Source organism: Rhyacophila brunnea, unplaced genomic scaffold (assembly GCF_057557595.1).
Source record: "Rhyacophila brunnea isolate RB1 unplaced genomic scaffold, BYU_Rbru_1.0 scaffold_3, whole genome shotgun sequence".
Taxonomy (NCBI): domain Eukaryota; kingdom Metazoa; phylum Arthropoda; class Insecta; order Trichoptera; family Rhyacophilidae; genus Rhyacophila; species Rhyacophila brunnea.
In genome coordinates, this window is record NW_028232965.1 from 40,213,486 (window position 1) to 40,335,381 (window position 121,896).

General features: G+C 32.2%; 3 protein-coding genes across 5 annotated transcripts; 2 read left to right on the plus strand and 1 right to left on the minus strand.

Annotated features, from left to right (window-relative positions):
* The first annotated feature begins 15,746 nt into the window (after positions 1–15,746).
* Positions 15,747–77,637, plus strand: LOC147068359 (uncharacterized). The gene is made up of 7 exons (XM_085952974.1): positions 15,747–15,917; positions 32,744–32,926; positions 36,939–37,134; positions 42,019–42,189; positions 69,358–69,983; positions 76,184–76,383; positions 77,295–77,637. Exons 1-7 carry the CDS (start codon positions 15,747–15,749, stop codon positions 77,635–77,637), a joined length of 1,890 nt encoding a protein of 629 aa, XP_085809100.1.
* Positions 77,638–85,507: 7,870 nt separating this feature from the next.
* Positions 85,508–101,468, plus strand: LOC147068360 (aladin-like). 2 transcript variants are annotated; one of them, XM_085951949.1, is made up of 6 exons: positions 85,508–85,601; positions 90,944–91,533; positions 92,624–92,836; positions 96,183–96,343; positions 96,608–96,809; positions 99,436–101,468. In XM_085951949.1, the coding sequence occupies exons 1-6, from the start codon at positions 85,581–85,583 to the stop codon at positions 99,578–99,580; spliced, it is 1,332 nt and encodes a 443-aa protein (XP_085808075.1). In that variant the 5' UTR covers positions 85,508–85,580; the 3' UTR covers positions 99,581–101,468. The 2 variants fall into 2 exon arrangements, with proteins under 2 accessions (XP_085808075.1, XP_085808074.1); XM_085951948.1 differs by lacking the exon at positions 85,508–85,601 and adding an exon at positions 90,663–90,853.
* On the minus strand, positions 101,442–116,357 carry AQP (aquaporin). 2 transcript variants are annotated; one of them, XM_085951950.1, is made up of 8 exons: positions 116,096–116,357; positions 115,764–115,963; positions 111,914–112,097; positions 108,338–108,460; positions 105,924–106,075; positions 104,101–104,239; positions 103,047–103,148; positions 101,833–102,200 (listed from the first exon to the last, which is right to left on the minus strand). In XM_085951950.1, exons 2-8 carry the CDS (start codon positions 115,812–115,814, stop codon positions 101,971–101,973), a joined length of 981 nt encoding a protein of 326 aa, XP_085808076.1. In that variant the 5' UTR covers positions 115,815–115,963; positions 116,096–116,357; the 3' UTR covers positions 101,833–101,970. The 2 variants fall into 2 exon arrangements, with proteins under 2 accessions (XP_085808077.1, XP_085808076.1); XM_085951951.1 differs by lacking the exon at positions 103,047–103,148 and having other exon boundaries at positions 101,442–102,200.
* Positions 116,358–121,896: the final 5,539 nt, after the last annotated feature.

Sequence of the window (121,896 nt, forward strand, 5' to 3'; positions counted from 1 at the left end):
GTATGTGCGACCGCAGTAATGATTGTATATGTCAAAATGTGCATGGATAAGATGCTGCAACAATACGTCTATCCGACGACATGACATTTTGAGAACCGCAAAAAGTGATATTGTTATAAATACAAAAATTATATCGAATGAAGTAAAAAACATGGCAAGGAACGAATAGCAATTCATATAATATTCCATTTATTAATACTACGTTTGTATCTACCGGTAGGTATTTAAAAATTGGTAATTTTTACTGTATATTATTAAAATTAGTGTCTCACATTTCATTCTTATAGGCGTGATAAAATGTATCAAATTCTTAATCCGTTGATTCATTATGTTGATCAATAAAATATTAATTCAATAAAATAATGATAACAATTCCGTTAGATTCATAGAACTGGAGCAATGGAATTCCTATGTGCCATACAATATGTCCAGATTCAGACCACCAGTTGTGATACTTGTATTCAATCAAACTAATAATGATTAGACATTTATGTTTGCAATAATATGAGTTTAATCTAATAATACGACTTTTACATTATAATAAACCTACATAACTTGTGTGATCTAAATACTATTGTATACAATATTTTCCTCTACCACTTGTCAAGTTTTCGCTACTATTTGTATGTACGAATGCTAAAGCTCTACGTACGAGAAGATACTTTCAGAACTGTGCTGAAAACGTCCCAGAAATTACTTACCAATATTTAGGGATTGCAATACCGGTATTCAATTATTAATCGATACCGAAATACCGGTATTTTCGGTATTAAAAAAGCATACACGTTAATGTTTTCGAAAATGAATTTAATGTTATTATTTCATTATTTGCCACTATATTGTATATTAAATAATACAGTGTATAAGTTTTATGCTGCCAAAACGCAAATATATTGACTGAAACCAACAAAAGTTACAGATTATTAAAACAAAATCCCTCAAATAATACTTGTAGAATTTTCTTCTTAAAATTAACAACGCTAAACCAAGAGATGTCACGGAAAACTTGAAGCTTTCGAGATGTGGCTGTATAGACGCATTCTCAAAATTTATTGGACTGACCGGGTGACAAATGTTGAAGTTCTCAATCGAATGAGGAAGGACTGAGAAGTTCTACGTAGTATCAAAACCAGGAAACTACAGTACCTCGGCCACATTATGAGAGGACAAAAATACAGCATTCCCCAACTTGTCATTCAAGAAAAGATCAATGGGAATCGTAGCAGAGGACGGCGCCGCATTTCGTGGCTTAAGAACCTCCGTGTTTGGTACGAGTGCAGCTCCACTGAACTGTTCCGGGTAGCAGACGATAAAGATAAGATCGCCTTTATGGTGGCCGACCTCCGCTAGGGGATGGCACAGTAAGAAGAAAAGAAAGAAAACATTCGTAGAAAATATCTCCAATTATTCTATAAGTATTGATCCAACGTTGATAGTACATCCAACAAACTTTGGATTTGAGAGAGATTTTCCTGTACTCGGACTAGTATTTGTATAAATTAGTAGTTCTAAAATATTATGATCAATACATATTTATAAAGGTCAACATAATAATTGTAGGTAGATTGCAAAAAATAGTGTTTTAAATAGATTTTAATAGTTATATTATTTATTGATAGGTACTTTTTATCTCTCATAAGTTTTGACGAATACCGGTATTCAATAAGAAATACTGAAATACCGGTATTGATATATTCATTCGGTATTGCAATCCCTACCAATATTGACTGTAAAATTGTTTGCTATCGTTAGTATACAGAATTTATAGTTTGACTTATATTATTTTTACTTTGGACGAACCTAGATATTCTGAGATATTTTGTATCATAGCGTGATACTTCTACCGCAAGTTAGCATTCATTTTATTTTGTATAAACCCATTAGTCAATCGTTGCACCTGAATGCTGGACAGACTTAGGTATATCTGTCTTTTCAACCGACATCATATAGGTACACTCTCAGAGGATGTGATTATCGTATCCTGCGATTAGCTGCATCGCTACATAGTTTTCTGTTTGTAAAATCTGACAGGGCTTGATTTAAAATACATTTTAAATCGACTTTAGCCACCTGTCCATGTGCAATTATTCATATAGTGTTAACATTATAATAACATTATTAAATGATACGTATTGATTGCCGCCCACCGTAGCGTAGAAATTAACGCAATCGATTGGCGAGTGCGTACTCGTATCCCGCCGGCTGTGGCTGATAGAAAATCATACTATCCTTTTTCAAACAATTCACTGCCTCTAATTTTTCAATATTTTGTTCCTTGTATTACCCACCTTAAATCGATGTTAAGAGTTCGTTAAACTATCTCTTACATTTTCGGAGCTTATTAATGTTCTAAATATGATTTAAATATGGACATATATTTAACAATTATTGTTAGCAGCGTTTCAACATTATTATTTATTAGGATTTTTTTTTAAATCGGTGACCGGGCACAATTTTATTTACCATTAGACCACTGGTACTGATAAAATTAAAGCTAAGAAAATTAAATTTAAGAAAATAAATACCATTCTTATCATTTTTGTTACATTTACGTACGGTTGACGCTTAGCCAATAAATAAAAATACTTTTGAAACAAACGTATTTTATCTACGTTATAATATTTGTATTATGATAATATTATGTACATTTTTTCATGTTATTTTGAGAACCATATGCATGAAAACATTGAGAAATTATTTTGTAAAATAATATAAAATAATTATGATTTTTCTAGATGAAATATACATATTATTTTTTTACATCTTTTTTATGCTGCGGCCCAATATATTCATGGATCATCAATCATGTTGCATTACAAGAAAATAACAGTAATATGAATAAGAAGCTAAAAGGTAATTTTCCGATCAAAAACGGCGGCAAACTCTGGCAAACAGATGGTGCAATGCAAATAATTTGCATCTTACAAATTAAATTTTCACGCATAGTTTTGAAATTCGAATAAAATGTATACTTTCTAATTACACAAAATGAATAAAGTATTCTTTTTTTTTTGGTTTACTTAAATTAGCAGAGCGAGTATTTTTTCATAATGTTACATTTTAATTTGATTAAATAAAATGCGATTATATGCTTGAAAATGATATGTGAACGAGTGATTTGTATGGTGATTTTATGATATGAAAAGTATTTTCATGTTGGTTTATTAAGTGTGATAATCAGATATTTCAAGTTCGACGTTCTAATGTTCTACAGAAGCTGCTAAGCGCCAATCCTGAATCCAAATTTATATATTTAAAATTTGTCTCATGTTGTTGTAGCATTACAAATAATAATATTAGTATTCATATTATACATGTCACCTATGGTTTCTTAAAGTCATATTTAAGTATTTAGTCGTAAGTATTTTGATATATTATTATGAGGTAGAAATTTTGATAGATTGTAATATGAACTATACCAGTCCCAAGTTATTAACAGATAATTTATTAAGCATGTATATTTTATTCCAATTTTTAAAGTATAATAATATTTGATTGGTTAATTTCATGATTTGGAGCTGTGTCATGATGATGTACATACTCGTGTTGTATCATTATTAGAAACATATTTAGAATCTCTGTACTGATGAATTTAACAACGCATCTTTAATGTGAACATCAAACATACATACAATATAATGTTATGTGGGTATGTTATTGTCCAAACGTGTAAGTTCATAAAATATAATACCGGGGCGGGCAGTTAATGACAAGTGTGCGTTTCAAGTTTTCACCACACACTCGTACATGACATTGTGGTAGCCTTAGAGAAAATAAGAAAATGAAGGTAGAGGACTATAATAAACTGGTTTTCATATTTTCTATTCTTAACACCTCGATTTGCAAACCCGTAGATTTACACAATTTTCATTGGATTGATGTGTTTTTTTATGATTTTCTTTGCCTACTAAAACAGTGTTAAAAATATCAAAACATTTACCAAAATCAGTTTAAAATGGTATGTTTACTGTTGAAAAAATCCTATTTACTCATTTACTTCTTCTTCTTCTTCTTCGACCATGTCCGATCCTAATAGGATCATATGGGCCTCCACAGAGTAGAGGTTTGTATTAACAGATTTTTGTTTTTTACGAGAAATGGATGTCAGCCATTTGCTCAACCGATTAGGTCCATACCCTGACTCACACACAAATTGAAAAACAATATGTGTACTTGCCAGACCCAGGATTCGAACCTGAGACCCACAGCGTGATAGTCCAACGCTTAAGCCGCGCGGCCACCGCGCATTTACTGTGCACGTATATTACAATACATAATATATTAATTCTATGTGCGAAAGGAAGAAGGCGCTACTTTTCAGCACAGACAAAAGAAGATTAAGTGTTAGACCATTTTGTATGGGAACTTTAATGTTTCTGTATATAATTTAGTAAATCAGAGGTGCTGATCTTTTTTCTTATTTTTGCATAATATATTGTGTATTTTGTTCAATTTGCTATCTTTAACTCATTTTTTGATTTTTAAGACTTATCGCCCTCTTAGGCCCCTATAAGTCAAAATGCTCAGAATTATCTACGTACTTACAAAATACATTACACTTTAGCGTATATTTGGTGTGTGTATTCATGATTATTTTATAAAAATTGTAGTTTTACCAGCTGTCTGTATCTTACAGAATTAAACATTTTTTTCTCAATCCTGATTAACTTTGATAATAATTGCGTCATATAAAGCTTTGCTGAGTTAACCATTCTTTGTGAAAATGAGTTAACGAAATGATTAAAAAAAATACATCGATTCCACACATTTATATAGTAAAGACAAAACATATGCAGGAAGTAATATATTTACATAATATTAATTCGCGTTTTCAAAATATACATTATATAATATTTTTTTTTTGTGATTTTACTGCGGCTTTGACTGCGACTCGCTGTCATATCGCCTCTTCTCTTCTAGAAGGAGATCCGTCGATCAGATCCTCACTCCTATTCTGTTAAATATATGTAATATTACAACGTCAATTTTGTTCGATATATTAAAAGAATTGACAATAAACTATTTATACAATGTGAGATAATAATTCAGGAAAGCTTACATAGAATATTATTATAAAATTAATTCAAACGTACAATTTCGGCAGGTATTTATATATTCCTGATAAATTTAAATATATAACAAAACTTGTGACCTAATAAATGCGTTGAGTACTAAAAGAATAGATACTGTATTAAAAAAAGTAAAATTTCTTTTATTCTGTTATTTGTATGGGGTTTCTTTTATTTATGTTAATTGAATAAGTTGGTCTGTTAATACGTAAAGTAAACACATATTACTTTTTCAATACGTATATTAAGGTGCTTGTATCGATTTGTTGTTCATGATATTAATGTAATCTTAATATTTTCGGCTATTAAAGCGTTGATTTTTTTTATATTTGTAGAATAAATTAAATAAATCTATGAACTAAATTTCACATAATTCCAGATATAATTAGTGAAAATAACTTTTTAAAAGTTTTTTTTTAATACCAATTTCGGCGAAAAACTCTTTTTCCTATGAATTGGCCAGTATTTTAAATGAAATCCAAAATATTGTGTATCGTACAAATCAATTTTAATTGGTTTAATATGGAAAAATTGATAATTTCATGATTATCAAAGCAGCGTCGTGTCGCAATGGTGCGTGACATCTTTTTTAGTTGTGATATTATTTCTCGCATGTAAAGAAAGTTCAATGCCCCATTTGTGAGACAACAATAATTTATTGTACATCTCTCAGCTTTAACATCGTGTCATAAATATAGACAATCCCACTTAATAATTTCACTGATTATAGCTTCCTCTACATATTTAATTTGTAATAATTCCAATAAATTTTCATAATCGAATTATGATTTGCAATGGCTTAGTTCCATTAGCATAATAGATGTAGTTCACTTTTGAATAAAACCAAAACCTTAAGTTTATTTTACGAAAAATAAAATTACAGAATCCACGTCGTGATTAATAATCAAAGGACTAGATTAATAATAGTATGTCTATTCAAAGTATCGGTACTGATTACAAATATCGTAGTTTAATTTTAATATCCAATATTGACGAAACATAAAAATAGCAGATTTGGCATTTGTTATGATAACCAATATAATATGATACTTTAATTTATATTAAAGGCTATAGCTCTGGTTTATTAAAATAAAATAAAATATAGAATAGAATAGTTGTTACTCCATAGAGAAAAAAAATGACTGAATTTAAAATATTTCAGTTGGTGTGGTTATAAGGATTATTCACAAGAAAGACACTTGGGTCGGTAGCTTTATAGTTCATAATAATTATGTAAGAGCACTCATACAAAAGTACAAATGTGTGTTCGAATCCTATACGATCAAAAAAAAATAAAGCTCTTGTATTAACATTCATAATTTGAAAACACCTAACACCTACTAGAGAAAATCTTTGAAAAAATATGACGACGGGCTGGACTGAACCTCTTATCTATTGGGTTCACGCTAATGTGTTTAACCAATTGAGAACAAAATCACATTGGTGCGAACGCAATGGATGCGAGTTTGAATCCCTCTACGTCGTATTTCTTTTCAAAGATATTTTCTATTAATAAGTATATATATTCAGAGGTGTTTTCAATTTATGTATGTTTAATAAAGAATGTTGCATTTTCAAACCTTGTGAATTATTCAGTGAATAAAAAAATAGTTTAGTTTTATAATAAGTATGCGTATTTATTATTCTTTTTAAAATACCGTATTTACTATGTGTTTACTTTTATTTCAATAACATAAGTGCCCAATAAACACTATTAAAGTAATTTACTCATTTTTGGAATAATGTCAATGTTTTTTTCCGTTTGTCTAAATAATGGTTTGTTGCGTATAATAATTTGCAGTAAGAAAAAACTAATAATAATTTATTGGTCAGGAAGCTATGCATAAGCTTAAATAATGTTTAGAAATCAATATTAAGAGTTTCATCAATTACACTATGTAATTAAAGTCTCGTTAATTAAAAATCATGTATCTCATATATCCTTCCGAATAACATAAATATAAGAAAGACCCATTTATAATGTTTAATTGGACATCTAGTTGTCATATGGAACTGGATTAAAGTCTCGATATAAGGTGGACAAGACTCACTTTTCAACAAATTATAGATTTCTACTGTTCCCCGCAAATTAATCGATACAATTCTTGTTTAATGCAACCAGTAACAGCTTTCGATCGCGACTTAGTCGAGCAAGATTCTCTTTCTTCGGTTCGATTAGACTTTAGACTCAGTTTAGAGCCAGAGTCTGTTTCTAGAGTATCGAGTATCGATTCGCTGCGTGGAGACGTGCATCCGAAATGACATTAAGCCGTCTCGGTCTGTGAACTAATAATCCGAGTTTGTTTTTTTTTTGACAGTTCGCTTTCGGTTTTGCCATCAATCAATATTTTAACACTCCTCTCCTTTGCCGCTGTTTTGTCATCGAAAAAAGGGAAAGTTGTCATTGTCAATACAGTGTGTGAATGTGCCCAATGCATTGGAAAATCTTGTCAATTGATTGTTTTCAGTGACTGCCCTTTTAAAACCTATTATACAGTACCGTGCGTGATAATATTTTTTTCAAATAATTTATTCAAATGATAAAAACTCTACGTTTGATGATATTATGAACGATTTTTATGGAACTTTAAATAGTGGCCTAACTTAAGTTGAAAATATGCTAAAATCGGAAACACAACACAAGTCGCTCATTTAATATTGAAAAAGGCTAAAAATAAGTAACTGATACCATTTTTATTATCGCTTTATATAGACTTAATTGCCAACCCATTAAAACATTTTTGCATAGCATAATAATTATGGCATATTTTTTGGTGTTTTACGTAATAATTTATAATAAACTATGACAATCTTTTTCTCTACAAGCCTTTAGGCTTTCGCAGTTCAGTGAATCCGATATACTAAGGGTTTCACCGTGAATCTGTTACTGTTGCTGAACCGAATATTGCAGAATTCATTATACTTTTGAGATGAAATCTTTTATATCTTTATAGCCAGTATTCACGTATCTGCTTATGACACGGTATCATCGAATTCCTATTTTTTATCTTTTATCTATTATTAGCGGAATAATAACAAAAATTTGCTTGGATTATACAATATAATATATAGATACGTTTCAATTTTAGAAGTAGTTATCCGATCAATAAAATCAACATTGTTTTATTCCGTACGTAATATTACTATATGTATATCGTCATACTAGAATTATAATATGGTAACATTTCCGCCAAATCCAGTTCATATATATTATGTATTGAAGACGTTTAAAAAAAGAGGTTTTCGGAATAGGCAAGATTTTTTTGTCGTTACATTTTAAAATATAGTTTATTTCTAACATTCTGCTGTATATAAATATATATTTTGTAATATTACTTCTGTAACGATGAGATACTACATTTAGAAACAGTCATCTGATATATATGGTGCAAATAATTATATTCATAAGTGTCACGGTTCACCATGCGACTGATTTTCTGTCTGAGACGGTTAAATAATTGATTTTTTTTAATTGAGTATTTGAGTGAAATTGAATGATGTAGTATTTTTTTATAAAATATTGTTTTTTCATACCTAATCTGAAATATCGATAATTCAAGACAATTTAAAATATTCAGCATTTTTTTCAGTTGACATGCTAACGTAATAATTTTATGTGAATAGCCCATGATTTTTATGATACGGATTAGCTGAATACTGATCAACATGAAGTTAACGAAAGAAATGGAAACGTAAGTATAATACAATTTGACATAATATATATTACTCCTCTTTATTGATAATATTATGGCAGACGAGCCTGCTGGTACAATATTTTTTTAATATTATCACGGAAATAAACAGTGGTAGTTCGAAAATTGTATTCTTTTAAAATATTATTAATCTATGGAATCTTATTAAAATGACCACAAATTAAAAGAAAAAAATATTCCGAAGGCGTTGCATAAAATTATAATAAATTACTTCCGTAGTTTGAACTTAGTTTCGATCTGTTTTAATGGCATCACGTAATTTATTGTCAGCTGGTGAGAAATGATGATAAATATTGAAGTATACAATGCGAAACTGATACGAAAAATTGAATATTAATCATGAGAAGTTTTTGAAACTGTAGAAAAAATTAATATTAAAAACAATTATTGTCATTTAAACTATAAGAAGAATAACTGAATTTCACGTATATCTTTTTTTACATACTACGTATTTACACTGTTGAGTGGGGCATATGTTCAATAAAGTGGCAGTTTTTTAATAAAACAAGGAATGACTGTTTGCCAAATAATGACTAACCCATTTTCCTTAGATACCTCTATAGATCTTTTTTTCTTTCTTTCGACCATGTCCGATCCTAATAGGATCATATGGGCCTCCACAGGGTGGAGGTTTGTATTAACAGATTTTTTTTACGAGAAATGGATGTCAGCCTCTTGCTCAACCTATCAGGTCCATACTCTGACTCATACAAAAATTGAAAAACAATATGTGTACTTGCCAGACCCAGGATTCGAACCTGGGACTCACGACGCTATAGGCCGACACTTAAGCCACGCGGCCATTGATACGTCGCATTTACTACAAAGGTTTCTTTAATACACTGAAGACAAATTCAAAATGATAAAAAAATGGGTCAATACTCAACAGTCAGATATATTATTTTAGTAAATTTTACAAAAGTTTATAAAACTGGTACAATTTTTTAATTGTAATATGTTTAATTCTTTTTTAAATGTTGTTATTAAAATATTTCAAATAATAATGGTTTTTCAAGATATCTGGGCATTTTTCTTGATTTGGACAAAAATATCCAAAAATTTAAAAAAAAAAAAAAAGACGCCGATTATCTCCAATAGATAGATATATAGAAGGAAGATATACAATAGATAGATAGAAGGACTTCGGCAAGCATGTTACAAAATGTGCCAGCTGAGAAAATTGTTTAATGGATACCCACATCGAGTATTGCTGACTTGAATTCGGCCAGGGCCTACAAGATCGCCTTGCAAAAATCCTGGAAGATGCTTTGTACTCGTTCACTTATGAAACGGCGACATTTAGCTGGTGGTTCTTCCTCATCTAAAATGTTTCTGTTTTTTTAATGATTGTGTATGTTGCCTAAGATTACAGCATCCTATCTCTATTATAATTTTCCTTAATTCTCTTGGATAACATTAATTTATCGGTGCTCTAATCACTCGATATGCTAATACGCATCTATTAAACTATTATGGAAGTATCATTTGTTTTCATACACGACACGATTAAAATAAACGATGTTTCAAATTTAGAGTTTGTGTTTATACGTCTTCTCCCTATCTCGCTATCTCTTACATATTTTCACTAATGCGTTACAGATAATCCAATAGATAATAATAAATTAATTATTATCTGTCATTAAAATAGATGGCTCTAGAATATATTATGGAACATCTGATTAGGCAATAGTACATATTTAAAAACATTGTGACGGAAGCGTTTCTATTTGGATAAAAACAAATATAATCACATTGTGCAGTCGTTGAAATTGTTACAATTTTGAATATTGTGATTATGTAGCTGGTCAAAAAAACTACGAAAAACCTTGCATCATATACGTTATACCTACGGCACATTATCCGAATCAAGTTAATAGATAGTAGTCCATTATTTCGGATTCGATGGGCTTTTTTCTCGCAGACGCACGAGTGCACGCGTGGCTGGGCATAGCGGAGCTAATGGCGAATGCTTCCGCGCTTACTCCAAGAGTTCCAAAAACTTATAATCTCAAAGAGAATTTATTTGCGGAAAGCGTAACGGTGATCGACAGATAATGTCTAAATTTAATTTCGTAGTAACATAGCTGTAGTTAATACTTATTAAAGGTTACATGTCTATCTAATGGCAATAAAATTGGTACTGTATTCTACTGCCGAATCAAAATTTCCCTAACACAAGAAAAACCTTCACAAACAATTTACACACATTTTTTGATAGTTCTAAAAGCATTCGGAATCAATCATTGATCAGCGTATTGGTATTAAATGATATGCAGCCAATGAGGTATTCTTCTTTCACCCTGTCACGTCCCAACATTGGGGCATAGGGCAAGCACAAGTGGGCGCCACTTCCCTCGGTCCATCGCCAACTCCTGCGCCTCCCGCCATGTCAGACCTGCAGCACGTAGGTCGCTTTTGTAGCATCGCTGTAGGGTGAGGGAGGGCCGGCCACGGCGACGGAACCCTTGAAGCTGTGCCACAAGGGTACGAAGTGCCGCACTCTTTGGCGGCATCCGGAATACATGTCCCAGCCACGTAAATCGTCTCTTTGTGATAACTTCAATCACCGAAGGCTGTTGTGTCTGCTCACGAACTCGGGTGTTTGTAATGCGGTCGTACCAATGTACCCCTAAGATTCGGCGGAGACATCGATTCTCAAAGCTCAAAAGCCGAGACTCTTGAAGCTTAGTAAGATGCCATGTCTCACAGCTATACAGGAGCACAGGTAGCACGCGCGCGTTAAACAAACGACATTTGGTCCTCACAGAATACAGCCTTGACCTCCATGCGACCCCAAGTTGGTTGAACGCAGAGCCCGCCACATCTATGCGGATTCCAAGCTCACTAGAAATACCACCATCATCGGCAACCGTGGCACCCAAGTATTTGAATCTGGACACCAGCTCGACGGGCAGACCAGAAACCCGAAGAAGAGTTTCAGCGTCGATGCATGCAGCACTGCACATGGATTTGGTCTTAGCGGCATTCAGATGAAGACCCACACGCATCGAGTTCGCGGCTAGCCTGTTCACGGTTACCTCCAACCGTCAAGTAAAACACGCCTGCGTCGTCTGAATACTCCAATTTGCACAGTCTTTCTTCGCATAGATCGGTTGTGTCATCATGATGTAGGCGTATCCCACTGTCGGGGCAAACCGTCTTACGCATTATGAAATCCATCATGATGATAAAAAGAAAGGGCGCAAGTACACATCCTTGCTTGACTCCTGACGTGATTTCAAAGAGGTCAGAGGATGTTCCGGCTGCTCTCACGCGACACTCTGTATTGGTGTAGAGAGCACTTATCACGGCGACCAGTTTCCGTGGGACACCATAGCCTAGCAGAATTTGCCACAGAGATTCACGATGAGGACTGTCAAATGCCTTTTCATAGTCCACGAAGCAGCAGGCGACAGGTATATTCATCTCTTGGTACTGTTGCAGGAGGCATCGAGAGTTGAAATATGCTCTGAGCAGGACTTACCCGGGACAAATCCACTCTGCTGCGCACGCAAAACGTCCAGCATGGGACTCCTAATCCTGAACAGGAGAATCTGCGCCAACACCTTCCCGGGAACGCTGAGGAGAGTGATTCCTCTGTAATTATTACAGTCTTGTGGGTTACCCTTTTTGTGCAGAGTAACAACGGTACCATCCCTCCAGGCTTTGGGGCACTGCTCCTTTTCCCACACCTCGTGCAGAAAATCACACAAGGACGGCAATACAGCACTCAGGCCGCAGAGCAGAAATTCTGCATGGATGCCATCATCTCCGGGAGCTTTCCTGCGCTTCAGTCTTTTGACAGCCTTTTTAACTTCAGCAGTTGTCAGATGATCTTCGCAGAATCCCGATGCAGTAGTGATTCCGAGGGCGGTGATCTCCGACGAAATATCGAAGGGATGCAATGGAGGTGTCGACTGATTATTATGGTGTGGTTTTCAGTCCATCAGGTTTACCTAAAGTGATGATGGACAATATACGATTAACTTTTATAAGAACGTCTCCATTAGCGCACCGAAAAAACGAAACCTCATTTTATAATACCCTTTAGCCGGTCTATTTTAGCTGGGCGTTCGGGCCAATTTTGTCGATGTTGAATCGTCTGTAGGTATGTTGGGTAACATAATCTTGTAAGGTGATGTTAGATGGCTGCGCCATCCAACTGTCAAAGGGGTTTAAATCTCAGTGTAAGTAGGTGCGTACAAATAGATATTAAGTAATTTTGACGCTTTTTCTTTCTATTGCCTATTACACAGCCATTTCTTTTAATTTTCTATGCACTATTAGCTAACGCAGCTAATAACACGGTCCCAATCCTTTAGTTTCTCCATAAAATAAGAGGCATGAGCAAATGTATTATGATTGGGATGTCTAAATACTATACTCAATTTTGTCAAGCTATCCATAAATCGAAATATATTATTTGTTGGGGCAACCAAATTGGACCGTTTGTATGGTCTTTTAGGCAAATTGGTGAAGAATAAATGATTCTTTGAAACCCTAGTTAAAAAAAAATATTGTATTATTTGAGGTATTCGTTGATTTACATTTTCGACGAAAGTTTATTATCTATTAGTTAGTTATCACTTACCCACGGTGGCAGCGCGGCTTAAGCGTTGAACTATCACACCGTGGGTCTCAGGTTCGAATCCTGGGTCTGGCAAGTACACATATTGTTTTTCAATTTGTGTGTGAGTCAGAGTATGGACCTAATAGGTTGAGCAAGTGGCTGACATCCATTTCTCGTAAAAAACAAAAATTTGTTAATACAAACCTCTACCCTGTCGAGGCCCATGTGATCCTATTAAGATCGGACATGGTCGAAAAAAAAAGTTATTTATCTATTATTTTTGATAATGTTTCCACAGACCCAAAGTTAATAATAAATAGTTTTGAAATTATGGGAGATCGGTTCATATTAAAGGCTTGAACTGGTCCTTGGTGATCTGTAATCGTGCCAAACAGTAGTGAACTAATCATGATAATATAACCGATAACTAGTCTTATGATTAAAAAGCAATATTTACTTTCTTCACTATTTTTTTTGTTGGAAACACTAATCATATAATATAAAAAGTTACTGATAGTCATGGCCTTACCTATCACCAAGGATAAATGCTGTGTGACGCTCTATAGTAGCGTTTTCCAAATGGTGTAGGTATGCGGTAAAATTAATGTGTATATTTAGTGTTTTTTTTTTTTTGTATATTTTAATACATCCATTTGAAATATGAAGTTGTCGAGTATTGATAGATAATTAGAAATTGTATCGTACAACCACACAATTTAAAATAATAATATAACTAGTGAAGCAAATGTGTGATGTTATATATGTATGTTTATCTCACTCATCTGGTCAACTCGCCTCGCCGGGCCCCCACGCTAGGGGCCTATTAGCCCCCCCACCCCCTTGTGAGGGCCATGCTGATAGTGCAACCCTTAATATATTGTATTGGATTTGTGCATGCGCACCAACATATCTTAAATAAATGTATGGTTTTAAGCAGAAATAAACTTATTGTTTCCAATGTGTTGTATTTGCGATAAAACGATTTCATCATTAATGTGCCTTCACATGAACGGTTAAAATTTTCGCGTGGGTAAGAATGGCTAATAGATAGATACTGCTATAATCTGTAGTAAATAAACATATACCATTATGATACCATGTTTTTTCTCATCCTATTAATTAACATTGAATGACCACATATTTTATATTAACATCATCAAAAAATATTACTGTATACATGGTGTTCGTAGTTATAGTATTTTTTCATATTATTATTATCTCAACTTTTTTTCATGTTCGACCCTAATAATATCATATGTGCTTCCATGAAGTGGAGGTTTGTATTAACAGATTTTTGTTTTTACGAGAAATGGATGTTGAGCAGATGCAACCTATTAGGTCCACACTCTGACTCCAAACACAAATTGAAAAATAATATGTATATTTGCCAGACCCAGGGTTGGAACCTGAGTCCCATTATATCATATACCACCGCGCAAGCCGCTCGGCCATCGTGGGCGTTTTATGTCAACACGTGCATTATATCTTCAATTTTCATCTAATTTAACATTCCTACGATTAAATTTTAATATGATTTAACATAATGCGTATTCAAGATGAAAAAAGACATGGTACTCGTATTATAATGACGAATACTTATTTACTAAAAAGTCTTCAGATTATCTAAGCTAAGCTCGCAAAGGTACCCCAAATTCTTTATTTTTGACCTTCGGCCCTTAATACTACTTACAATTTGTATTTCAGTCTGTTATTGTATACATACATTATTTTATTAAAAATCGTACGATGTATAATTTGGATTAGCTAGTAGCTAAATAATATAGAAAAATGTTCTAACAAAAATTAATATATACTGACAACTTGGTATATGATAAAATTTTAGGACTACGACAAAAATTTTATTTTTGGTTTATTTGCACCATGCATTAAGACTTTTTTGTATGTTGATAGATGTCATTGGTTGATAGCCACATAATCAGATCTCTAAATATGGGGTAACAATAGTTTTGTCAATATTGTATTATAAGTATTTTAAATAGTTATAGGGTCACATCTGCTTTATATATGATAGTTGCGGTTGAACCAAACGGGGTGTGGTCGTCATCATAAAATAATATTAAATTTAAAGAAATAGCCATTGATAAACATTTTTAAGATATATAAATATATTTTTCAAAACTATTTTTTTTTCATTCATAATCTTACTTCAAATGGCTAATGATAAATTATTGATAATGTACGAAATCTCACTTTTAGCCACATACCACGAATTAATGAAAATAATACTTATATTAATGTATGTCTACAATTTATTACTAGAACAAAGACAGCAATTAAGGTATCTATGGCACCATTAACTCGTACAAAATATAAAGACCTATCTCAATAATATGTAAGTAATTATTATTTTATATCTACAGCGCGGATACTCAAATGGATAACGACGTGACGCCGGTGTACTTGGCAGCGCAGGAAGGTCATCTGCAGGTTCTGAGGTTCCTGGTGGAAGAAGCAGGAGGATCTCTTGTAGCAAGGGCAAGAGATGGTATGACACCATTGCATGCTGCTAGTCAAATGGGGTGCCTGGACTGCTTGCAGTGGATGGTGAGTAAATTATTTTTATTTTCTAACCCATTTATATCATCAGATCAGATAGATGACTGCGATTGGTCATGACATAACTAAGAAACATCAAAATTATTTTACGAGCTACCACTACTACATTCTTAATTTTAATGATGCTGTATTGTTATACACAGTCAAAATACATTAGTCCCCATTTATCTCCCCCTCTGCTATCGAGTAACTTCTTGGGTTATATGTATTTTTTATTAACACACATACATATTATATATTATGTAGCATTACATAAAAGTAGGCAGTGAAATGATCAAGAAAGAATCAGATAATATTTCTCTATTTTTTACATAGTCATTAATTAACATAAAATGCGATATATCTTCAAAATTTTTAATTCCTCTTTGATCATCATGAAAATCATTAGCACCATAAAAATACATATAAAAGCTAAAATTAATCAAATTAGATAGTATTATTATAGAGAGACACTATCGTTATATTTGATGGGCTTCCAATTTCAAAATGTCAATTATTCTTTATGGTAGTGATAATTGATAATTATGGAAAATTGAATTTCTCTCCGCCATCATGGAATTTTAAGACACCTGGGTAAAATTATTAAAGATGTGCCCTAGGATAATATGAATAGTCATCATGCCAATGTGTATGATTTTGTACAATTAGATGGATTTTTCGAGCTATGTCGCCGGATTACATAATATCAATAGTCACTCACGTAGTGATAATAATTTGCAAAAAATTAACAGAAATGTTGGTGGTACCACTGTGGTGTGTTCGATGTGTGGGTTATGGTGTTGAGGATGATGATGATGATGAAGAAGTCGAAGATGTATGCAGGAGCGAGTTTTATTTGCAGCGTAACAATCGGTACAATGGTATAAATACAATGACAGTACATATTATTATCTACTGAGATAGTTACGAGCCAGGTACTTAGATTCGAGTGACATTTTGATAAATCATTATTCGTTATTTATACAGTCAAAAGTAATACATAAACATTATATTCCTGTATATAATTATATTGAACGAGTCAGCGGTTTAAATACGAGTAGCTTGTGAATTTTATTTATTATTACAGTCATAATATAATATGATACTATAGAAAAGGATTATTCCACTAATTTCCATTGCGATACCGTATTTCATATCGCCAATCAATCTGCTGATCCAGCTAAACAGTAAACTTGTTTACCGTTATATGAGTCGCTGAGAAATTATTATTGCGGTCGAATAATTTGATACATTAAAAAATAGATATTTGATCACTAATATACTGACAGCTACAGAAATCTAAAGCAAATAAATAATATGATTATAAAAATGCACATGCCGCATTTTTGACTTCCAAAATTTATCTAGTCAATAATTCTGGATAATTGTGTGGTAATGATATCAGTAAGAAAATAACACTCAGACATACATGTATTGGCAAAAATTTATTTAACATTTTCACTTTAACCTAATATGCTATGGAAGAGGAAGAAATAGTCATATTATCAACCACACCACGTACCACATTTACATACAGCTCTGAAGAACCCTTTTAGTAAGATTAGTATCACCTTTTACAACAATGTATGTAGTTCCTCACTTATCTTTAATATAATTACGCAGACAGTATACTATCAAATAAGCTCATTAAAGCTGTATAGATATTTTTTTTCTTTGAACTGCTCCTAAAATTTCACATAAAAAGAAAATATGTCACTGATGTTGGATGAGAAAATTAGGATGGGTTAGCATGGAGTAGGGAGGAATTTTTAAAATATTAAGGGGTTCTCCATACGCACGCCAACATTAAACCCTTTCCTACTCTTAATATTGTTTTTACTATCACACAATTTTATTCTCGGAAGTTATTTCAGGACTCACGTGTTAATAATATGGCTAACTTACAAAGTGGACATGGTAAAAGCAAGTATAATAATATGCTGGAATTAGAGCACAGCGTTTATAATCAATCAAATGTTAATTTCAAAGAGCACCCAGAGAAACATTTATCTGTCAACCCAGTTTGTATAGTAACTTTTAATTTAATTCTTTAGAAATGCATTGTTTTTATAATCTATGAGTTACCACGCACTGATTCCTCTATCATTGTCAACAATTAAATCTCGACGTTTTGTTACGCGTGTCTATGTTTTTAATGCACGAGTTTCATGGTGAAATAATAATTATTACAAGTTAATGAAATAATTTCTATCAGCTACATCTGCTAAATTAATATAATGGATTATTGTCAGAAAGTTTTTCAAAAAATATGCAGTATTTTCTTCAATACAATCATGTATTTTTTACTTTTACTCGTTTATTATTGAAAAATAAACGCATGTTAAAACAGAAAAAAATTAAATCGTTGTAAACAATGAAATTTCCACACACATAGGAAGTACAATTATATAATATGGCCTAATTTTATAATAAAAGTACGCATATGAAAAAAATAATTACATAAAATATACAGAAATCTGTAAATGAAAAATATGTTGACAGATACGATAATACCTACATATTACATACGTTATTGTAAATACATCATTGTTAATTTATATAAAATCGAAAGTGTAAAGAACACTGGTAGATAATGTAAAAATCTGAAAGTTTTCATTAAAAATGATAATTATTTATGTTATAAAATAATTTCACTATGGATATATATTCAATAAATTATGATTGAAAACTATTAAAAAATTTATTAAAAAATCGGGTATATGAAATATTGGAATATTTATGACAAAACAATCGAATTTAGATTATAACCAATCAATTTTAATATTGTCAATTATTTTCACGGTTAGTGTCATGTAAAAACAAAATTTTATTGTAGAAAACTTTACTAGATATAAGTTTTTTATTCTACAATAAACAATTAAAAACACAAAATTGATTTTGTCAAAACAAGCATTCTCAATTGAGATTTTTTTTCAATTTTTAAACACTTTTTTATTGAAACTGTCTTTACCGACACTTACGCCTCCCTTTTACTCAGCCCGTTAATTAATCATCACTACAGCCAGATTCGATCCACTACCGGATGAAGACCCCCCTTAATTCATTCCACTCTTCTCGATTCCTAATACTTCGCTGCCACGTACAACCACCGAACCGGCGGGTTTTAGGGCATCCCTCTTAGGGATTACAATACTCGTATTTCATAACCGGTATTCCACGATGGCCGCGCGGCTTAACCGTTGGACTATAATGTCGTGGGTCCCAGGTTCGAATCCTGGGTCTGGCAAGTACACATGTTGTTTTAAATTCGTGTGTGAGTCAGGGTATGGACCTAATAGGTTGAGCAAGTGGCTGACATCCATTTCTCGTAAAAAACAAAATCTGTTAATACAAACCTATACTCTGTGGAGGCCCATATGATCTTATTAGGATCGGACATGGTCGAAAAAAACTTCCACTATTTTACGATACCGATATACCGGTTTTAAAAATCTGATATATTCGGTATTAAAAGTGGAAACAAAATGTATTAATAAACGTAAAAGGTTTAACATGACTATATTTTTTGTCGGGTTACGCGATGCCTAATTTACTTTCGTTGCCTTTCAACGCCTTTGGAGACTAGTAATGGCACATGCTATAGAATAGTAATATTTTAAAGGGATTTATATAAAATATTTATATTTATTGATAGATACTTCTGTTTTTTCCATATATTTCACGAATACCAGTATTGAATAGGAAATACCGGTGTTAGTATTCGGTATTGCAATCCCTAGTCCCTGTGCTTGTTTAATGTCCTTGGGTACCAAGTAATGATTGCATTAACTGCCCACTCACTGTATCCAGCCTATTACTATTCTATGTGATTTGATTTTTTTATATTTAATAATATAAATCTTAGCAATATGTATATTTTATTTGGTATTAAGTGAAATATTTTCGGAATAAAAATATTATTATGAAGTAGATAGTAATATTTTTTTTTAATTGACGATAGAAAGTTTGAGTCATTTTATAAATACCTACTCAAACTTTATGACAATTTTCTAATAAATTTACTGGTTGTTGCGTAAAACGTTTTAACGGATGTTTTCGCTAATCTACAGTTATTGCGTTTTCACCTATTTAAAAACGTAAAATAATATTACGTGGACTTTGGCGTTGACAACATACGTATAAAGTCAATGACTTAATAATTTTAGATAATATGCAATTATCTAGGAAATTATGGCTATTATATCAATGGTCAATACTCTTCGTGAAAGTGTTGTTTTCGCTTCGGTAATGTCGAAATACAACAGTCTCTTTTTTTGGTTTATTTGTCAAATTGTCGTAATGGCGCAGGAAGTTCTTACGTTGGTCATTATAACTATCTGACACGACATTATTATACTCCATTACACGTTTCTTTCATTTATTCACCTTGCCATTGAACTTTGCCTTCTTACAGAGAGAATCGTTTGAGGTTATATTATAATTGTGTGACAAAATTGCGTACCGAGTCAAAAAAAAAACAGATTTCACTTGTATGTGAATTGAAAACGCGAAACATTTAAATTTACTGTCAAGTTTACGCATATTTCAGTTATAGTAAGCATTTAAAAAATTATTACTTGATTTATTGTATACATATTGGTATCACAAAATAATCGGTTCCTTTTTATTATCATCGAAAACGTTGATTGGTCAGATAGCGATTAATTAACAAATTAATTTTAAAAACTTACTTTTAGTTTTATTGGTTTGATTTTTTAATTAAGAGCGGATTTGTCACGGCTAGAAATGAATACTTAAAGAAGTGCATTCATTATTCATTAAAACTGCACATCATTAAAATAAACAGAAAAATTTAATTTCTTTAAAGAGAAAGATAATTTTTATGCTGAACAGTTTGCTAATTTTATCTAAGCCTTTAGAAAATGTATGACTCAGGTATTTGACAAATAATAGTAATGTTGTTGGATTAAAGAGCCAAAATCAATTAATTGAACAATAAATATACTTGAAGATAGAGAGTATTTAATAAAGCATGATAGGTATTACGTATATTTTCCGAATCAAGTACTAATATTTTGTAATAAGATAATCTTGGTATCGTAAATTAGGTACACAGGCAATTATATCGCTTTTTATCAACTCTGTATTTCAAGTGTTTTTAAAGAATTTACAAACATATTCATATATTATTTTTTATAACATATTGTGGATTGTATATTTGGCAGTTACTAGGTCAATGTATAAGTTATAGTGAAACATTTGTTTACAACAATATTAATTCTAAAAATACATAAAGCAATAAATTTTTATTGTAATACTATGTCTTTTAATTAGTGTGTGTTACTTTTATCATAATATTGTAATCATAATTAACAAAAAATACTCTCTTTCTATTGGGGTTACTTTTAATTGTATGGTTTTTAATAAATACCAACTCGTATATACTTAAATGGGTTACGATTTAATTTTTTATGTATTAAAATTTAATCATTTCATCTTTGTAATAATTATACTTAGAAAAAAAAATACTTTGTAAGTATACAAAAATATTAAAATCAATGCTGTTATTTTATAATTTCTTCTTCTGCGAATGCCACTTATTTAAATATCGGTGACCATCTTAATAATACTCTCTCTAAAAGCTCCTCTTAGAAATAGGAAACCAATATAATATATTGATTTTCAATTTATCCAGGCTTTTGAGATGTTTAAAGCGTGATTTTCTTCTTCATCCATACCTACGCTTACCTATTAATTGTTTTGACAATAAATTAAAACATAATTATGGTTCCAGTTCTAATTTAATATGGCACAAACATGCAAACAACATTTTAAACATACAATTAATTTTAAATTTAGGTCACTGTATCACTATCGTCCAGGAACAATACATTGCCGAGTAAAAGTTTCTCCAAGCTGATCTCATTTATCTCGCGTGCATTACATTGCTCCGTATTTCTGTAGAACTTAACCATATCTTCAAACAACTGGTATTTTACATTTCATATATTTTCTACCTTTTGGGTACCACTGAATGAATAGATTTATCGAACGATTGTCTTATAATCAACCTATATGACCTAACCATTTCGTTTACGAAATTCTATTACATCGCGTACCTACCCTTGTTTATTCCCTTATCCAAATATTAAGTGCGTATGCCATTTATTTGTGAAATTAAAGACAGCAGTATTATATTACATTTATAATTAACGATTTCTTTTATTCAACGAATAATTCACAAGATTTAGAAATATACGAGGGTGGGTCAATAAGCCCTTAGAAAAGCCGACAGGTGGCGCGACTAGTACTGTAAGCGGTTTGTTTTCATGCAGCGGCACTACCGATTCAGTATGCTGCGAAGTTTCAATCAGATTGGTCGGGTTGTTGTGTGTTTCTCGTACATTTAAAAAAAAAATTTGCTTGTGGAAAATGGAAAAATGGAAAATGGAGAAAATTGAGTTTAGAGCTGTTATTAAACATTTTAATATAAAAGGGTTAATAGCAAAGGAAATAAAAAAATGAGTTGGATTTAGTTCACGGCATATCTGCTCCTTCACTTGCAACTATTTATAACTGGTTAAATGAATTTAAACGTGGTCGTACATCAACAAAGGATGAACCACGCTCAGGACGTCCTGTAGAGGTGACTACACCAGAAATGATCAATAAAATCCACGATATGGTGTTAAATGACCGAAGATTAAAGTTGAGTGAGATAATTGAGGTTACAGGGATCTCAAAAGGTAGCGTCATTTCTATTTTACATGACAAATTGGGCATGAAAAATATTTCTGCAAGATGGGTGCCGCGTTTGCTCACAGTCGACAATAAACGCAGTAGGGTGGTGGCCTCTAAAGCCCTGTTGTCGCTCATGCAACGCAATCCGGATGAATTTTTTCGTCGCTTTGTGACTGTAGATGAAACATGGATACACCACTATACTCCCGAGACGAAAGAACAGTCAAAGCAGTGGATTGCGAAGGCAAACCATGTCCAAAGAAGGCGAAAACCGTAAAATCAGCTGGTAAGGTTATGGCTACTGTATTTTGGGATGCACGTGAAATTATTTTCGTTGACTATTTGGAAAAAGGAAAAACAATAACAGGGAATTATTATGCATCTTTATTGGACCAGCTAAAAAACAAAATTGAAGAAAAACGGCCTCATTTAAACAGGAAAAAAATCCTCTTTCATCAGGACAATGCCCGTGTTCACACATGTTTACGATCAATGGCTAAAATTGAAGAATTGAAGTTCGAATTGGTCGACCACCCACCGTATTCGCCAGATTTAGCCCCCAGTGACTTTTTCCTTTTCCCAAACTTAAAAAAATGGCTAAGTGGACAACGTTTTTTTTCAAATGAAGAAGTCATCGATCGGACAAATGCTTATTTTGAGGACCTTCCGAAAACTTATTTTTCTGACGGTTTAAAAAAAATTGAGAAACGTCTAACCAAGTGTATTGAGCTCCAAGGAAATTATGTTGAGAAATAAAAAAAAATACAAAAAAAAAACCTGTTTTAATGCTTTTTTCTAAGGAATTATTGACCCACCCTCGTATCATTTTGATTATTGAACATATATAATTTTGAAAAACACTTTCTGAGAGAGTATATTATAACCAATAGAAAAAATCTTTTTTGAAAAAAGGAAGCCACCCCGGCCGGGAATTGAACCCTGCATCTCCCGGGTTTACGCCCCATCCGTCGCATTTAACCAATATGCTACGGCGTGACATACTAATTGTGACAAATCAATTTGGAAGAACGCTGATGAGTAGGTATTAAAATTTACCAATAGTTAAAATTTGTCGCAATTAGTATGTCACGCCGTAGCATATTGGTTAAATGCGACGGATGGGGCGTAAACCCGGGAGATGCAGGGTTCGATTCCCGGCCGGGGTGGCTTACTTTTTTCAAAAAAGATTTTTTTCTATTGGTTATAATATACTCTCTCAGAAAGTGTTTTTCAAAATTATATATGTTATATTACATTTGTTATTGCCAAATCTCCAATATCTTCCGTGGATAGATAATATTATATTATTTAAAAATTTACCTGTATAAGTGCATTGTCTTGAAAAATTAAAAATCATCTTGGAGATAATTACTCTAGAAGTTGCTGCCTGAAACGTAACCCTAGATTTTTTTTATTGGATCTACTCTTGAATTCATGTTCACTTCTTTATAATTTTTCATTAGCTTTGATAATAAATATTGAGATTTAATGAAAATAGTATATAGTTGTCGTTATTTTACTGAAGTAGTTAAGTAACCATAAAATTTAATGTTTTACAATATTTTTTTATTCAATTTTGATCATTAAATAATTTCAATTTACCTATTAAAATTTTATTATTGGATACATACACCTACTCGTATAATTTTTCTTCATTGAAATCTCACTTGCTGTTCCCTGTGTTTTTTGTTTAAAGATCTGCGATAATTCTTTTTGATAATAAAAGTGAAATGATAAACTGTCTTCGTGGAAATGTCTAAAGTACAATGTACCATGTATTAAAGTGGTGAATCCGGACAGAGTTTATTAAATTTATTGGATTACTTTGTTGATCGTTGATAACAAAATTATAGCCAACAATAAAACAGAAAGGTAAAAGTAGGACATGGAGAGAGAAGAGACCAGACGTATTGCCATCTTGCTCCAGCTTCAAGTAGAAAAATTAGAAAACGAGAGCGACAACGAGAAATCTTGCGGCAATTATTATTGGAATAATTTTTCAAGTAGCTCAATGCCTCGTCCGATGATGCCCAAACTGGAGAAATTTTATGTAACATCTGCCATTGACAGGCATCATCATGCAACTAGTGTATTAATGTAAATCTAATTCAACGGTTTTAATAATATATTGTTTGAATGTTCGTTTCCAATTTAAAGTAGGTTTAGGTGTTAATGATTTTTATTAATTATGAAATGAAATATCTGGAATATAAATATCACTGATTCTTGAAGGTGTGTAATAAAGTATTATAATTACATTGCTAACGAGATTGGTAGTGATGAAAAGCATTTTATAGTATGTAGTTACATTTAGGCAGCACATAAATTATTAAAGAACAAATAGATTTTTTTTTAAATATAAGTATTATAATATTTTAAATAAATTGCTGTTGAATTCGAATGTTCATTGTTAAATTTAATAATGAATGGCATTTAAATAATATTCAAGGCTTCAGTAGTAGGTTCCGTGATTGGTGTTAGTACAGCTCCACCAAACTGTTCCAGGTAGCAAAATGTTAGGAGATTACACGATAGAATGAAGTGTTTTAATCGCACCTATTTTGTACTATAGCTAATCCAGTATATTTCGTTACCTACATAAAGTTAATTATTTTCTATAAAAAATTTGAACCATTTTTCAAGTCAAGTCCCACTCGATTAAAAAACTATGATTTTTCTGATATGCATGTTTCTAAAGTTTGATAAAATTATGATTTTTCTATAATTAATAAAGAATCTGACATTCTTTAAAAGTTTTAGCAACGCATGCAAGATAGTCAATAAAACGTCAGTGGAGTCTAGTCGAAGCTCAACCAGTTTTTTTATAAACATTTCTCTTTGATGTCAATATGCTCTTGATTCTTCCATGCCTATATAACGCATTATTACTAGTGTTTTTTTTTATAATTTCTCATTTAATTTTATAATAAATTAACACCATTAGTGATTATAAATATACATTTTGTAGAATTCATGGCTTTAATCACTATTAGAAAAGTATATCATTAAAAACGTTTAAACTAGAATACTATAATGTATCGAACTTTCTTCGCCCAATACATCATCACAATAATGCATACGCTAATGAAGTGTCAATCAAGGTAAATGTAACAATCTCATATGTTGGTATATTTGAATATCGTTTGAAGCTTTTTTTTTTAACTTACACATTATTGTATATATTTTTTTCTTTATTGTATCCTAATCACACTATTACACTGCAGACCAGAAGTTTTCAAGTATCTTTGAGTGGGTACACGTTTATAAATTAAAAGGAGAGTGACGGACACATTCTTATGCGATAATAGTTTTAGAGATTTAAATATTATTTATTTAAAGTCAAAGAAAAAATTACAAATAAAAAAGTCATAAAATGTGAATTCGTTAAAGGATCCCATCTTAGTATTACATATTATTATGTGTTGATGTTTATTATTAAAATCTAGTATATCGTGGGTTTCCGCCAAAAGTTTGTAAGCCTCGAAATCATATTATGAACTACTTGCAATTTGAAGTTTAATATGGCCTTTACAATCAAGCATAATGCTAACTTCTTTGTGCTTTATGTGCATGTTATATAATATATCGGATGACCTTAAGCATACATATTCATATAATATAGACACATAATCCGTTGTCAACTCTAAATACGTAAATTGTCAATGTACTTACCAACTTTTGGCAGCACCCATGATATTTCTTTTATTTTGTTAACTGTCAATTCATGGTGGAACTGCATTGTATTGTTGTTTTTATTTAATAAAACGCAATTATTTTATTGGACTTATTCCACTTTTAAAAGTGGAATAAGTACTATAAAAAAATTGCGTTTTATTAAATAAAAACAACAAAACCCATGATATTATTATGTTTTACAGTGTACATAAAACATTTAAGTATGATAAATTTGTAGTTTTAAGATTTATAAATTATTTTAAAAAATGTCGATTTTTGATTAAAAAATGTACTCAAGTATATTTAATTGTAAGGGTTTTTTAAAAATATTTTTAGATACTTACGGATTTATTAATGAAAGAACTAAAAATTTTATTTTCAAAAAAAATTCAAAATGCAAGTTCCCTATTTTTCCCCTAGGTGCTAAATGAGATGAAAGAAAAATTGTTCCGCAGACTATTTTTTTATTACTTACATGAAACAAATCAGTGTAATAAAAACATTTTTTTCAAATTTTACGAGATTTGGGAGAATAATAGTATAATAGTCTAGGGAGGTTCATTTTTCTCATAATATGGCTATTTAAGGATGTAATTTTGTTTATTCCAATTTTGCACCTAAATTTGGATACGTACCCAGATGCAGATGACAAAACTTATTTAGGTAGGTACCTACCTACCTTATAATGTATTACTAAATGTTAATATACATAATATAAACTTTTAATATGTTACTGGATTCGTTGAATATTTATTACGAAATTAACTTTTTTAAATACTAATAAAAATATACGTTAATCAACATTGTATTGCGGGCGTACTTCAATATGTTTAGGGCGAATCTGCACACACATTGTCAACTATATATACTCCAGGGCATCACTATGTAGATTTCTTCAATAGTCGCCTCCTGAAGGCCGTCTTTGCTGGATTTGATACCAATACTGCCCTTTTAAAAAAAATATCTAGCGTTAACTCAGTTTTTAAATAAAATGGAGGTAAAACCGGTACCCACAGATCATTAGTAAAGTATATGAATTGGTGACTAATATATAATATTATTAATGATATGTTTCTCTTAAATAATAAACAAATATATTATTTATTAATCAGTATTTGCAAAAATATGATCAATTTTATTTTAAAACTTAAAAAAAATAATCTTAAAGAATTGGAATATATTGGAATTGGCTGCAATGCACTTCACGTGGAATGGCTCACATTTGTAAATTCGTCTTTCATCTTTGGGGGCCAATTTTAACCTTACCAGTATCATTCATACAATCCTGAGCGTCATCTTCTACCCTCGTATGTAACTCTATTCATGTGGTGAGTCTAGTTTTGTTGAAAAAGCTCTTTCTGGAGTTCCGCTTTATGGCAAAGGAGTGAATATTTTTGTTTTCATTCCGGTGCTAATAGGCTTAGCGAACGGCTTGTATCCATTATTTCTAGGGGTAAATAATATGTTAGTACTTTTTCAATCTTTGTAAATCTTATTGAATGAATTATATTTTTTTTAAAGTACAGAGTAATAAATGAATATGAAATGTTTATTCGAAGTTTTTTTATATTTTCCTATTATTATTCATTAGATTAATTCATTTATTTAGTAATAGGTACGTTAGAACTTTTCTTATTGTTTCATAAACAGGAGAAATCCTAAAATATTTAGAGTTATCTGTTATTTGAAAACCCTGAAACTATATAAAAAAAAAAACTCAAACTATAGAGCAGAGATTTACAAAGTGTGCGTCTCGGTGTCCTAGGAAGTCGCACAATCTTAGAAAAAAACTTGTAGTAATTTCATGAAATCTTAATTTAAGATACCTACCTCGTATATAGTATTATGCATGGTCAAAATAAAATCATGTGCTTTAGTGACCGTTTTCTTCAGGCGACAATACAATTTTAACGGAGAATATGTACCGCTTTTCCTTCCTGACTTCACTTTCCTCTCTTTGTATGTCAAACGGTCCATCATTGATTATTTTTTGAAAAACATCTATTTTCTAACTCCGGGCTTGTGGCAGTAGCTGCAATGAAAACCAAACATTGCTCAAAACTCAACGTAGAACAGGAAATGAGGATAGATAGCTGTGTGATTTTATAATATTTAAGTTTTCTTGGTATTTTTTTTATCAAACTGTAGGCTTATCTATCCCATTAATTGGTATTGATTTAGGACGCCGTGTAATAAAAAAGTTTCAAAACGTTCGCTAAAGAGAGTCGTGTTTCTTTAAATTTACCACGGATTCATTATTTCAACAAACCGTGTCATAATAATTACTGGTTTTCGTAATGGTTTTCAATATTTTTTGAGCCAGAACTAATATGTCTATAGCTATTTAGTTAATTTAAGATTTTAGAATAATGGTAATTCACGGTTCTAATAAAATTACCATTGTGGTACTGTTCATGATATTTAATTATTTATACTTAATCAAAACTGGCGGTCAAGTTCAATAAGGTTCAGTTAAATTAAGGTGAGAATGTCTATTTAGTAACGTTGAGCTATGATTAGTCAATAAGTAAGAAAACAGTATTTTTTTTTATTTTAAAATAATATAAAAAATAGTAATACTTTAAACTGTTTAAAGCTTTATTACAAAACTATGAATGATATTGTACATATTATATGAAAAATATGGCATAACATTTAAATGGCTTAGGTTTGTTTTGTAGTATTTTGATATTTCTGACTTCCTCCACCAATTACTTCATGGTATTAGTACAATGACTCTACTCAAAAGCTCTATTCGTCATATGTCATCAGAAATTTCTGAATTCTACAAGTCCATATGGCTGAAGATGTGAAAATACCATCAACTTAAGAACCTCTTTCTTTCACATCAATAATTAAATTTTCCACTTATAATGGACTTCTCTAAAAGTGAAGACTTTACCTACCAGATCCACCTAGCGGAAAAATACGAAGCTTGCAATTTGTGACATTGTTTTGATAATTTACAATTTCAACTGTATTAATTAATAAATATGTATCTGAAATCATCATTTATGATAGCCAAACTTTATTTGTGACGACACATACGGGAAAAAAATATATATACGCACAGAAAAACTGTGAATCATCCTATTCATATAGGTAGCTTAATATTAAACCAGACTGACAACTTTTAAACAAAGCTGTTTTTCAGTAGCGCCTATAAGTTGTATTGTATAACCTTTTTTTAACAATATTTTAAACTGTTATAATAATTTTATATGATAGACCATCAATAATAAAATAATTACAAGATAAAAAGAACTTTTTATATACAACGTTTTTAAATTTTCTGTTGAATCATATAAACTTGACTTGAATAGCTTCAACGATCAAAAAAAAATGTAGGTACTTGATAGAAATAATACTAAAATATCATTTTGACATTTCATATTGATTTCCAAAGTAACGTACGTATAATATATTAATAATTTAGTTGCTAGGACCGCAGATAGCAACCAATAATAGTGGATTGGATTACGGATTTCTTCCGAAATAACTTTTCATACAAAACAGAAGTAACTGAAAATGAATTCAATTCTACTTAAAGATGGCTAAAAGTATTAAAATAATACATTGGCATCGTGTTCTGATAAATTCTAAGAGTTTCAAATGTTTAGCTAGTCGGGAAGTTGGTTAAAAATCGATTGCAAGATTTGTACTGGATAAACAACCACCGGACAAAACAATACGACCTAATAAAAACGTTGTAAAATACTAAGTAAGTACCTACTTAATTATTCTACATTATTTTATAAATATCAGAACATTTTTTTGCCAATTTGTAAGATATACTCGAGGGATGATGATTTTATTTTAATTATTATAATGCCCTTCAACAAAGAATTCATGGTAAGTTCAAAATAAAGTTTGTGAGGTGTTTTTTTAAATCTATGCAGAAATAGCTCCGCTTTTCAGAAACCAACCATTACACTTGCACTCTCTCTTCTTATACCTAAGGTCATAGAGATCTCTTAACAACAATCTCTCCGAGCGTGACTATAATTTTTGAATTATAAGGTCAATGGCAACCATCATGATAAATCGTATTCGCAGGTGCTATTTTATTTGCTAAATTTATTGCTGCCAAAAGAAAGTACCTACCTACTGGCTTTTATTCTGATTTAAATAATATGTTATTTCCTTCCTCTGGCTTTATAATATTACGTTTATGTATACAACAAATTATCTATATGATAAAAAAAGCAATTTTCCTACTTTTATATTTACATAGTCATCACTATTTTCGATCCTTGTAAGGGTGGAGAGTGTAGTGAGAGTTAAGAAATGTTTGTTTTCCCGCGAATTACTTAAGATGATACATCAGTGAAACGGCAAATAATTTTCAACTATGGGCGCGACGAAATTTTGGACTTGCTGGCATTCGGAGAGAGAACGTTGAGCTGGGAACACGTCAATTTGTTTCGTGATGGCGACGGGGGTATTAATTCTTAAATCGTGTAAAGATGACTAAAAACATTACCAATTTACTTTAAAAAGAAAACATGTCAATGAATATATTATTATTGTTACTAATAGAAAAATAAACAGAACATTAAATGGACGAATGTTGGACTTATATGACAAATTATAATTCGGTCGGCATGCGTCATTTGCACCCGCGACCCGCAATCCGCGCATCGCCTAGCCACGATCTTTTTAGACCATGTCTCAACTGAAGTATAGCCTTAACATATTATTACGTTCATAATCTTAATTCAACACAAATTGAAATACAACATCTGAATTTTTCAGACCCAGTATACGAACCTGGGACCATCCTGGGACTGACGACAACGTTTATAAATAGTATAATTTGTATTTCACATATTGGTTTTTAGTCTGTTATCATACATACTAGTATGGAAAAATGGTCAATAAAGAAAGGAAAAATGTTGTCTACCAAATAAAAGGTGGCATTACTTGTTATTCCATCTTTTACAATATGTGTTCAGGTAAGTCAGTCGCATCTTTATTTATACGTACGAGATACAATCGAACCTTGTTCCTAATTTTATGAATTTGTCGACACCAGCCAGGCTACTGCCTGATAAAATCAGTTATTTTAATATAATAATTATTAATACTTGACTTTTATTATAGAGGTCATAAAAATATCTATACAAAATTAACTATTTTTTTTTTAATTTATTTACCTATGTCCCACATTATAGGCACTTTAATAGTTATAATACACACTGTTCAGTTATAATTAGTCATTTGTAGACCATTATGAAGATATGTTTAAAGCTCAAAAATGTGTCAACATAAATAACTGAAATATCGTATAAATAACAAAAAAAGTGTTTTGAAATTATAATAGAGGTTTACCACGTAAACGCCAGTACAATTGATACTAACATAAACCTTCGATGTGATTTTTTTTAATTTGATTACCTACCATCAGTTCTTCATATCACTTCATATCAATGTAGTAGACTATTAATTACTACGCACGTTTGCGATGGGCGCCTGGCAAAATACACCGTTTCGATAATGTCATTGGTTTCGATAGCTGATCACGGATTCGAATATCGCATCTGGTACAATTTCATGTTGTTTTAAATGTGCTTAATAGGTTTCACACCCACGGCTTAAGCGTTGGACTATAACGCCGTGGGTCCCAGATTCGAATCCTGGGTCTGGCAAGTACACATATTGTTTTTCAATTTGTGTGTGAGTCAGGGTATGAACCTAATAGGTTGAGCAAGTGGCTGACATCCATTCCTCGTAAAAACAAAATCTGTTAATACAAACCTCTACTCTGTGGAGGCCCATATGATCATATTAGGATCGGACATGGTCGGAATAAAAATGAAAATAATAGGTTTAGCAAATGACTAGACAAACTATTTGTGTTTAATAAAAACTGTTAAACTATCCATTTGTGAAGCACCCAATACGATACAGGATTATAGAGCCAATGACAATTTGTTAGATAGGAAAAGAAATTTGTGTAGTGCGGAAGGCGCTGGCGTTTCATCCGGGTGCTCCGAGATTATTCTCGGCCAGGTTACATTATATCTGTGTAATTTTCTCAAAGCCAAAGTGTTTGTGATTGTTTCACTTACATTACTAAATGCTACACTACACTACTGTCATCGGGCATATTGGCCTGTTGTAGTGTTATAAAGAATATAATATTTTAATAAATATATAAATATATATTTTTTTAAATTAGCCAAAAGAAACCACCGCAATATTAATATAATAAATATTATGTGAATGACAGAAACACTATTTGCATTTATTTTGTTTAACTGCTATCAACTACAATCTTTTTAAAATTGAAACTTCGCAAAACAACCGTGCGAATTTTACGCTTATTTTTTTAGAAAATGTAAAATTCTATAAGTATAAGGTTTTATCAAAACAATACAAAGCATAGTCAAGTGCAATGTTTACTAACATTATTATTATATGAACATTGCTAAATTATTTTCTATTTTCGTTTTCAGATTTTAGAGCGCGGCGTAGACCCTAACCTACGAGACGGGGATGGAGCGACGCCTCTTCACTTTGCAGCGTCGCGGGGACACCTGCCGACCGTCAGATGGTTGCTGGCAAGCGGTGCTGTTATCACACAAGACAGATTTGGAAAATCACCAATCAACGATGCGGCTGAAAATCATCAAGTCGAGGTGAACAAAAGCACGATCTCGTTACATAATATATTTTATGAACCTATTTGGAAGACATGCCATGTCAACGCTTACAGATTTTTCTTACGTCACACGCCTTAAAAGAGTCAAAGATCGCTATAGTTGGATTGGATAGATTTTTAAATTATCCGAGTGTTATTTTAGGGATCATCAAATATACGTATCATACGGATTTTATCAGTCATAGACGTTTAAAAAAAATTCTGGTGTTCTTCGAGGCTTAAACTTGCTGTTCAAAATTGTTATAAATGATATAGCATTGGTTATTAACAATGCTATATTTGAGACCTTGAATGATTGTCATCAGCTGTGTTAAACACAATCACTGCTGAATTTTTAATTACCTTTTAATTACCACATTTAAATAACACGTTAATTATATCTAATGGCCAAGTACTCCAAACGCGCCAGTCGCGGTGTTAGCACTAAATGAGTATAGATAATATATTTGATACGTAACAAACTAGAGTTGAATTTCAATAAATTTAATCTCCAGTCCATGAGGTGACGGTGGGTGATCAAAATAATTACTATTGAGTATTTAAAATTCCGTGTAGTATGTGAAAGCTCCAACACGGGTAGCATGTATATGAATGATGTTAAAAATGAATGCATCAAAATTGGCGTAATTGGATGGGTTTATATATTCCTTTCACGTAAATTATATGAACGTATAGTAAACCACATAATAAATTTATGCTTGATTGTAAAGTATATTAATTATATTAAGCTTTCCCAAAAATATTTATATATGTGGTTATACTGTTTAAATAACTAATAAAGTAATTATGTTTCACTAATGAATAATGAATAATTTATATTCAAAAAATTATTTCAACTAAAAAAAATAATCGAATTCATTTGTTGTCCATTAACATTGTCTGTAATGGTAATAAAATAAGTATCTAAGGTTAAAACAATATTAAATGCGATTCATAAAAAACAATGGGCAAGATAATAAATAATTAATACTAATGATGTATACATAACATAATAGCACGCGATCATCATACTAGACTATCATTAAATATACATTATATCTGAATATGAAGGTAGCGTTCGATAATAGTTTGCTTATAAAAATAAAGAAAGTTAAAATATTCACTAGTTACCTGTATTATTCAATGATATTTTGAATACCTCGCTCGCAAAATTAAGCTCGCCAACAGTGCAATATTGGTCTCGCAAGGTCCCCTTAAAGTTAACCAACACAACTCTGCTATGTCTAGTATTAATATAGCATAGATCATAATAATGGGAGAGGCATGAGAAAAAAGATAATATAATAAATATTTTAACAGTTGATTAGAGTTGTTAAAAAAAATCCCATTCGAAGAATCAAGCATCACGTGACATATAAAAATGCGTTAACTGCACTGAATTAGTCACGTACCTACATATAGTTCTGAACCAGCTACCAGCAAAGCGGGTTATATAATTATGTATCATCTGAGGGTGAACAAAGATTTGCAAGGCCGAGTATGAGATGAGTGGACGTTGCAACCGCAGATTTGAAGATATTCGGCCAAATGATTTGAAAAACGATTGTATTGGCTCATCCAGAGGGATTTTTTTACGGATGGTTGATGGAACCCATCAAAGGTTGCAGAGTCATCAATTAATATGACCAGATGTCAGTATATTCGTATTTAGATACTAATATATTACCATAAATATAAGATGATTTAAATTAGTGTCATTAAATTCTTTATTGAAATGTTTTTGTTGATCGTCAAAGTGCATATTTTTTTTTTGTTAAAAACGCATAGAAAATGTAAAACTGCGTTACATTATCATTCGAACCGGCTATAATGAAAAGTAAAAATTCACTTTTCATTTCGAGCCGTTTTGTGAGATATCTTGTTTTAGAAAGCATGGGAAACTCTTAAATTCGCGCCACTTTATATCAGCGACGACAAACAAACGAATAGCCAGAAGCTTAAAAAATATATTTTGATTATGTGTCAGAATTGTATATGAAAAAAAAACACATAAAATATTATTGGAATTATAATAGGCGTATAGGATTTATCTGAAAAGAAAGTCTCGCGAAATAGTGTATTGTATAAATTTGTTATAGTTAAATTCATATAATTGGTATATCAATCTGGGAAGCCATTAATAACAATTATTATTATTAACAACTCGTAGATACCTCCCAAATTATTACATTCGCCACCGGCAAAAGTTAATTTTAAATTATTCGTTCAATTTATTGAATCACTCATGTGATAATTTTATTTAAATTATAATTGTATCGCCTTTAATGTATGGGTACTTCATTTCGTTGTGGTAAGCTAACGGCAAAAATACATACCTAATCATAGTTTGTGGTAGGCATAATTTTATTATAAAATTGTTTTCAGTAATTGATGATTTCAAAGCATATTTTTGCATACCTATTACTATTGATTTAAATAGTGCTTATTACTTACAAACTTCACTGTTTTAATATTTACTGATCAATTTTTAACCTAAATAATCATGAATGCATAATAATTATAATCCAGTATATTTACTATATTAAAATGAGTCTGAAATTATTACATACTTTTCATCCACCATCAACCATATTATATTCTCCGTTATGTAAGCATAATATATTGTGACGTAATGTTAGGCAACCTTTATCATAAGTATTAAAGAAATAAACTAATCTATCTTGGTTGTATTGGCATACATAAACTTTAAATATATGTATTAACTATACTTTAATATATTAGTTTAATATCGATATAATGCTTTGCGACCTGTAGTATACATTCCTATATACGTTTGAAGTGCATACAATTCAATAAAAAAAATACCAAACGATGATATATTTCTATTTAAATGGCGTATTATTGTGAAAACATTTATTTTGAAAAGTCAAATGGAAAATATACATTTAATTAACCCCGTGTAATATTGTAATGTAAATTAATTTTTCAGTGCCTGAACGCGCTGGTGCAGCACGGGGCAGCTATGGAGGGTCGTGATGGAAGAGACATCAGGGATGGAAGGGATAGTCGAGAAATCACGACACACAAGTCACTAGGCGGATATAAAGGCGTTCATTCGTGTACTTGCAGAGAAGGAGATAATATGGTTAGTACCTAACACGTATCAGTCAATTGAGATTTATGAGAAATCGTAATCAATAGTTTTTCAGCGTTGAAATATAAAAAGACACACATAAAAAGGTTTTGCTACATTTTACTCAAGTATCCAAAATAAAAATAATCTAGCAATATGAATGCTAGATAATTTTTTTAAAAAATCATCTCCACATGTTAAAATTACAATAATTATTATCTTAAGAAAAACCGGTTAAGTTATTTTTTGAAATATTCAAATTAATTTATAAAATAAATCAACATGTGTAAATTTCCATATTATATTATATCGTTAGATCTGTTTCGTCTTTCCGTATATTTGAACATAAAGCAATTTTTATCAAGCAATATCTTACGATAGTACTACGTGAACAACATTTTTCAGACAGCTTATTTGTTATACCCTGAAGGTTTCTTATAGTATTTTTTTTCATTTTTCCTAATTGATGGAAAGACATTATATTAGAAATATCAAATTACCTACTTTATTTTGGTAACTATGTATATTTTTATTTTGTACTTTTGTCCACAATTATATTTTAAACATGACCGGATTTAGGATATAGGTACCTAACTGTGGATATTCTAATAACGAAACCCCTCATATCATAATTAGTATAATAATAATTAATTGTAGAGATAAGTACTTACACAAAATAAAATAAATAACTTACATATTTAAGTAATCTTTTAATTTGTATGTAATTATTTTCTAATAAATCATTCGTTTATTTTGTTTCTCAGGTTTCTTCAGTTGTTATTTCTATTTAATCTGATTCAGTGATCCTTAAATTGATTTTTATTCGCATCGATGCGTAATGCAATTGAGATTTTTTTTTAAATTGTACGGTATATTTTTTTTAAATTTGTCATTGTTTTATTTGCAGTGTTCACAGGCAGAGTGTATCAATTCGAATCGTAGGCGATCACAATCGGTGTCGAGAGCCAGCGAACCTTTCTACCTGCACCCACCAGTCGGCTCTGCGGGAGGTCATGCGACTGGACCAGCGCATGCGCCATCTGATGGCCTCTACGTTAACCCCATGAGAAACACAACGCACGCCACTGCATCATCGGGAGAAGAAAGCTCAGGTATTATAGTCATATAACTCAGTTAGTTTTTTTATTACCCCTAGTGTAATTATTAAAATTAAATAAACTTATACTCAGTCGTCACGAGTAATACTAAATTCTGCATACGACTATAATAATTCAGGATCTCTAGAGTCAACTTGGGAGATTGCCGACACCTACGAATACCCTTCTTCTATTATTATTTACGGTTACATGGCCAACGAACTGAAGGGTTCATTTAATACAGATGGTTAAAGACTGAGAAGAAAGAGGTGTGTTTATTAGTAGGCGATATTTATAAAATATCGACTTTTGCTGTACATGTCTCCGCTCCATCCCTATAATCCATTAATCAAATTTTCAATAAATACAGAAATTTGTCGTAGCGTATTATGGAAAGGTACATAAAGCGAAAGAAAAAACACAAAACGGAATGAGTTAATAAGAGAACAACCAAAATATGTAATGTAGAGTTTAAAAAAAAAACTAGAAATAGATGTGGGCTGGATACGTAGTTCTAAAAAGTAATAAATACCATGTTAATCATGTAGCGGTACCCAAATGGTAAAATAAATTCGAAATCTAGACCACAGAGACCGCTGGATTGACAAAATGGGTAAGTACCTAGGAAATACTTTTTCCATTAGCGTGTAGATTCAAACTGATGATTAAAAGCCCATATAAAATACTAAGTTTTTAATAAAATGTTGAAGATGCATCTATATTTCCCAATCATTCAATCATATCATTTTCCAATCGAGACATTAAACTCTCAGTGATTGCGATTTGTCTTCTTAGTGATTATAATAATTATGTTTTATCAATATTTTTTCGACCTTTAATATCAATAAAAACAGTTTTAACTGGCCTTAACTGGTCCTTGTATGAAGTACAAACAACAAGAATCTATTACAACTGGGTTTATAAGTAGGTTATATCAATAAAATATGTAATCAAAAAACATTTCGTATACACTTTAGGTAAATATATATGCAAGGAGGAGGAGGTAAAAATAATATGGAGATGTAATTTCACATCATCTTATTTCTGAGATGCATTTTTATTATTATTCATAAAGGAAAGTAGTTATCTACGTTTAATTATATTTACCAAATACGTCTTTCTGCTACCAAAATTTATTTACTTTTTATTTATTTATTTTATTTAATACTATTGAAAGTGCCCAGTAGAGCATGAGTTCATAAGGAAATGAATAGATTGTCTGATGGTTATGCTGATAAAATCTTCTACTTGAGTTTAACAAAATAATGGGTACATAGACAAGTAGTACTGAAATTAAGCAATTTAATCTCTTATGCATGAAGCGATGACTTTAAAAACCATACATATCCACGAAATGTTATTGTAACAAAATTGAAAAAAAACTAATTTAAGGTATAGTAATGATATAATGATTAATAAAAAAACATGTAATTACATCGAAATTTTGAAAAGAAAAAATATCAAATAAACATATTATTTTGCAAACATCGATAAGCATTTCATGTAACAATTACTAGTGTTAATCGTTGTAATTAAGTAAGATGCCCGTAGCTAAATTGGAAAACCATACTGGCGCGAATCCAGCAGATGTTCAAGTCCCGTCGGATGTCGTATTTTTTCCACAAAAGGATTTTTTCTAGTGTGTATATGCACGAGATGTTTTCAAATTATGTATGTTCAATATATTATAGAATGCTACATTCTCAAATCACGTGTCTTATTCGTTGAAGAAATGAAGTAGTTAATTAGAAATAAAATATTATGGAGGATATTTATATTTGAAAAATGACTTCAAATGGCTTTGATGGTATGCATTTAAAACCAATATGAAATATAAATAACTATGTTTATAGACCTACAAACTTATCTAAACAATGGATGAAAGAAAAAATGGGGGGGAGTCACTGTCGAAAACTACTCAATCAAGACACGCAACTGGACAGAATCTGACATTCGAATGACGTTTTCAAAATGGCGTCCATATGATAGTTCGTAGTTCCATTTTTGACCGTTCTTCGGATACGTTTGTAGGATTGTACTTTGGTTTTGAAACTTAACAGTGATAAATAAATATTCTTAGTTGCGCTGTTGGTTGGCTGTTTCAAAATTTGGCTGTGATTGACCATTACGGATTTAGTAATATTTTGAAACTCAAGGCTGGGTGGATTTAACGCGATTTTTAATCTACGACTATTTTTTCAAACGCTATATTATAATCATATAATTGAAAATATATTTTTTTGAAATTTAATTTATATTGCTCAATCTGGACAGTGAAAGGATGTGAGGTTTGAGTCCCGCTTGGTTGACCTTTTTATGTTTTCTTCTAGTATGTGTGTTTTCTGAAAAGGTTTATGAAAAAATATATAATTTATCTCAAAAAATTATGGTGTTGAGATTTGGATTTCATTCTCAATTACATACTCAATGATTCAACTTAAATGAGTGTGGTGTAGGTCTAAAGATGAAATTAATTATTTAACATGTTCAATAAGCAAAATAAAATAACTAAACGGTGATATGGATACTTTTATAAAATTATTAGTGCTTACCTAGGCATTATGAAAATCAGACAAGAAGCTACAATTAATTGCAATTTAGTTATATAACTTATGCGGAAGCATCTTCCGTCATTCATTTTTTTTTATAATGCTGATTAATTATTATTATCTGTAATCTTTTCGAATTAGTCATGGGAAAATATATTGTTTTTAAATTAAAGTTTAAACATGTAGGTAGTGTTTTGGCTCAGTCCTTGATAGCACATTGTGATTTCAATAACAATTCAAAACTAGTAGGTGTAAGAATGCATAAAGTATACTCCATAATAATTATTGTATATTTTTTTAATTAATTATGGTCTATAATTATTATTATATCTGTAAGTATACATATGCATTTTATAAAAGATGACTTATTTCTTAAATATAAAGATTTTGCGTTTAAATTCATTTTTTTTGTTATTCAGTACATACCTACATATGCTGTCACATCTGTCATATAATATACAAATATTATATACTAATATTTATTGTAGTATCTAGCAATTTTTTTGATGGAATTCGAAGCACCTTAGATATCGTAGTTATAAGGTATTATCCACAATGATACTTCGACTGGATACCCAGCAAATAAAGGATGTATGTTTTAATCCCATTTAGTCCAAGATTTTGTTCTAGGGTGCTTGGCACTTTTCAAAATAATAGATATTGAATAAAAATAAAGGTACTTATATCAGTTTTTTGTTTAATATTTATTATTTCAAATCACTGCAAAGCAAATTATGTATCATAGGTAATCGACTATGAACTTTAGCCGCCTTGCTTGGAGGTTTCTTGACTGTTTTTTTACGAGCGATTGTTGTTATCTACTCGATCAACAAATTTTGATCCATGCTCTGTATCAACCACATATTGAGAAAAATGGGAAGTTTTCGTTTGGTAAATCCGTATATTTTTCACTAATCTATAATAGGCGAATTTTACCGCTGTTTACTATCTAGGTATCTTTATAACTTTGAAGTATGTTATTAAGCTAGTAACCTCTGTCACTAATGTTGTAATAGGCAGGCACCTGCACTTTTCGCCATTGCATTTAAAGTGATTGATCGAGCATAAAATTTTCTATTATTTAACAATAATCACGTGTCATTGATCTGATAAATTGCTGACCAGTCATTATATCACTTTCTCCCATCGCCGATACACCACAACGCCACCGGATTGTGTTAGGTATGGGTGAAGTTATAATAGTGAAATTATAACGATCAGTAATTCTTTTTAACAACGTGCTCATAAGCAAGACACCTTCCTGGTGGGGTCGGGTGTTATGTTATTGTTTTTTTTTCACTCTTCGGGAAACTCGGCAGTAGTAGGAAATTGCCTCGCCCAATATTGCCGCGTAGAAATTATTTCGTTTTGCTCACTTGCGTTCGGCCCATAGCGATGTGTGGATTTTTTTTTACTATCACACGTTTAATAATTATTATCATTGATTGATTACATATTGATTGAATTAAAACTTACGCAATGTGTATCCCATTGATTAAATAGTGCGTTTGTTGATAGTTTGTATACAAATGATTAAGTTGGTAATACAAAAAGTTATTTTCAATTTATGTGTTTATTATTTCTGGTTGAATTATGTAAGTATAAAATAATAAATCTAATTGACATTAACCATTAAGGTAGGTGCATTTATGATTTATATAATTAATAAATACGAACTTAATAAAAATATATTATCAATCATTTATTAAAACAATAAGTATTATTTATTTTTAGCTAGGTATTCATCATAATTATTACGTTTATGTTTCGAAAAATCTTCAATTAAACTGTTCATTTATTTTCAAGAATATAACATGTCATTTATCCGTTAAGCTTGATTATTATAATAAAAAAAATATTTACTTTATAATTTAAATCACCATTGTTTTCTTCTAAATGAAATATATGAGCCATCACAGCCTAAAGGTTATAATTTATTTTATTTATTATTTCAATAGGAATGTTTATTAGTCATTTCCCCAATTCATTACGTACATATTTGTAGTAGATAAATACGTCATATTTAATAACTAATATGGATTTTTTTACTGATAAGCAAACAAGAGGTAAATTTAATTTGATTTATTTTTTAAATAATAAAAACATAAATTGTCAAGTAAACTAACATATTTAGGTGTTTCATATTTCTTAAATAAACAATTATCGAGAGATAACTCTCAAAATATATATAAAAAAAAACTATATTATGTAGAAAATCGATAATCAATATAATTAAATATGTCCCTTACCCTCTGTTTTAATTGACAACTCAAGTCAGAAAACACTCAATCCATGCTTTATTCTTGATATTATTAGATAACACTTGATTAATATCGGTTTCTATTTGTAGGCGCATCAAGCTCATCATCCGGTCTTGGCGAAAGTTTCTACCTTCACAATCCTCAAGAGCTGATATATAACAGGGTGAAGGACCTCTTCGAAGGCAAGGCATCTCCAGCACCACTTCGCAGCATCACCGACGAAAGGGACAAGTTGCGGAAGCACAACGACGGAATGACAGGTGAAATATATTACGTTCACCTTATGGATATGTTAAATACTTACCTATTTAAATAAAAGCATATAAGTAAATTACCGTGTTTGGTTCTAAGAGGAGCATATGGGTCTCCACATAGTGGATGTATTACCTAACTGATTTGATTACGAGAAATATATGTTAGCCATTTACTCATCTCATTTGGTCCATACTCTGAGTTAGACAAACATGGCACATTCCTACTTGAATGATACATCTTAAAAGATTGATTGTTAAAGAATTAGATTTTTTTACATTCAAAGAGTGGAAAGGTTAAACTAAGAAATTTACAACAATACTTGTATACGTATTTATGTAGAGTGAGAGTGAGTTAGTATAAATGCAACATGCGTAACTTTCGGATAGTTAAACAGTTTTATAAAAAATTTTAAACGACTTCATTTGGTCAATTAAATATATTTAAATAATAATAATACAATATATTTAATTGTTAGTGTCATAAAATATATTGCTGTGATTTTATTTTTTCGTTTACAGAAAACTATACTAATGAAAAATTACAGTTTTACACTTGCCTATTAAATTCACCACATACCACAAATAAATATTTATGTTTACTGGGTAAACTGACTAACATTAAGTATTTTAAAATATTAATAGAGAAAACTTTCTCTGATATAGGTAAAATCTATACATATTTTATAATAACAAAAAGTGTATACAGAATCAAATTTGTATAATTAATAATTCCATTGTCAACATTATACGTAATATGGTAATATTATATCATCATATAATAAAACAAATATATAAAAAAAATATAAATATTCCTATCGTATAGGTACCCACGTATTCCACAAAAATTTATTGAATTGTATTATCTCTTCTTCCAGTCAAAGCAGAAGTCCATTCGTCGAGTTCTGGGGCAGGATCGGATGGAAACCTCTCATCTTCAGATGGCTCTGACGTGCGAGACCATCGAGATATTCGGGATCTTCGTGAGCATGATTACGAGGACATCTGCCCACCGGGAAGAGCAGAAGATGCGAGATCCATATACATCAGAAGTGCTAAACGTGCAGAAAATGAAGCTTCACTAAGGTATAGTACGAAAACTGATTTATAATAATTATAATGAATGTCAGAAAAAATATATAACATATTAAAATCATTCACCATTTTAGGGAAAATTAAATAAAATATAATGAATAGGATTTTTTCATTTGTAATTAATTATATTTAGAAAAGACGACATGTTATTTGAATATTAAGATTTAATCCCTGAGAGTTCCCTGATTACGTTGTATTTTTTATGTTGATTTAACCATGTTGGCGGCTCATTTAGTCAAAAAAAATCGATTCTTGGTGGTTATTAGTTACCACTAGTATAATAATATGTAGTTTTTGTCATTCTGAATTACCTACACTTTATTTTTGTTAAGTATATTATTTTGATCAATATAAGAATTTTCATTCCGAAATTTTATTCTACCGTATGTAGATATTATATAATATTATTATAGATGTATTAAAAACTAATATATTTTTTTATAATATAAGATAAAACTGGAATTATAAATGTGAGATATAATAAGTTTTTTCGTGATGTTCAACTACATTTCATCCTACGTTTATTGTACAGATTATACGTGGCAATTTTATTAAATAAAACTATAATATTTATTATGTAACGTGCGCCCTCGGTAGCCGAATTGCAAAATGTCTACTTTCGAAGATATAGTTTATGGTTCGAATCCTGTATCTACATTCTAGCTTGTCTGCTGAGAAAGTTTATCGCAAAACAGTTAATATATTATAGATTTAATAAAAACAATTAAATAAAGTACAATATTAGAGTTGGAAATATTATTTATACGTACCTAAGTATTATTTTTTTCGATGCAATCAAATATTCGCGAAATATATTTAAAAAATGTGTGTGTTGTATTATTATTATTGATCTTTCTTGTAAATATTTTTGAGTGCGTTCTATGAATCACAAATCATTTTCATGTTGTTTATTCAGAAAATCACGAGAAGACAAAAATGCTGACGACAAAATGAAGAACAACAAACGAATTGTCCATGACGCGTCAGCAGAATCGGGAGTATCAAGCGCCTCGGATGGGGGAAGTTCTTGTGAAGAGGGTGGGGGCGGGAGAGGTGTGGGTGGAGGACCTCCGCCACCCCCACCACCGCCCGCCCTTCCCATTCACCTTGCACACCACCCAGCTTTCCACGTCCCAGAAGACAGGAATCATGGTGAGTCAAGAAACGATTTGTAACCATTTCTTATATTCCGGATTTTACACATTTAGTCGCATTTTACTAATTTGTCTGACAATGAGTGATCACGAAGATTTCTTTATTTTATATTGTCACTCATATTGAAAGTTTTTTCAGCTACTTAGTATAACCCATAGTGTTGCAACTGAACATTGCCGACTCAAGTAGAAAGCCGATACATTCACAACGACTGGTCTTACTTTTTCCGCCCCTCGCGTGCCATTGTTCTATAGAGTGCTCATTCTGACGCGTCTGTCGTATTCACACAGGGAATGGTTTGATTTGGATAGATGAGTTACATGCTAAATAATACACTAGCATTAACACACCTTCTACTAACGTAATGCATAGATCAATGCTACATATTTTTTGGAAATCGATATTACCACCGGTTTTTGTGTGAAGGACTAGTCTGACTTTGACAGCTGAAGAATAACAGGAATGTATATTATTTATTAATAAAACTGATAGTTATATTTGATGTGAGAATTTTTTTATTTCAATTTGAAACGAGAAAGGGCGAATCACTATGTCGAGCAATCTGGGATCTGATTTTGACAGCTAAAAAGTGGACCACTCGTTGTTTGTGCAAAGAGTTATGTTCAGGCTTTATTAATCTAAAGATGGCGATGAACTGAAGCATTTTTGGTGATAACCTAACCAAGACACTTTATTTGGATTTAATTTATTTATTTACATGTATACGTTTTAAATATTATTTGTTAAGCTCATAATATGACATGATTTTTTTTAATAGTAGTTTCAAGTAAAAGTAAGTTCACACCTATTGCATTAGAAACATTACGATAACTTTGATAATTTATTTGAGTACATTAATAAACGGTGTGCTAAAAAATATAGAACATGATTTATGAGGTAAGGAAGTATAACGAAAACTTTTCAATTCACTTAAAATTTATTATTTATTTATGTTCATGTTTATGAGCGAACTGTATAAATAAATTATAAGTGTAAAATATTTACGGCGTGTTTTAAAAAATATTCATAAAAAAATATAAGGAAGTACACCGAGTCAGCTAAATAAGCGCCATTTTAAGGGTTTATAAAACAATATCTACGTAAAATAAAATGATGTCCGATGGAATGATTGAATATAATATATTATTGCTCACTCAATTGGCACTTGTGAGGATAAAATAAGTTATACATCCATTTTCATTTAGTTATCAGAGATACACAGATTATCGCCAGCAATAATGGCAGAGTTCTCATTTATACATTTTATAATTCTGAAAAATACATAATAAAATTTAAATCTGTTTTGGCTATCATATCACCAGTGTAATATAAGGTGAAGCAAGAAAAAATTTTGAATAAATCCACCAATAGTATCCATACAGCCTCAGTAAAGAAGTCTAATTTAATTTGTTTAACTTTCAACTGATATGGAATCCAAAAAAATTGAACTACTCTCAAATCTGCTTTATACTTAATAAATTATAAATGTGATTTAATATTATCATATCTGAAAAATACCCTGAAAATACGTAATAAAACCCCTGACAACTATAGAGTTTCGTTATAAATTTAATAGTCTCATAATAACATAATCGACCACCACCCCGATGATTTTGTGTTATTCCTTTATCAATTATTGGTTGCAGGACTTGATAGATATTCTTTTATCATTTCTTATGATTTTCCCAAAATATATCTATCATTGCATTATGGTAATTTTATTGATTAATTATTAATGATCATACATATGATCGATATTATTTTTTGTTAAATATTACAGCATTACGAATATTTAGATATTATATCGAAGTATATACAAATGTGAACTTTTAATTTAACAAACTAAATTAATTTGTTATATTAATGTTATTAAGTTATCACTTTTTTGTTAATTCATTCAAAGTAATTGAATTAAACAACTGTTTTAAACCAATAGGTAATCGCAGTATATAAATAAACTCAATATACTTCGTAAGAGATATGTCACTAGTCACTAGCAGTATACGGTGTTATAATTAATTATTATTAATGTTGTCTTCTACTCGCGAAAATATCCGTAATTCTTTGCCTACGTAATATACGATTGTATGAATGTGAGAGATCATAATATAGCGTGTGAAATAATTATCCCATTCCAATCACCCCATCCAAATCAATTGTAGTTTATTATCGACATTTTCATTGTGTGATAAATATTGATAGAAATGCTTTCTTTTTCGAACTCAATATTTAAATTGTTTATGAAAAAATCTAACGCAGGAGTGTAAATCGCCTACTAAACTGTATGTATTTTGTCTCAGATACATGAAAAAATCTCCACAAATTACTTCACAAATAAAAAAATATATATTTTGGCACATGTATAAATAATTTTGTTATAAATATTTGATTTTTAATGCATCATGAGGTGGGTTTCAAACACTGGTATCCTAAGGGGGGACATACTCAGCGTACGTCAAAATGGAACTTTTATGCTATTTTCAAAGCATGATACTGAACATTCCGATAATCTATTTACATAATTTTGAAGCCTTATTATCTTTTATATTTATTTTAAACATTTGATGACTGCATAAAGTATTTTTATTACATAAAATAGTATTATTTTAAACCTCTCGTTCTAATGTTTTAGAATATAGTCATATTTCAGTACGTCCATGTGAAGTGGTGTTAAGATTTTTTTATATTTATTAATTTATAAAACCATTAGTAAAATTTATGTCGACATTATTGTAGTTAAATATTTACAATAAAAAAATATATTGATAATCGCTATGATCCCAAATTTGACAAGAATTGGACATTTTATTATTCAAAAAATGGGCAATATTTATACATTTAAAAATAATTTTAATGATACTGATTATAAGCTATGTTTTTGACCATTCAAATGTGATAAACATTCTACGAATAATGTTTGCTTTATAATAATTATTGACCTAATAATAAGGTAATATTTTTTTGAAATACGCCATTTCTATTGGCATTTCCCAGTGGCTAAGCTACAACATACGGCCGTAGCCATAAATTGACAAACGATAAATGAAGTAGGGAGTAAGATCATGGTAACACGCGTGTTTGAATATGTACCGTTTAAAAAAAATCGGTTAGGTTTCTATTTTCTCCTCTTATATTGACCAAAACATTTACTACCAACGTACTCGTATTTTGTTGGCAAATTGTACGAATATTTGAAGAAATATGTACGTATTATTCGTGAAAACATAATATATTGTGTGTTTTAAAATAATCATATTTTACTGATTCAGTTATATTCCAATAAATATATAAGCATATATTATGTTTAACTATACACAGGCCATGAAGCCCAATAACAGTAGTGTAGTGAAACAGCAGTGCCATAGTAGAGGTGAAACGATCTTATCCCCAGACCAAGAAGATCCCGTCTCTTTCTGTGAGAAAATATTTAAGTAGAGACAAATCATTTATCGTTATATTCTTTATAATGAGGTGACAACCGAAATAGTTATCGACAATTTTAAACAAATTTAAATCATATTTTTCATCATCATATTATGTTTTATAAATTAGATGTTTACTACGCAGAAACTGTTCTCGCTCTTCACTATTCAACAGTATTATTCATTCTCATATAGAATACTTTTATACCTTATACCTATATGTATCCACATTTTTATCGTACATATTATAATATTGATGAGAAATTTTACCTAATACAATCTTTAACGTATAATGGATCATTTAATAAATAATGTCATAATACATTTCTATACTTATGCTACCAGAATTTTACTACCAAGTGTATGATTATTAGAAATTACCGCCATTTTTCGACGGTTAAATATGAATGTAGAGATAAAATGTTAAGTATATTAAATTAGTATCGATACAAGGAAGTGATGTTAATGTACATACATACTTATTTTCCTAAATATGTACGGTGTTTCATAGCGGTTAGTATATTAAATTCATTTTCATTACATACAGTTCGTAAACTCTCCACACTGTCGTGTTACTTTCTCTTGTAGTTGTCGTAATAAATCAATATAATGGCTTTATTTTATTTAATTTAAATACAAAGTTGTTAAGTAGATAAGCTACCAGAAAACAGAATAAAGGCGGTCGAATGTGACATTTAATTTATTTTTATCGCAAACTGCTCTTCTTTAAATCGAAACAGATGGAAACTACTACCAAATAACTAAAAAAAACGTTTTTATTTTTAATAATTGATAGAAGTGGGAACATCCGCGTATTTAAATTAATTCCATTATAAAAACGGAAGCTTTCACGTTTGTGATTCAAGTGGTTAAATAAACTTTTATATTAAAATACAGTGAAAACATATAGTTTTCTTTGACCTTGTTTATTGAAATTAAATTAAATGTCCACATTGTTGTGTTGCAATGTTTTCAGCCTTTAAAGAAAATAGCAACATAGAATCAAATCAACTAATAAACCACTCACATCCGCGAAAACAATATGCAGATATTCACGCAATTTGACAGCTCCACTACACATGTATTAGTTTATTGTAAAGACCTATCTGACACAAGAAAAGGCAAGGTTTGTTTAGTTATTTAAATCCTTTGGTTTATCAAAGAGCGAATGTATCGGGACGAACGGACTACCTTCTAAACTGCCCTAATCGCCCTTCCGATTGGCCCCGATCGTGAAATGCCATTTTGGATCGCTTTCTAGAGTTTTGGCCAAAATATAATAATTTATATTTTGCATTTCCTTGAAGTGAATATGCATTAAACACGCGTGCCCATTAATACTATTTGTGGTTGCGTTTTTGAGTAGGTACCTATGTATAAACCTTTAAACCTCACGCATACATACCTTAGCGATTGGGTCCTATATTTAGTGTTATTTAGGGGTCTAGGACGATTTGACGCCGGACAACTGGACGCCACGCGATTCGAAAATAAATAGACGTTAGGTACTTATAGGTACTTTAAAAATATATTTAATATTATTATTTATATTTAAATTATTATATTATGATTTAATAGTTGGTGAGAATTTAAATATGCGGACGTAAATAATGATTTAATCGTGCATATGTTTAAGTTCCAACGAAAAAAGAGTTTTTTTTATTTTATATAAAGCCTTAGGCATTGTAATTCTCAATCCGAAATAAAAAAAAACATTATGTGAAGAGTAAAATTAATTAATACTACTAAGTAGTAGATAGAAACTGATTAAAATTCCTCGTCTACGTTCTGTATACGTGTCTACGACAGGGCGGCATCCAATTGTCCTGGCATCCAGTTGTCCCATTCCCTTATTAAGTGGGTGCGCGCGGTAATAAGAGAAAAATAATAAAAAAGATTAATATAATTTTAACAGAATTAAGGAAGGAAAAAACGAAATTGTCTTAAAAGGGTTTAAATAGTAAATTATATTTTACACATCACTATTTTATGACGTCGCAATTTTTCTGAATATTTTGCAAAATAGTATGAGGACGGATGGTGCATGAGATTTCATAGTTTGGTCAATTCCAGAGGATGTAATCAGCATCCTGTTATAGAGATGAAAACTAGGTAGGTAGTTATTGCAATAATTACACGTCATTATGATAGGTAAAATATTATTTTATCACAATATAAACTATTTCAAAATTAAATTAAATTTATTCGCTTTGAGTGTTCTATTAAAGCTTGTAATTTATTTTGAATTTATACGAATAATATCTTAAATGCAATTTCATAACGTGGACTATTTTAGCCGCAAAGTAATTTACATGCTAATTCTGCTTTAGATTGTCTTTGAATTTGAATTTACGATAGTTTCATTACATTTAATTATTAAATGCAGATGATTTTTTTTTTAATTTTAAGTTTATTCTATTTAAAAGATTGACTCAGCATAGAAATCAATTTTGAATTGATTATTTTCTATTCACCGATGGTACCTAATTAATTGTATTATTATCGATTTCTCTGTGATTCTATTCATTGTGATGATAAAAAATACTATTTGCAAAAAAATGTTTTTATGCACATAAGAAAGTGAAAATGACTCAATGCTTTTTTTTAAATAAAAACAATGTGCTTTTCAAATTGGTCAAAGTCATCGTAATTGCATTGATTTTTGTTATTATTTTAAAACGTTTATATTCTATAATGTTTGTATAATGTACCTAAGTATTGGTTTACACAGTTACCTATATAAATAAACTACCGCGATAGAAACTTCGATAGAATTTCAGAATATTTACGTTAAAAATTTTATATAAATAATTTATTATTATGTCACTTAAATAAAATACAATAAATCAACACTAAACTGGGTGAATTTTGTATTGTCTTGTCGTCTGAAATATTACATGATCATTTTGGAACTAATTTTAAGTACATATTCAAGTATTATTGAGCAATTATGTAAGTATACTTGCGTGCTGTCCAACAAAGCCGGGAATCAAACTTAATAGATACGACATTATATTGGCACCCACCAGTGGCAAAGGAAAAAAAATATGCTAACGCAATTTGACAGTTACTGTAATCAACGTGTTATGTTATAATATATTATATATATCTCCACAGAATGTAATGCTATGTAACACGCGGAAATTTATGTTGGTTTAACATGAAGATTTTTGAATAATCTTTATATATCCAACATACCTATATAATATACCCACTAGAAAAAACTTTTTTTAAATATGACACCCGACGGGACTTGAACCTCTAACCTTTGGATGCTTTTCCAATTAAGCTACCAAGATCCTATTTACTTACCACGAATTTAACTAGTATTTCTTACATGAAATGCTTATCGAACCAACCCATTGTGTTTTATATACCTACACTACTGAATCTTTCTTGTTTTTTTCTAAATGCTTTGTATGTTCATATAGATATACATATTATTTACAATAATAAAATTATAGACCAATAATTTCATACTAATTAAGATTTCGCTACATTAGCACGTTGTATTTTCATTGTTAACTGATCGGCTATACGGTAATCGCACTATTTGTGTAAATTCTACTGTATTGTGTTTAATGACATTCATGGTCAAGATAGACTCACATGGTGCCCGAGCGGCATACGCGACGGCGTATAATGTCGTCGGTCACAGGTTCGAATCCTGGGTCTGGCAAATATACATAGTTTTTCAAATTGCGTTTGGAGTCAGAGTATGGACCTAATAGGTTGAGAAAGTGGCTATCATACATTTCTCTTAAAACAAAAATATGTCAATACAGATCTCCACTCTGTGAAGGCTCATATTATGATCCTTTTAAGATCGGACATGGCCAACAAAAGTTTTTGGTTAAGTAAGTAAGAAAAAGCTGTCGATTTCCATGTCTTTTGGAACGGAATCAGTTAAATTGGGCCGAATAAATATAAACAATGGACAGTGCGAATATATTTCTCTAGATTCCTCTAGATATCGAGAGATAAATAAACCAAACTAGAGTCATCGAGGAAAAACTCTCGAATATCGAAAAACTAAAATATAAACGGAAAAAAATCGAGAAATTACAAGCAATAATTTTACAGTTTAGAGTACTAAAACTGCCTAAATAGGTTTTATAATAGAAACTTCATTCGGTATTATCATTATTATTATTATTATGCAACAAATTGCATTTTAATTATTTTCGTAAATCACTAGACTTGACAATTTAATAGTTGCTACTTTCTTTTTAAAAATCTCAATTTACAATATCATTATTTTTAAACACTTGAGTAACCAACACCTCTATGCAATAATTAAATCGGAATCACTTCTTTTGTCTGAGTCGGTACTAAGCCGAGATATTCAAATACGTAACGTATTACTAACTAACTATGTGACTGATAGCCTTTCTGGTTAACGAGAATCCGAAAGATAACAATAAAACACTTTCCTTATGCTAAGCAGCTTAGCAGTTGAATCAGTTGATGGTAGAGCTCTCAAGAGCGGAGGAAAACTGAATTTTGGGCTACTTATCAGTCCACTGGCGTACTTAGAAATTTGACTACTGGAAACAAATTAATAGATATACAAAATAATGTTTAAATAATAAATGTTCAAGCTTATTCTTTATGTAATAATTTTACTGAAGTCAATGATTAAATTGAGTACATAATACCTACTAATTTTTCGATGCAGTTCAATGTATAGTTAATTTCACACGGGTATTATGATAGTCATTTGCCAGGGTCTCGTGATATGCTCGATTAAGACAGGGGCGGTTAGTTTGCAGAGGTCTATGTTTATATTATCGGCAAGCTATTACTGAGATATTTTTTGACGCTATTTCTTTACAATGTATTAAGCACTGCCAACTTAACATGTGTATGATTACCAAACTAATCTCAATAAAAACGTTTTAGAATCTCTATCACGCTTCTTAATAAAAAATACTTGTTAATCTGTTGTTTTATTAGTCCAAATTCTTTGGTTTAAAGACACATTTTCGACTATGATTTTGACTTCGTATCTACAATGGAAATCTATTTTTTTTTAAATTGTCATTGCAACAAAATGCTTAACAGTAGACAGAATAGATAAAAAATAAGTTTAATACATCAATAAAAATTAATAACATGACTGGATTAAATATAATGATTATGGATTTAAGTTTTGTATTATTCCATTTGAGTCGTTTTTTGCGACCCGGGTTTCGCCTTTGGGCATCTTCGTGCGCCATGTGCATTCACCAAAAACAAATACACACTGACAACGAGTACAGTTAACTCTAACTTAAATAACAAATTAATACAATAAAGTAGGTTAAAATTTTATCACCTACCTATTAAGTCAAGGATCACAATAAAAAATATAAGAAAAAAATTATGAATAGTTCACGTGTTAGGGTTTTTTACAAACACTATTTGACTATATTTGGGGTTATCTATATTCATTGTATTTGTCTTTTGGTGAGTGCGCATAGCGCCTGAAGATGCTGAAAGGCGAAACCCGGGTCGCTAAAATAAGGCCAAATAGAATAGTACAAAACTTAAATCCATTAGAATTTAAATTCAAATTCCAACAAGTACCTTCGGTCGATAGTATTAAGATTATTAATTTATTTAAGTATATTATTATCCGAATAATTTTGAAAGAAAAACTTTTTAAGTTACGTTATTACATGACTGATGTCGATGACGTATACCTATAATCATTTTTTTCAATTTACTTTCTAGCCAAAAATAATTTCAGTCCGGTAGTTTTCAGATATTTTTAGAATACGGACACCTTTTATTGGGATGTCACTGGTATTAACGCAGCGAAAATAGATTGCTGAGATTACCTGTTACTCGTATACAAATTAGTCTTAAATCCGCGCTAATTGCTAACGAGTGCAATGATCGGAGCGGTGAAAGTGCTAGAGATTCCGAACAAAGTCTTAATGGTGACCCGCCATCAAAATTGATTTTCGTGAAGATTAAGATGCTATCTCGTCTCGGTTCCAGGAGTCTGCTTGTAAAATAAAATATATTATCAGTAAACAGAGAGAAATAAAACATTTCCTAGTTTGACTAAGTACCTTCATAAATCCAACTGCTCGAAAATAAGCGAGGAACCAAAACTAAATCTGTATTTATCTCTAGGAAAATCACTTGATTGGAAAGCGCAACACTACTGAATAAGTCTTATTACATATTATTATGTGTGATATAATTTTCATTTGACGATATAATCACTTTATTTACATCTTGTGTATGTTTTGATATCAAAATCATTTTGAATCTTTGTGATTTCTATTAATACATAAAGTTTCAACAAAATATTAAGATGTATTAGATTTCTATAGTGTGAAGATACGTTTTACGTATTATTATTTTTTGTTTAACAATTCGCTTATATATTAGAGTCAATTTTGATATGAATACACATTTTTATTGGAAAAACAATTCAATTTAATGTGACTTTTTTAGAACCTACCATACACACCGATTAAGAACGCAGCGTTCCAATTGCTGCTTTTGGTGGGCTGTACGATTAATACTATAATATTATAAACCACTAAATTTATGCATTGATATTATCGACTTATGATATTTTATGTTGGTAAGTTGAATTTGTACTAGTTTTTTTTTTTAATTTAGTGAATTAACAAATAATATTGTAGAAGTTAACTAACTTAACATATATTTTAATACATTTTTTTTGTAGTTATAAAATCTCTGTGTACTGTGTAAGAGTGAGCATTGCGTTGATTATTATTGTAACTATGAGTCGCATGACTTTGTGATAAAAAATACTGTTTTACATATTAAGCGGATAAGATTTAAATCATAGTCAGCACGTGCATACTGTATAGTGCATATAACGGTGGAAGGTATAAAATCATTCTTGAGAATAGGTCAATTTCACAGTCGTATATATGATAAGTTTAATTTAAACGTTTTAGAATTTAACAGTTGCGTGCTACCTTTACTTGGTTCTTGATTATCACCACAATGATATGTATCTCAACCGTTATTTCATAGCTGTTTTCAATTTAAATTTATTATGAAAAAAACTGACAATACATATACAAAATAATTAATAATATATAATTTTCAACTAACTTCAATATTGCCCTAAAAAAAATACTTTCCATAGCGCCTGAAATGCATTTTTCAACCAGTGTGTACTAACCGTAAACATATATTACTCAATAAAAATTAAGGTACGTACCTACATACATAGAATAGCACAGTGTAATGGAAGAAAATTAGATAAGGGAATAAAAAAAATAATAGTAAGCGATGATAATGCTTAAAGCTTTGTATCGAATATGGCAAAATGTATAGCTTGAAAGAGCTGAGACTGAAAGGAATGAGGTCAGCTTAGAAAGACCTTCATCCAACAGTAATTTTCTTTTGTCTCTACAATCCGATGTGGACCTTGGCTGCCTCACGAAGAGGTTTCTTAATATATGTTTTACCTCTATTAGGTCCATACTTTGGATCCAAAAAAAATGTGAAACTATCAGACTTGGGATTCGGAACCAACTCACACACTTTATAAGCGGACACTTTACCACTCAACTGTCACGAACGCTATGATAATTATCTAAACCTACAGCACCTTAATTAATGACAACCATCTGATATTATTCTTTAGTAATTAAAATGATTTTTTTGTTACAAATTAAAATTAGTGCATGTATGTATGGAAATGAACATTGTCAATTTTATGGGAACGTCATAGCATACGTGAAAGTAATAATTTTCCATACAAAACAAAAACGGTACAGAGAGTCGCAGTCCGATAGAATCATCTGCCTCTATTGCCAGACAAGATCTTGTTCTCGTGCTGAACTAGTTTCACTACCTGTCTCTATTATAATTGCATACGCTTTTAATTAATATTGACCTGCTTGCAGTGACCGCAATGCAAAACGATGCACTATTTCAATAAAAATGCACTACAACGGACTTTTCCGTTGCTCGGCATTTCACTGTCCGGAGGAAAGTTTTATTTACTGCATCTCAGCGTTAATATTGTTTATAATATGCATTATTAATTATTATAATTGAATGAATAGTATAATGGGGCAGTTAATCAATAGTATGTGTACATAAATCATTCACAAACTAATATAAATTATTCTCGCAATGCATAGTTAGAATTATTTTATACGATTTATTACTAAATTTATATCGTCATTTAAAGCAATAAGCTCCAGTTTTTAGGTTTTTAAGTTTACTTAATAAAGTTAAGCTTATTTTAATTAAATTGTATGTACAAGTCTTGAATAATTAATACTTTTTATTTTGGTACTTGTTTTATTTCTATAAGTTTCTTCATTAAGTGACATCTCATCTACTATCTGTGGTCATCCATCATTAAACGGATTTCCACCTTTTAAGACCGCTTACCGGAACAACGAAGCTTTGCTCTATTTTACAATAAATACAATTTCGTTAGATTTTCAACCATGATATTTGTTTTCTATCTGAATCTCTTTATCCTGGAACCAACTCTGCATGATGATTTATATCTTTCACCAAGCATCATCATGCGTCATATAGAGGCCTTATACATATATATATATCCAGCAACCATGAGGAAGAAGAAACTGAATCAGTGTTCACGCATGTCGTTGCGGCACCAGCCACGCTTTGGTTGCTGGAAACCAATCGGCAGTGCATAAGAGACCGTAAACATATATAAGTATTATAAACACCCAACACTTAAAAATGGCGATCATTTTGTATGATGCCTCGTTTATATAGGTATTAATAAGAAAAAATAAATTAACCTTCATTGTCTGAATTCAAAATCTGTATTTTCACTTTCCCTCTTTACAATGGGTTGTTAAGTATCAATACTTACTATCTACCATGACTTTGATTATATAATTTATTATTATATTTAATAGCAGCAGTATGTTATACCTAAATAATAATTTTAATAGACGATCGCAGAAAAAATAATATAATGTCAAAGTGACGCAATCGCTTTCGCAAAAAAATCCCATACATTTGTTCCGACACAATATGTCAATCGCGGAGGAAAATTTTCAACCTTACAAAAAGTTACAATTGTATTTTCGACAATAACAAAAATTATGAGAATGAAGATTATGTTTTAATTAATTTCATTTTTATCGCAGGGTTTACGCAATGCGTAAGAATAAGTTGACATATTTTTCATTTATATCGTAATCTGAGAACTTTCTTTGAAATAGCAAATTCTTGATGTTAATTGTATGAAATTATCATTACGAGGAGATATCACGACTGTAGTATTATAGAATAATATAATGAATCGTTTGCTCTCTGGTTAAGATACATAAAGTACAATTCCTTTACAAAAACTGCTCAAATTATAGGCCCCCAAACATATTATACAATTGTATTTATATTTTTTTGCGGGCTACACAGATTCGCGTGCCTAATAATTGGTTGAAACTGAACACAAGTTAATATAGATTTAAAAAATGTTTACAAACACTTAACATGTTTTTATATAAATGAAATGATGTTTCTTTTCTGCTGCTGGTAGCAAAATTATATGCAACTACAAACTACACTAGTAATAAGCAAAATGTCATCTCGTGTAATGATTTGATTAACGCGTGAAAATTTGTACGATGAAAATTGATAAAAATATTTTTAGATCTTAATTGTTTACCAAAAGATGTATGTTGATCTGGACTAGGCTTTTTCTAGGATTTTTTTAAAGCAATCTATGCAATGGCGCTTATTTAAAAGCACTCAGAAATTATTTTGATTACTGGCTATTACAAATTGAAAGGCTTTGTTGCCGTTTGTTATTCATTGTTTTTATACGTTCATTTTATCTAAATATGTATTATACCCTTATAAAATCCAAGTCCAATTAAATTTATGTTTTCATATTATATTGACTGCTTCTAAGGATAATGGATGAAAGTGAACGATAAAAAATTAGACCAACAAAAAGACATGCATTGTTTTTGCTTTAAGAACCTTATCAGATTCGTATTTCTTTCATATAGAAAAGGGGAACGAGATTTTAACCTCCGAAAAATATTTCACTGATAAATGTATATTCTCATGATTTTTAATAAACTTAGGTTTTAGTTTATCTCGTAATTAAAATGGCCTGAATAGGGAGCGCTCGTCTAACAGTGAATTATCAATCATTACCTACATGACTCCCTTCGCTTCCGAGCTGATTCCAAGTAAGTACTGTCTTCAGTACAGCGTATCTTCCAAGTGAAATAATTTTACACTATTATGTATCATTATTATTACCTGTTACTTATGTCATAACCCACCTACCTGTCATTACTTCTCAGGTAGAACACGCCAGGTAATTGACGTGTGCTTGTATAGCGCACGGATGACTTCTAAGCGCTACCTCGACACTAAGTTTATGGTACGAAAGTCCAATGACAGTTAGTCTACCACATCTCTACATATCTAACCATCTGCTTAATGATTCCACCTTACATCTTAACATAACCATCAGTTATATATTAATAGGTACATCAGATAATAATTCATTCGACAAGTGTTAGGAAAACTAGCTCGATACTAATCTCAACACATACTTTTATTATGTAGGTAGTCATATAATGATTTAATAAATTTGCATACAATATGTTTTAATTTTAAAAAAAAATGCATACGTCTGTAATACATCCAAACATGACTTAATGTAATAAATAAATAATAAGATGCACTTTAAGATGTCTATTGTTATGTGAAATTTTAAATGATGCATTGTTATTTTATTCAATAATGAACAATGTTTCTTCAATGAAAATAACAGTTATTTTGTTTATTAACCAAAATATACTGACGAATAATAAAATATTCCCAAATCAAAATTTCATTGTGTTGATCGCTGCAAAATATAAATACAACAAGTATTGTTATCAAACAGGTGGCCGACATCTTTTGTTTTACAAATTTCAATAATAATTTTATGTATTATCATATTTTTTTATTTTAAAATATTTCACTTTAAGAAATCTCTGAAATATACCTAGTAGGAAAAAAATATATATTAGACTGAGTGGGGTTGGAAGACTTGTCTCTTTAATTTAATGGATAAAGCACTTTCTCGGTAAGTGGCAAATTATTCGATCAAATTCTTCTTCGTCTATTTTTTTTAATAATCATTCCAATCGGTACTTATATTTTGATGTATTTTTCAGGTTATATACCTATTAGGCAATATTTTTTGTTTGATTATTAAATAAGACATTTTTTAATGAAATTCCCATTATTATCATCGAGTTACTATTGAATGGTTATTACAGCTTTCGATATTTACTACACAATTATTTGAAAGTACATAATTATAATACATAATATGGAGAAATAAAACACCCTTTTATTATATTAATGAATACTACAATAAACATATTTATTGATTTTCCTACTGTGTACGTATAAAATAGGAATTATTTATAACTAGCTGAAGTACCCGTCTTCGCACGTTCGCTTCATTGATGGATATACAATTATTTTACTTAACAAAATAATAATAATTACATTATTCAATAGTAAAATACCATACAACAAGCTAAAATTAAAATAATTCTGACAGTTCAGTCAAACAAAAAAACATAAATTTAAAATCGATTCCAAAATATTCAAACTTATCTTCATCTTGTTTGTTGTCATCAAGCGTATCAACAAACTATGAATTGTTTATATTATGTAGATGTCTGTTGGGGTCTAGAAGAAAAAGAAAAACACACATGTTTTATAATATAGATATAATCACCTAAACAAAAAATATTTTTCTCAATGTTTCGGCTTTGCACATGATTGATTGAAATGTAAAGATTTGTGATTTATTATGCTGTTAATTATGCCATCGATTATTACTTATAAGTAAGATTGGCTTTAAACGTTCAACCACCTGTGAGTGTGAGACGAAGCCGAAAAAATTGTTTTACAGAATAATTGGTCGCAGTCTAAATGATGTGCTTAGAACATAAATACATGCCTCACGAAGAGAGAGATCGGTTAAAACCTACTTTTAAGACGGCGATGCCTCGTTATTAATCTTAAACACATCATTTATTCAACATTTATACCTGAATAACAACATACGTACCGTACATTCGCTATGTAAAAATGTATATTTATCGAAACATGGAAGCGATCGCCATGTTATTTTGGAAATGGCCGAGGAAATAATTGGCGTGGGGCGTCGTTTTTTTCTGCTGGATTCCGCCGAAAACGAAAATTATTTGTGTGCCATCGGGAAGTCGGTCAAATTCGTATGCAGTGCGAATTGCCAAAATTATGACAGACGAAATTATCATTTTGCTGTTAATTCGACTCGATTTGGATTTTTGGGTTAACATCATAGGAAATAAAAAAACATTTACATATCAGTTGTTATTAAAAAATATTCTACTCGCATGATACTATGATTCGAGACGAAATCTATAGCTAAAACTATTCCGTTGAGAGCTTTCATGAGATCAATATGTAAAACTTAACACGTACCTATGCATAATTATTGGTAACTACCTAACTACGACAAAGAATATTGAATAGGTTCAGAAAAAATATTGTCATTACTTTCTGGTGGCTCTAAAACGTTGGAAAAACTATACCAAATACAATTCTATCTTTTTCAATATATAAGTATTTCCAAACAAAACACTAAGTTAATACTTGAACATTGATGAAAACCTTTATAGTGTAATGAGTTTATAATATAATGCATAAAAGTGGAAAAATGTTACTAAGGTTAATGATTACGTGTAGTTTCACATTGCATTTTTATAACTATTTAACCTTAATTAACATTATTTAACAGCAAGCATAATTTTCAGATTCACCCAATCGATCAATTCCATAAATTGTTAAATATGTATAATATATTGCACAAAATAATCTTCAATTTGCTTATAATTCATCGTGAATTATTTAGACAAATCTTCATGAAAACATGTCAATATAGTAAAATGTCAAAACAGGACGAGTCAATTTATAGAATATTATTTTTTCTGTAGGTAATGCAAAATATACATATTATACTGACCTTTTCGTATAATCCAAATTATTTGCTAAATAGCTATTTTTAATTTTTATATTTAAATAATCGTGTTATTATTGTTCTTGTGAATTCTGATGATTTTTAAATTTATTATTCAGCTATACTGCTATACTTTTCTTCGACAGTGAATCGCTGAAAACGACAATACAAAATAATGCACGATTTGGCAATTTCGATTGTTCTTACCGTTTTAATGACACGGGAGGGTGAAAGAGAGGTAAACGGTATGTATTATGATCGTTACATACAATTAAACACGCTCTATAATAATTAAGCCCGGCGTAGTAATCGTTAAAGTCACGATGACACATTGCAATGCTTTATGTATTTATTCAACACTTTATATTAAAATATTCAACGCTTTGAAACCAGCGCAACGTGACTGAACTTTATTTTTTTTTAGAAATACTAATATTCAAAATTTAAATCATTTAGAGAAACCTCTCTGTGGCTGTTTCGTACCCCTTGGGTACCACCATTGGATGACGGCATTTGTCCAGCGGCCGTCTTTTTGGCGAGCAATGTGCCCCGCCCATCTCCATTTCAGCTGTTTGGCAACGTCTATTACATCGCGTACTCTTATCTGCTTCCTAACCCATTCGTTTCTCTTACGGTCCTTTCGCGTGATGCCCAACATGCACCTCTCCATGCCTCGCTGTGTGACTCTTAGCTTTTGGACATCTCTCGTGTTGAGGGTCCACGTCTCGCAGACATACGTGAGCACGGGTAGCACACATTGGTTGAACACCCTACGCTTAAGACATAATGGTAGGTCACTTTTGAAGATACTATTCAGACATCCGAAAGCACTCCATCCCAGCTTTGTTCTTCGAGCAATTTCATCGTGCATGCTTCCATCTATGGACACCTGCTGTCCGAGATAGATGTAGCTGCTGACTTGCTCGAGCTGGGTGCCAGAAATACAGATAATCGCAGGGTCCGAAAAACAGTTCCTCATCACTTTTGTCTTTGAGACATTTATCTTTAGACCGACCGTTTGACTGACATCCGTGAGTTCTTGCATTCTACCTTGGAGATATTTTGCATAACTTTATATAAATACATTGAATTAAATACATCCATACCTGCCCTGCATTCATCGATATTCCCAACTTTGATATATTTTTTGGAAAAAACACCATTATTTATTAATTTACAGTCAACTTAGTTATGAGTATACATATAAATACGAAGCCGCGGGTCGTCGGTTCTAACGGGTAATCAAAAAATGCATGTTGTTTTTTTTTATTCAATGCTAGGACCAATGTGCTGGGAAAATGACTATCAACTATTCTGTTCATAAAACGTCCACTTTGTAGTATTTGGTCCACTTAGGAAGAAACATAGTAATTTACATTTTTTATTAGCTATATTATACCTATGAAGTTTTTACATCTCCTTAGCAGATTACAATTTATTGATCACGTGCGTATTTTTATCCAAAGTAGACTTTAAAGAAATCAGACTGGTTGACTGTCGTAGTTTTTACCCGAACTCTTTCGAAGAAAAAAATCTTTCAATATACATATACTTAATATTCTCAGTAAAAGTATAATTATTGCGTATATAAGTTATTTTTTAAATTAACCCACAAAATAAAATGAATACTTATAGAAGTATGTGGCGGTTTGGAGAACTATTAACTCGCAATACGCTCATAACACTCACATTGCGCGCTAGCGCCATTTTTGCACCCCACGTTATAGCTTTACATCTGTAATAACGTTCTTGCATGAAAAACAATAAAAAATTGATAATTTGTCAAACAATATCTCGTATAATGTGGGCCTATAACGTCGTGAGTCTGGCAAGTACACATATTGTTTTTCAATTTGTGTATGAGTCAGAGTATGGACCCAATAGGTTGAGCAAGTGGCTGACATCCACTTCTCGTAAAAAAAAAATCTGTTACTACAAACCTCCATTCCATGGAGGCCCATATGATCTCATTAGGACCGGACATGGTCGGAAAAAATATCAAAATCGCTTACGCAATCGCCTACTGTTATAATATGAGGCTTTTTAAAATACAGATAAAAAGTTGTTGAATGAGTCATTTCATATTTTTTGCAAAAACAAAAATATACGAAATCATCTAGATTTGTAAAATTCCTTTATTTTTTAAATATTCTGTGGTACAATTGAATTGGCACCTTTAGATATAATCAATAAGAAGATCCACGGTGTAATACCTCTTATGTACCTATCTAAATTTACACATCGCTTTTTCATGGCAATTCAACGTTTGATATTTATATAGCCATTTATAAACGCCAGATAATATTTTTTAAATAATGTCTCCTCTATGAAGGTGAGCAAACATCAAAGTGATCTCCAAATTTAAGATCGCTGACTGGAACAAAGCGGTTATGCTCTTGTGAAAACATTTCTCAGTTTCTTCACTCGTGATATTCTTAATCCGCCCAAGAATAGTTCTCAGTATAAGTTGTCGGAGGCGACATTTTTACCACCCATCAAATGTCCAGTTTTCTGCGCTTTATAAGAACATAACTGCAGTTAATGTTTTCAGAATATTGCTTCCGTATTATGAATTTCCTGTGTGTAAATTTACTTTTGGTGTCATAAGCATTCATTTCTTTTTTCTTAATGTGTTTTTTTGCCATCTAAGCGTATTTCTAAGGCATTCAATGCTAATTATAACATGTTAAATGTTATGTCTTAATTACTGTTGTCAGAGACGATTCGAAGGTGTTAATTGCACGCACAGTTGCACCCCTCTTCGGCACGGCAACACACTTGCTCACCCCCCACCCGCCTCGGCCGTCGTTTTCTTGCGGCGAGCGCCATCACTCCGGGTAGCTGGAAACCGCGAACGAAAAACACGGCAGTAATCAGTATCCGTTCGCCGGCAGACGCCATCCGCAACCTGGCGATGCATCTTCGTCTCATGACTGGTCGATAAACATCGCTAATAGCAAAAAAAGAAACGGGAAGAAAGCTGTATTGCCATTAATAAATATTCAAGTGCACCACTCGAATTTTCGGGAAACAATCAAATTCTTCCGTCACTTTTATAATATAGTGAACATTATCATTTTCGAACAGTTCCAGAGTTTCAATATACCTAAAATATTTTACGAAGGACGTTAACTATGTTATAGACAATATTGTGCCGCAAAGTTTTGAAAAAAAGTGTTAAAAATTAAGTTACTTTGGATAATTATATTTCGTTATCATTATTCCAACATCGGATTATTGTGTTTATAAGCTTGTATCCTGTGCTTAGTGACCCTTTTTGGATTTCCACGGTTTTCTTGGCAAGTCTACGTTGAAAATTTTGTGAGTAAGTTATTATTTGATCAACATGATTTTGAACAGTCATCTGTCAATGTTTACTAAAACATTACCCTGTTTTGAAGGAAAATTATAATATTGCAATCAGTACAAAAATGTTTTTAGTATTTGTGAGCGATGCTGTGAAGTTTGTCCCATCGGCTTAATTCATTGTACCAAATCTACCCTGTACAGTATTGAAAATATTTATAATCAATCTAGAAACTCAATTAATTTCAAACTAACAAAGAAGAATATCACGTTAAAAATCGAGGCAATTAAATGTATGTATGTAGTACTACTTACATATTATGTGCAAGTGCAGCTACATCATTTAATAGTAAAAGCTTTGTTTGTGTTAATTATATTAATATAATTATTACACTCATATGATTTTCTTGTATGTATGTCAATATGTAGAGTACAATAATAATATGTGATCTTCCATAATGTAGAAGTATCTTTAACAACTTTTTTACGGTGTATGGTTGTTGGTGATTCATTCAACTCGTTGAGCTCATATCCTGGATTCAAATGATATTAAGATATCATAGCGAACTGTGCAATTAAACGGTTTTGTCACTTAAATTGGTAAACACGTTGTATTTTCTCTAACCTAATATTGTGGGTCCCAGGTTCGAATTCTGGGTCTGACAAGTACACGTATTGTTCTTCAATTTGTGTATGGACTCAATAGGTTGAGCAAGTGGCTGATATCCATTTCTCGTAAAAACAAAATCTGTTAATACAAACATCCACTTTGTAGATGTCCATATGATCTTGTTAGGATCGGACATGGCAGGAAGAATAATTTTCTTTAAGAATGTGTAATTGAAATGATAGAAAGCAATCATATATTGTAATCGGTATCACAGCTAAGTGTGAGTCTTGCCGCCTCCGAGAAACGTCTTTACCCCCTTTTTTACCGCAAGTACTATACACTGCCTTAATCTCCGGGACGCTGTCTCCTTATACACCGTCCAACATCATTGGTCTAGCTCCCCTGATCTTCTTTTTCACTTCATATCAATTAAAATGGATCATCTTTGGTAGTTGGGTATCTTTCACATCTGAGACATAGCTTGCCCAACGGAGTAACCCCAATTATGTGAGAGAACATGGGGGTCACTGGACGATGCATGCAATTCGTCATTTACTTTCTTCGCCACATCCCATCTTCTTTCTTTACATACAGCTATAAAAACCCTTCACAATATTTATTTTACAGAAATCCAGTTCCCTTTATATCATCTTCATCGGTATATGCCTAATAAGGGTTTGCAGCGCTGTAATTTTGTCGAATTTTGCTCTTAAGTGTAGGTATCTGTAAACTGTAGTAGGATTTGTATGCTAAACAAGTAATAATTATTCTACTGAATTATTAGCTAATGACGTTTTGACACGATTTGCCTGATTTTTATTGATTACCGATTATCTCATGTCCATTTGACTTTAGCAGCTAGCTAATAAGATACCTGCCTACACTGTACATATATAGTACCTACCAATATTAATTACTCTTGCTCTCTCAGCCCTTGAAGTTTTTAGATACTGTTTATTATAATCTGATCCTGTCTACTATTATTATACAGTGACATAACTATCACAGGAGTAGATAATTCTTAATATGCTATATATAATGATCTAATATATATATATATAAATTTGAATTGATCCTTCTAATATTTTTTTTCCATTTTTTCCATATTGTGCCTTTCTTTTCCTGGTACAACAAACATGCGTGTATATTGACCATTTCCTGGATTCCTTTCCTGTGCAGTTTCCATCCAGCTTTTGATTGCCAGTATCCCGGCTCAAGATGATCCATTTATTTTGTGCGTAGTCACCGAATACTTTTTTACATATTACCGAACTATCAATAATTTTTCTGTACAAACTTATCTATCTTATGTACATGGCCTAACCATCTGAGATGTCCCATCTTGATTGGGTCATGTAATTTGATCAATCTGACTAATCACCTTTGATGGTTCTGATCACAGAGCACTTCCTCATTCAATTGTAACCAGAATTCTCTGTGTTTGGTCTTAGGTTAAGTTTCCGAGAAATACACGATAACAAGTGTTATTGATTTTTTCAAACGGCTCAAACAAAATGGCATTTCTTGCGAACCGAAAAAAAGTTGGTACTATGTGAACAAATTATGCAATAGCAAAGGAATGTAATCTGGATAGTTACTGATACGATTATTTTTCGCGCGTACTGTAGAGTGGAAAGTGATTGAAGTACCTATCTCAAATGTAACTATTTAATTAAAATAGTGAAATGTATGTCTAGTCTAGTATTTTTTTTCAACAATTTTACACACTGCGGCCCGTGAACAATCATAAAACGGATGAATTGGCCCGTGTGTCAAATAGGCTGTATACCACTGATCTCGATTCTCTGCAGGGCTACGTGACTTCGCCCTTGGTTACGTAGACCTGCGTAAAAACATGACATTCATTTGCATCCTTCACAACTCATATCCTCTAGGTTTAGAAACTAACATAGACTTGAATAAACATGCAATTTCTACCATTCAGTTCATTATTTTTTAAGACGATTATAATAAAAAAATATGTGTTATTTTGTGGCATTTACTATCTCAAATCATTCCAACTTTGTCAATTCACGATACAATTCAATGAATGAATATCTTTAATTTTCTAAAATTTTAATTTAATGGTTAAACTAATGAGGGTTGTTTTTTTCGCTGCGCTCGTGGAGGCGCCGTTATAACCAAAAATTATACATTGCCCACCTTCGGTTTGGACAAATTTGCATCATAATGATATAACATTTCACTTCAAAATAATCAGTTGATACTTGATCAGTTGATAATAGTCTAATACGAATATGCCGACCAATGAATGCCCCTAAATGTTTACTTTACAGAATGTCAAAAATTATATACGCATCAAATCTATGCAAATTTAGCTAAACGCCATTCCTATTTTATGATGAATCAATCGATTAAACATTATCCGTACCAACCTTTAAAATTAGGTACTAAATTTTTGGCGTATGAACTATTTTGGCCAATTCTTCAAAGTAGGTTTGACTATTAATTTACCTCGCATTTGAAGGAGTTAAATGAATTATGAATTTTAAATATTAAAAATAATCGGATGTAAAAAATGTTATTTATATAGTTTTTCAATTAGTTTTACTCATGCTTGGATTTTTTTTTTCATCGAGACATTGAACAATTGCGATGAATCAATATGAAATATTAATGGAGCTAGATCAGTTACTGGTTTGTAATCGACGATATAATATTATAGCACATTTTGATGCTTTTAAATAAATTATGTTGTTAAACAGATACTATAATATACTTATTATTATAAACTTAGTATCCATCTGTTTGGCAAACATTAATAAATTGACATACAAGTGGGATGTCCTCTCAAACTACTCACTGACCTTAACGCCAATGTATTCACACCAATACCACTGATTCTATAGTAATTAATATTATAAGAGATTAATAATATTCAATAAAAAACCGAAACTGTTTACTTACATTAATTTCGCAATATATTTTACTGAAAAAGTGTTTTCCAACACGACGCAATTGATTTCATACTGATTGCGAAACTGGAGTAAAATCAGTATAAACTGGAATAGTTACCTAACTGCATCACTTTTAGTAATTATGATTATTATACTAACCTAAATTTCTCTTTCTAGTTATTATTTATACAAGTTTATCGTCGTCTTTATAATCAAACAACCCATTCATTATGTTTATTATTGGAGAATCTACTAGTAAATAAATGTATTTCATACGCAGGCATGACTATCTATACCAATTAAAAATGTTTAACTAATACCATCTTTAGATTGTTTCGTAGAATGGTCAACAACATTTCGTTATAAATAATTCGATCGTTCAGACAACTTTACGTCTTATGTATATCCAGGTTCCGGCTTACAGCGGAAATGTTATTTACTTTAGTTTTCACTCTGTTTATTCGGCGTGTGAGTACTGTTAAAAACTTATAAAATCACTGCTACTGCGTTTCAGTCTATTGCAATCTAGTTTTGAAAACAAATATAATATTCAATGTATACATAGTATAGGTACATATAATATCATACAAAGTCATAAGTATTATCACCCCATTATCAACTAAGAGTAATACTTTGTAAGAGGAAATTGATCACAAACTGCACACATTTATTTTGATACCTGTTCAGTAGACATTTCCATATTTTACCAATTGGCTATTTAGACCTGCAATTCTATTCCGCAATATTAAACCAACATCGCACATATTTTAATTAAATCTTCAAACTCTACTTAAAACTGACAAATCGTACTCACAAGCCAGAACTGGGATGAAGATTTGGAAGTATCTACTTATGATTATATAGACAAAAATTCCGTTCCTAACAGTGTTTAAAACCAACACTGTGAATCAATATACCTATCACCAAAAATTTACAGTCAAATTACGAACAATACGAATAAACAGGTAGGTATTACAAGTAAATAGGTTTTACTGGTGGGGATGCTGTTACTTTGCCGATAAAGTATTACGATATATATGTTATTATGACGTAAAATTTAAAAAAAATAGAACATTTATAAGCAGTAAAATTGAGCAATATTTACTATACAATCGCACAGTTAATGACTAGGTATATAATAATATTATTACATAGTAGTTTATTGATTATTTTTAGGGGTGCTCCGCATCCACCGCATCTATAATCCGCACTCCACTGGTACATACCACTGTAGAATAATATGTTATTATGAATTCATGTGATGATACATACTTGACAAAAGAATATAAACTTGTATGCAGTTGCGAGCCCAATATTATCATACGTTAATATATTGTATATACAATAAACATAAATATAAATGTAGGTCTTCATTCTCTCGGAAAGATTTAATACTAATATACTACCGATAAAGTATGCCTACGCACTAGATCATTCTGGAGTTACCGTATATTTAAATTTTAAATAAGTACAAAAGTGTATGTTCAATTTTCCTCTTAAAATGCTGGTAGATAGTCTGTTCCCTATTCACTCAAATATTTGGGTATTCATCGAAGTGGTGATGAAAAAAAAACTTTTTTCGAAGTCTTTTTTAAGAAAGATTTTCTGCCCACTTGGTTCGAACAATAATATACATGAGTATTCATCTGATATTTAACACATTTTTTATTTCAGACGGCACTCAGCGACCGGCGTCAAGAGCCAGTACCCCCGGCGACCGATTAGTGAACAAACAACTAGTACTTCCCTTCATCCCCCCAAGCTTCCCGCACCTCGGAGACTCGGATAGATTGATAAAACCATCTGAGTACCTACGCAGTATCGGCGACCGCCGTTCCTCGGCTGCCTCCTCCAAGCACTCATCAGACGTCGAAGACAACTACATGGTGGTCTCTCAGAGTGACAGAGGAAGGAGCGAGGGCCCTTCTATAGACGCAGCACCGCCACCCCCACCCCCGCCTCCCCCGCAACCGGCAGACACAAAGCTACAGCCTCTATCAACGATAAGCATTAGAGACCTGAACAGCGTGAGGCTGAGACGGACAGACAAGATGCTGGCTTCGAAGACCATGTCCGCTCCGGTGCGGAGTGTCAGTATGCAGTGCCTGGCGACGGAGCCGTTCCAGGCCCAGAAGACCGACTTGATCGCCGAGCTGAAGATGTCCAAGGACATTACCGGGATCAAGAAAATGAAAGTAGAACGGGCTAAAATGGAAAATATGGTCGACAAAGAAGTATACTCTGAGTTTACAAAACAGTTTACAGCGAATAATTTTGTAGAAAAGGTGAGTGGATTTTTAGTATTTTATCGTTACACTGTTCAGTTGGATAACATGTGGTTGTGCATATGCATAGTGCTAGTGCATAGTGCGGCCGATTTTAACAATCTAACCGTTTAAAATAGAGTGCATAAGTATTATACAATGAATTAAAAATTCTCTTATCTTGATCTCAAAATCAAATTAAGATATTTTTTTTACTAAAAATTTGTATTTTTTAAATTTTCTTTTGTTTAAAACGCTTTTAATTTTTTTTAAATTGTTTATATATGACTGAAAGTCTAAAAACCGTCCGCTATTTTCCAAGATGGTGGCCGTAGCACAGGATGTACGAGTATTTTTGGAGTAGTTACTGGTCATAATTATGCAAAGTCTCTTCTTTAAGGGCGGACGTGCTCAGCGTGGGTCAAAATTGAGCTTTTTTCTATTTTCAAAGCATGATCCTAACCGAATTTTTTTTTTAAACGGTACATGTTCAAACACGCGCATTAACATCATTTTACTCCCTACGTTCTAATATAGTTTGTCAATTTATGGCTACGGCCGTATGTTGTAGCTTAACCACTGGGGAATGCCAAAAGAAATGGCGTATTTCAAAAAAACACTACCTTATTCTTAGGTCAATAATTATTATAAAGCAATCATTATTCGTAGGATGTTTATCACACTTGAATGGTCAAAGACATAACTTATAAAGAATATCTTTAGAACTATCTTCAAATGTGTTAATCTTGCCCATTTTTTGAATAACAAAATGCCTAATTCTTGTCAAATTTGGGATAGAGATTATCAATATAATTTTTATCGTAAATATTTCACTATAATAATGTCGATATAAATTATACTGATGGTTTTATAAATGCGTTTAAAAATTAATAAATGTAAAAAATCTTAGCACCACTGCACTGAAATATGACTATAAGGTTTAAAAGAATACTATTTTATCTAATAAAAATACTTTGTGCAGTCATCAAATGTTTAAAATAAATATAAAGGATAATAAGGCTTCAAAACTATATAAATAGATTATCTACAACGTTTAATGTATGTCCAGGATCATGCTTTGAAAATAGAACAAAAGCTCCATTTTGACCTACGCTGAGCATGTCCCCCCTTAAGGAATTTATTTCTATATAAAACCTTAATAATATGATTTGACTAAATGGGTAACATTGTATTGTTTTTGCATGGTATTTTTATTTCACAACAATGTACCTAATTGATAATATTTTAGAACAATGAATATAAGTGTTGTGTTGTGTTATAATGCGAATTTCTCGCATCTACTTTTACCTCATCATAGTATGATAATAAGCTATAATAAAATATATTGAACCTATGACGTATTTATGGGTATTGACAAAAAAAATCAAATACTAGGACATAAATCAAAATTAAGACGTCAAGCAGTGAAAGCTTTTAATTAGTTATCACAGATAGATTTTTAAATCAGTTTTATATTTTTTTTTCATTTCATATAAGCACATTATTCATAGCGACTGTCGGTGAAAGTAAATTAATATTTAAATGAAAATTAACATCCGTTCAAGTTGAGCGCCATAAAGTTAAAAATATAATTGCTCTGTTATTTTTTTTTTTGTACAACGGGACATTTCCGATTTTATTCGGCGTATCCTCAATTTCTTCTTGCATTTTAATGCTTCCATTATGCAGCGGAGATATATATTTATATCGGCCGTTCGCCGCTTTTTACAATATTTTTCGCATAAACACGTGCATACGATAACATTTCTGTAATACCGGATGGACTGGAACGAAAGTCAGCAAACGAATGCTATTCTGCGTTGCATCCGGTAAAGTCTGCAGTGAAATCTTTTGCAGATGCAACATGCATTATTTAAGAACAACGCGTGCTCAAAAAATTATAGCTAATATAAGGTTTCTGCAACAAAAACAACGCCTCATAATTTCGAAGTTTAAAAAATAATTACATATTATAATAACATTATAATACTATGGCCGACTTGTAACGTATCTGCTAATGAATTCGTTGTTCTCAGGTTTAAATCCCAGGTAAAAATCTATCAAATTCACGTGTTGTCTTTCAATGTGTATTTGGGGACCCAGAGTATATTGTAAAATATTATGTTACGAAACCTACTCGTGGGGATTACATGTAAGTTGTACGTATGCAGTTCATCGTGGGACACTTATTCGTGCGCCGCATTACGTGAAACATAACATGAATTCGTATAACATTTTATCAAATGACGAGTTCTTCGTTGAACATTTCACCGTGGAATACATTTGTACGCATCTTACAAAATGCGGCGATAGTTTTCATATAGTACTGTTTCAATTAGATTAACCCTAACCTAACCTAACCTAGTAAAGACATCTCATAAAACTCGCCACATGTTGTAGCATACGTACAAATATACTCCACGGTGAAATGTTCATTTAAGAACTCGTTATTTGATTAAATGTTACACGAACTCATGTTTCACCTACTGCGGTGAACTGTTTACGTACAAATTTCCGGATACGACTCGTGGGCTAGTCAAGATCCACATAGGATTGTAGAGATGTTGAAAATATACAGTTTATTGGAAAGTAAATAGGTAATAATTAACAAAGTATTACCAAAGTGGTTGTTACCGCAATAATATGCTTGAAGACTCAATGTGAGCTATGGAAGGCATAGGGAAAAGGGGTGATGTGATAGTAGGATTAGACGATGGTATCAGAAATCGTGCGATGATTGTTCATGAAAAGAAAAATAGTTTTATTGTGTTCGCATTTTATTAACTTTCGGTTTACTTATTTTACTGGCTATATGAGGGGGCTATACAATATGCTTTAAAAAGGAGGCGGCAGTTAAAAAAATGAGAAACTCTGTACTAAGACAAATGATCATTATGTAAGAGTTGTTTTATTGTATTTTCGTACATTATGAAAAAGGTATGTGGTACTAATTACTGATAACGTTAAATTTATTATGGGTACACCGTTACTACCACAACGGTTGATCTTGCATTTCAATGCGATCGCTTTTATCACCTGTCCAGCATAATATATCGACTTCAATGGGTAGAATGACTAATGACTCGTGGTTTTTTATGAATCCGTATTCAAATTCAGTAATAATATTATAAATAGATCATTTATGAATTGAATAAATCGATTTATACTACAAAGATAATATTATTGTAATCTGGCATTGAAGTATTATTAATTACTATTTTTACAGATTGTAATACTTGAATCTTTTCCAATTTTCTAATTGCACCATTATAGAATAATGTTATGTTGATCGTAGTCGCACTTACTATTTTCCGAGAATTACTGGTAATATTATAGCGGTTGTAATTCATTCATTTTATTCTCATGCGTGTTCCATGATTTATTTTTATTATATCACTTTGTGTCAATAAATAATTTAAAAAAATATTTAATATTAATTTTCAAATAAATATGCTGGATATTAATTATTGACTATAAGTAGATCATGGAAAAATATTTACAAAAAGGGAATTCGGGAAAAATAACCTGAATGACAATCATTTTAGTAAGAAGTAAGTATGGTAATTTTGTACTAATAATTATTATTCTATACATGTACCTAGAATAATATAATATGACTAATGTATTTGATATTTCAATAAAATTGGCTTTTAAATGACTTTTTCAGTAGGTACTATATTAATATGTATTGTGTATCTGGATATCGGATACTTTTCCATGATAAAATGGTAAACAGCCAATAATCGGCAATGCTGTCTGTCCTCCATACTACATAGATTCGTATGGATCGTTTTGAGAGTAGATAATAAATATTATATGAGTAATTCACATTTTTTAGTAACTTGATATAACCTTCACTTGGGTTTCATACAACGGCGACTTTATTTGATGCAATTAAATCGTTAAGAGGATTAAAAAGGGGGCATCGAAACAGTTTTACATATATATATATATATATATATTTTAATTATAATGAAATTTAAAGAAGATATGAATATTGTACCGTTGAATATTGCCGAAAGCATTATTATAACATCTCTCATTTTTTTAAATAATTATTTTTAGCAACATGTGTGACTCTATGTACCTACATTGATACTTTTACTAGGCTGCTACTTACGTTGGTAGTTGGAATTTATGGTTTTTATTTTATCTCGGCGCCCTTAAAATCAATAAGTGCTTCGGGCCTCCACATCCTTCAACCTGCCACTGGCTCCATATAATATAACATGCATAATTACATATTATATGCATGTTATATATTTAAAAAATGCGAACGGCTTGTTTTACGATTTGCCATTTTTGATTGCCAAGTTAATTCAAAATTTTAAATGTCACAATTTAGTCTACACTGAAACAATAAGCAAAAGAAAGTTTTCATTATGACTGACATAAATCTACAATGGCTGTATCATTTCTTTGCATATAAAATGTATTTTAATAGTAATGTAATTTATTCTGGAGTCGTACCTATTTAATTCAGTATACCTATTAGTTTTTTTTTTAAACTTATTTTTAATATTTCGACTCAGGTGCGCTTGAATGAATACAGATACTGATTTGTAATAGTAGGTACATGCATACACGAAGCTTCTCGTTCAGAAAACAACATAGGAATGTTCGATAATAATAATTATATGAGATATTGTAATACCTACCTACATACACTTACTGTAAAGACGTGATTAGCATCTGTTATGAAAGAATAAGAAAAACAAAGTTTCTAATTTATTTAAAACAGGAGCTTTGGACTCGATCGAACATCTGACGCTCGGTTGATTATATAGGCATTCATAACGCAATTCTTTATCCGATATGGATTACGCTTCGTTTCCTATCGATTGAAAACCGTTTAAATCGAAAAGAAAGAAATATATACTTAACGCACAGCACACAACTTTTAACTTAGGCAGTGGTAATCAAATAATATATAAGTACCTAATTATATAAATATACGTATAATATTTTGCTAATGAATTAAACAAAACAATCTGCAAAACAACACTTACCTACGTATCATAGGCATTACTATCATAATATACGATAATAGCTACGCACAGAAGTTAAGTGAATACGTGTATTAAATATGGCTCTAAGTACCAAAAAGTAGTATTGCCTGTAGTTACAAAATACCGATTCATTGCAGTAAAATTTCATGAAGCAGACCTTTTGAAAAATGTAGTTTTACAGTGTGAAGCAATCACGGCAGCTTCTATAATTTTAGGTATTAATACTTTGGACGCGGAAGACGCACACGGCGCGTAATGACCAGGCGGCCGATCGATGTAATTAACGTGCATTTTAAAGTGGGCAATTAAAATCTCATTATCTCTTCAGCAGCGAAAGCGTTAAGAACTCGCAAGTGTCAACACACCATTGTCAGCTATTTTATATTTAATACCGTTGACCACTGCAGTGCTACTTACACCATTATAAATAAAACACGCCAACGGACTTACAACGTCGACAGGTTTAATTATTTTGCTGTATTTTTTTGACTTGCTTGAGGCACTTAGACTATAGTTGAAGTTATTGGCGTTGGTATGTAAAACATTTTTCTATAAAAATGTCAGTTTTTATTTTTTTGGTACTTAGCGCCTTAACTAATACACGTATTCAAGTGTCTACGATGTAGAGCTCATTTTGTTATAATAATATTTTAATGGTTTTATAATCATCATAATCGAGTAATCAGGATCACACAAGCCTTCACAGATTAGAAGTTGTATTAATAGATTTTTATTTATTTATATATATATTTATTAATTAGTCACTTGCTCAACCTTTTAGGTCCATATTCTAGGTACATGTGAATTTATCAAAACCGGGGCCCACGACATTATAAAGGTTTAAATTTTATGTATTTTATAATATATATTAAGAAAACCTATCAAAAAATATTAAAAAATATGGTAGAAAATGTGCCGTAAATAAGTTTTAAAAATACTTCCCCATTTGTTTGGTAATTGACACGCTACCAACACTGTGCGTCTTGGCTGCCTCCAGGATACATTTCATTCGCTTTTGTCTGCAGGAAACTCCTTCGACTTGAGTAGTTTTTAGTTAGTTATTATTTCCTTTGATCCTATTTTCATCCATTCACATGCAATATTTTTTTTGTCAGAAGTGCATGATTAGTTACATGTTTAAACTTTTATATAAACCATCAATGGTTACAGTGTAATTTACATAAAGCGATGCATAATTAAACGTGTAAACCTTATAACCGCTCCAAGCAGATTCCTGAACGCGACCCGACGGGCAATGTGATTCCTGCGTGGAAGCGACAGATGCTGGCCAAAAAGGCTGCAGAGAGAGCGCGGAGAGAGCTGGAGCAAAGACTAGCGAGGGAAGCTGAGCACAGGAGACTGCAGGCCATACCGGCGTGGAAGAGACAACTCCTCGCGAAGAAGGAAGAAAGTGATACCAAAATGAAGTGAGTCACCTTTAACGTGATAAATGACATCTAAAATCATTTTAAAATACATCATATTTTTTTAAGAGAGAGTGATCTAGATCGATGTCGAACATTGGTTTTTGATCCAACAATCTAGAAAATTACAGTAAATTATAATTATTAATATTACTTCAGTCGAGCTTTTGGACCCCCAAACGATCCGCGCCGGTTCCTCTACGTCAAAGTTGTTTTCAAAATTATTTTTCAGGCTTCAGGACCTGTATCCAGGCCTACCTATTTATTACAAGTATTTTTTGTCAATACTATTATTGAACATACATAATTTGAAAACATCGCATGTATATTATATACATGCGTTACATTCTCAAATCTTGTATCTTATGCATTGAAAAAAATTGTTTATTAAATGCATATATTATTCTCCTTCTGAACTTATGACTATGTTTCACATTAAATTGTAAAGTTTTTTTATGATTTATCTCACAGTTGGTAAATAATCGATTACCAGTGATTTAATAATATTATTGAACAAACAATGTAAATTTTTGAAACGCGATTTTATCTGTAGTTTCAGTGTAAATAGAATTGCAGAGTAAAATGTCTATTTTTTTTAAATTGATTACGACACAATTAATAAACGCTTAGTCCAGTATATTTAACGTAGGTACCAAACTTTTATTTTGAAAATAAAATGTTATAAATTAGACGTGGGTGTATTTAATCAGTTCTCATTAAAAATAAGTTTATCGTCTTAATAATTAAGATTTAAAATCCCAGATTGTAGTCTTTTGTTTTGTGCAAATGATAAAAAAATAATTTATCTGTCTAAATCCCACGATCTACGCCGTAGACGACGATGGCTGCGGTAGTGTCAACCATCAGACAAACAATAATTTATTATAACATTAACCGGTTTCAATTATTTATAGGTCGACAATTTACACTCCTCGCGTGGTAGACGAGCCGCGAAACGGATTTCACCAGCACGAAGTGGACGCATGCTGGCGCAATCGCTCGCCTTTCCCGACATTTTCACCGCACCAGCGCGCCGTATCCATAGACAACATCGACCTGGCCGTCGACAAAGAGGATCGCTTCCAAAATGGCGATAAAGAAAACCGCGAAACAAAAATGAACGGAGAATCGGAAACGAACGGCAATGGCGAAAGACACACAGATGGAAAGACCAACGACTCAGATGAAGAAATACAAATTATCCCATGGAGAGCGCAACTCAGGAAAACCAATAGCAAATTAAATCTTCTTGATTAATAATATTTGGCAATATATTGTACTGATGCCAATTTAGTCATTCAATTCGCAATGTAAAATGCTACAGTATACAGCTTCATACTGCATTGGATTATTTATTATCTTTAACAAGATAATACCTAATTACATTATTACGAGGCATTTTACTAACAACAAAAATAGGTGAAGCTTAGAAATTGGAATAGTTGTGGGAGTAGTTAAAACTTTTTAATAATCATGAAAAGATAGTCATTGTTTAAAAACGACGTTGCATCGATGCTCATTTGATTCGTCGTCATAGTACGCGAGGAAATTACTTCATGACTGACTACGTTGTAAATGAGCACGTGTAGGGAAATTAATTTATAGTTTTAAATGTGGAACCTGGCGCACGTTGGAGGCGGTAAAAAAGAACGATCGATGTCGGTTTATAATACGTTAAATCTATATTTTATTAATAAAAAGTCATGTTAATTTTATTTCAGTACGTCTGTGGCTAGCGGTAAAATGTGGTTCCCATTTCAGAATTTTAAATATAGTAGATATAATCGGCTGAAAGAAAAATACGTAATATATGTGTTATTTATACTTACTTACAGAGAAAAGCTTATTGTTTATGCATTCCGAGAAATTAATAGCATTGATTAATAAAATATTGAATTCATCTTACTAATAATAAAATTGAGATGCTTTGAATAACCGGTAAGCAAGTTAAACAAATCGACTTGAAAGATAAAATATGCGATTGTAAATTCTGCATAACTGTTTTCAACTCTCTAAATGAGATATTATTCTCAAATGATCATTATTATTATTCCCAAGAAACAATATAGATATTAATTTATGTTTATTAATTACGCACAAATTGGTACATACGTGATATTATGAAAACTGTTCCCCGACTCATTTTTTTTAAATTATAATAATTTGTTACTTGTATCTTAAATATTAATAAAATTGCCGCAGTTCCAGTTAATCTATTATATTACTACGTACTTAAAATTATAATTTCAAAAAAATATTTATTATTAGTGGAGTGTTGTAGAAACTATGCTTAGCTTTTATTAGAAATCATTAAGCTGATTGTATTGCGTCAAAATACTAAGTAAATAGACTTTTGAGAAGTAATATTTTTAGAACCAATATAATGTTTGCCAGTGTGGTGGGGCTGTACAGGTATCTACTGACGAGGCCAGATTTTTTTTTCAAGGTTTTGTGCAATTACATTTTGATATTTTTATTATATTTAGATGAACGTAAAGATATAGTTTTCGAAATGTAAATAAGTTGTAATAAAATCAATGAGTGATACAGTTATTAAGTGCCTACTGAGTTATATGTCATAATAAATAGCATATTTTATTTTTATTAATGTTTTCATTTTCCTATTAAATATGTACTCATACTATCATGGAATTCTATTATTATCTTGCAAACAATCAATAATTATTATTTATGAGAGTAAAATTCTTTTATATACATAATTTACTCATTCAATTAAAATAAATTTAATTGATATTGTATAATGAGGGTGCTTCGTGAAAAAGCTCGACGGTATGGTTACGCCATCAAAATACAGATATTAACAATAATTTAGATATTAGTTTATATATTATTTCGTTAATATGGCAGATTGATTAAAACTACAGTCTGTTATTACTCCTATATCCGCTTTTTGCTTATTGTATATTTATTTTTCAAATAAAATACCTTTTGTAGTATTGTGATTGCAAGCGTAAGATTAAACATGTCACTAATTATAGCATAATAAAACTTACTAAAACAGTGAATAGCTATAAAATAATATGTATTATTTGAAATCATTCGATCACCATGTCATTTAAAATGTATTTTAATACGAGGTGTATACCGCCAATGTCACTTAGAATATTGTTATGTTGTATAAACTAATATGAAAGATGCTACTTAGATGATATTTTTATAAGTTAGGCAGATATACGCTCAAGGTTTTATCATGATGATTAAGTATAAATATACCTACCAAATATGTTTGCAATACTAGAATTAAGTCTACAATAATATATTGATTTAGATAGAATATTATATAAGTGTGCATTTTAGCTAATCTATAAATGAATACTCATTCAAAAAAATTTATGAAAAATATATAAGTGTGCAATAAAACCAATTCATGATATTATTTTCTCATTTTTCTTTATTATATCGGAAGCCCATCTTATTATGGTAACGTGTGTATAAACATATATATAATAAATTACAATCCTGGTGCTATTAAGTATAGCGGTAGATTTACCATTTACCGCAGTTATTATAAATTCATAAGAAAGTTATAAAAATTGCTCTTATAATAAACAGAGAAAGTTCAGTTTTAAAAAAATAAAATATTTTTGCCATATGATTGACGGCATCTCACATAATGTTATTTATAATTTATGTTTATTTCATATTATATGCCTATCTGATCTTGCCTCTATGTTTTTATATAAATAAGTTTATAATATATTGTTAATTTATTGGTTTTAGGTTATTACAATGAAACCTCTTCGCTTATAATAATGTTAAAAGTTTTCCTCTTGTCCAACAAACATTATTGTAAACAAAAAGTATTATACAAATTGATTCAGTACTCCAAATACATTTTATACAGATTTGATTAGATTCTTTTATGTCGTAAGGTAGTTAGTTCATAGATATTGTTGGTAGGTACATACAAAAATATTTTTGCTAAATTACTTTACAATATCATTAACCTAATGTAACATACATTGACTGGTATAAGTCAATGATAATATACAAGTGTTGTTCCTTTTACAATTGAATTTTAAATGATTAAAAAATTCAATAAATTATGAAGTAGGAAGTTTTATAGTTTGATTTTTAACCATTTGTACATTGCCTTATGGTAAATAATTTCCAAATCTCGCAATCTTAATTTATCCTAGAATTATTATTTGATACGCTTCTAAAAAGGAGCATGCCTTGTATCTAAACACACTCAGTTTAAAATGCAAACTCTTTTTTTCCCATAATGGATTATCATAGGAAATAAATGGGATCCAAATTGTGAAAGAAAATTATTGAAAGCAATTAAAGTACCTATGAATGTACTTCATTCAATATTGTAAATTTATATATTATAAGAAACTGTAAATGATAGTTATATAATATTTAATAAATAATGCTTTTACATTGTACATTCTTGACATGTTTATGAATAAATGCATTTTTACAGATTTATGTCGTTTTGTTTGTTGGGTAATTGTGCCGCAGAGGTGGCCATGAGCTTTTATATATATATTTTTTTAAGGAAACAGTTTATTCCATATAGACAATTATAATAAATACCTTTTTCTGTCGGCGCATTGGCATTTCGATCCATGAAATTTTCATACATTTTGAACAAACTAAGATTATATGAGGTAATATTAGGTTGGGGTAGGTTAGATTAAGTTAGGTTAGGTTTGGTCTAAAAAGAAAGTTGTAAAATCTCATGGCCACCTATGCCTATCCTAATTTTGTTATATTTTAATAAAATAAGTGTTGAGATCATTTTTTTTGCATCATCGATTATAATCAGACCACATGGACTATGTGAACAATCTTTTTTTTACGATAAAAAGTTTTTATCCATTTTGTCCAACCCATACTTACTCTGAATCATACCACTCCACTACTCGTCCATGGGATTAAATACTAATGCGACAAAATAACAATCCAATCCCTAATGCTCCAATTACATGAGCAGACTTGCCAAAACAAAAAGATTGTCGTGAGCAATCCTCACCCCTAAATAACAATTACACATAATGATTCAGGTACCAACTGTATCGTCCCAGTGATTGGTTCAAAATTTTCATAGCTACTTCAAATGTTACCGCTAACTATTTGATATTTTATTTGAACACGTCACAAGTTGCTGATTATATTTACAAAGATATTGCATATTATTATTATTGTCTGATCAAATAATAAATAAAGCCTGGCAGACAATTATTATTATGAAACTGTTAATATGACAGTACCTATTCATCAGGTAGGTATGTTTACCTCAGTTGTCGGGTTGGTTTTGACAATAATAAAATATTTTTTAATTCACTCATGTCTCCTCAATTCAGCCAGATCACAGAACAGCTAATTAATAAGAAATGTGAAAGTCAGTCACCATTGTCGCTTTGAAGCCAGATTCAGTTTATTACATTATGACAGTCAAGCCACAAAAGACAAAAAATACAGTGCGCAAAGTGTTATCAAATATCACCAATATTGAATGCGCATTTCATTTAAGTGAGATAATATGGTACAGTTTAATGCATAATCTATATCATAATACAAACTTTTGAAACTAACATTATTTCAAAGGTTTTTAAGTTTATCCAATATTTATCCACACTCGACAATTAAACCTTCTTACAACCTCAACGTAACCTCAACCTAAAGGCAACCCACTTTCCTTGTTTTTGTGTTCCCTGGGACAGATAGAGGTGGAAGTCGACAATTATGCTATTGTAATTCAACGATAACATGCATCTGTAACAATCATTAGCATAGATTTAGGTTAACTATCTATGGAAGAAGTAGCAATCTCACTACATTTTTCAGATCGTACGAGACATTGTGAATCATACGTATGATAGTCAACAAAACACCTAACATGCAGTCCCACATCACATTTATTACAACGGGTCAAAGTTTTCATTTTACAGTGAAAACATCTCGTCTGTTTCGATTGTGGAGTCACATAATGTTCCATTCCGTCATATCTAATATCACTACACTTCATACTGTTATTCTTCTTGAAAGATCTTGCATTTATTTGTCCGAAGCAATTCTTCCTCTTCATACATTTTTCCTGCAAACCCGCACCCTTGAATGAAGTGGGTTTTCCATATTTGGTAAGATAATTTGTTACAATATTACGTCGAAAACCGAGTAAGTCCAAAGAGTCCTGCGGTTTCTGATGACGGTATATTTGCCAAGCGTTTTGAATTGCTAGATCTAATACATACGCTAAAAGAAATTGGGAAGTCCATTTCTTACCGATGATAGTAATAGCGTATAAATTAATATTCTGATCCAGTTTATCGATACCACCCATTGGAGAATTGTATACTTTCGAAATCTCTGTCACTTTTTCTGTAGTAATTTTCGAAGCTTGTAAAGACTTATTTAGAGTCATTGATACCCGGTTTGGTACAGGTTTAGCTTTTATTGCCATGGCTTTTAATTCATCTTCAATTCTTACACTAGTAAAAACATTATCATACACGAGACAAGGATTGGGTAATTTTAAAAAAGCCATTTTGGAAGCGTAAGCAAATATTTTACTGACAGCCATGTGAGGATTTGCTGATGACGATTCAATTGCAGTTTCTTCAATATGATCAAACCAAACACAATAACCTGAATTTGTGCAACCACACCATACTTTCATCGTTTTAGTTTTAGTGAATTGTCTTAAGCCTGTCGCTTGCTTATAGTAAGGTACATTCAATTCATCAACGCTGTGGACTTCTTCCGATGGGGTATAATGTAAAAACTTCTCTCGCAGATTATCAACCAGGGTGCTTATTTTAGACAGAGGATTTTTTTTATCTACTGATGGACTTCCTACAGCATGTAAATTGGTGAATATAACTTCAAATCTATCTCTTGGTATTGCATCTACAACTAACGGAAATGAGGTATCCGGTGCTCTTTCCCAGTACATTCTTACCCTCGGCAAGTCAACATAGCCACTCAAATATAAAATAGCAATCACACATCTGATTTCATCGGGAGTAACCGGTGCAATTTTGTCTTTTCTATTCCGAGGAATATTATTAATATACCAATTGGTTCCATGAACTAGGAGATTAATTAGATGATCATCTAGAAATAGATTCATACAAGTACTTGGTGATTGTCCATCGTTGTCAGAATTTGTCAGTCCTTTACGAGGTAATGCTTTTTTCTTCTTCGGTTTTGTAGGTCCATTTAACACAACACCTTCAGTATCTTGTTTGTGTTTTTTCTTCGTTGATTTATTGTCAGTTAAAGGCATCTTATGGTTAGACAGATCATGCCCTGAAGAAATTACGCCGGGAATGTAATTAGGAATTATTGTCTCCTGTATAGGTCGATAAGAGATTACAGGCTGTAGTGTATCTTGAACATGTACGGTCTGTTGGTGTAAAATATTGCAACTCATGTGCTCAGATAATGCTACCATGTAGCCGTGCTGCTCGCTTTGGGAAATATTTCCTAAAACATGACTATGACTCGTTGCAGCCATTATTTATTGAATGGAAAATACAGGAAAAATTTAAACCAATATTTACAAATACAAACTGCAATATTTTGATTTGGAGTTTGACGTTTCACTGTTTAGTTTGTCTATGGTAATTGTAAATAGTGAAACTGCCATAAGTATATTTTTTTCCCTAAAATTGCGTTGATTCCAAAAGAAAAAATAAATTCCATTTTATTCCGCATGCGTCAAAAAAGTTAATTGAATTTTAGCATTATTTCAAGATTCAAACAAGAATCAAAAATTTAATCAAAGAAAATCAATAATAAACATTTATTGTTTAACATATATAATTTTAAAAACACTTTCTGAGAGAGAATTTATTAAAACCAATAGAAAAAATCTTTTTTTGAAAAAAAGTAAGTCACCCCGACGGGGAATCGAACCCCGTATCTCCCGGGTTTACGCCCCATCCGTCGCATTTAACCAATATGCTACGGCGTGACGGGCGTGACATACTAATTGCGACAAATTTTAACTATTGGTCAATTTTAATACCTACTCATCAGCGTTCTTCCAAATCAAGCAACTTTGGCAATCGATTTTTGTTTCTTAAATCAAAGTAGGTAAATATTACTATTAGGTACCTCGATTACTAACCAACGTCGTGGAATTTCTCTAATATTTTTTAGATGTAACTACTTGCACTTGCTAATAATTTATAATTAACTATTTCTTTTATTCAGCGAATAATTCACACGATTTAAGAATATATCATTCTGATTATTGAACATACTTAATATATAATTTTGAAAAACACTTTCTGAGAGAGTATATTATTGAGAGAGAGAGAGAGTTAATTATAAATTATTAGCAAGTGCAAGAAGTTACATCTAAAAAATATTGGAGAAATTCCACGACGTCGGTTAGTAATCGAAGTAATAGTAATATTTACCTACTTTGATTTAAGAAACAAAAATCGATTGCCAAAGTAGCTTGATTCGGAAGAACGTTGATGAGTAGGTATTAAAATTGACCAATAGTTAAAATTTGTCGCAATTAGTATTTCACGCCGTATCATATTGGTTAAATGCGACGGATGGGGGCGTAAACCCGAGAGATACGGGGTGACTTACTTTTTTCAAAAACAGATTTTTTCTATTGGTTATAATATTATACTATATCAGAAAGTGTTTTTCAAAATTATATTTGTTCAATAATCGGAATGATATAATGTATATTCTTAAATCTTGTGAATTATTCGTTGAATAAAAGAAATGAAAGGAGTTTTACCTACCATTAAAACTCTTATTATTCTTGTTGACTCTGAAGTCCCTTGAGATGTTGATCGTATTTTTTGCCTTGTGTTCTTCTGTGCTGGCCCCTTTTTACCCCCTTTTCTTCTCGATTATTTATCTCTCTGGTTGCTTATCTTGTTTAGCAGGCTGGCAGGACTGACGCTTCTATCGTTAGCGTCCTTTGTCTTTGCTTATTCAATTTGATATTGTAACGTAATTTATTCCCGAACTTTGGAATAAAACGTTATTTAACACTGGCAATCTTTCGCTGGAGATTTTTTTTACATCGTTGGCGTGGCAGTCTGCGCGGAACAATTTTTAAGTTGGTATTTCCTGCGCGTGGCTCGCAAGTTCCGTGCGCGTCGCAGGAAACAGCACTAACAGCAGTCTTGATCTGAATGCGAACAAGTGAAGACGGTTGAACGTGCGGGCCCCGCCCGGCCGACTGGCCGACCAAAATGGACGCCGTTGATCTACCGGTATTTTTTGTATCACTTGTTTGGAGGATTAGATTCCTTATTCTTAACTTTGTAATAACCACCCACAGAAACTCTAGCTTTATCGCGTTACGCATTGGCATTTGTTCATTTCAAATTGTAACTATTTATTTCTGTACTTTGGCGGTTTATCCGCGTGTGACCTGTTGATTCTACCGTTTCAATAAATTTCATAGTGTCCATTTTGGAACGTACTTAAACGGTTTTATTATTTATTTCTTGTCCTGATATGTCCCGTTTATTGAATTATGCCGTAGGAGAAATCTGGTCAAGATGGCGCCCCTCTATACATTTACACAATAATTAATTTAACCCGAAGTGCTGGAACCTGGAGGAACAATTTCGAACAGACATCATGGTATTCACGACCCTCGGTTAAGTAGGTATTATTTCTTACAGGGATGGGAATTCTTATGCTATACCGCCATTTGTGTTATTTATTGAGCTAGACCGGATGTGATAACATTATAGGTACACACTTGTATTTTAATATCGCCCAAACCCGGAGCGATATGTATAATGTTACTGTAGGTGTGATTATATAGTCTTACAATATGTCTCAAGGAAATCAGGTAGGTGTTATCTGGACTTATGAGTCAACAAGAATAATAAGAGTTTTAATGGTAGGTAAAACTCCTTTCATTATTCGCTATTGACTCTGAGTCCCTTGAGATATCTGTTTGTTATCACCTGGTAAAGCAAGATAGATCCTGCAAGATAGGTTGGATGAACCTAACATGAGAATTAGGTATAACATCTCCTTGCTTTTAGGCTCAGTGCACCGGGCTGAACAGGGAGGTCAACATATTTTGTTCCCCCGCTGTAGAAGTCTATGTGTCTATCGGTCTCTGGTAAAATGTTTTAAAAGTAGCTTCTTGGCGCCAATTACCTCTCCGCAGGATGTCATATATGGGGTAATTCTCTAACCAATTTAGAGAGGCGACTGCTGATCGAGTACTGCCTGGTGATTCCTGTACCCCTGCATCAGCGAGTACTGACTTCACCCAATTTCCGATGACTGCTCGAGTCGCAGGTTTTGGGGGGCCTCTTGACGAGATAAATAATGCCGGAATATTACCACCCTCTTCTCTTCTCTCATTGGAAACGCAGATAAGTTTTCGTAGCCAAAATACTGGAAGCGCTTAATTTCCATCCAGATCGGCGGTGTCTTGATGTGTCTGTCTCGGAACCAAACACTGGCCATAGAATTATATGGTCGCCATTATCGACTAGGCCATTATCCGCTACACTGAGTAGGGTATGGTCATGTACCCGTCGTCCCGATGCGAGTAATAATAATATAGCTGTTCTGCGTGAAACTTCATATAGGTTGTATACTAGTGGTGTTGTTTTCTTGAAGTAGTCCACGATTATTCTTCGATCCCAAATCGATGGTTTTGTAGGTCTAGTCTTGCGGGTGGATATGGCTTTTAACATATGACGCACTACTATGTTACTGCTGATGTCTTTACTGATCATAGGTTTGCAAAAGGTAGCTATGGCTGACTTATGTACAAGAATAGTGTTACATGAAAGACCTTCCTTATTGTATAAGTGACCCAGGTATCTAGCCACTTCAATCGGCTCGGAAGTATTATAGCTTATCGTGTTAGCCATGCACCATGTCTACCATTTGTCCCATGCAGGTCTATAAGTCTTCAAAGTGGATGGTCGTCAGCCGGAAGTGAGAAGTGATCTGTCTTCTATCGACCAGCTAGAAACTAACTCTGCCCACCCAAAATTATTCATAACTGGAGTGATAGGTTCCGGACTTGTGGAGGTGGATGGTTTGTCACCGTAAATATTTTCCGCTTGCCATGTTCAGGTGTGCCAATACTTGTGGAATTAGATTCGGTGGCGGGAATATCCAGGCTAGTTTGAAGTCCCACTGTCGACCGAAAGCATCGTGGAACAGTGCAAGGGCATCGTTCGGATTTCGTGAAACATAAGTTGTGACAACATGGGCTGTGTTAGACGCGATAGGTCTACGTCTGGGAGTCCCCATCTTTGAAAAAGGGGAGCTGTAGCCGCCATAACTAGGTGCCATTCTGGGATAATTTTGCTGCGTGAGAGATGGTCTGCCACGCAGTTGTATTTTCCTGGAAGGTATTGTGCAGTCAATGATATACTGGCCTGGTTGGCGATTTCCAGGATCTATCGGCAAAGACTTAGTAGGGTTGCGGACTTTGTGCCCCCTTCGTTGTTGATGTAGGCCACCACTGTTTTGTTGTCAGTTTGTAGGATTAATTCTCATCCCCTGAGCGTTTGCTCCCGGAGTTGTATGGCTGAGAGTACTGCATACAGCTCTTTTCGGTTGGAGTGCCACGTGGATTGGCGTTTTGTCCATGTACCTGATAGATGGTACTCGTCTCGCCTGAATCGGCTGCGTCTGTGGTGAGGAAGTGATTGTAGGTTGCCCCGTGAATCTTTCCTGAGGAGCCCACTGCTCGAATCCACGACATGATGTCCTCTCGAGCTTGTGGTGGAATCGATGTTGTTTTGTGAGGGTGACTCCTTGATAATTGAGCGCTCGTACGTTGTAGACGTCGGCAATGCAACCTCCCCTGTGGAGTGACGAAGGTTGCAAAGTTGAGTCGCCCGAGGAGGCGTTGGGCCTGCCTGAGCGACCAACTGCCTTTTTGGATCTCCCATTGCAGGTGGTGACGAAGTGATGTGCACTTCTCTGTTGATAGATATTTCCTATTGTTGTGAGTATCCCACGTGATACCCAAGAACTCCCGCTGTTGGCTTGGAATCAGACAAGATTTTTTCTTGTTGATTATCCAGCCTAGTGCTTGCATGAAATCTATCATTATAAGTCAGTTGCGACAGAAGAATCTCTCTGGACTGATTTGCCATCAGAAAATTGTCTAAGTAAGTGACGATTCTCATACCTTTTCCCCGGAGGTGTTCGGCTACCAAGTTTGTTAATGAGGCAAACAGTCTTGGTGCTGCCGACAGTCCGAACGGAAGGCACGTGAATTGAAGGTGTTCTCCTTGGTAAACTAGCCGAAGAAATCGGCGATGTTGTATAGCTATAAGTACATGTAGGTACGCTTGGCTTAGGTCTATTTTTACTAACCAGTCTTCCCTTTGCAGTAATGTTGGGATCTTGAAATGGTGGAACAGTTTGAACGGCCATGGTTGTAGGAAACCATTTAGGCGTTTCAGGTTGAAGACGGGTCGTTGACTGCCGTCTTGCTTCCTTACTAGAAAAAGGGTTGAGAGGAAGCTCGGAGATGGTTCTGCCGATTCCAATACTCCCGATTTCTTCAGTTCCGCGATTTATGAAGTGATCTCCGGAGATTGTCGCGTTTGGAAATCCTTCTGGAATTGTACGGAAGGCAATATTAGAGGGGGTTTCTTTATAAACGAAATACGGGTTCCCGTTATTATTTTTAATAATGGTGGTGGTGCACCCTTGGCCTGCCAGATTTCCTGGAAATGCTTGAAGCGTCCCCCTTTGAACGTGGTGAGGGAGCCGGTCACCTGCGTCTAGGGTAAGTGCCCCTCACACCACCTCGGTTATCTCTGGGAAAACCTCGGTTGAATGGGTGTGGGCCTCTCGGCAAGCCACCCCTAACCTGGTCTGGTATCCTCCTCGTGTATCCCTGCCTCCGAAAGGTGTCCTTGTGTCCACCTGACGAAGTGCTAGGTTGACTCTCCCTGCCCTGGTCAACCACTTTGGTGGTCTGATCGAAGACCTTTTCACGACCCCCACCTCTCTCTAGAAATACCGCCAGTTTATCTTTATTGAAGATATGTTCGGCGCTAGGTGCGATCTTGTTAAGAGCCTCTCGTGTGAAGGTATCTTTTATAACGGAGAGGATTTTCTTCCGCCTCGTCTGAACCAACTCTGCCCGTTTTCCACAAAGGATTCGGGTGACGTCTTTAGACACTTTGTTGAGTGCTAAAGAGGTCCCGAACTCCTTTACGACAGTCTCAAAAAGAGCCGTACCGATGGTGTGGTCGCTGACAGAGTCGAGCACTCGCTGTAACGCGTCCCGAATATACTTCTTTTGAGCAAGCATCGCATTTTGGAGGCCGGCGATCGTACGCTCCATTAGATGTATCGTTTGCGATGAACGATCGTAGGGGCGTAACTCATCGCCGGCTCCTGTACTACGACACTAAATACAGGCAACGGAATCCTGTTGGGTTTTTCCGCTGTTTCAGGCCTTGCGGGCGGCCGTAAAAAACTTACCGGAGAGTCGATATTTACCGTCGGCCTCTGCGGAGTAGGCACCACTGTAGGCAGACCCTGTTGGGTCAAGATTGAAAAAATCTGAAATACCTTGTTATCCAATGACATTACTGATGCCCTCAGTTCACCTACTGGATCGTCCAACAGTAATTCCGACTCATTCGATTGAAAAAATCTGAAATACCTTGTTATCCAGTGACATTACTGATGCCCTCAGTTCACCTACTGGATCGTCCAACAGTAATTCCGACTCATTCGAGTCGGTCTCCATCGCTAGTCCCTCCGTGGCGTTGCTGGCCTCATTACGCTCCATGTTAATGCACAAATTTCACAATTTAACTGTACTTTCGTTTGACATTTTTTTTTCGCTTCTGACAAAGGAAAGAAAACAACCAACTAATGAATAACCAAAGACAAAGGACGCTAACGATAGAAGCGTCAGTCCTGCCAACCTGCTAAACAAGATAAGCAACCAGAGAGATAAATAATCGAGAAGAAAAGGGGGTAAAAAGGGGGCAGCCCAGAAGAACACAAGGCAAAAAATACGATCAACATCTCAAGGGACTTCAGAGTCAATAGCGAATAATAGTTAATTATAATTTATTGTTTAGCAATGTTTTTCCAAATTAGGTTTGACTTTCAACGACCGTTCAATATTTTTTTAGATGGGTAGTTGATAATACCTATTCAATTTTTTTAATTTTCCGTCAAAATAGTAATTTAACAAGATTATTAGAGAGAAAGCTAAGATTTTTAAGTTTCCACTGATTCTTATTTTTCACTAACGTATATTATCTATGCAACCATTATTAATTATGCTAGCAACATCTTCAGCGACTGTCATTAAGGAGATTTCAAAAGTTTTCGTTTACTTACCGGTTGAAATTTTGAATTAAACTCTTTCAAAATGATTTCTCTTCAAGGATTTCCTGATTTACCACCAAAGGAAGATGTTACCTTATGTGAAGTGAATGGAATGATTTGCTGTATGAAACGAGAATTCGCAAATATTTCCTCGTTTACAAATTCTGTAGGTTATGTTTTGATTATCAGCTTGGTATAATTTACCCATTGGATCTGTACATGATATGTACCTATTTACATTCTATTTTTTTTTTAGATAAATCATCATCCAGTAATTAACGTCACCAGAGACATATCCTGCACGCGAGACGAAGGTGTATCCATGTATTTGGAAGTGGAGGATACATTATTGAAGCGCCTTACTAGTGTATGGTATAAACAGGGTTTTATTGAAGCCCTGAAAATAGCTGCTGAACGCAGAAATGACTCCGAAAACCAAATACTAATGTATGCCGCTACATATTGCTTGAAAATTGCGAACATGTTTACTAAAATTCGACACATTTTTCAACCGCATCTCAAAGATTTAGGACCAAAATTAACAGCCTTATATTCCCATACAAGAGATTGGGCGAATTCTCCAGTAAGGTTTATTGTCTGGCATCCTCATACAACGAAAATAGCTGTAGCAATGGCGGATGACAATGTAAGGATTCATAGTTCAGAGTCTACTTTGGTTCCACTGTTAAAATGCAGCTCACAAAAGGGGGTTTCAATGATGGCATGGCGGCCATTTTCTGCTTCGGAAATAGCAATAGGATGTGAAGTTGGAATCATAATTTGGCTTGTTGATCCTAATTCTATTTTTGCGAAACCATCTGCTAGCAATGCTACAATTTTAAAAAGGTTAGTAAATTAGTAAATAGGTAAGTATTTACAGTATACATATACTAACTAAAATGTTCAATCAATTCAAAACAATCATTATTTCAGATTGTACAATTTAAACCATTCACTACCAGTACAATTGAAATCACTACATTTTGCATCTACAAGACTCGGTCTTATAGTCCGTTAACACGTGCATGGGTTTACTGGTGGCAGTACGTACTGTCGCGACCATAACAATACAAATCCATATGTAAACACGTATTATCGTGCAAGTTGCAAGAGTGCATAAATGATACAAGAAAGTTAAACGGGTTCTGAATTTTTATGTAATAGTTGCAACCTGCATGACATATTCACGTGCGAAGTAAAACAATAGTGGTGAACCTTCCGGAAAAAAAATGAACTGCTGCAAAGCATTTTGGCGTTTACCAATTTTCACAAACTGTTCAAACCCGCCAATTAGCACCACGGAACGACAACAAACGCATTCACATACACTTGAAGAATGAGATTGGCAAGACAGTCAGCACTTTTGTGTGTAAACAGTTATTGTCGTGATAGTTTAATTTACATGTTATCGTTGCCGGTAAATCCATGCACTTTGAATTAACCATGCCTCGCGCTACATGTGACTTCAGGCATTGCAATAAAAATAGAGTAGTGTGCAGTAAAATTTAAAATTTTGATATAGTATAGTAGATTTTTAGTTCTGGAATGTATTTTGTAAATTGTAATCTGTATGTGCTATAATACCACTATAATACATAAATGAATATCAATAATTTTATTCCCCAGTTATAATATTTCAAATAAATTCTTCTTTTTTTCTTTAGACCATGTCCGATCCTAATAGGATCATATGGGCCTCCACAGAGTGGAGGTTTGTATTGACAGATTTTTGTTTTTACGAGAAATGGATGTCAGCCACTTGCTCAACCTATTAGGTCCATACTCTGACTCATACACAAATTGAAAAACAATATGTGTACTAGCCAGACCCAGGATTCGAACCTGGGACCCTCGACTCTATAGGCCGGCATTTAAGCCACTCGGCCAACAATATACACAAATATACAACGCATACATGTTATGTTTTCACTTACAGCCCGGGTCACTCTCCCGTAACCAGTTTGGCATGGTCTCCAAGTGGAGAACTCCTGATTAGTGCATCCGGTGCAGACTCCTCTCTCTTAGTTTGGGGACCCGGTGGTCCGGAACCTCGCGCTCTAAGACGGGTCGCTGGCGGAGCTGCGGGACATATAGCATGGGCTCCTGATGCTTCAAGGTTATTTAGCGCCACCAGCGGAATAATATTTAGGTGATTATTCTATTGAATTTACATTTTATTAAAACCATATACACTATTTATTTTATTTAGCTATAGCAGTGGCGACTACTGCCTGTTAAGGGAGGTTATTTACCAAAATGGATACCCCGATTTACCGCAGAAAACTAAACTTAAAAATAGATGCCGTGAGAACTGATGTTTTTCGACTTATCAATATATTCATACCATACACGGATGTAGTGGACAGTAATACTAAGTAACAGTAACTGATTTGGGCGTATTAGGCATACCCAAAAATTTCAGAGATACTTTGTAAGTTCAGTTTATTTTAAATCTTATTTTAGTACAAAAATTACTGAATATTTCTCCGAAGCGTGACACTATTTATATATCTAACATAGACATGCGTCGTTCTCGAACGTGGGTGCGAAGGACACGCTGCCAGACGAACTGAATATTTCGTTCCGTTGAACTAGAGTGCGCGCGCAGTATAGGAAAAAACGTGGGTGCGAAGAACACGCTGCCAGACGAACTGAATATGTCGTTTCGTTGAACTAGAGTGCGCGCGCAGTATAGGAAGAAACGTGGGTGCGAAGGACACACTGCCAGACAAACAGAATATGTCGTTCCGTTGAACTAGATTGGCGAGAGTGCGCTCACAGTATAGGAAGAAACGTGGGTGGGAAGAGCACTGCCATAGTTTAGTTTGACTATTTTTTTCATATGTAGTTTCATGAAAACGAGTCCAGCGAACTAATTACCTACCTAGTTCGCGAACTACCGTATTTTCTAACATATAGTTTCATGGTTACGAGACGAGACAAGCGATCGAATCTTATTTCTTTGCCAACTGGATTGTGCACCTTTTTTATAGGTACGTTCAGGTTGAAGGTTTCATAAAATCTTTCCGTGCATACATTGCCAACGGTTTTTTGATCTGTCATTTTTTGATAGATTTTTATTAGAAATTGGGTGTAATTGAATAAAATTAGAATGTAGTATGTACCTACTCGTAGATTATCTATAACTTGGACAATTATTTTTTATTAAGTTTTATAAAAATTAAAACAAATTCAATTTAATTATGTACAATATTAAATAGGTATAACAACATGCACATTAATTATTTTATAACTAGCTACTACCAATAACGAATGTAACGATAATACAACGGTGTCGGTAACCCTTTTACAATAATTTAGTAGTAAAGTATGATTTGACCATTCATAAAATTAATAGAAGTCCAACACACTTATTATAGTTCAAACAAAAATGTGTACTTGCTAAAATAAATATTATCCACAACTGTGTGGGTATAACGGATTTGTTTTTTATACAAGTTTCCACTCATGTCAATATGTAGTTATAATTTGTAAGTTAATTTGCAATCTACAGAAATAATATCTAAGTAGGTATTTAAGATCTACGCAAAATTATGAACTTTTAATCCGTAACATACGAAGGTAGGTAATCAAAATAAATAATATTTATACACCTGAGGCTTGTAATATATTTTCTATTGTTAATTTAATTCTACGGTAGTCTATTGTTATATAATTATTCAATTAATTAATAATTAGCAGTTAACCAATGCGTAAGCCATAAGGCATTGGTCTTTGGGTAGGTATGGATCTAATTTACAAGTATGATAATTTGGATCTGCCATTTTCTAAATAGATTTTATTGGAAATTGGGTACCTACCTATATAAATGCAGCAAATATACTTACACGTTTGTTAATAATGCTAACTAATACTAATACGTAATAGTGACGAGGGGTGGAGGTAGGCTATTAAGATTCGACATAAATAGTGTACACTAAACTTTGTCAGTTATACTTTATTTGTTTTCATTGAACTGCAAATACAATATGCAGATCGTGCTGGTTAAGTTTTAAAATTTAATTAAAACCTGCCAAATCAAACCATAATAGTTTAATATGCTATTAGCGATCCGACAACAATAGTGCACACTTTTTTAGTCATATTCATTTGTTTTCGTCGAATTAAGAATACGTCATAATATTATACGACACATGGTGTTAGATTTTTTATAAGACATAATAATATATGGGTGGGAATTAATCGCACATTGCAATAATCAATATTCACAAGAAAAAATAACTTATATTAAATATAATAATAGATATTTAAATCTATGCAAAATTATAAACTTTTATTCTGTATTATACGACTGTATGTAATCAAGTTAAATAGGTACCTTGTACAGGTTTGTGGTATAATATTGTCTATTGCTAATTTAATTCTACGGTGGTGGACATATTAATAAGTATATTCATACTATTGCATTGAAACTTATTTATCTGGAAAAAATAGAGACTGACAATTTTGTTAATTTGTATTAATTACATAATAATATACTTATTGTTTTTTTATTCATCTAGTTTCAAAAATTATTTAGTTTTTAAAATCATTGCTAGATGTCGTGTGTCATTCAATATTCTGAAATCGCACGTGCAATGTCAACACATGGCAATAAGATATTCGAACAGCTCAAGATATGGGCGTTCGGGATGAGCGAGTGTACTTGTTCACCCGACGCAGGGGGTACCGTAGTTTAAATGCGGTTCCTTAGCCCTAGGGCGAGGCTCTTCCATTGCACTTTGGCTGGGCTGACCCCTTCGGGTTCCGGTGATTATCGGAATTCGGGCGCGTAATTTTTGATAGATTGGGGGGGAGGGGGGTGGCGATGAGATTCCGTAATTCGTACGCGCTAGTACTATACATTTTATTACGGCAACAAAAGACACAATTGACCTAATCTGTCCGAACAAATCACCATCCGTAATTGACTGACGACTTGACGGAGTCCTCATTAAGTGACTCATTTCCCATGTCTAATCTAACATTATAAGTTACTGACTAATGGGGTATATTAAAACCCTCATAGTGTAATGAACTCTACCACATGCAAACTTTTCACCCCAAAATGTTTGTAAACAAATCAGGTCCAACTACATAACACCATAGCACCCAATAACACCATTACCAAGATCGAAGATAACCCCAATATACAAATATATTCTGTATGCGAAATAGTTAATTACGGTCATGTAAAAGGTTAATCTTTGAGTTGTGTTTCACCTGAAATTCAAACATGTGGTTCTTCGGCAACGTCATGCAATGCAATGAGTTTCTTTTTTGTCAATTAATTATCTTATATTTTTTATAACTTTATCAATATATGTATAGTCTAAATTCAGCTTTGAGAAAAATAAAATAAATATATCAGAACGTCTAAGTATAAAAAGTCTTTCTAAACGTAACAGTATATAAGTCTCATTTTAGAAATACTTCTTGTGCATGAGTGCATTTTCGAATAAATAATAATCTGTTAATTGTATGTATAATTTTAGAGTGTGGGAGACGAGCTTATGGCAACCAGAACGCTGGTCTGTGCGGGGTGGCAGAGTTCAGGCTGCATCCTGGTCCCCGAATTCTGAAATTCTATTATTTGCTACAGAAGAAGAGCCCCTCATATTTGCACTTAAGTTTGCTAATGCCACACTCTTCGCAGGTAATAATATAGATAACTTATACTATACGATTCATAGTCAATGCAAATCATAAATATGAGCAAAAATCACCTTAGATTAATTTCTACATATTATTCCGTAATGAGTACATATTAATCACATTTCATTAATTGGACAATTTTAATGTTGTTTCATTATATAAAATAGTGCAGACTGTTAATTTTTTGACATTTTTACTAAAAAGAAAATAAACGAAATTCGAAACGTCGTAAATATAATTATAAAACTACAAATTTTCTTTTCAGAAGCTAACAAAATTCCTGCTACAGCTGTCCCAGTGTTGGACCTGTCAAGGGTGGAATTGGCTGATGGTGAAGTTGCCGGCGGTCGAGTTTTGGATATGCAGTGGAGTCCGCGAGGTCACCATCTTGCAATCACATTCAAAGAATCATCTCTTGTTGCTGTCTTCAATACGAACATAGAAGGCACCCTAACCTTTACTCCGTGGTATGAATAGTACAGATTATTCTCAGTGTCCTAATATTAGTATTTTTTATGTTACAGTAAAACCTCGTTAATACGAATTCCATCGGACTCAAAATCGAAAAAAAATTCGAATTACGAATTATGAAATGTATGGGGGGAAAATATTAAAATTTAAAAAAAAAAAATTTTCATTTTCATTAATGTTGTTTCCGATCATAGATGTGCCTACCGAATTGGGTCATAAAATGTCAGGATTATTTTTATTACCTTCTTAAAATAAGTAATTTTTGATTTTTTAAGAAAAGTCTCACAATTTTCAATGACTGGCTCATGAAATAGTGTACTTTATTACGATTTATTGAACATTTTTGTATGCCAGGGACTCTGAAATCATTTGAATTACGAAATTCGAATTAAGGGTATGGTTTTATATGAAAATAATGTACAAGGGCCTTTTTTTCGGGAAAATTTCAAATTACGGCGAATTTCGAATTATCAGTGTTCTTACTAACGAGGTTTTACTGTATGACTTAATTTTACTATTAAGTAGATACTTAATTAGAATATTTAATTAGATCAATCTTCACAAACAATAACTGAAGGGCTTGAGATAAAACCGTGTCAATAACCCTCATATTCTTAATTTTAAAATGAGTCATAGCCAGGGGCGGCTCTACCTTAAGGGTTCATAGGGACCGTCCCCACATCGTAATCTTGCCAAAAATCTGATAGTTTTAACATTGTCATAATATACCTATTTATTAATATGATTAAATGAACTATTTAAGTTATTTTATTCATCTAAACCAGTCGCAATTTTATTGAGATATTTATTATTATTATACAAATAAATAAAGCAATGATTGTAAATTATGTAATAACATAATGATGATTACGCGGTATTAAAATAATTATTAATTTAATTAAATACAAATTTACAAATCAAGAAAGCTATGGCGTTTATTTTACGCTGACCAGGGTGGGGTCACTTAGTCCCATCCCGTCCGCGCGGTACAAATCTCAATCTACAAAGGATGAGAATCCATAAGCGTTAGTATATGCATACTGGGAAGCGAATCAAATGACCCCTATGTGAGTAAAAACGCTCACTGTATGTCATTGTTCAAAACTGATAATGGTATGTCTATAATAGTTATTATTATTAATTAAGTTATTATTCTTAAGCACGTTTTTTACATTTGATTAAGTAACAACTCAGATGATCATATTATTTATTCTAATATGAAAAACTACTCATTTCCTCATTAATGAAATCATATTATTATAAGTAGCTTGGTACATAAAGAATAATATAAGAAAGTAAGTATGTAAGTATATTTAATAATTAATGGCCAAACCCCACCATCTAGAAAGTCATCGAGCCACCACTGGTTATAGGAATAGCCCGCATTCTATACCTGTATATCAAAACTTCACATATTACCAACAACTCGTGGTTGGTACTATTTTACCTGGTTATCGAAATATTTTTAGATTGATTTGAACAGATTGGCTGAAATTTAAATCAGTAGGAGATTTTCAGTGATGGCATACTCAAAGAAATTCTAACCAAACTATCTAGGGCCTTTCAATTATTGTGTTTTGGCATTTAGCAAGTGTAAGAAAATCTGTTCTACATTACTGTGTATTTATTCTATACTCCAACAATACTACTATTTGCAAATGCGGCTCAATCCCAAACACATAATTTGCAGCAAAATGCAATAAACTGTTTTACAGACTAATAAAAAAGTAATTTGTTTGATTTCTTTGTTCATTTGTACTATACTACTACTTCTACTTCACCATGTTCGATCCTATTAGGATCATAATATGGGCCTCCTCAGAGTGGAGGTAGTATTAGCAGATTTTTGGTTTTACAAGAAATGGATGTTAGCCACTTGCTCAAACTATTAGGTCCATACTATTGACTCCAAACACAAATTGAAAAACAATGTGTATTTGCCAGACCCAGGATTCAGACCTGGGACCCACGACATTACAAACCGACACTTAAGCCGCTCGGCCATCGTGCCAAAGTAAAAAACAAAGGGAAACATATTCAATTCAATATTAATAAAGAATCTATTTACATTTGTTTGTATCAAGCCGGGTTTGAAAGCGAAAGTTGGATTGAGCCATTTATGGGAACATAACAATTTGAATTAACCGCCTATGCAAGTATGCAAATATGCAACCAATGAGATAGGTACCACTAAAATGTTAGTCACATGAATCAAAAGCTGAACTCCTATTGGCTAACGTGAAACAAGCTGTCTTTGAAACCAAATGATTGTGGAATGAGCCACATGTCAAAGTTTCGTGTTATTTTGATTTGATATTTTATATGTAATAAAGCGGGTTCGAGGCTACTGTCTAAAAATTCATTTAAAATGTATTTTTCTTTACAAAATGTCGTTCAAGGTTAACTTTTCAACAATATTGGAATTAGCCGTGTTTGCAAATAGTAGCCTCAATTATAAAGTCAGATGAGAATAAGATATGATTTTGGTTTTGTACCATATTTTTCAAGTAATCTGTGTTGCAATATTTACATCCATCCATCTTGTTATTTTACAGTCCATTTATTAACAGTATCATTTACATTAAATTTGTTATGTAAACTAATTTATATATCTTATTTCAGTTGCTTCTTATCGGGAATCAGAAACGAGGTGGCGTGCGCAATAGCTTTCCAACAGAACTTTGAAGAAGGTGCTTGCTTGAGTGTTGGCTGGTCCAGCGGTAGAGTTCAACATTTTCCAATTATTTACACTGATCCAACAGCCTAGTCCTTATTCAGCAACATAAAGATTATATTCTCTTCATCAGAAGTAATAATATCTCCGATGTGTCTTAAGAAGTAAATTTCATAAATTTGCAGTATGTACGAGGTGTGTTGAAAAAGTTTGACTGGGAAAAATACCATTACTCCCATGAAGGTCTGAAATCCTAATCCCCTTCAAAATAACCACTTTAGAATCGCACACATTTCTTCCAGCGATCCCGCCATTGTTGAAACCATTTCCTTAACTCTTCTTTAAGAATAGAATAAAACTGTATTGTCGCGTTCCGTATAATGTTTTCTTGCGACTCAAATCGGGTCACTTTCAGCGGCTTGCTTAACTTGGATCAAATAGTTGAAAATCACAATGTCAAACGAGTAGGCAGCTTGATGAAGATCTGAATCAGATGTGATGAATGAGCTGGTGCATTATGATACAGCTGCCATATTCACGCTGCCCATAGACCCAGTCTCTTGCGCCACATAGCATTACAAACGCGACCAAGAACCTTCAGGTAGTATTCTTCGCAGTGGCGAGGGGTGGAATTAGGCTGTCAAGATTTAACATAAATAGTGCACACTAAACTTTGTCAGTCATACTTATTTGTCTTCATTGAACTAAAAATATGATTTTCAGATAGTGCTGGTTATTTTTAAAACTCAATTCAACCCCGCCTGATCAAACCTAATAGTTTAGGTATGCCATGGGTGATCCAACTAAAATAGTGCACACTTTTACATTCAAACTTATTTTTTTTCGTTCTATTAACCCATAGCTTACGGGCCGCACAAAATTGTGTTTTTGCTAATTACTTTTCAAATGCAAATTAACACGTTAATTACAAAATTAATTAAAAAGGCCCGTAAGCATTGTGTTAAGAATATATATTACTGCGCATCTATTATATACACAAGGCTGCTATCGGCGGCTATCGAGGGTATATTTATGTATTGAGGTATTCAGTAAGTTAGCCGTCAAAACTATTTATCTCGCTCTAAAAGCTAACACAGCCAAGAGAGCTGCGGTTACAACATAACTCTTTTTGACAGTTCAGACGATTAACTTACTGTACCAATTGGATTATGTAGGGTTTAATTGCCTGCACATTGTGGTTTTAGTTTAATGAAAAAAAAATACATTTGACTGTGCATTATAATTTATGTCAGATCTTAACAGCCTACCTCCACCTTACGCCACTGATTCTTCGGCAATGTTTTGGCCTTGTGGTGGGTACTCTTGATGCACTACCTTACGTAAGTCAATGAAAACAGTCAACATCTCAACTTCAATAATGCCTATCTTTGAATTTGTTATACCATTCCTTAATTTGTGTGATGACCACGTCATCATCGCCAAAAGCCTGCCGAATCCTCTGAATGGTTTTTGCATCGATATCGCCAATCTTGATGCATAACCGAGCAAGTCGTTCGTATATTTTGCATGTAATGAAAATCTGACGGGCGCTGAGTACATTCCCTCTCTAACAAACTGACTACAAGCAACTAACGCTCTCTGTAGGCAAGAAAAAAATCATGCGTGGCGCATGAAGGTACCCTTCACCTCTCCTACAGTGGAGATCTCCCCATCCTTCATTATTGTTTCCACAAGAAAAAAGGTCAGGTACTTTTTGAACAGTCCTCTTTAGTTTGTAAGTGACCATATTTTGTTTTTTGTATTCAAATATTTTTTACTTTATACGTATGTATATAGATATTAATTTGTGTATCTTGTTGTTTCACTCATTGAATGTTAAATTATTGTAATGTTAAAATCTTGTGAAATATGTACCTACTATTTTTTATATGAAGCTATTGTATTCTCAAAATTTAATAAAAAGCCAATGTAGTTTTGTTATAGTTTTTTTTTTAATAAATATATTTACAGGTTTTAATACATTTCATCAATTTTATTTACACATTCAACTATGAACAAACATTACAATTCGAAGATTTGGTTATAAAAAATATTTGTATCAATTTATATTAATATTATAATTTTACTTATCAATTTTAACATTAATGAGGCAATTCAGTGCGTTAATTAATCATTTTGGAAGACACTGGTATGGTTAAAAGTACCTATATTATTCTTATTATGAACTGAATTCACTAATATTAATCGTAATATCAATAGGCATGTTTGTAAAGCAGAGGAATTTAGCATTCAATGAATCCAGCTGTTTAAAGAAGTTTACTATTGTTTAAAAAAATCCACTTGATAAAGGTTTCAAGTAAGTATATAATTATGAGTAAAAAAAATCAGTTTCGTCTTTTCGATTTTACCTCATTATTCACCGGAATTGTGATAGGTATTGTTATGGCATTTTAAATGGGCATAGACAATTTAAAACATAGTTTGGAAACTCGAAGATATTCATGAGATTTGATCTGTTTCGTTTAATCTTCCTTCGATTCGTCCCAAATACTGGCACTGCCGTTAACTTCACTCGTTCCCCGCATGAACTTCTGGATGGCGGGCAGTTTGTAAATGTAAATACTTAGTATAGCGCCCGCGCACGCCCCCACCCAGTACACCACTGCATGCTCCAAAAGGGTGTTGCCCTCGCATCCGTACTTGAGGGATGTTGCCAGTGCAGGGTTGAAGTATCCACCGGAATAGTCGAAGGCTGAAAGTGAACGATTTTTAGTAACTATTTTATCAGTATCGATAATTTGACCGTTCAAACTGCATTATTAAGGGTTTATAATATTAATAGTCTTCAGAATAATAACTTTGCATACTAAATTATTGACTTGTTTTTAACTTTGATTTATACTCTTAATCTTGTTTTTATTAAAACTTAAAACTATCACCAAGTGTTTCAAAGTACACTCGTGCCGATTACTCAATTTGTGTGGATATTGCGATAGATAATAAATAACATGGAATTAAGAACTGGTCAATTATCTGTAGATATTTTATGTGAAAAATAAAAAATACCTTTGTTACATAATATGTACAGGTCATTCATTTTCAGCATTAAAGATTTAAATAATTTTTAATAACTACTCCTAAAATGTTAACAAGATGCTATGATTGGACATAACACAGATGAAAAATGGTTATAATACTGAAGAAGAGGAATGATATAAGTATTATGAAAGATGGCTCTTAATAATTTTATGTTTAATTATTTATGTGTCAGACTATTTTTGACAGTAAAGCAGCAGTTTTATCTGAATCATGCTTTTATATTCATCAAAAACTAAATGCAGCAAGTTCTCTATATTCTCAAATACGTCTTATTGCATTTATTAAATAATCATATTATGATAGGTATAGAAAATGTCTATGGTGAAATGATTTGTACAATTCCATTGGCGTTCGGGTATACATTATGCAAAGAAACATATTTAAAAACACATCCAGGCCCTGTTAGATCTACCATAACAAGCAGTCATTAGACAAAAAGACAATTAATATGAAAAACACTTATAAAGTACAGTTAATACAAGCTCTACAATTCTAGTACCTTGGCCTAATTTGACTTTGCACAAAATGGATACGCTCATATCTGAACTAGTTTTGTTATCCTGGAAACTGTAGATGTATTCCGTATGTCTGAAAAATACCCCTGGAATCGTACAATAGTGGAATTGATGAATCTCACAACAATAACCTAATATGAAATGATTAACTTGCTCAGAGGTCACCCATAAATAATGTCATACGATTTTCTATATTTTTTTACTTCCCCATCCCCCATTGTAGTACTTAATATCACAAAATCTTTTTCCCCCTGTCTAAATTATTTCACATTCTTTAACTTAACTCCTCCCCTAATTGTTAAAAATGAACCATTTACTGAGCCTTCCACCTACTGAGGTGTAATGAATATTTAATTTTTTTGTTTTATAATGTCACATTTTCTACAATTCCCTCCCGTATCCGCTCTGTCAGAAATCATCGCCTTATAGCAGACACCCTCCCCCATTCTTAGGACGTGATATCATAATGGATGACCTCTTATACATATTTTCAATAGATTTCATCCTTTAGTTTAGCCTTTTCTATAAGATGAGAATCTATAGAGTGAAAAAATGATTAATACATCTAGCTTTAGTACCATTTATCAGTGGTATTAAGAATAAAAAGTAAAACCCATGAATCTATACTTAGTTAGATATATTTTGATTGATAAGATTAATTACGATAAGAAATGTAATGAAAATCAATATTATTGGCTGTTTGAACAGTAAAATGAACACCCATCAAATAACACCATGCGCTGTTTTATACCACTCCATGAAATTGTACAAATCATTGATTTTTAACTAACTCATCATATTATTTTATATTGTCAGTCGATGTATAGTTTTCACTAAAGTCTCATATTTCCAGTTGTAATAATTATTTAACACTCAATATAATAATTGTAGGTACCTACTTGCAAATAATTGCAAGAGATGAGAATAACAGAAATTGCTAAGAGTATTTCATTGATTATAATATAATATGTTTTTAATCAGATTATGTAAATTCCTTACATTATAAGCTTTGGTGAAGTAATGATTTATGGTTATTACCTGCAACGACGAGTGACGTTGCTATGAAGGAGTCAATTGCTGTGGAAAACCGAGGACTTAAATCTCCTAGAGATTTGGAAGTCAATCGACAGACACAGGTTGCTATGCCTTCAACTATTGCCCCATACAACATCGGTACCTATTGGGAAAAAAATAGATATAGAAAAATTATGAAATGCTATAAATTATGTTGTCTTTATTTCTAAGCCGGCTCTCACGGCTAAACTCGCCTCCTCTGCCGCACAGCCATAAATCAAACCTTCTAGGAACGTCGCTTCGGTGTTAGTGTTAGTGTTAGTAGTTTGTGACAGTTACGTGTAATCTCTCGAAATGTATATACATTTGAATGCGGTGACCAGCGAGCCGGTATAGAAATGACCAATTCGTAGGTATGTATATGCGTTCTGGCATCTTCGACTCGCAGCCCGAAACATATGCGATTTGTTGACAGCAGCATTAGATTTTTCTTTCAAACTAAAAAGTCGCATTCGACCAATCTGCGGAGCTCCATTCGGCAACGTGTGTTTTGTGAATAACAACGTTGTCACATTGACGCATTCGACACGTTGCAGACGAGACGAGTTTTGATGTGCGAGCCGGCTTAAATGTTTATCTTTCAAGTTATCATACCGCACACTATGGTTATTCATCGTAATAGTAATTTATATTATTAAACATTCATTATGCCACGTGTACTGTGCTGATTACGTGATTGACAGTTCCATGCAGGATGGACATTGTTATTATAGTAATAATATAGTACTTATATAATTTCTACAGCTATTTATTTTGGAAGATTGCAGTAGGATTATTACGAAAAAACAATCATAACGTTAGGTATTGAAAATAAAAGAGTATAGACCATCTTCTATATCGACCGTGTTTAGGAAAAAGGGCGTAACCCTCACAGAACAAATTTTACAGGTGGGGTAAAAAATGTTTTTTGAATGATTTTGGTTCATTATTTTTTTTTAAATAGGCACATACATTGGGTGCATGATGATTGATGATTTGGTGTAATATCTTTTCGATCTAACAATAATTAAAGAAGTTATTACAGAAAAATCATTAAAATTGAGGGTTAATGCTTTTTTCCTTAAATTAAAACTTAATTAAAGCTCAATTAAAACATAAATTTAGATAATAATTTGGCATTTGCGGCTTACTTCCTTTTTACAGAACGTGTTTTTAGTTGTATACATTGTTAATATCTAATAAAAGCACATAGAGGGTTATGCACTTTTTCTTAAACACAGTCGATATCTATATCAAGGTCTTGCATGTTAAGAAGATAAAAAAATATATTATTATTATTATAATTAATTACAGGTTTTGACAAAATCACATAAATATGTTGTGTCCTCACCGGGAATCGAACCCGGAACTCTCTGATGACAGGCCAGCGCCTTACGCAGTGCACCACGAGAGCCGCTATTGAGAGAGCTTTTGACTTGTCATAGCAGATACTCTATCTCTGGCACTATTGAGAGAAATTGAAAGCTTTTTATTTTCTGTTTCTCTTCCTCACAATACTTATACATTTAAAATAATGCTCTTCAATATTATTTTTAATGTTAATAAAACTCGACGCGATATCGAACACACACTGAATTATGAGCACGGGGAATGTAGTAGCCGGAAATCAAACGTGGTGGAAGGGTTTTAGTTCCAGAAACGACCATGGTGACGTAGAAGACTTGATATAGAGTCCCACTAAACCTGTTGAATTTTTATGTGCAGAATTTTTCTTATTGCAAAATGTTTTATAAAGATAGGTATGTATAAAAACAACTGGTAATAGACAAATAATTCCACAAATTTACCTGAAGATCAGCTCTGCAATCTTCATAAGCTTTGTCTTTATGGGTTTCCACAATTTCCAGAGCCCAGTACATTTGAACGTATTTGAAGACCATCAAACCGCCTGTCAACTCAGCCCAGGCTTTGAGAAGCACATGTCGTAAATCTGATCTACCTATGGAAATAAAATTAATAATATGATAGTCTACAATTTTTTGATCGATGTCAATAGCTGTTTTGATCTTCAGAGTGAACAATCTAAAATTGAGTCCCAAAACAGCAAACGTTAATTATTATCCACTCGAATTCTGAGTTTTCGTGGGGGTTGAAATAGATTCGTTTCGCCCCTTATACATTACACAGTAGTGAAATGAAGTTTTATTTATATGAACCTACCACTTATTTTTATTATTTATACATTAAATTTATAACATAATAATTACAAGATAAAAATAACTTTATATATACCATGTTTTTAAATTTTCTGTTAATCATATAAACTTGACAATTCTATGTATTAATAAATACTTTTTTTGTACTTCATAGAAATACTGAATAAATATAGAATACTGAAGTGTCATTTTGACATTTCATATTGATTTCCATAGTAACGCACGTTATATTAATAATTTAGGACCCCCTTAGCAGTAAATATTACTTTTAACGATTTTTTTCCGAAACATACATAACAGAATTAACTGAAAATGAATTCAATTCTGCTTAAAGATGGCCAAAAGTATTAAAAGATTGAACTGTAGGTAATGATGTTCGATATATTCTAAAAGTTTCAAATGTCTAGCTAGTCGGGAAGTTAGTTAAAAATCTTCAATCGTCTAATACAAATCTAGGACAAACAAGAAAAAATTTGTACTGGACACACAAGAAAAAATCTGTACCGGACAAACAAGAATACGAGCTAATAAAAACCTGGTAAAATTGGATGGATGATTAATAAATGAAGACCACAAGCAAATATCATTTTATGTCACATCTGTATCATTTTGAGTAAGTAAATCGATTTTTAAAGTTTCAAATTCTGAATAGTTGTTACAATTAATCTTTCACTATAATTTTTAAACGATTTTTACAATTATTTAACATAAAAATATGATTAATAAACACCACCATTTATTTGAAAATTTACTCAATCGACAAAAATAAAATACTGACCACCTACCTTTATTAGAAACACGTTTTTATAGGACACAAATTTATTTTTCCGAAAATGTTTTTACACAAAAAATTCTCCACAATATGACATTAACAGTTCATTTAATACAAAAAATGGATTGGAATGAAATTTGCTTGTGGTCTTCAAATGTATTATTAACCAATCGACTATAATATAGTTTATACATGAGGTCAGGGATTATAATATTAATAATTATAATATTTAAAGCCATTTACGTCGGCACCATATCTACTTAAAACAGGAAATTTTATAAAATACCACTAAAAGTTATGTCCACCTACTAAATTAAATAAAACAAAATATTATACTATATTTAATATACCACATTATAATTTACTGGTGATCAGGTCCGGTTTCGTATGATAAGAGGTATTTTATTTTGCAATATCTTTCTATCAAGAATTGTCAGTTTTAAACAATATTAAAATACTCAGTCGGTACGTATATTCTATTTCGAATAGGCTTGAAATGAGTGGAATTAATAGTCATTGAATTTTTAACAGCAGAAAAATATATCAGCACGACTGATCTCATTTATTGATGAAAAATAAACTTCTGTTGGTGTGGTTTGGCATTGAATATTACATTTGTTGATTTATGTTATTGTGTTTAGCACAGTAAATTAGAGATAGCAAGTCTGGACAGAGTTTTCAATTCCGGGATTACGGGATTAGTATATTTTCAAGCTCTAGATCACAAGCTTAGATAAAAACATGAAAATTTGCAAAAGATTATATCCGGTACCGACATAATATATGACTTATTTATTTTAACAAAAAAGAAATATCTCACATTTAGTAAACACCATTGTCATGATTTTTAAATTATGAATATTATTTCGGATCGGATCCCCTAATCAATGCAGAGATGGCATCTGGCGACATTGCTATAATCATGAGCCAAGGTCGTCTAATAAGTCAAGCCGTTGCTCTAAATTGCAAGTTTCGATGGTAGTGCATATTGCTTAACTACGGATGCAATGTTCGCTGATGAAGATGAAATGAAGATTTATGATTGCATATTTTGATCATATTAAAATTAACGTATTAGCATTTTTTTTCTTCAATATAAAACAATCATCAAATAATGCCTTATCATGATCTCTACAAGCTCTATGATGTGCCTGATGTCGTCGTCAGATTTAACAAAACCTAACGTTTGCGACGGATAGTCCGGTATACCGTAAAGGCATAAACCTACCAACTCACCTTACCTCTTGAGTCGTGGTTAATTTAATTGGCTCACCTTCAATATAGTCTTCTAGGTGAGTGTATGGACAGGCTGTGGCATCGCCCCAATTAAGTGACCACCAGATAGTCAACAGGAACAGGAAGATGGCATATGTAGCGACTCCGAAATTATCCGCAACTGAAATGGGGAAAACGAATTAAATTAAAAGGTATTATTTTTCTAACACGTTAGCAATTACTTCATGCTATGTGCAATGCATTACTAATGTAGCTATTATTATTAAAATTTATGAGTAAATTTTCCTCATAGATTCGAGCTAATATAGCCATATTATAAAATAATTAATATCGGCTTTTTTGTAAATGGCATTCAGGAATGAGAACCCGATGCCAACGTCTCCAGCCATGTTGTCGTCATGCTTAAAATACTTAGCCACTAAATTAAAAAAAATATTTAAATATTGGGTACATACTAACGTGACAAATAATATGTTATTTTTAATGTGATAAGATGATCAATTTATCATTAAAGGGTGTGTAGTTATTTCTAGTGATATCTAGTGAGAAAATTACGGCACATGCAATTAAATAAATGTCAATAAGAATTTGCCTTTTAAGGTACGTATTTTTGTTAACTAGGCATCTAAAAACATTAATTGTAAAAATAAATATTTAATTTAAATTCAAAGATAAACTCGAAATTTAAAAAAACTTTATTAAATGTTTCAGTTTATTACACATATCACCATGTTCGACCCTAAGAGAATGATATAGGCCTCCATAGAATGAAGATTGTATTAACAAATGCTTGTTTTTACGAAAAACTGATGTTAACCCCTTGCTCACACTCTTAGGTCCATACTCCAGGTCCAAACATCTATTGAAAAAATCAACATGCGAGTTTGTTAGACATGGGATTCGTACGCGAGACCCGCGTCAATATAAGGCGAGACGTTACCGCTCGGCCATCGTGGGACTGATTAGTTTATTAAGTTTTCTCTAACGTACAACATTTTTGATATTTTTTGATAAATTGATAAAACTTTGTTTTTATAATTATTTAAAAAAAAACATCGATTTCATAAAAAAATTTAAATGTGTATGACATGAAATCCATTTATTTATATCTACTCAAGCTTCAGTATACTCACAAAACAATGATTTCTTTAATTTCAACAAGTATTTTTAATAATGCACTAAAATAATGAGTCAATCAAGATTATGTTTTCGGTCTTTTTCGTGTTTTCCTCTTATGTTGTCGGATTTCATTTATTTAAACATTATTATAATGATATTATTGAGGTATACATTAAAAGCCTCAAATGGAGATGGGCTGGACACATAGCTCGGAGAAGAGACAATCGTTGGACAAATTTAATCATCCATCGGTATCCAAGAGGTACAAAACGTCCGCAAGGTAGACCTAGAGGCCGCTGGATCGATGAAATGATAAAGTTCTGCGGAAGTATGTGGCAACGCAACGCACGGGACCGAAAGACGTGGAAGCAGCTTGAAGAGGCCTTCATACAGCAGTGGATAGATTCAGGCTGATGATGATGATACATTGATGATTGAAATAATGTTAGTTTATATTTTCCGACCATGTCCGAACCTAATAGGATCATATGGGCTTCCACAGAGTAGAGGTTTGTATTAACCAGGGAACTCAGAAATCATGGGAACTGAAATACACAACGGGTAAAGCCTCAATTACATTGAACTTCTTTACGAGCTGTTTATTGGCGAATTTACAATCTGCCTGTAAAGTCGCCCCGTGTAATCATCGAATAAGCTAATAAGCAGGTTGTAAACACTCTACCGAGAAACGCCCGCTTTTAAATTCGCCAATAAACAGCTCGTAAAGAAGCTCAATGTAATTGAGGCTTAAGGCGATAGCAGGTAACCGACTCGAGTAAGGATGAATCCGGGTTAAACTTACACACGTGTCTAGAATACGTTTAGCGTCGAATACTAAAAACTGCTCTCGGTTTATGCATTTACGCTCCTTTAATGTTGGTGTATTACACACACTATTGCACGTGCATAATGCGTGCTTCATTTTCGTAGGACACTCACACATTCAAAAGCCTGCTTCACCATGCGGCGTATTGAATATAGCCTATTGGTATTCTATTTATTATCTGTTCTGTGGTATTAGCAGATTTTGTTTTTACGAGAAATGGATGTCAGCCGCTTTCTCAACCTATTAGGTCCATACTCTGACTCACACACAAATTGAAAAACAATGTGTACTTGCCAGACCCAGGATTCGGACCTGGGACCCACGGCGTGGTAGTCCAACGCTTAAGCCGCGCGGCCACCGTGGGTGTATATGGAACTGTCTTATTTATCTAGTATGCATAATTTAAACAATATTAGTATAATAAATTGGTACTAATTCGGGTTTTTCTGCATTCGGTTTTAATAAGTTTACGTCTGTATTAATTTTCTCTCCCAGTAAATGAGTCCCTTGGGAAATCGTCCGTAGGGTATATATTTCACTGAAAGATCAGACCAAAATATTGATTAACTATCACAATTTTATTATCTAACTAACCATGCATCTATTTCGAGCTGGCCTTTGCGTGTCACGGCTAAAATGAGGCTCTATTCTGTTTACTCGAGAAAAATGTGACCTTCCGCCTCATTAACATTAAACGTTCGGAGTTTAGTTAACCGTATATTTTTGAACAATTCAATATTGTTTTCTCCATAGCGATGATGTCTGTTTCGTTGAATTAGTTTAATGAGTTTTGTGATGAAAAAAATATAAAAAGTTGTCTTATAAATATTTTTTATGTACATTTTAAATTGGAGGGGAGGATAAATATCAATTAAAAAGAATATCCTGAATGTTTTTAACACCAGCTGTGGGTCTATTCTATACACAAGGCTGCTTTTGGTCGCTACGGCAGCTAAATAGGGTAGGAAAGTATCGAATTATTAGCACTTTTTGTAACAATTATAACTAAATTATTTACTATCTTTCAACAGCACCTCTCTTGGCTGTGATAAATTTTAGACCGAGATAGACAGTTTTGACAGTTCCGACGGTTAACTTATTGTAATTGTTACAATAAGAGTTCATAATTCGATACTTTCCTACCCTATTTAGCTGCCATAGCGGACCTAAAGCAGACTTGTTTATAGAATAGACCTGCTGTTCTAGGTAATAACAAATTTTTGCGGTAGGTAAAGGAGATAAAATCGTTGTTGCTTGTAGGCATCGTGGAGAGAGTTTATTGATCTATACAAGAATACAATACTACTTTAAGATGACAGCGTGAGATTATAATCGCGGGTAATAATGTACTGGTGAGATCGATGTAATCAAGAGATTGATTATATTAATGAAATGAGAGACATGATTCGAGTGGAATGACGGTTGACTACGTCGAGTGAAGGACTCGTGACAATAGTAGTACGAAGTGTGGATTCATGCATTGTCTTTCCAATTTGTACAAATGCAGCGCATTGTCGCAATTAACAAATAATAACAGACTTGAGGAAATGCTGACGATTATTATCGCTCTATCGTTTTGTTTTGAGAACAAAACATACGTATTAAAGTGTGTCACTCATTTAATACTGAGTGGTATGATTGCTACTCACAATATAATAAAATACTCACTTATAATTAATTCAAAACAGCACCCGCAGAGTTCAGCGGTTGCAATGGCTTCGTCGAAAAGTGACTTGACGAAGGGTTCCTTCACCAACTTTGCGACAGCTCTTCGCGCGCAGTGCGCCAGCAATGACGTCAAAAGTATAAACAGTGTCGACACCACAAGTGGTGCAAATGTCATCTTATTTACCTGAAAATATTGGAAAATATTATGAATTCATGCACAGTAACTTTTATACATTTCCCCGCGTGTGCTGGTTTTAATACAACCATCTCTTATGAAAATGGAAAAACAAAAAAACTACTACCTACTAATTGATATTTCACGTGAACGTTTTCCATGATTGTTTTCTTGGTAAATTAATAAATGATGGTGTTGAGTCTAGGAAAACAGCAAGGTTAACGTTCTTATTTAACTCGCTTTTATAAAATAAAATGCTTTTATATTTTGGAAAATGACAATGATAAGGGGTTTACGGAAATGAAGGCCTGAGACACTTAACTGATTTTTAGGCCTCCTACTGTAAACAATAAAATAAAAGCCATACATTCCAACTATAATAATGTCTTCCCTGTTCAATTATTATTGAAGAGTGATGTCACATAATGATAATATTAGTGGTTTACATTTTTTGTGTAGGTACAAGTACGTAATATCTGTTTGAGTAGTTGTATTATAGGCCCTTTTGATATTAGTTAGAGGAATTTTGTCATGCTTTGGGTAGTATTTTAATTTATTCTCAATTTGTGAGAATAACGCATATTTTTAAGATTTTCGTAGGTATAATTTAATATTTTGATGATTCGTTTGAACTGTTTCGACGCCCCCTTTTAAAATCTTCTGACGAATCGACTGCGTCTTCTACGTCACATCAAAGTGCCGCTGATTTTGACCATAAGAGCTTTAAATTATCAGTGAAGTTTTAAATAATATTTATCGTTGAATAAAAAAATAATAAATAGAGGCTTTATAAAAATAATTAAAATGTATTTATTCTGTAAATAAGTCACGTTGTTAAATTAACTACAATAAGTCTAACTTACCCCACATTGAAAAAAAATGTTTCTTTCCATAAAATTGTGCAAATGAAAATCATTGAAATTTCAATACGATTTTCTTAAAAAGTTCTTTCTGATAACAATATGCTTAATGCACGGAAAAATTATCTCAGAATCCGTATTTCATATAAAATGATATCTAGTAATGATTCAGAAAATGATAATGTTGTGTGTTAGTAACCGGCTACTGAGTGCACTATGAATTTAGATACTTAGGTACGTCAAAATAACGTATAATTAAATTTACTTATAGATTAGATTAGGTGACTGATTAATTATTGCAAAGTTACTTAAACTGTTGACAGTTAGTAAAACTAAGTTAGTAAAGCTAAAAGTGACATATTATAACAGGTTTTAAATGATCATGCATGGTGGGTGAATACTATGTAGTATTTGTATGATCCTATTTTATTTAAAATTTCAATATTATTTTAAAAATAATATTGATTTAGGTGTACTTACTTATAAAAAAAACTATTCAATGATTTTTAAATTTCTTCCCAAATAACAAATATTATCACAATAAATCTCACAGTAAGTCAATATCACTATTGTTTATTTTTTAATGTTTCAGTGTTATTGTTTTTGTATTATTATCGATAAGGTCCTGTATCCGATTTGACTCCATCGCCCGATATTAATTCAACTGGACGCGTTTCTGGCTCGGATAGTATTTTTTTTAATATGGCACCAATTATACATACAAAATCGGTATAAACACGACCGATTTGTATAAAATCAACCGATGCAGTATAAAATCTATCAGATTATTAGTGAGAGCAATGTGGAAAACATGTATCCTACACTGCGATGTGTCCACTACCGTGCAAGGCTACCAAGCAATAATACATAATTGACAATGAACGTTGTTTGTACCTACTCAATCATTGAACTCAATATGAGTCTAGTCGTGTGGCCCATTGATTTATAGATGTGTTGCAAAAATATAATATTATCTACGTTGTGTTTTAATCAGTCTCTTCGGTTTACAGATGTTTTTATTCTACACAAAGATTACAATAATTATTATCAAAGCGATGTATAAAACTGTTAGGAGGTAAGTGTATAAATATCGATGAGTACAAATATTATGCACTTACATGTAAATCAGTATGTCGATAAAATGTTGTGAATATTTTATATATACCATACACAAAATACTGTATGGTTAATAATAATATTGTTATCTGCCATAATGTAGATGCTATATAATACCCGATGAATGAATTAACTGGATTACTGAATACCAACATACTTATGTCTTATAACTTAAAATTTTGTTTGAGTAGTTACACTGATACCTTATTTAAATGATATTGTAACTATGAACACATACAACAGTTATGAGCAACTCATGACCCGCGGGCCACATGCGATTCAGCAAGATTTTTTCCATAATAATATTATGTCTAAGAATGAAAATTATTTTTGTAAAATAGTCGGTCGCTATGCAAAAAATCCACAAAAGTTTTTGGTAAGTTGCTCATCACTGTCATACATATTAATAAAGTTTATTTATTACATTTTAATTCATTCAATTACGTTTTTATTTGGATATTATACTTTTATGTTTTTATACGTCATGAGAGTTGTTAGATTAAGAAAATAATATTTATTATTGATTTTAACTATATTTAAATAATTACAATGCAAAAGGGATTTATAATCTTTGTTGTCGTATATTATGAAGTATAGAAAAATATATTATTTATACAACATGATACTTCGACATTTTTAATATTAATAATACACGATTAGACGTTATCCTGATTCAAATTTATCGTAAGAAGAAAATGACTATTTTAAATCGCCATCACAATAATTGTTTTTAGTTTTGGTCAATCTTTCATCTTTAGCAGCCACTGTCATATTATTACATTATCATTTGGTTTGAATCTTTACTATCTGCAATTCCAGCCTACCGTACATAAACACAAGAAAAGTCGCATAATTTATTTTAAATATATTTTTATATTATATTGTATTTAAAGTAATTAATCTCACTTACAATAAGTTAGAACTGATAACTATAATATGTAACGGTAAACGCGATTAGGTACCTCTTGTTGATAAAGGGAGCCTAATTTTAATTATATATAATTACCCAATACCTGTGCTTTTAAAATTTCGTATAATATATCGACATGTTTCGGTCATTTCAATATTTAAGTCGTATTGAATAGTGATTGTGATATTATTGCTGTGTGTGTACAACATAATTTATTTCCAATATAAAATAAGGTTTAATATATCTTATGAGTTATATATATATAGTTAAAAATAACAAATAAATGTCATACTTTAAAGCTTGTACAGTTTCTACTTGTTTTTGTATAACATCAATTATTTGTTATGTTGTAGCGTGCATTATTGATTCTAAAAATAAATACTGCAGCATCATGTTTATTATTGTTATGACAGGATGCCATTTTCCGATTAAGTGACACATTGCTTTATATTTTCTTTCCATAAGTTTTCAAAATTTTCTAACACCTATTTTTTATGCGAACCGTCAATCACGTCCTTGATTCGGTTACCCAGAGTGTTGCTTGATATATTTTTAACAAAGTTCTAAATATAACACACTATAACTGCACTTTTTGTTTTCTTTCCAAGTTTTCCCGGTAATTCTGGCACATAAGTTTAACACTGATCGCAAGAAAAAGTTCGCTATTTGGTAATAGTCATAATGGTAGATGAATGATTATGGTCTTCTGTTTTAGTAATCGACTGATATATTGTCAAGTTTATTAAATCTTTCCGTTAGATGCATTATTAATTGATAAAGTTTACATACCTTGATGACTATCTTTAAAAAGATGCCCAACACATCGATTGTGATTTTCATTTTGAGTGTTTTTTTATGTTTTCAGTTCGATCAAATTATACAAATCTGGGTTACCGTACAGTGGACGAATAAAACATTTCCTTCAATCAATCTCGTGTATAATATCTATACCTTCATCTCGGAGGTCATTTCGAATGTTTCAAAACAAACTGTAAACACGAAAATTTGATTAGATTCAATCGGCGAGTACAAAATAGTAGTACGCGCAAGTATTACAAAATTACTTGAAAGTTTATGCATGCATTTAAGTAATTCGTTACGTAATTCATTTTTTTTCTTACCGCTGTTTCGGCTGTCGGCAAAGTTGGTGTCGCGTGACCGACTTCAGGTCAGTTTGAGTTCCACAAACAAGCTTTCATTGTGGTTCGCGACGGACGCGAATTTTCGCAATCCCGCGAATAGACGCAGCTGCGCGGGAAAGTGAAGAAAACTCCCGCGGGTTGCCCACACTATCCGACATAATCTGTGTATACGCATACATAACGTTATCTATGGCTTCGGCAATGCGGGCTTTATTTAGACACCAGTCGTGATCGAGAGACTGCCGCGAGCCGTGCTGCGCGCATCTTTTATACCGTCCCCGCAATAAAATTAACATACACAAAATGAAAAAGAAAACAGTAAAAAAGCTTGCGAGAAGGAGAGAGACGCGTCTGAAATAGCGTCGCATGTGGCGGCGTCTGACTATTTTGGCGCGAACGATGCATGAGAGCGCTTTATTTTTTGCAAGCTCTCCCGGACTAACTTTATTTTTATTTACTTGTTTGTATTAATGCAACACAGCGCATTTCCAGTTCACATCAATCTTAATAGACGAAATGAAAAAATACTAATAAAATAACCACCACTTCAAGCAACTTTTGCTAAATAAAGTAACCCAACATACAATTATTATATACAATGTAAATGTGTGACTTTATAGTTTCATGAAATTAAAGTTAAACATAACAATAAATACGAGTAGGTAATTTATATGAAACTAAAATGATCAAAATATAATATTTTGACGTTCGTTATATTAAGATATTTTTTACACATGAAGTACTCTCAATCAAATACCAGAAAGTAATATCCACACAACATAATAAATAATAAGATAGAAATGCGAATCCAACCGTCATTAACCAAGAATTTGAAAGCAATGGCCTAATGACGTCAAGCCTTAAAACGCAAGATATACAAAGCTTCCTCCTTCTCAAATATTACCAATATTGAACTTCGTTTAGGTGGCAATATTTTATGCATAGTATGATACAGACGTAGGTAAATATTGAAAACAACATAATATTGCTTAACTTAACACGTATGTAAGTGTGTTTCACATATTTTATTCACACTCGAGAATTATACCTTCTTACAGCCACACCCAGAAGGTTAGTTACCTTCTTTTTGTGTTCCTTGGTACTATACTAGTACTATAATTAATTTTGATTTCAATTTGGGTGAAATAATAAGACTTAATTTTTTTAATTTTAACTTAACTTTTCCTTGCCGTCTTGGCGATCAAACAGTACCTACTAACACCTTCCTATCCTAGGCCAGTCGTATCAGATTCACAAAACCTCAGAAATTCATTGACTTACTATATGACACGTAACCAAGATAAACTCATTCTACCCACGCCTCTGCTGCCCTGTACCATCCCTTTGACTATGAGTTAGAGTAAATCATACTTCTCATTGAGAAAAATATGCCGTAGTATGGAACTTTTCTGCCTTTGGTAGTAAGATTAATATAATAGACTGTGTTTATTGAGAATGGGCGAGCTCTTCTAAAACATAAGGAATGTTTTGAAATGTAACATTTTTGTCAAGCTGGATATTCCAATTTTAAATACATTGTTTGTACTAACACGTTCATTTAATGTTGCTCTCATTGTTTCCAAATTAAAGTATATCTCTTAGATACTATCAAATAGCAATCTCACACTATACCGCATTTGATCCAGGGAATGGGACAACTGGACGCCAGGATAATTGGACGCCGCACTGTCGTAGACACGTATACAGAACGTAGACGATGAATTTTAATTAATTTCTATCTACTACTTAGTAGTTTTAATTCATTTTACTCTTAACATAATATTTTTTATTACGGATTGAGAATTACCATGCCTAAGGCATTATATAAAATAAAAAAACTCTTTTTTCGTTGGAACTTAAACATATGCACGATTAAATCATTATTTAAATATGCATATTAAAATTCTCACCGACTATTAAATCATAATATAATAATTTAAATATAAATAATAATATTGAATATTTTTTTTAAGTAGCTATAAGTACCTAACGTCTATTTAATTTATAATTGCGTGGCGTCCAGTTGTCCCGGCGCCAAATCGTCCTAGACCCTTTGATCCCATAGGAAAAAATACCGAGTAGTTAGTGTGTCATTAAATTTATTTATTGGTTATACTATCATAATGAATAGCTTTAAATAACTAAGGAATGCTCCCCATCCACAGCATATATGGACCGCACGCCACTGATAAGTTACTATTTACAAATACTGAAGCCATACTATGTGATTACAAAAAAATGTATGTGTAAAAGGGATACGAATACCTCATCTCGAATGTTCTATTCATATATAATTTCCATAGGCTTACAAACTTTTGTAACTTACAGTTATAGAATAATAAGCAATATGTATACACATACTATTTAGAATTATTTATCAGCGTGATCATACATACCATAGCTTTTATCACTGGGTGATTTTTATATAATAGACAAAGAATATCAAGGTTATCACGCGAAAAGTTGGCATGCCATGTGATTAATTTATATTTAAACCATTCTATTCCTACGTGACTTTTATAAAATACTACACAATATCATGGTATACCACGAACATCTTCAGAATGAGTCAAACACGCCTACAAAGCTTGAACATGAACTTTTAATATTATGTTTATTTTATAAAAAAAAACGAGAATACATTTTTAGATCATTATTTTATTTATTTATTATAAAGAAAAACAACATTATTAATTGCATTATATATATTCAGTTGTTAATCATTTAAGGTAGATGATAATTAATAATATACATTGCGGCTATGATGATATTATTATCTAATTAGTATCTTCTTCTAAATCCAAGTCTGTTCCTTAGTTAGAGCATAATAATATAGTTTTGGCTGTATGTGACGTATGAACTGAAATATGAAGACTTGTAGTTGCTGAAGGAGGTGGCGAGTTTTGTTTACAAAATTGACAGCTATAGTTTACATAGGTACATATAGACAATATTTTACATGATATAAGATAGACCGAGGCAGAGTGACAGTTACCTACACGATTGAGATACAATGAGGGGACAGATAGTTTAGCCTTTATGCAACGATACGGATTTGTTTCATCGTGATAGCCTTTTTTGTTGAACCCATCACGACGGAAAATGCTTACACTGAGTATCTCAGGCCTCTGTGAGTAAATACATTTTTAATATAATAAACATTAATAAATGTTGCTGAGGTGAAAAAGTGCTTATAGTAGTAATTCAAATGTGTGAAAAATGTATCCAACGAAAATGCACGTACTAAACAATGTTTAAATAAATAATATTTATTTGAGTCGTATGTTATGGATTTTGCTGACACTGCTTGATTCTCACGGAACCATCGATCGCCACATAGTCAAGAATCCTTGTCGTTCGTCAGTCAACTTGCGTCTTTCCAGGTCATGTCAGTTAGGGATTGCAATACCGAATTAATACCGATATTTCATATTGAACACTACCGAGTCATAAATGGCAAGAGGCTCTCTTGCCGCCTACCTATAGCTATAGCTTTTGCCGATTTCCTTCCAAAACCAAAGGTGAAAGCTTTTCCGCCCAGTATGTTGTAGTTTTTTGTAAGTGTTTCGAATGATTCATTCTTTTTATATAGAGTTTTTTTTGTAAGAAGTATATCTACTTTCTTAATACCAAAAATACCGGTATTTTCATATCGATAAATACCGGTATATAAACACCAAAAATTTGTAACTCCGCCGTATACAACATATGCACGGTATTTAGAATATGTACAAATAGTAACCGGAATCCAGCTAGTTATATCTAATATCATATTATTATTATTGTTAGTGAATTTCATTAATGAAAGGTACCAATAAAATATTCTTTCGATACACAATCGTCGAATAAAAGGAGATTTTGAATTATGAAGCCGCGATAAGTGCACGGCTGCTTTCTATGACGCTATAAACGTGTCAGAATGAAAAGATTTTAGTGTCACACTTTCTTGTCCCGAATATTAATTAATAATACATATCATCAATTGGTGATTAATTTTAAAACTCGTGATTATCAATGAATTTATTTACCATATCTTATTTTGTCTGGATTTTTTTTTATTATGAATGAAACATTTATTTTTATCTAAGTTTAACTGTCATAAAAAAAATATATAAGTAATTAATATAATATTATGGTGTTGAATTAGTTTACGTCAAAAAATATGCTGTAGACATCTGGACCATCTGAGTATGCGACGTATGCGTAACGGCAACGTATTTGCGACGAGCAGTTTTTTTAATACTGTCATAAATTATTAAAAACTGACACTATGAACCTTGCTTAAAATTAAAATAAAAACCGACCTGAGCTAAACTGTGTTTTTTCCTAATATCCTCAATATCTTTTCGACTAATTTACTATTACATATTATTTAAGTAGGTACGCCAGACTTAAAATATAATATATTTCTATGAATACATTATAATCTAGCTAGACTCTACACTTAGAGTAAATTATATTATAATATCAATAACAACAAGGTGGTGTTGACATGAAAATCAATAAAATATAAGCTACATCATTATTAATAAAATAAAAAATTATTATAAATAAGGGCTTGTTTACACGGGCTTAGTACTAATCATTAGTAGACGCTACTCGCACTAATTCCGATACTTGTTACAAATTCGGCCTGTTTACACGTGGCGGTATCAGTGCGATTACTGATAACTAATATTAGCACTAATCCCGTGTAAAAAAGCCTTAATGCTAGTGCTAAATATTATATGTACACATAAAGCACAATGGACCGCTTATAATAATAATAACCTATCAATGTAATATTCTTATATATTTAGCAGTTCTCGCTGTAATGTAAAGGGATGAGACCGCTGTTAGTTTGAGATGAAATTCGAATTGGAGATTGCTCCCATGAACGGAGGAGCAAGTTTTTATTGAAACCTAAACAGTCAGTACAATAGTTATGTTACTAGTCCGAGGTCCGAGGCTCGGTAGATGAAAATGCTGTGCGGAGCGATGCGGAGACTGATATCTGACCGACACGAAGATTACTGATCGTACTGATATTAAAATTGATACTACGACTAAGGCCGGTTTCAGACGGGACACCGGTGTCGCGCACGTATGTAATAAGGAGGCCTTTGTATTCGAATAAAAGGGTCTTTGTATTATGTTTATGAACGCCCCGAGCTAATGAGTCAAAGCGTGTATGGTGCACTTTTCCGTCGGCCGCTACATTCTCAAGCCGCCGATACACATGTTTTTATGACCGCAGCCAGTTTTATGTTCTAATTTATATCGCGAAATTATGCGTTGACTCATTAGCTCTGGGCGTTCATAAACATAATACAATGGCTCCTTTATTCGAATACAAAGGACTCCTTATTATATACGAGCGCGACACCGGTGTCCCGTCTGAAACGGGGGTAACTCATCAACTATGACTCGCTATTTATATACATGAATATTCTGTAGTCATTGTTGATATAGTTTACGATCGGGAAATCTGCTGCCCTCTGTATTATTGCAACTTCAAGCATTTCGATGATCTAGCCTGAGGCAGTCGAACCCCGTCGAAGAATGTCACGCGTGCGTGGGATGATTATGCGATAGCCAAATCTTACATTGTCGAAATAATGCTGACAAGGCCCGAAGTAGTTGACCGCTACTTATTTAATATTTAAATGAACATTTAAGACTTACTGCAAAATCATTTTTACGTAGGTAAACATAGGTACGTTCTTTCTTAACAAAGATTTTGATCCTACCTATATCTACAGATACATTTTGAACATATAAAATAGATTTGGATATTATTT

What these genes read in the sequence shown, in the direction of transcription:
- LOC147068359 (XM_085952974.1), top strand. Translation starts at nt 15,747, where the DNA reads ATGGATAACGACGTGACGCCGGTGTACTTGGCAGCGCAGGAAGGTCAT. An exon ending in CTGAAAATCATCAAGTCGAG is followed by an intron (nt 32,927 to 36,938) that starts GTGAACAAAAGC and finishes CAGTGTTCACAG; the next exon opens with GCAGAGTGTATCAATTCGAA. An exon ending in GCACAACGACGGAATGACAG is followed by an intron (nt 42,190 to 69,357) that starts GTGAAATATATT and finishes TTTTTATTTCAG; the next exon opens with ACGGCACTCAGCGACCGGCG.
- LOC147068360 (XM_085951948.1), top strand. Translation starts at nt 90,731, where the DNA reads ATGATTTCTCTTCAAGGATTTCCTGATTTACCACCAAAGGAAGATGTT. An exon ending in TTTCCTCGTTTACAAATTCT is followed by an intron (nt 90,854 to 90,943) that starts GTAGGTTATGTT and finishes TTTTTTTTTTAG; the next exon opens with ATAAATCATCATCCAGTAAT. An exon ending in ACCCTAACCTTTACTCCGTG is followed by an intron (nt 96,810 to 99,435) that starts GTATGAATAGTA and finishes ATCTTATTTCAG; the next exon opens with TTGCTTCTTATCGGGAATCA.
- AQP (XM_085951950.1), bottom strand. Translation starts at nt 115,814, where the DNA reads ATGAAAATCACAATCGATGTGTTGGGCATCTTTTTAAAGATAGTCATC. An exon ending in CTGTTTTGAATTAATTATAA is followed by an intron (nt 108,461 to 111,913) that starts GTGAGTATTTTA and finishes TCCCCATTTCAG; the next exon opens with TTGCGGATAATTTCGGAGTC. An exon ending in CCTAGAAGACTATATTGAAG is followed by an intron (nt 106,076 to 108,337) that starts GTGAGCCAATTA and finishes TTATTTCCATAG; the next exon opens with GTAGATCAGATTTACGACAT.